Source organism: Lytechinus pictus, chromosome 7, assembly GCF_037042905.1.
Source record: "Lytechinus pictus isolate F3 Inbred chromosome 7, Lp3.0, whole genome shotgun sequence".
In the NCBI taxonomy this organism is placed as follows: Eukaryota; Metazoa; Echinodermata; class Echinoidea; order Temnopleuroida; family Toxopneustidae; genus Lytechinus; species Lytechinus pictus.
In genome coordinates, this window is record NC_087251.1 from 13,162,955 (window position 1) to 13,289,184 (window position 126,230).

Sequence of the window (126,230 nt, forward strand, 5' to 3'; positions counted from 1 at the left end):
AAAGGAGGAAGCTGCCAAACTCTTCAAAGCAACCAAGGGAATGGGTAAGAATATCAACCAAGTAACAGATATTCTGACGAAATATGGACTTGGATGATAAGAATAATAATCATATTATCATTAATGAATAGATTGTTAGCTTACTGTGTAGTAACTAGTATTTAAGTAATAAACTTTGGTAACTCCAGACTTAATAACAAGAAATCAAGCACTGAGTGTCTTTCTTGGAAGTGTGATTTTGAAGGAATGTATTGATTATTTGTTCTTTTCACTTTTGTAATTGTTTGAAAAAGAACATATTAAATCTCTGTAAATTTATTTTGATATCTTAGAGTTAAGAAGAAATTTTAAAAGTTTCAACGAAGCCTTATGTTTCCGCAGGGGTGATGGGAGTGTGCTTCAGTCTATTTCTGCAATTATGATTGATAGATAAGACAATATTCTTTTGTCTGTATTCTGCAGGTAATCCGGAACAGATCTTGGTTCAGACATTAGCCAAACGTCAGTATCAACAGCGACAAGACACCATGAAGAAGTTTGAAGAAAATTACGGTCTGGTAAGTGGAGTTTGTACGTGTTCACACAGCTCTATTTCCCTCTCTTTATTCTTATCCCCATGATAGTAGTATGAATGATGATGGTGAAAGTGATGATGTTGGTAATGATGGTGGATGTGATATATATGGTGATTGTCATGGTGATGGTAATATAGTGGTAATGAAAGTGATGATAATGGTAATAATGCTGGTTGTGGTTAGGGGTGGTTCTATAATTTACCAGAAGGTGGTACTCATTGAAAAACAAAGATAAAATAACAACAATGAAATATAAAGATTATCCTTTTTTATAGGGAACACTTTCCCTTAACAAAATTGACAAGCAAAATATGGAAAGAAAAAAAGTCATAAAAAGTGGGCTTGTGCCCCCTCCCATGGATGGTTTCTGAAGAATATATGTTTTGAGATTTGAGGTTATTCTGGAATTTGTTATTCTATATTCCTGCATATGCAAGTGGAAAGTGTTGTGAAATTGAGAAGTATGTATACGGTACTTATCAATCGCTTCCGAATTTAAAATGCTTGAGGCTGTTCACCATCATTGAAATAAGTGATGTTTTTTATGTTTGCAGACCTTGGAGGAAGAGTTGAAGAATAACCTGAATGCAGAGTATGATGATATCGTTGAAGCCCTCCTAATGACCAGAGAAGAATTGGATGCCATGACGATACGAAGAGCTCTCAAGGTACATTGAATAAAAAATGATTTGTCACATTGAAAGATGATTTTCTAGAAAGCAGAATACATTCACATCTTTAACGACTTATTGTATAAAAGGACTACATGTCCATAAAGACCAGTTTGTTTCCCTCGATTAGTATTAAAACATGTCTTATAGGAGCCTCTTCATAGCAACCATTCTCTTAAAATTCATTATATTAATGTCTTGATCCCTTGAGCAGTCTTTACATGCAAGTTTTACTGAGAAAAATTGTGTTTATCTTTATATATGAAATTTTCATATGAAAACAATTTAGTTTACATGATATTATGCAATTTCTAATAAAATATTAGAAAGTGTGTCCTGTGATAGGAACTCTCAAGATTTAGGTCAAAACATTTGTTCAATGAAATCAAATTTGAAATTACCTCCTGTTTCTATTTTGTTCAACAGGGTGATGATTCATTGGTCGAACCTATTATTGAGGTACTCTGCACAAGAAGTAATTCTGTAAGTAGATTATGATGGTGGGGATGACAATGATGATAATGACAATGATGATTATGATAATGATGCTGGTAATGATGGTATTGACAATGATGATGATGAAAATTATTATTATGATGATGATGGTGGTGGTGAGTTAGCATTAGTGATAGTAATGATGCTGCTGCTGCTGATGATATTACCAATTGTCATCATGATGATTATGATAGCCATGTTGTCTGTGAGGATGAAAATAATAATGGTTGCAATGGTGGTAGCGATCTAGACTATTTTAGTGAAGGTTGTTTTAGGAACCAGTCATTTCAGTAGATATTAATCCCACCGCTGCCACCAAATCATGATTATGTAATGACAATTCGAAATTTCATTCTTAATAGTCACTCTTTATCAACACATTTTAAGATTTCAACACTGTGCCAACAAGAGTCATTGTATAATGATTATGATAGCTGGATTTATTTAGCACTCTTGGCGTGAGGATACAAAGTGCTGCTATTATTACCACAGCTTTAGCGTGAGCTACCATCACCGGTGCTCAGTGCATTCAAGGAAATAATCCTGCCAGGTACCATTTCACCTCACCTAGGTGACACTGATAGGTGGCGCTACAACACCTACATTTCTTAAAATGTTTATTTTTTTTACATGTAGTTGAAGTGGCAGTTTTCCATGTTCAATATTTTGACAATGTTTGAGAATTAATGGTAATTATGATAATTTAAATGATATTGGTATGGTGGTTTTCTATTTATGCAGGCTATTGGTTTAATTAGAGAAGCGTACAAGAAGTTGTATGGTGTCACCTTAGAAGATGACATTACAGCAGAAATAAAAGGCAAACTCAAGAACTTATTTTTGGTTCTTTCAAAGGTAAGTAAAACCCAAAATTGAATTGTACCCAAGAAATAATTGAACAAAAATCAAAAGAGATACTGACAGGACTATTGTAATACCAGTTCATCATGATCTATGCAAATGATCTATAAGAATCATAATTAAATAAATGAGAAATTTATATACTCAGTAGTCATGATAATTAACTTGACATGATAAATATGACTTTGTGAAGCATACATCAAAGTAAATGGAAAATATCATTGGTTGGTAGACATTTTTTCTATGTACATATGAATATGAAAATATTTATGAATTTACATAGTTAATCAGTTCTTAAGAAAATTAGATTATGATTTTATTTTCATGAAACTCCAGCTGTAAATATTGCCCTGATTTATATATTAGAACATGTTTTTCCTATTTTTCTTCTTGGTGTAATTTTATTACATGTTTATGCAATTGAATGCCTTAATAGTATTCATTTTAACCATCCTCCCATAGGGTGTTAGAGTAGAGAATGTTGATGTGGACGAGGAGGCTGCTGTACGAGACGCTGAGGCGCTCCGGGATGCGGGAGATGAAAGATGGACACCCAGGAGTGAGAAGATGTCTGAACTTCTCCAATCATCCAGTCTACTTCATTTTAGGGAGGTTCTCTTGCAGTATAATAAAGTAAGTGAATAGTCCTTGCACTGATTTAATAATGATTCTTCTTCATGGAGTTTACAGAGCTTGGTTGATATTCCGAAAATCAGATTGTCTTTTACCTGAATATATATTGTTGAAATTATTTTTATATTGACAGATTTGAAAGCTTACTTTTGATTTATTGAAGTGATTAAAATTGCTCCCACAGACCAGCATGCAAGTCAAAGTTAAACAATGTTAAGTTAATAGTTTACCTCATTTCTGATCACTATGATGATTAAGATAACAGAAAGTCATTTTCAGAATACCAGCCCTGGTATTCAATGAATTTATTGGTACATCGATGTGTGTTTCTTCAGAACCTCCAATAAAATGAAAGTTAATAGAATTAATCAGTTTGTTAGATATGTAGTTCATTATAATAATAATAATAATATAGAGTATTTCTAAAGCGCCAAATCCACATTGATTATGTGCTCAAGGCGCTGAAATATACTTGGTATATCATTATTACCCCGGCTGTAGCTGAGCGGCCATATAGGCGCTAAAGCATTCAAGGAATAAATTATGGGATGGCTGTATTTACCTTTTTTACTCAGATATTTTTTTTAATGAATTAGCAAGTAATTAAAGTATAATTTCCTGTAAAATGGCAAAATGTGTCATTTACATATTAGCATAGTTATTAACCAGTCATATTTCTCCCAGCATGGTCAGTATTTTCTGTAAAATTTGCTTGAAGAAGAAATAGGTACATCATGCAAAGACATTGGAAACTCATTTTCTGTTTATATGGCAGTTGTTTCGTTTTGTCATAGCAAGTATTTATTGCTCTTTCTCTCTCAGTCCACTTCATTGTATTTAGTGTATCCTGCTCACTCATTCAGATTTTTCCCAGATACTCACCTCTTCCACTTACCTTTTCAATGTCAGACTTAAAAAAAATCCTTTAATGTTTGATTCTATAGAACCTCTTTTTAGACTAAGAAATATTCTTACATATTTCAAACTCAAATGACCACTAAATTTGTGTATCTGTGAGGTATTGTCATAATCATGAATGATTGTGTGTGTTTGTTTATCTGATAATTAAGTTAATTGATTGATTTTTTTTTTCAAATGACTGTGCTTGACTAATAAGTGATAGGCAACACACTGTTTCCTCCTCAGAGTTATAATAGCATGGTCTTCTAAATAGATGTTTTAGCATATCTATATTGATTATCAAACAAATATGATTTCCCAAAAGAGTATAAAGTAAATCATTTCTACTTTTAATGGGCACATTAACCCTTACCAACTTGTGATTAATCCGCTCAGTTTTGAGGGAAACTGGTTGTTTCTTATATGAAGAAAATGTATTTGATCTAACATATACCCATTATTTTTGTTTTAAATCTACAGCTAACCAACTCAAATCTGGTAAAAGAATTAGAAAAGTCACTCTTTGGAGATTTTAAAGATGCAATGCTCTGTCTAGGTAAGTTTCTGAGAACCTATTCACAAATGATTTGGGTTTAGCTAGCTTTATAAAAAATCATTCCCACATTTTTAGCTAATCATTTATCCTCTGCAAATCATGTTTCATTAGTTCTCGTTAGCAGTATTAACATATTCATGTAGAATTGATTAGGCTTATTTAGAAAGTATTGAAAAGTTGAAAGATACATGTGTGGTAGTGAAAAGATTAAGGATAGATCACTTTCCATATGCTAAAATGCTTGGCTCATCCTTGACTTAAGGAGAATTATACACCAGGCCCATCTTGTACAAAGATATATTGGATACCGTACATTTATTCAGGTATGAGCATTGTTTAGATAAATTTGCCAAAGAAGATGACACATGCTATGTTTATGTAATGTGTCAATATTTCAAATAAGATATATATATCATATGACCTTTTTTGTCACAGTGAAATGTATGAATAGCAATACTCAATTCCTTGCTGAACGTATTCATGCATCACTGACTGGAGAAGCAGATGACATGACACTCATTAGAATCATCATCACCCGATCAGAGGTAGGCTTGCATCATATATGATTTGCTATATTGTCATTTAATGACTATAGTATTACATGTAACAGCAATCGAAATTACCCTGAATTGCAATTGATCATGAACTACAAGAGTGCGAATATTTCCATTGACCAAACTGAAAATGAGACAAAAAAGCACCAGCCTGTAGAAAAGAGAAGAGCATGCCTACTTCCCTTTGTCTCTTTCTCTCACTCTCATGTTATCTTTTTATATGACTTCCATGTTGACTCATCTTGGGGTCAAAATGTTGCCCTGTGATTATATAATTGTACACCATAATTCAGAATATAATACCCCAGATGGAATATTTTCCCCATGTGTTGATTAATTCCCTTGTGCTATTTTATAGCTTGATTTTCAGTACATCAGGTGGACACGGATTTAAAGAATGCTTTATAAACAGACCCCGATGGATGCAATTTATGGTGTTAATGGCAGCCCATAGTTAGAGAAAATGATACTGATTTTTATAAATTTCTTTTCATTGTGCAGCTTGACCTTCCATACATCAGGCGGAGTTACAAGAAGCTATATCAGCAGACCCTGATGGAAGCAATTGAACAGAAGTGCAAAGCCTCCTTCAAGATGGCCCTGGTCCAGATGGTCCAGGTCCATGGAGCATTCCAAAAACAAGACCAAGTAAGCTCTATTCTCTCTACCAGTATAAGAAGTGATTTTCGACATATATATGCCCAAACTCCATGGTATATTTTAACACCTAAAAGTGTGGGTCTCTCATAACACTGACTGGTGTTCTTATAAACACTTTTGACCTGATGCAGTATGTGGCCTCATTTATTTCAAGAAAAAACAATATTTACTAGACTTCATTAATTTAAATGTCCTTTTTTTTTAATTAAAGATAACAAGTGTTGTAACCCCAGCAATGCTACATTACTTTATTCTTATTCTGTTTAATGCAGAAATGTGATTATAGAACTTGATCCAAAGCTATTTGAAATTTAAATCATTTTAGACTAAAGAAGAGGAGCCAGGAGGATCTGACTCACAAGAAGCTGAAAAGCAGGCTGGTGGACCTCCTAAACCTTCCCAGCAGAGGCCCTTGAAGCACCCTACACCTAACACCGGTGCCAAGGTACCTGCCAGTAACCCCCTGGTGAAGAGTACCCTAAAGAGCAATGACGCCAGAAAGGGTACTCCAGGATCTCCAAACAGATCAGCAGGAGCAAAGTCTAAACAGGTAATTAATTAGTCTATTAAAAAGGTATTTTTTCTAAACCTGTAGTGAATAAAACTTTTTACTTTCCTGCAAATAGACAGGTGGATGTGAAAAAATACTAATTAATCTTCTTTCATGAAAATATCAAATTGTAATTCTATTATTCATACTCCTTAAATACCATTCCATAATAATTATTGTGAAGGTTACTACATGATTGGTATATGAAAGCTTTTTATTTCATTTAAATTGATGATTTTCTGTATCAGATTATTACAAAAATTAACCTTGTGAGCTTAATATTGAAGCTGTCTAGTTCCATCTCTTTTAAATCATAATCATGATAAACATAAAATATTCCCTCTTTTTCTTTAGACTACCAACTCTCCTGGAAATTCTGGAAAGTCCAGACAAGCTCCTGGAACCAAGACTGGAGTAGGGGCGTCGGCCATCAGCAGGAAAACCACCACACCCCCACGAAAGGCGACTCCACCCAAACCAGCCCAACCCTCAAAAGAAACCTCAAAAGCACAACCACCGACCAAGAAGAAGGTGGAGGAGAAATCAACTACTGAAAAGGAAGATCAAGCCAAGATGGATGAAGAGAAGGAAGAGAAGAAGATGGAGGAAAAGAAAATGGAGAAGGATAAGGAGGCCCAAGGAGAGGCATCTGCAGAGAAAGAGACTCCTGAGAATGAAGAGGGTGAGAAGGATGAAGATGAAAGTGATAACAAAGATGGGATGGAGAAAGAGGAAAAAACGGAGGAGAAGTCCGAAGCAGAGATGAAGTCTCTGAGTGGTACAGAACCAACATCGGAGGACATGTCAGCAGAGAGTGAAGTGAAAGAAGAGGTGAAGGAGGAAGAAGGTAAAGTGGAAGAATATGGAAAGGAGATTGAGATGAAACCCAACGAGGATCAAGAGCAAGGAACTTTATCATGATGAGCTGCATAAAGAATTGGAAATTATTTATTAAAAAAAACTATGGAAAGCCATCACAGCCATAATTCACCATCTAGAATATATGTGTTGCTGAGTGACGTAACTTTCAGAGAGGTGTATTGCTCCTGAAATGACAAACTATGTAACTCAAAATTGAAATATTCAAGAAAGTTACAAAGCATTGATGCCATAACACCAGAAATAACGAGTTGTTTCTTTGGGGTGATGTTGTAGCTTCATTTTGTAAGATAGAGAGAGAGACCTTAGACAGTATATATCTTTTGGTGTTCAGTTGGTCATCTGTTTCTTCACAATAAATAAGTGATTTTGAGATAAGAGGTCTATTAACCCAAGCAATACTATGCCTTATCAATTCAACCAATCAGCATGCTTTGGGTTTTTTTTTTTTTTTTTACAAAGTGCCATTACATCTGCCTTTGATTGACAAAATATTACCTATCTAGCCTTTCTTAGTTCGGATTGATATTTGAATATCATAATACAGTATAAAAACCTCAAACAATTGCTGATTCTTGGACAAGAATCTGTGTTCAGGTTAACAATATCCTTGTATGTTTAACCTAAATGATAGATATGATTATCCATATCCTCCTGTTTTGAGTAATTGTGTTGTAAAGATGTATACAATGCACAGATATTAATCCGTCAGATATATATCTTACAAGTGATTCTAGTTATTATGTTGTGATTTTACTTATTCACTCAAAGAAAATATGTTTATATCTTTCTCTTACTCTTACTCTCTCTCTTTCCCTCCTTCATTCATTATGGGTAGTGCAAATAGATACCTTTCTGAATTTTGTTAGATGCATATATTTTTTAATTTTTCACATATTCATCTTGACCATCTCCATAGAGTTATGATGTTTATATATATTGCTTTCTGTTCTATGAATGCATATTTGTTGTTATTTTGTGCATTATGACAAATTAATTTTCTAAAGACAATATATCCATTATTGGATTTAGTAAAAAAATAACAGATCTTGAAAATAATAACAGAGGGATTCCAAAATTAATTTTCTTGTAGAGGCATGTCTCAATTTAAAAATAAAAATGCCTCGCCTGGATCCAAGCAGCAGCTTGTCATTGTTCAAAACTCACCTACACCCGACATCTGGATTTATTTTTAATACATGAAATTTAGAGTGTAGACTTTCAACCTGTCTTCATCATTGGATATCAATAAAAGAGATTTAAAGCCTTTAGGCCTATATATTCAGAATCTTTTTTTTTTATGTCACAAATAGATACATTTTAAAGATAGTATTTGATTTGGGATCTTGAATAATACAACTTGTAATCCGTATGTAATTCTTGATAAAGTTAAGCTTTATCTAGAAATTCTGTATGATTGTCATACAAGTCGTCAATATGATTCAAGTGTCCTTAACTCATGAAATACAAAGTATTTTTATGATCTGCCAGAAATGTGATTTTTATTTGTAAAAACTGTTGATATGGAGTATACACTGTCATGTATCACTATGTTAAACTGTGATGCAAATTTATATTTTGTACATGAAAATTTACACATGCACCAATTTGAAATTGATGATATATTTTTATTGCCTTATACACTCATCATGATCATGGCCATTTTTCAAATTATTTCAAATCAAATCTAATTTGATAATGTATGTTATGCTTTGATCACAATTTTGTAATGTTGTATCATACTACATGAACTTTGAATTTTAACTTATTGTACTTTGTAAATAAACAACATGAATAAAAAAAATGTTAGTGTTTCATTGATGATGAGCTAGTTGCATGACAACTAAAACAGCAAATATTTATATGAAAAGTGTGAAAGAGTCAGAGAGAGAGAGAGAGAGGGGGGGGGGGAGAGAAACAACATGTGGACTATCTACCAAGTACAGTATATAAGTACATAAATATGTATGTATATGTACATGTATACTTTTTTTTAGAATGTACATGTATACTTGGTAGATAGTCCACATGTTTGATCAATATCAATAAAAATATGGTAGAAACTTTCATGCTTATATATTCTTTTATTACTTTGTTTTATTCTATAAATTAGAGAAGGGGGGGATAGGTAGTGAGGTTTATAGAGGAAGGGTGCAGATGAATGCATAGAGAAAAATCTAGAAAGACAGAAGGACATCGACAGGGGGGGGGGGCTACAGCTAGAGAAGAAAACTAGAGGGAAATGGCTAATTGAGAAAGAGACGGACACTAACAGAGAGAGACGGGTCTATAAGGCAGCATGTATAATAGGCCTGTACGAGTCAAGGTGGTAAAAAGGGTCATTTAAAATATGCTTATTCTCAGTAATGAATTATGGCAGGGCCCTGGGAATGATTTTTTTACTAGGGGTGTCGATGTAAATTTGAAAAAAAAGTTATATAACAAAACGAAGGTCATTTTGTCGCACAGAAATTTGACAAGGAAAAAAATAAAAACAAAAAGGGTTTTCACTACAAATTAAATGAAAAACATAAATTATTCCTTCTTTTTCTTTAGACTACCAATTCTCCTGGAAAGATCATCTAGGTCCAGAGAATTTGAAAAGCAATTAAAAAAAAGAAAAAATAAAGGCTTCTCGACAACATGAAGGTCATTTTGTCCAAGAGAAATTTGACAAGCAAAAAAAAAAAAAAAAGGGGGCCGGGGGCTCACTACTAATTATTTTTCCACACCTACCAGAATTCCTGGGGAGTGTTTCATCAACATTTTCATCCGACAAGTTGTCAGATCTGACATCTTTCTCTGATGTTGATTGGCTGAGAGGTACTGTTACTATGGTAACTGTCGGATAAAATGGGACTTGTCGGATAAAACGTCCGACAAGTACTTTCATGAAACGCCCTCCCGGGGGTGCTTCCTACATGTATGGAGAATAAAACACCCAGCACCCCTTACGAAAATCTTGGGGGTGCTTCACCCCCGCACCCCCGCTTCCCAGGGCCATGAATTATGGGCACACTATACCACAGGGTATCCTAATTTGTAGATAAATCCCGAATAAATATACTAGGTCTGAACCCGGGGGCATGAAAGGATCAGACAGACCACTTGACCTCGACTCACAGTAATCAGTAGTGTCTCCCTCTTTTGGGCAAAGCTTTATAATTATAGTGCTCCCCTCGCATAAAATGTCTTCCGGGATTCTGCTTGCATTTGGGAGTGAGAAGCAGACGCGAAAATCAGTCGTTGAAAACATCATTAATTCTTCGTCTTACCTCTAACTTGTTAAATCTAAAAGAAGATGTCTTCTTTAAAAGAATTTGCTGTAAGTTGACCTTTTGATGAAGTAAAAAGTATAATATTTGTCTTGCATTTCTAGGTTCGAGTTCCGAACAGTGAAGTCTGTCAGTGTGACGTTTTTTTGTTGTTTGTAATCAATATGATTGAAATGAATAAGGTACCGTCGTATCTAATGAATGAAACAGTGACAGTGAGTTTGGTGATCCAGTCAGTGGACTGTATCATGGTAACTAATAGCATAAGACTATAGGCCTAACTAATTACTAATCGAGTCAGAATTAGAATGCCCAAACACTCCAAACTTAGTTAACAACAATTTGGGAGTAATTTAATTTTGGCTTAATTGTTTAGGGAACCTCTTGTCCATTTGTACGCAAGCACTTGTGAAGACAGTTGTGTACCATACCACTATTCACTAACAAGTATTGCGAGGTTCCATGCACTACGATTCGTGTCTACGCAGTGGATTTTTTAGTTGTCGGTTAACATTGCTTCATAACAGTTTAACACAAATAATGTGAGCCGAAACTCATTCCGTTGGCGTTACTCACCAGGGCTTTTTCTGGTGAAAAGTGTTCCATTTTCAATTTTAAAATAAAAAAGAGCAAAATTGCTTACCTCGGCCTGGAAAGTGGCTTCGCGTGTCTCTTCGACGGAAATAAAAGGAAGGTCGTTGGTGGCGCTAGTACAATTCACAACCTTAATTCAGCTTGGCGGCATTTTTTAGACTAGATTCTTGATTCATTGTATATGCGCAATTCCAATGATTGTTTGATAAAATAGAGACACCAATATTCAATAAATGCAATAACTTATAAAACATACTTTTTATATTATTTTGCTGACGATAATACTTTTTGGAAAATATTCAAAGCGACAATTAAACAAAAAATATAGAAAATTCTATGTACCTTGAATGAAGCCCCGCAAGTGCTACCATTCGTTTGTCATTAACGTTCTACCAAAGTCTTTACAGTAAAAAGATTGGACACTTTGCCGACTTACTTTGTGTAACGCTTTGCATCGATTTACGTGTAAAATAGTTTTTGTGCTTAGTCTTTCCCTTGTAGTGTCTTTGATATGAAGATAAATCGTGCGACCTCTTTAGCTCATTAGACGCAAATTTGGGAAATCGCAAGCTCGCTCCGTATTTTGTCAACGAGAAGAAAATTATACTCTTAAATGACGCTATTTGAGGGATATTCATCATATTAGGGGGAATTGACTTTACATCGTTTGGTAAGTTTCGTAGGAGGACTTGATTCTGTAAATCCTCTTATGAAATTTGCGGGAGTTTGTTGCAATTTTGCATGCGCCGTGCCTTCAATTTTCCTGTACACGGCGGCAGTAATGCACCCATGGGTGGTTGTGTACAAGTGAATAATAATGTTCTTAATCGATCGCTAGAGGGTATTCATTTGTCTCGCAATCTACTATGGTCAACAAATTTGTGATCACTCTCGCAAAAAGTGTTCACTAGCTTTCTAGGAAATTTGTGATCACTCTCGCAAAAAGTGTTCACTAGCTTACAAGTTCACGAGCTTTCGAGTGCCGCTGCAACTCTTTATCAAGTGAAGAAAATTATCTTACTAACCTTCCCAAAATGTGGCCAAGTTAATGTGCAGTTTATGCAGTGGGCACGTCATGGTCTAGTGGTTCTGACTCTCACCTTTCAAACAGAAGTTTGTGGGTTCGAATCGTAGCCATGACGTGTTTTCCTTCAGCAAGAAATTTATCCACACTGTGCTGCACACGGCCCAGGTGAGGTTAATGGGTACCGGCAAGAAGTAATTCCTCAAAAAGCTGTGCGCACCAGAATCAGTAGACTAGCTTAGCCGGGGTAATATAGGAGTGCCTTGAGCACCTAGCAAGGTGGATATGTGCGCTATACAAATCCTATATTATTATGTCTAAAATAAGGATACAAGATTCTGCTTCCTTATTTTGTAGCTTGGTACAAGAGTCTATTATACCCCCAAACTGGCCAACTTGATCTATAAACTTCTCTGAGATAATAAAACATTTCTGAAAGAGAAAAAAATTACTCAGAAGGTCAAAAAACAAAAATTCCTTTCTAATTTCACCAGGCTTGTTGCACACGTGTTGTCTGTAATATGGTGGATGGCTGTTGATAATGACAATAAATTGAGGGCAGTATTGCAGAAATTTATTTAAAGATGTTAAAGAAAATTACAATGTTTCAACTTACCCCGCGTTCCAACTAACCCCGGTCTCCCCTACTGTCCATAAGGTACACTCTTGCTTGGGTCAGGAAAAGGTGACGTCACTATAAAAATTAAGATTCAATGCATTGCATGCTCTTAGTAAATGCAGACGCGCAGGGCTAACCGGATAAATGCACATTACCATTAATCGATATTCTCCCCAATCATTTAACACAGGGTTTACCCTCCAAAAATAAAAAGTTATATTGTACAACTTTTTGAAATGAGATCACGTGGCACCAATCTAGCCAATCACAGCTCGTATTTTACTACCATTATTTATCTATATAATGCAGTAGCAGCCAAATAGCTAATGTTCAGAGCTTAAACACTGGTGTCTTCACTCTCGTGCCTTAGAAGTTTTAGTATTCAGGGCCAGCTCATCTCTATCATCTTAAGACTACTGGCCTTTGGAGAGTAAAAGAAAAAATTCAAATACAACCTTACTTTCCATTTAGCCTGGTAGATGTTCTCGTCAAGAAGATATCAGTCAGATCGCTATAAACATGCCTGGAAAAGTTATAGTTCTGAGATTGAGATAAAGTGTGTGCAGGTGACCCACTACCATGAATGTTTATATACCTATGTCCTTAAAGGGGCTTTCACAATCGCTCTTGCGATCGTTTGCGGTCATTTGGTCACAATATATGTTGCACACAATCGCAACGGTTGTAAGCAGTCGCACCACCAATTGTGAAAGGGGCTTAAGCCATTCAGCTTGTGTCAAATTTTACACTACCCGTATAAAATACATTACATCCTAAAAATATTTTTATGACCAAAAATCATCTCATGTCATGCCTGTATGATTTTCATAATAAAAGCACAATTTTATTTTCATCATTCATTTAGAATACATTTAAAGCCCCTGGTTGAAATACAGATTTGAATAATAAAAATTTGAATATAAAATATTGCAAACTGATCCAGTACATGTAGATCATACAAAATCGATTGAACTTGGTACAGACCTTCAACTTAACATTTTGGGGCACCAAGGTCAAAATTTTTTTTACAAAGAAGGCATCAAAGTACATACACACACATAAAAGATTTATAAATAAAAATTTAAATACAATATTTTCACAAATGTCTTACCCTAGGTTCAGGTGTACATTATAATAAATGAAAAAAAAAATACTGTTGGCTTTGCTCAGCATAAGCTCACCAGGTTACATCTTTCCTGCAACAGTGAGTGATTGATAATAATTCTGATGAAGGTTAAAAATGACTCCAGTGATTCAAGCCTTCTAGAATGATGATGAACTCCTGCTGTTCTAGCTCCTCTTTTGAACTTCCATTTCCTGTGGTTGCCCACCCCTTCCCCATTCACTTTCCTGTGCTTCTCGGGGTGCTGTTTACACATGTGGGGGTGGGTGAAAGTGATTTTCAAAGTTTCACCTGATAGTTCTCCAAGTTGTGCATGCTCTGTCCATGAGCCATTATTAAGTTAAAGAGATTGTTTGGGTTTAAAACAAATATTATACAATTGGTGTAGTATGCATGTTGTATACCATGGATATGTGTGAATAAAACTGGTTGTAGGAGGCATTGCATGTGTTTTTCATGTCGTCCTATCTGTCTTTCTGGTTTTAGTTCTTCTGAACACTAGAACTATTTGACTGATCAACTTCAGACTTGACTTATTTATTCATTCAGGGATGACAATGATCTGATAAGATATGGAGTTACATTTTCAATAGTCATGAATATAATTTAATGTCAGAACTATATTGATGAACAGATGAACAAATTGTACATACAGTCAAGTTATCATAGTTGGTTGATTGAAAAGATAAAGCTGCAGCTGTTCTCTGCTTCATTCTTAATTGGATGGGAAGTTTGATACATATACCTAATAGGATGAGGATTAGGAATTGAATTCCCCCAAATCTGGGGTAATAATGGAGATGAACCATATTATTTATATGGCAATTTACGGGATGAATATTACTTGACATGTGTAAAAAAAAAAAGAAGAAGAAAGAAGTAGATTTTTGGCAAACCTTCATTCCCATGATATAATTATGTTGTTTAATTTTTAATTTTTCCACTTTTATTACTGACCAATTTGTATCAGATTGGAATTCACCTTTAAAAGACCAAGTTCAAACTAGAGAGATTAGTCATGACATTGTCTTGCATGTTTAGTGACTGACAGCCGAGCCCAAGGTCAACACTCGTCTTACTCATGATCAATGCAAAGTCTGTGGTGATCACTCGCTCATACCGGATGTTCTGAGAGGAAGAGATTGAAAGAGAGAGACAGGGAGACACACCTAAAGAAATAGAGAGATTAAGATAAAGGATGAGGGGGGGGGGGGAATGTTGCAATATACAAAGCACAAAAAAGATGAGACAACTGCGAGCATGTGCGTCAGTATTTTATATGCGGACCAAACCAACATATTTTGAGGTTTATCATTGCTGCTTGCCAGTCCACAAAGTTTTTAGGGACAAGTTTCAATATTCAGATCTTGTTGGCAGCTGAGTCTTATAATATTTTTTGGTGAATACATTCTATCGGTATCAATCCAGTACATTACATACATGTACTTTATTCCACCATGGCTCAGTCAAGGATTAACAGTGTAAAAAGTTACAAAGTTATGGGAGGCTTGGGAAATATGACTGACCTCACTTCTTTTGTGGTAAGTTATGCTGTGACAGTGTAAAATCTCAATCTATCCTTTTTTTTCATCCTGGAAGTATCAACGGTCATTTTATGATCACCTATGATTCCCAGGATTGTTTCGAAAATTATTTTTTTCTTCAATACTTTACTTTATACTTATGTATCTTTTTTTTACAATGGAAGTTTATTTTACTTAATTCATAGTCATATTCGTAGTGTAAAAATAACTTTTAAATAGTTTTATTCTCAAAGAATTTTCACATATTATTACCTCCAGCTTCTTTAGGCATCAGTGGCACTTCATAATCTTAATTCCAGTTTTCATTTTGGTGGATATTTTTTAAAGGTCACTTCCAACTTGAGTCTTTTATGCAGTTGATTGAAAATTGAACTCAGAATTCCAGCTATACATGTATGTACTGTCATCATAATTGCAGATTTTAAGGTCAGACAGAAATCAAGATATTCATGTAATGTTAGAAAATTCATGTACATATCTCAATAGCATACTACCATGTGGTAAAAAAAAGTGTATACACATGTGTTACGGGCTGACTGCATCAGCATAGGCACCTGCTCTTCCAGCTTTGTGCTCTCAGGCACAGTGTATGTATAGTACAGCGAATCTTGTTTATTTTTCACTTTTTAAAAAAACTTCCCTTTTGTTTTAAATTTTCAGATAAACATACACTAGACAGTGATACACTGTACCTTGTCAAAGCAAGATTTATGCTTTTGATGATGTTCAATCCTATTAAATTGTAATTCTGTCAGTCAGTTTTCTTTTTACTTTTCTGGAAACATAAAAGATAACACCACACTCTCTTTAAGGTTTTTGTCTCACCTGCATAGCAGAGTGAGACTATAGGCGCCGCTTTTCCGACGGCAGCGGCAGCGTCAACACCAAATCTTAACCGAAGGTTAAGTTTTTGAAATGACAGCATAACTTAGAAAGTATATGGACCTAGTTCATGAAACTTGGCCATAAGGTTAATCAAGTATTACTGAACATCCTGTGGAAGTTTCAGGTCACATGATTAAGGTCAACGGTCATTTAGGGTCAATGAACTTTGGCCAAATTGGTGGTATTTGTTGAATTACCATCATAACTTTGAAAGTATATTTGTCTAGTTCATAAAACTTGGACATAAGGTTAATCAAGTATTACTGAACATCCTGCATGAGTTTCACGTCACATGACCGAGATCAAAGGTCATTTAGGGTCAATGAACTTTGGCCAAATTGGGGGTATCTGTTGAATTACCATCATAACTTTGAAAATATATTGGTCTAGTTCATAAAACTTGGACATAAGAGTTGTCAAGTATCACTAAACATCTCATGCAAGTTTCAGGTCACATTAGCAAAGTCAAAGGTCTTTTAAGGTCATTGAACTTTGGCCATTTTATAGGCAATTATTAGATTGCTGTCATAACTTTCAAAGTTTATAGATATAGTGTATAAAATGTGGATATAGGGGTAATCAAGTATCACTGACAAGTTTTAGGTCACATGATCAAGGTCCAATGTCAATGAACGTAGTATTGTATCATTATATGAATGGTGTTTTTTGTGAATAATTATTTAAATGGTGTTTTACAAAGTCAGCACTGCTGCTATACTGAATCGCGTGATGCAGGTGAGACCGCCAGAGGCATTCCACTTGTTTAAATTCTAATCTGTTTACAAATTTTTCGCCATTACTCCTATTTGTTTAAGATCGGTATGCTCGATCTGTAATGAAAATCACAAGTCAGAAAAAATTGGAACCAGTGAGATTCGAACCTGCCATCTACTGCTTTCCGTTTGTTCTGTTCTTCATTTACAGAAGTCTGATTTTGACCCTGAGCAGCACGTGGAGCAGCTTGCCTGGCGTGTTTTAGGAGGGGACACCAGGGATGGTCCAGGCAGCTTTGATCCTAAGAAGATGCTCAATGCATTTGTGTGTACCATTGAGGAGCTGAAGCTAAGCTCTGCCAGGGTAGAGGAGAAGATCACAAAGCTGGAACATGGTATGAAGACTGAGATGAAGCAGCATGCTAAACGTATCTCACAGCTTCAGGATCATAATAAGGTAAGAGGAGGTGGTAGGAGAGGTTGCTCAGTATAGTGATTATATTGAAATATAATATTCAACAATGTTGGGTCTGACAATATTGACTCTATGATATATCACCTTACATGATTTTTAAAAATGAGGTTAGGACATGTATTTGACTAGAAATCTGCTGTTGAATGCTGTGATTTTCAGGTAGGGTCATAAATGGTATAATGCCCAGGATCCCAGTCTAACCTTGGGTCCAAGCGAAAAAGTCACAAACTTGAGGAATTTTCCCTCTGTACGTTTGCACCTGTAACCCTTAGATGAAGAAAAAAAAACCATGAACATTGTTTAACATTTTTGGCTGATTGAGGGATGATAGGAAGATAGAAAGATTGATTTTTTCCCATTGTGGTTAATTTCAGGCCCCTGCTTCTATTTGATGTCAGCATTTCTATGATTATCCGTACCTCTCAATACCTGGCAATCCAATATTCTGATAGTAAAATCCTTCTTTCATACTCTACACCCATACATCTCTTTGTAATCTCTTTCTCGGCATACACAGCTAGCCTTCCTAAATTTTCAAGAGCTGGATGAGCGTATCAACAGTGTAGCAACCAAGGTGGTTCATCTAGGAGACCAGTTAGAGGGTGTGAACACACCCAGGTCAAGGGCAGAGGAAGCACTCAAGCTCATCCAATATTTTGCAGATTTCATGGATGATTTTGGACCAACTGCTGATATCTTCAATGATCCAGAAAAGGTAAATACAGCATTTACTATAACTCTTTCTCCATACAAACTTGCAAATTTCGAACTTTGAAACATATTTTATATGATTTTCTATTCATTTTAGGTACATAAACTTCAGCAAGAAAAAAAGAAAGAAAAATACTGTTGCCAATTTGAAGAGTTAATGTTGATCAAATAACTCTTCAAATTGTCCATTGTCCTTAATGGGCTAAAATGTCAAACAAATATTTATTAATCATCAGTTTATTTTTTAAAATTTCTGTTGAGGCTAAAAATGTGATGTCATACATAACTTATATAGCGCTTTACAAAACATATGTTCAAAGCGCTTTATGATGAACAACTAATAATAATAATGAAATTACATTGAACAGCACTTTAAAATGTATCTACGGGGACTGGTGTCATGATAGCATTGTCCTTAAAAATCATCTTTTTTATTTTTGGAATTTCCGTGTTTTTCTCTTTTTGTAGTACCAAGAAGCTGCTGATGTAATACAGAAGCTACAACTGATTGCCCAAGAATTACCACAAGATCAGTAAGTTCAAGGCCTGTTAACACAAAAATCTACAATCAGTTGCACATTTGACATAAATTTTGATTGGTTAAAAAAGTGTATGTTAGAATTAAATGCAGAGGCAATTTTTAATTAATTAATACTTTCAGATTACCCATGGCACTGTGACACAAAGTTGATTTTATGATTAAATGCATTAATTGTAATCAATTGTACAAATGGAGCACTAAACTTTGTATTATCAGATCCAGGTGAGTGTTCCATAAAGATGTTTGTAAAGTTATGCACAACTTTACATGACTGGAACATGTTGTTAGGTGCTACCTCAGATATATAAGGATTTAAACTTTAGAAGAAAATGGTCTCTAGTCATGTATTAAGTCAATTGTAATTTATGGACAGCTTTATGAAACACCGATCAGGTCACATTTTATCTGTGCTTACTGTAGCAAGAAGGATTCTGCATATAGTTGAACTACTGGAGTGCATGCTGGGAAGACTGATCAATCTCATAATTTCCTTATACAACATAAATAAATAATATATATTAAATATTTCAGTAAGATTTTTCACTTTATATACGTAGTATATGCATTTGGGGAAAGGGTAATTTTTCCTGAACAGGTATTTTTTCCTTCTGTTATTACAGATTATGTTCCAATTTGAATCCAGTTGTAAGTACAAGGGCTATTTTTTCCCCCTTTTTTTTTTGGGGGGGGGGGGTAAATCGACTTAAGCCAACATGCTTTTTTTTTCCTAATTTAACTCTGATATGTGTTGGTAACTGCACCTAATCCTCACAAATTTTTCGGCATTTCTCTTCTCCAGATTTGATAAGCCAAAGAAAAAGATTCAAGGTGAGTGAAGATTAGATTCATATCTTTGCATCCTGTATATGGGCCATTCTTGGTCTCATGTATAGCTTAACATTTTACAAATCTTGATTTTAAGTAATTCAAAGGTTATATAATATTAACGTGTTTAGTCAGCTATCATTTTGAAATATTTTTTGCTGTCTCCAATATGCAGGTTCAAGGTCAGAGGTAAAAAAGTGGTAAAAAATGTGTGTGACTTCAAACAAAAGCATGCTTTCGAAAGTTTAATTTAATTTAATTTCATTTTGAAATTCCTGTAAATTTCTAAATGAAATTAAACTTTCAAACTCATCATAATTAATTATGAATCTCTAAAATTTTTTATTTATAACTAATTAAAGTCACAATTTGTCATAATTTCTGTCACACACAAGACCATTTATGTATCAATAAACCTGGATGTGTTCTTAAATTTACAAGCAGCTTTATAAATGACTGAATTATGAAGTGCCAAAATCTAAGCCAAAGTTTCTTCTGATGTTTAACCAGAGATATTTGTACTTCCATTAATTTGATTTAAATTTTAGCAATTAGCATAATTTGAACTAAAATCTATGTTAGCAACTGTTTTCAACTTCAGCCATTCATTGAAAGTATAAATGATTCAGATGATATTCTAGTCTCTATAAGGTTTTTCCCATAAGTGTGAAAAATCTCTTTCAGTCAGTTTGAATTTCATGTTCAGTCTGATATCAACAGAAGGCAGTATAAACAAAGCTTTTCTATGCATCTTCATCTAAAGAAATAAAGATTTACAATTGAATTTTCAAAAGAACACAGTGGTAGCCTTAACCTAAAGATAACAGGCCAAAAGTATGAACTTATATAGTAATAATAGCAAGACCATTTAAAACTCAAAATATGATATATGATTATGAAAACTCAGAATTATAGTAATATACTGACAATTATTTCTTGGCAAAAGTTACAAGCGATATGAAATAAGTTTTGAGAAGAGTTTAGAAAGTCTGTTGAGAGGGAGCCTGATAAAAATGCAAAGGAAGTGAATTCTGGAGTAGAGTAGGGGCGGGAAATTTATGGAACCTTTGCTCTCCTGTACAGATAAATTTTCACATTCTTTATCTCAAATGTGAGCAATCACAAATGAAATGATTAGAATAATTGAAAATATAATAAAAGATAATGTGTTAAAAATCGATGCAGACCATTTAAAGTCCAGTATATTGTGCCTCCAGAATAATAATAAAAAATGAACTAAAACAAGCTAATTATATTCTTTAAATTGGCAATGCAGTGAAAAAAATAAAATAAGCATTTGGAAATTCATTACTGTCTTCTTCCTACAGAGAAATATAATCAGATAGAGGAGGATCTAATCCAAGATTTCAGACATTACTTCCAAGAAGCTGACATTGAGAGAATGAAAGAATTAGCAAGTATTCTCATTCATTTTAAGGTGAGATTTAAAACATTAGCCATTAGTTTAATGTCCATTTTCCACATATTGTATTTTTCCCATTTAAGTCATATTTTAGGTTGAAATGATTTTTGAGTTGCCTTTCCTTTAACCTGGGCAGAGTTCATTTTGTTGCATTAAGATATTTAAATTTTTGTCAGATATGCATGCTATCATGTGTACATTCATGCATCTTAATACCTTCATCTGACTTATTTTTCTTTCAATGCAGGGTTACAATCGATGTGTGGATGCTTTCATTGAGGAAAGTCAGATGGTAAATATCATTTATTGCCGGGATAGTTACTGTATTTATTTTATAATGTATTGCTGAACTAATAAATAATTCAGCTTTATTTTCAAATTGCAAAGAAAATAAAAATCATCATATTTTATTTTCCATTTCCATTTTTTTCCACAGATAGTTTAGAATACTCTTTTTTGCATTAGATTATCAAAGTAAATAAAAAATGGCAGTTTCTTGAAATTATACCGGAAAAATTATATGTATTTCACATGTATTTATTACTTTCTTAATTTTTGATAATCATTAAGAAAGAATAATTATATTTTAATTTTTCCTTTCAATTTATTAGAACTGTTTCATTCTTCAAGACGTATGTGAAGATCTGCTTCCACTGTGCAAGAAGGTGAGAAATGCAATTTAATTAAGAATATAAAGTGTTACTCTTTATAGTTTAGAGTAGTAATTTATTTTTCTTGCTAGTGTTGGATTGAAAGAAAACATGTAGCTTGTAGTGAACTGTGGTATTGTGCATTACATGTGGATTAATTTTAACTTTAAGATATTCAGTAACTTTCATACCATGTATCTTACCTGCGTAAACGAAGTGAGACTATCTGATGGTTGTGTTATCAACACCAAATCCTAACCAAGGTTAAGTTTTTTAAAATGCAATCATAGCTTTGAAAATATCAGATTATATATCATGAAATTTGGACTTAAACATAAATGCCAGTTGTGGTAATGAATTCAAATTCCAATAAATTATCCATCTGTTTTGATTAGTGAAAAAAAAAATTGTGCGAAGTGATTCTGGAAGAAATTGCATCACTGCGGAGAAATTTAAAAACAAAATGTGATGTCCTTTGGAAGAAAAAAAAGTAGTATACCCAATCCATGATGTACTTGCTATTTGAATAAAAAGTGATTAACATAACATAATATTTCCTTTTTTATTTAAAAATTCTTCACAGGTTAATGCCTTAATTCATGATGTATTCAGTAGTCCTGAGAGCGTGATGGGGAGGTTTGTGGTTAACCTTTATGAAGATAAGTTACAGGTGAGATATGATCCCTCTTCAATAAGTGAGAAGATGAATGGAATGTCATGAGGGTGTAAAAGTAAAAAGCTGATGATTGTAATCTGAGCAGTAGTAGAATTGTTTCTGTTTTTGCTTGTTTGTATACATCTGAGTTTGATCATTTATTTTTATATAATTCTGTCCTTATTTATTTATTCATTTATTTATTTATTTATTCATGCATATTCACAATGTGCAATGTAAAAGAATACAGAGATAATATATAAATATATATATAAAACAAGTAAATAATGAACATACAAAGGTGTTGCAACATAAGCTAAAAGCTTGATTGGTTGCAGCACCTTTAAACTGGTTTTGCATCCATGAAAAAAAAAATGTAAGAATAAGGAAGAGAGGAAAGAAAGAGAAAAATATAAAAGTGATAGACTACCAAGATATAACAATTAGCAAGTTTCAAGTTGTTATGAATATATGGTAATAGTAATTCAACAAAGTTGAATTACAGAAGGTTCAGGAATGAGCATCATTTTATCACATCTTAAAGTGGGAACTTTTGCTAATTGTAAATAGCACTGTATTAGAATTCTTTTTAAATTAGGCCAAAACATATCTTATTGTATTGAGAGAGAAGATTTTCTTCATGAAATGGAAATATTAGATGGTCTTTATTTTTTAGATTTTGTTGATAAAAAGGATCATGCTGTCATAACATAATTTTTGATATATTTTAGAATAGTTGATTGTCATTTTATCCTTGTAGACACATGTGAAGGGCAAACTAGCTGACAAGAATGATTTAGAACACTATCTAAAAAACCTGCAACATTTGTATGTGAGGTAAGTATTATTAAATCCATTTTCCTTTACTTCCCTTCATGTCAGACTCAATCCAGAAGATGAATACTTTAAAATTGATTGCTTGTTTCATTTTGCTTATTATTAAATAATTCTAAGTGATCTATGTGATTATTGCCTATTTCAATATTAAAAAAAAACTTTTCTTAAAATACAATATATTTACCATTCACAAGCACACCTTGCGTAAGGCTTCCACGAATCTCACTGTGGCAAAAATTGTTCCCATGAAACATTTTCAACTCAAGCCGACAATGAAACTACAGAAATCACTGACATTAGTCCTTGTCATCTACCTGTGCATGACCTAAGCCTATCATAATACTAATCCTAGCATCATGACTATCACAAGATTGGAACGATTGTTGAAGGAGGTCGTAGGTCACTGGATTAAGAAATTTCTCTTGTGAATGTGAGTATGCTTATCAGCTCTTACACCTCTTCCTCTTCCTGTTACCTCCCACGAATAGCACGGTCATGTATGTTATACCTCCAAAACGAGCAAACTCAGCCAACTTTGTAATGCATTTTTCCAGATTTGTTTGTGGAAAAGACCTTCCATAATTAAAGATTCTCCTCATGTTTCCTCTACAGGACAGATAGGCTAACAAGTGCCCTGGCTGAATACCGTCTAGGATCCGATGCCCATCTCCTCAGCCGTCTGACTAAGAAGATCTTTGGAGCATACCTTAACAAGTACAATGTCGCAGAGACCAAACATCTCAAAGAAAAGATGGCAGAACATCTTGATATGTATTATAAGGGTCTTGGTCACACCAAGAAAGGTCCACAGCCTGTTGACAGGTGAGTTTGATCCAAGGGTTGTGCTACATTAGAGGGGGGGGGGGGTACCAACCACCCAAGATAGAAGATGGCAGAACACTTTGATATGGATTATAAGGGGCTTGGTGATAATGATATCAAGAAGGGCCCACATCCAGTTGACAGGCAAGTTGGATCTTTGTGGGGTTTTGGGTTATTGTTGCTATTCCAAGCAGTGGTTTAATGTGTCTGTCCATACAGTAAACTTCACTGGAGACAAAAACAAGTTGCTCTGAACAGAGTAATAAATTGATATGAAAGCAGTCATATCTTCTGTTTAATCTTCACTTGTAAAAGGAGATAGATTCAGATAAAAAATGATATAGTAGCCATGATTACTTATTGTTTCCAAACAATGAAAAATGTAATACTCCCAAAATCTTACCCTGAAATTTGTTAAATTCAAATTTAAGTAAGACCAATTTACTTATGCACTTCTTCAGATTTCAAGACCTTCAGAACAAGATCAGGACCAAGGCTCCACTGAACATCGTAGGAGCAGCTCCAGTGGCGGACTACAAAGGAGAGACTTTCCTATCACAAGAATTGGCCCTGAATCTCCTCTATGAAGCCAAAATGAGCTTTACTAGATGTCAACTGGTAAATGATACTCTCTATGAAATATTTGTATGAAATTTTGATTTCATTTTTAGTGGTCGAGGCCATATTTCTTTGGAATCTTTGTTGAAGTTTGGCAGATTTGTTCATATAGGTCATTTTTGTCTCGCCTGCATAGCAGAGCGAGACTATAGGCGCCGCTTTTCCGACGGCGACGGCGGCGGCGTCAACATCAAATCTTAACCTAAGGATAAGTTTTTGAAATGACATCATAAGTTAGAAAGTATATGGACCTAGTTCATGAAACTTGGACATAAGGTTAATCAAGTATTACTAAACATCCTGCCTGAGTTTCAGGTCACATGACCAAGGTCAAAGGTCATTTAGGGTCAATGAACTTAGACCATGTTGGGAAAATTATTTTCAAAATCTTAACCGAAGGTTAAGTTTTTGAAATGACATCATAACTTAGAAAGTATATGGACCTAGTTCATGAAACTTGGGCATAAGATTAATCAAGTATAAGTGAACACCCTGCTCAAGTTTCAGGTCACGTGACCAAGGTCAAAGGTCATTTAGGGTCAATGAACTTTGGCCAAGTTGGGGGTATTTGTTGAATTACCATCATAACTTTGAAAATTTATGGATTTAGTTCATGAAACTTAGACATTAGGTTAATCAAGTATCACTGAATATCCTGTGCGAGTTTCAGGTCACATGACCATGGTCAAAGGTCATTAAAGGTCAATGAACTTTGGCCGTGTTGGGGGTATATGTTAAATTACCATCATAACTCTGAAGTTTATGGATCTAGTTCATAAAACTTGGGATATAAGAGTAATCAAGCATCACTGAACATCCCCTGTGAGTTTCAGGTCACAAAACCAAGTCAAAGGTCAGTTAAGGTCAATAAACTTAGGCCATGTTGGGGTAATTGTTGAAGTGCCATCATAACTTTGAAAGTTTATGGATAGAGTGAATGAAATGTGGACATGGGTGTAGTTGACAGTCTTAAGTCTCTGTTCAAATGTCATTTATGGTCAATGAACGTGGTATTATGTCATTATATGAATGATGTTTTTGTGAATGATTATTTTATAGTAGTTTTCAAAGTTAGCACTGCTGCTATATTAAATTGCGTAATGCAGGCGAGACTGCCAGAGGCGTTCCACTTGTTATTTTTAGTCACCACATTTCTCTGAATAAAGATAAGATTTTCTTGGATTAGGTATTTTCTGAAATGGCAATAATTGCTTGCTAGATTTCAGTTCTCCTCATTTCACTTTGAGATTGTTTTGATTGAAAAGTTTGGGTGCAATCTGGTCTGTTATGAGGTTAAGTCACCCGTCACCCTTGTGTATTGTTTGGACTTCCTCGGAATCCAGTGTAATGGCAATTAGTTTCTCAATTGCATTTTGTTTTCTGCAGCTGTCAAACCAATCCAACCTTGCCAAGAATGCCTATGATATATTCTGTATCCTGATTGACTTCATGTGCAATGAGCACATTGACTATGCCCTGGAGCTTGGTCTGACGGGAGTACCAATGGGTGAACCTCGAGCCCCTCCTGCAAGCTACTTCTTTGAGATTGTCTGCCAGGCCAATGCCATCTTCCATCTTCTAGAAAAGCAGTTCAGTGACATCTTGGTTCCTCTCATTAGGTGAGTGCTGTGGACTTTTAAAAATAAACTTTCCTGCAATGTGTGGCATATTGATTTCTAATGATTTAAATAAAAATGTAAATTTATTCCAAGAAGTGGTGAACATGTATTTGAATAAATATGATGAAATTAAAAGTTGTAGCAATTAAAAAAAAGGAATTTGGTAACAGTCATTGTCATCATCATCATCGTCATAATTTGTTGCACCGTAATTATAGTCGTATATAATTTCAGTTATCACCACCCTCATCGTCTTATTTTTCTCTTTCTCTTCCTCCTCCTATTTCGTCCTTATATACATCATCTCCACTGTCATTATCATCACCATCGTCATCATCATCATCATCACAATCATCATCATTCCACAATGACAACTTTGTCTCAAGAATTAACATTTTGTAAGATAATTATGTGATGTCACACTTTCTTTCTATTCTACAGTTCCACTGAGCAGCACACAGAGTGTGTAGCAAAGAAGAAAACTTTGATGGAGCAAATGGAAGGGAAGCTAGAAATAGGAGTGGACAGGTCAGTACTGTGGCAATCATTACTTAACCCTTTAACTACTCAAGTATGTCATTCCTATCTTCATATAGTAATGTGTGTATTTTTATCTTGATGTTTGATATATATTTTCCAGAGCTGTCACTCTTGTTGTATTTTAATTCTTAGGTTATTAAATGCCATCTGTGGATGGCTCAAGCACCTGCTATCAACTGAGCAGAAGAAGACTGACTTTAGACCCGAGGCAGAGGCTGGGATGATGACACCATTCTCTCCAGTAAGTCAAACATATCCTGTTTGTTCCAATCAATCAGCATTTAATATCATGGCAATAAACAACAATAAATTGTGGAGTCTAAGGGCCAAATGCATAGATTAGCTCTGGGAAGTTTTATATAGCTGTTTGTGTATTTACAAATACTTGGCTAAGGAACCGCTTTTGTATGAAAAGCCAAAACGTGTTTCTCAATCATTTCTACATGTATAAGGTAAGGTTGATATGTGCAGATGTTAATCACTATTCATAATCAGAGGGTTCATTGTAAAATGAAGTATTTGCCACAATCATTTGCCACATAATCTAAATTATTACTGATACAGTCTTTCTTTGTTGGATTATTGGGAAATTTTGAGTTATATTGTAGCAGTTCAAAGCCTAGTTATTTGTAAAGTTTTGATGTTCATAATTTCCAAAAATGTATTGCCTCTGATATATTTCACACTGACATGTAAACAGATTGTTGATGGACAATGAATACTTATACTTCTCCATATATTCTTTTAAGGCTATATCGTAATGCCATAAAGTGGTATTGATATGAAAGATTGAATATTTATTGTTGTTATTGTTATACTCGTAGGCTTGTGCTAAAGTGATTTCCTACATGGAAAAGCAGGTTGAAACCATCAAGAGATGCATGGATGGCAAGAACATCAACTCAACATTGGCAGAGCTTGGTATACGATTCCATAGAGTTGTCTATGATCATCTTCAACAATTCTCCTATAACTCAATGGGTATGTTGTCAACAATGATCTCTAGAAAAGTAAGGGATGTTTGCTCATGATATCCAATAATATTTGCCTTTGTTTGCTTTGGTGTTTTCTTGATGTCAAATACATTTTTTTGTTCCGCATATTTCAATTGTTTTATTGCACTTTGTATAACGTTTCAATTTTTTATACAATTTATGCAGTGTTCATTTAGATGATATTAGTGTATGTGTTGGTATTAAGAAATTGAAATAAATCTTTAAACACTTTCTCTATGAGCATGATTTGCTTTAATCTGCATTAAGATCTGTTTAAAGATCACTAAAGGTTTTGGATAAAGTTCCATTTTTATTTCAAAAGCCAATTCTGTATTTGGTAGTGTTCTATAATCATATCACATCTTTTTTCTCTGTGGTTATTAAATTCTAATACATTTGATTTCTTCTAATACAGGTGCAATGCTAGTAATCTGTGATGTCAATGAATACAGAAGACTAGTCAAGAATTTCAAGGTAAATGTTACTATAATATGCAAAGAAATAGGCTGAGAATAAAACAAAAAGAATCAGTTGTAAGAACAAGAGAATAATAATTTATCCTATTATTTGAATATGAGAGCCATTTTAAGTGAGATTGTTATTTGTATATTTTTTCTGAAGATTTTGAATGGTATTTTACTTTGTCCCTTTCCCCATTCTTCTATCCGTGAATTTTTCTTCAATATTTCTGATCTTTTTCATTTTTTTTAGATGATTTTAAGTCGCGCATGCTTTCATTTTTATGATAATAATGTGACCTTGAATTTCATTACTCTCAAAGGTCCCAGTGGTTAACACACTGTTTGAGATGCTCCATGCCCTGTGTAACCTGTTAGTCGTAGCTCCAGAGAATCTTAGACAAGTCATCACAGGAGAACAGCTGGTAAGAAATGTATGAAGATATTAGGAAAGTCAAAGTTGATTAGTCCAATTCAATTAAAGTTTAACACCAGTAATAGAATATATCTTGAACTATTGTGTCCATAAAATGCTTCCCAACCTTGACTTTATGGCCCGAATTCACAAAGTTGGTTTATAAAACCATCGGTTGAATCCATGGTTTATGTAGATTTTTTATATAAATTACGCTTATTTACCACGTATATTAAAAAAAGTCCAATGCTGATGTGCATTTTTGTCACAGTGCACCAACTTGGTGCCTGTTGCATGGTTAAATACGCTATTTTATTCATGAGTCCACTGTTTGAAGAGTGGATGCATTAATTCAAAACAGTGGACTCATGAATAAAATAGCGTGGATAACCACGGCAACAGGCGTCAATTTGGCACACTGTGACAAAAGCGCACATCAGCATTGGACTTTTTTTTTTATATACGGCAGTAAATAAGCGTAATTTATACAGGAAACCTGCATAAACCATGGGTTCAACCAATGGTTTTAAAAACCATCTTTGTGAATTCGGGCCAATGAGTTTGTAAAGAGCATAATGAGGTACTGCATTCTAAGAACAAGGACATTTGTTCATATTCAGTTGATCTTGCAGTTCATCTTTCTTTATTTGAATTGCGGCCCAAATTGAAGTAATTGGTCAGATGAGATTATGAAAAACGTATGACTGTATCCTCTGACTTCTTTTAAAGGGGAATAGATCCCTGTGGTCTATAGATCTTATAAGAGACAAATTAACTATGCTCTAGGGAGAGGGGTTAGGGTGTATAATTTTCATATTGGGGAGGTGGAGGAATGAATCTAATAATCATTTCAATAGATACACCTATATTAATGGATAGATATTCTGTCAGTTTGACTACTGATTAGAATATGTAAATGATTATCTGCTTTTTTGATGAATGTTAATATGTTTGACAAAATTGAAAAATAAGTAATCCTTTCTTATACCTGCACCTCTTTCTTTTCTTCCAGGCTGGATTAGACAAGTCAGTGGTTATGTCTTTTGTCCAATTGAGATCTGACTTCAAGACAGCAAAGATTGCCCAGCTCCTGAGATAGCAACATCCTTGATGACTATGACATAGATTATACCTGACTGCTTCTTCTGAGCTTCAGCATTCTCTTTAGCATTTCCTAAAGAGCTCAGCGCCTGAGATAGCAACATTCTTGATGACAACAGCATTTATTTTGGCAAGTTTCTTTAGATCTTCAGGGTACTCTCTATGCTTTCCTGAAGAACCCTGCTCCTGAGATATCACCATCATTGATGACTATAATGTGGACTGTACCAGGCTTCATCTGAGCACCAGCATTCTCTGAAGTCTTTCCTGAAGAACCCATCGCCGAGATAGCAACATTCTAGATGACAGTAACAAGATTATAGCTGTCTTATTCTCCTGAGCTTGTGTGCATTCTCAGTAGCCTTTCCTGAAGAACAATTTGTATTAACTAGGTCTACAAGCAGTTAGTCTACTTCTCAGATAGTCTTATACCATAGAGCTAAATCTATTTGAGATAATCTTTGTAGATTTGCATGGTGGAGTTTATAACGAGGAGAAGGTTTACGGTTCACCATGTGTAATATGAAGAAGAGAAGGAAATACAGGCAGAAAGATTGAAATAGAAAGACGAGAAAGGATGAAATGAGGAGAGAGTACCCCGCGCTCGTTTAACATCCTTCACTCCCGAAGACGGACAGTCAACCTGCCCGAATCGTTGAGTAACCTCTCTTCACTTCATCCTGCTACTACTCAAACCATCGCTACTCAAGCTATATTCAGCTCATCTCATCTGGTTTACAGTCCTTTTCAGGACTTTACTCACTTTCAAGAAAAGAATACTTCTATTTTCCTCTTTTCATCCTATCTCGTCTTTCCATTTCGATCTTTCTGCCTGTATTTCCTTCCCTTCTTCATGGTGAACCGTAAACCTTCTCCACGTTATATCCATTTGGTTTTATAATGTCAATTTGGTCTAGTTGCTGTTTAGTCCAATACCCACTTAATCTCATTCCCATTAGGCCTTTATGCCCAGTTGGTCTACTTTCCTCTGTGTCTTCCTATTATTATTTTTTTTTACTTTGTCAGATTAATTTTTTTCATAAACAGTTCATACAAGCATATAGACATTGCGGTTTTAGGCCAGTGGATGTAGGATGAAATGTGTATACATTATCTTAACTGGAAATTGGACAAAATGGTAAGTGGGCTAAATGGCCATTAGCCAAATGTTTATGAGACAAACTGGCCACAGACACAGCAGGATTAGACCATGGGAGATGAAAGCAGATGGAAAATAGAAGAAGCAGGTTTGAACCATGGGGAAAGTTACCTTAAGAATTCATCTCCTGAGATAGTAAAATCTTTGATGACATAGTTTATACCTGGCTTCTTCTGATCTTCAGCATGCTCTGTAACCTTTCTTGAAGATGTTGATGACACAAAGACTTGCAGGACATGTGTCGTCATGTTAATTGTCTTCAGGATGTGATCAGATATAGCCACAGACTGCATATGAAATATATTTATTAACACAAGTATTAACCTGAAAAATTCAAATTGTCCTGTGAAAACCATATGCACTATCAACATGTTATTTCATCTTTTTGGATGAAGACAAACTAGCGTTGTGCTAATAAAATTAAGTTCTTTAATAAATGTGAGTCAATGTTCATCATGCTTTAGATCATTGTTTGTTTCAAAAGTCATATAAATGAAAAAAGGTTGAATAGTGTATTACCTTTTATACAAATTGAAAATATGTACACCTTTGTCGAACATATGTGGAATTATGGAATCATTCTGCCATTTGCAATTTTTTTCGTCATTCCATTTAGATAATTGTGATAACATTTAAGAACTGTGTTGTTGAAGTTTGTAATCAAAAGAAAATTAAATTGTAACAGATCTTGGTGTGTTTCACCCAGATTTGAGAGTGATTACAATTCATATTTGAATTCACAATTACTCAAGGTAAGCAATGCATTGCTGTATTGGACAGATTATGAGATTATGAGATGGGTCTACTAATTAAAAATGAGATTAATATTGAATATCACAGGGATGTTGGAAACTTATGTACGACTTCTATCTAGACTTCATTCTTTGTGAAACACCTCCCTGATCAAAATTTTTGTTGAAATCTAAGAACATATTCAGGATAAAACTATGGAGTGATTAACGATACAGTGATGCTTAATAGATTAATATAAGAATTAATGATTCATATAGCGAAAAATGTCGGTCTTGAACAAAATTCCATAGTATATCCCTTTGATCCACTATGTGCAAAGATAATATTTACTCATTGAAGGTCAGTTGTGTTCCCTTCCACTTTATATACAAGGTTTGTGCCATAATCTATGCAAAATAGGAACTAGGCAGAGTTACTCAAACTAAGAATTATTGATGATTTATCATAAATTAATCACAAATACAATATATGTGACCTATCATTCATCAGATGATTCCTAATCCTGACATGAGTGAGTAAAAACAATTTGAAGTAAGGATACAAAAATGTCATTTGGAAGATTTTTTAAGAAAATCATGTCTAAACAGTTTAATATCTTCTTTTAATTCAAACGAAGAAAATGGTTAAGAAATAACACATTCTGTTTAAGAATAGTGCTTGAATTTCAATACTTTTATTGAATGAGGATGTTTTACAGGCGAGCTGTCAGACTTTCACATTGTTTGGTTTTTGTTATTGATCAGCCATACTTGAAGTCTTTTGTTAACAGTACAATAACCTATGACAGGGAATCCATTTCACATTTGTTGATGAAATTGAGGAAATACAAGCAGTATCTTAGAGAAAAGAACTGTTTTTTCTTGACCTTTTCTTTGATTTAGGTATCAAATAAAAGGGCAGATATCAACAATTTTAAACATGAGGCTTTTTTTAAAATCCAGATACCAGTTGTCATCTGACTTTTTGGTATTTTTTCTTCATATTGTTTTTACTCATTTGTGTGCGAATGAGAAATCATCTAAGTTATACTTATACTATATAAAAGAGGAGACTCGTCATTTGTGTAAGTAATAACAGGTCATCAAAATTTGTGGTTTTATTTTCCTGGGATGCAATGTATATCTATAAGATCATTAACTTAAGTTTGCTATGTTTCTTAATCTACCCATACATGTGTATCCATGATGATATGGATTATATCACTCAAAAGAAAAACATAAATTTACATCAAGAAATTTAATCTTAAATTGACCAGTTGGGAGGGGTCAATTATTCTCCCCCCCAAAAAAAAAATGTGACCATACAAGTATTTACAAATTTTTGACCACACCACTTTACTTTCAAGTCTTACACATTGCATGCATCTTTGGGTGTGTTTTGGACTGGTATGATCTCAATGTTGATTATAGTTGAACCCCCCTCTTCCTTTTTTAGCTCAAAGGGCCAGATGAGCTTATGCCGTGGCGTGGCGTCCGTCGACAATTTCAAAATGCTTCTTCTTCGCCATTTCAAGTCCGATTTCAATTCTGTTTGCTTTATATGATAGCACTAGGTGGGGGATTCAAAACTTCTTCACAGAATTTTGAAACTCATTAAATATGCTAATTATGCACGTTTTTCAAAATTCACAAAAAACTTGTTCTTTATTTGTTGACCGATTTTGAATTTTTTGCTTCCATCTGGTAGAGCTTCATGAGGTTCACCAAACTTCTACACAGAATTTTGAAATTTTGACTAGAACAATTTTTATGCTAATTTATGCAAAATTAATTCATGCATATTTTTAAAAATTCATATAAAATGCTTCTTTATTTGTTGACCAATTTTGATTTTTTTTCCCATCTGGTAGAGCTTCATGAGGTTCACCAATTTTCTACACAGAATTTTTTTATTTGGAGTAGAAAATAATGCTAATTTATGTGAAATTCATAAATCACAGAAAATGCCTCTTTATTTGTTGACTGAATTTCAAAATGCTTCTTCTTCATCATTTCAAGTCTGATTTCAATTCTGTTTGCTTTATATGATAGCATTAGGTGGGGGATTCAAAACTTCTACACAGAATTTTGAAACTTATGAAATACGATAATTTATGCGTATTTTTAAAAATTCACATAAAATGCTTTTTCTTCTTTAATTGTTGACCGATTTTGATTTTTTTTCTTCCATCTGGTAGAACTTCATGAGGTTCACCAAACTTGTACACAGAATTTTGAAATTTTTAGTCGAAAATTTTTAATACTAATTTATGCAAGATTTATTCATAAATCACAGAAAATGCCTCTTATTTATTTGTTGACCAATTTTGAATTTTTTTCTTCCATCTGGTAGAGCTGCATGAGGTTCACCAAAGTTAAACACAAAATTTTGTCTAGAAAATTATTTATGCTAATTTATGCAAAATTTATTCATAAATCACAAAATATGTTTTTTCTTCTTCATTTGTTGATCAATTTCAATTTTGTTTGCTTTATATGATAGCTCGAGGTGGTGATACAAAATTTCAACACAGAATTTTGAAACTCATTAAATATGCTAATTTATTCATATATTTAAAAAACTCACAAAAATACTTATTTATTTGTTGATTGACTTTTATTATTTTTGTTTCATCTGAGAGCTACATGAGGTTCACCAAGGTTCTACAAAGAGTTTAGAAATTTTGACTTGAAAATTATTTATGTTTAATTTATATGAAATTTATTCATAGATCACAAAAAATGCTTAGATGTATGTCATTTCTTCATCAATTTCAATTCTATATCCTCAATTTATGTCACCAATATAATTCACTAGTGTCAACTGGGCTGAAATTAAAATGACGAAGAAGAAGCATTTTAAAATTCAGTCAACAAATAAAGAATAGGCTTTATTTGTCGATTGATTTTGATTATTTTTGTTCCATCTGAGAGCTACATGAGGTTCACCATGGTTCTACACAGAGTTATAGATCACAAAAAATGCTTCTGTCATTTCAATTCTATATCCTCAATTTATGTCTCCAATATAATTCACTACATTGTCAACTGGGCTGAAATTAAAATTGTGTTAAATTTTGTTGCGAGATGCCGGATGAGCTCCACATCATTGATGTGCTAGTTTCTTTTACTTCTTTCAATGTATTTTTATTAAAAATGTACCATATGAATCGATGTACATTGTATAAACCCCCTTCCCATTTTATAAAATTTTCCCATATTCCTATTCAATTTCCTTTTCACTTTTAAAGAGGCAAATTTCTGAATGCTATAATTGCATATTTATTTACCATTTGATATTTACAGTTTTCTACATGATTATGATTACGAACTTTATTTTTTGTAATTCTTGGTTCATTGCCAAATACAATGGATGGTATTCTTATAGTATTACATTATTAGTTAACCATACATGTAGATTAGCTTTGACCACACTGTCATAGAGTACATTATTTCAATCTAGCTGTGGAAAAGAGCCAAAGTTACCTGTACAATGACATAAGAAGGTAAAAATGGTATTTAAGTATAGCAGGTTCAATGGATTCTTTGGTATGATACAAGTTTATCTATGCCATGGGTTTTTAATATCAAAGATAAAACATAAGTCTATACTTGAATATGGCTTAACTTTTGAGAATATCACCCATTATAATTGTTTTTGAGATTTTCATTTGTAATATTTCTATACTAAATAGCAGGAATATCTTTAATTCAAGTTTGCATGAATGTCTCATGTACATGTACTTATAATTTGTGTATTGTAAAAAGATAGAGCAAAGTGCAATATTAAAATGAAGAAACTTAAGAAATGTTTCCAGTTCATCATCTTTGTAATTTTCCTTTGGAAATCAGTTAAAATATCATATATCCTCTTTTATGACTAATTTAGGTGAAAATATTGGTTTTAATTTAAAGAATTTTTATTTTATTCTATAGGCCAAATAAGTTGGACTGAATTTTCATGCGTATGATGTAATATATAGGAACAAAGGAAGCATTGACACAATGTAAAATCAATTGAATAAAATTGTTTATGTCCATTTAATAGTATAAATTCATTCACAAAATACAAATTTGTTTGTATAGAACAATCCATATCCTGACTGACAGGAACACAAAAAATGTGCTCAAACAAAAATGATAGTTTGGTGCAAATTTTATGTTGAGCCTCAAAGAAGAATAATCTTTGGAGTGATAATATAATAGCCAAAAAGCGCTCCATCCAATTTAAATAGCTAATTGAATGGCTAAAAATCTTGGTTTTTTTTACACTTTCAATATTAATCTCCTGACAAGAGGCAAGTTTGAAACCCTATATAGAGATACTTCCTAGATACTAGTATTGAATTTGTCAGACTCATCAACTTTCACATGAATATGACACCATTTCCCTCTTACACTGTTCATAATATACATGTTCCATTTATCACTTCACATGATGAAATCCATTATCTCACTTTGTCTAGAAAGAGCCTGTAGCAAGCATATAGTAGGACAGCTAATCAGTTAATTTAGCTTTGCCCCAGAGATGAAAGTATAACAAGCCTCTAAAAACAAAGGTTACCTAAATATAATATCAATCAAGACTTGAGTCATACCCAAATTAAAAACAAAAATACATTGAAAATAAAGGGCTGATGCACAGAACTGTAATAAGGTCAATCATAATATCTCGAATCCCAAATTGTTGGTGTCAATGAACAATGTTAATGGTTTAAATTTTATGAAATCGAATACACCAAGCATTAGGCTATATCCAACGAGTTGGCACTACCTTACAGATGAAAGGGGGGGGGGGTGCTCTACCTTTGCAGGGTGGGAGAAACACCTACAGGGATTACTTGCCCCACCCCCTCAATGTTCAAGGTAAGCTCAGTGACCTAACAAGGATTACTTTTTATTTATTTTTTATTTAGAGCTCAAATTTAAGGCAACAAAATGCCCATAGACTCTCTAGTGCCATCACTATAAACACTTGTGCGAGTTTCCATATTTCTATATTAAGAGCTACATGTAGATGCCCCCACTCATGCAGAGGTAAAATGAATACCAGTAACCTGCGTTATGAAATCTTTAAAAAAACATGATTATATACTATCACTGTTATTCCAACTATTCAAAGTGGATTTTCCAGTTTTCATGAATTGTCCAAGATAAAAGTATCCTCCAAAATATTTAAGTATCATTTTGATGGTTCATCTTCCTTGGGTGCATCGAGTAACGCTGATCTGATTCCGACTTTCTTTAGTTCATCAATCAAGTCACCTGTCTGATGCATCTGAATCATGATGTCACATCCTCCTACAAACTCACCATCCAAATAAATCTGAGGGATTGTCGGCCATTCTGAGTATTCCTTGATACCTGTGTGGTTGAACAATTAGATGATATATTTTTTAGCAGATTTATATCCAATTGTAAAAATCTAATGAAAAAAAAAATATTTGGCCAAGTCTCCAGTAATTTAATTCCTGTTCCTCATTTTTCAAAAAATTCCCTATCCCAATACAAAAGACCAATTTTCCTTTTCACATTTTCTTGTAATGACTGGATTTTAGAGGCCAACAGTATTATCAGGTTATGATCGATTCAACCAAAATATAACTGCATGTGCATGTATGACTGAGTAATATCAATTTGATCAATCTGTCTTTATCGATCAACGTTTTACTTTTTTTTTAATTTATGTGAGCTAATGACTGATGAGTTGCAAGTTAAATTAAGTTTAATGAAGAGATTGCCAAATGTCAATGTATCTATACGAGAATTAAAAACTTTCTAAAAATCTTTATATTGGTATTCATTAAAACTTGAATATGTAACAAAGATCTAACTACCGTAAATAATGTAACGTTCAGTCTTGTAGAAAATAAAAATATTCAAACTCAACATACTCAAAGCAAAACATGTTACGGAAAAACAGTGACGACAAAATGGGGAAAAGGGGGAAGCAACTATTTGCCTAGACCAAAAGCTTCGGTCTCTGTTATGTTGGTTGTTCAGCTGAACTCCGTTGGCTTCACTCACCGAGGAGAAATAAAAAAAAAAAAAAAAGTTAAAAAACTCCTCGAAACAGACGGCTGCCAGCTGTCTACTATTTGCCATGTTAAATACCTTGCCGCAGGTCATCATCCTCTAAGATGTTATGACTTTCATAGCTGTCCACTCCATGCATCCTCAAGATCTGTACAACAGCATTGCTGAATCCACACTGCGGCTGCTCTGGAACACCCTTCATAAACACGACCACCTTATTCCCCTGAACTAGCCCGTCGATCCGCTCTTTCAGCTCCGATGAAAGCAATCGTAGCTGGCAGAGTGAAAGACCGGTCGCCTGGAAACTACGAAAAAGCCTCGAAGACGGCCGAATAATTTGAGTAAACAGCGACATGATCTTTTTCTATGATTAAAGCTGGTGATGTAATTATGAAAATATGAACTAATGAAGCAAAAGAGACAGAATTTATGACGAAGTGGAGATTATGAAAAATTACGCAATTTCTGAGGCATGTAAAAACTAGTCTTTTTATTTACGTAGGTATCGTGGAAATGTGATTTTAAAAATTATTTCATACCTCATTAATCGTTATCTTATCATGATTATTTTTTTCTATTTTTTAAATTAAGCTTACAATTTAAACACTCGGATACTAATTTGAAATACTTTCAGACTTGGCTTATCAATAAAAAATGTACGAGAAAAATTTAGAAATGACTACAAAAAGACTATTGTAAACGTTCCGGCAGATAATGTTCTGCAATTTTTTTACGTCAGAAAAGGTGGTAACTTTCTTGTAAAAATGGTTTTCCCGATAATAAAACTTGGAACTCTTGCAGTGAAGCAGATCAGCAAACCCATGTCCAAAGCGATTCGAAATATGGCTAGGAATAGTCCATTTATGAGGAAATATGTGTGCATGCCTCCTGCCCAGTGTAAGTAATAATATCATCAGACATCAATATCAGTATATGGGACTGTGATAAACTAAAGCCCAGAATGGAATTGCTTATTGCCGATATGGCGATAATGCAACGCAATGTGATTGAGACTGAGAGATCTATTATTTGATTGTTTGAGGGCGTGGCTCTACACAACATAGAGAGAGAGGGGGGAGTTTAATTTTTAAGGTTTGATACATATTTTGATTGAAATGGAGTGATTGAACACGTCATTGAAATTTGAATTGACTTCAAATTTCAATGACGTGTTCAATCACTTCATTTCAATTAAAATGTATACTACTTACTAGGCCTAATACAAAAAAAATGCTTTAGTATACTAATGCTAACCTCGCACTAGTGTGAGTGAAAATATGACTGTATCAAACCTTGAAAATTAAACTTCCCCCTCTCTTTCTATGTTAAGTAGAGCCACGCCCTCAAACAATCAAATAATAATAGATTGCCTTTGGTTTTGACTTTTTGGCAATTGAGTTTTGGGATCACAGAACGGAAATCTGTTTGAATAAGACTTTGATCTAACCCTTTAGTGTACGTGCACTTAGGGTCTACATCCACTCACACGTATTGCGAGGTTAGTATTAGTATACTAACCTCGCACCACGAACCGCGTTTGGCAGTGGATTTCTAACTAGTGGGTCGCGCGTGCTGGGATCTCACTTCTTGGGTCCACAACACACGACTTCTTTGGCTTGATTTTTCTGTGCGTGGCGGCATGTGATGAACCCTTGGGTGGGTCTACATCCACCTTAGGCCAAGTGTGTCCTGGATGTAATACTGGATATTGTGATCTGAAGAAAAAAAAACCCCTTTGACTGACTTAGGACTTCCATTGTAGGTGATTATTTGACTGGAGCAGAGTCTATCCAGAGTCGTCTGCTGTATGTCAGTGGATCGTATTAATTGCCAAAGTAACACTTTTCATAAATTCAATTTACAAACAAAATTTTCTCATGAATTCATCAAACTTCCACCATCAGTACACATATACCTACAAAAAATAAAGATATAATATTTTACGCCAAGATCAGTATCTTTTCTTTTTTTAAAGATATCAGCTTCTGATCCCACCCCTCTTTGCATGTGATTTTTGGTCATTAGCTTTGGAAGGATATTGGAAACTTTTAAGCATATTGAAACTATTTCCTGATGCGTAAATGCGCAGGTTACGGTTAGTATGGCAAGTTCTCCCAAGTCTGCGCAGTCCCCCTTGTCTGCGCACACGCGTATCTGCGCGATTCGAGTAAAAGAAGATACGCAACGAGCACGAACTTTTCACATGCAATACATAGACAGGTATTCATAAAAACATCTGACTCAAAATGGTGGAAAAATAATGAATTTAGGGCATTTCATGTGACGGCCTCAAAATGCAGCCTTTCTCATCAAAATCCCCGAATTGTGTGCGAAGTGAATGAGTGCGCAGACATGGGGTATCATTTTTTATCAATCTGAAAATGACTGCCCGAGGTTTTTTCAAGAAATTCCTATATTTTCTTTCATTTTTTAATGAGAAATTTGGTACACTTACTCTTAATAATATAAGGAACATTATTAAATGAAAGATTTTGTGAAATAAGAAGAAATTCATGTTAAATTTTAACTCAAACTGTTAGGTGCGCAGACTTGGGGCCCACCATAATACTAGTTTTGTTTAATTTATATTCAACATTTGTTACGAAATTTCATTGATTTGTCTGTATTATCGATTATATTGAATATGTACTGTTACTTTGATTATATTTTGAAAAAATTGTTGAACGGAAATAAATAAATCTAAATCTAAATCTACTACAGTCACTAACTATACTTGTGCTGAGTTCATTACATGTTCCTTTGTAAAGGACTTGTCAGGTGTCTTTTTTTTTTTATGTTGATCATGTCGATGGTTTTGAATTGCAGTGTCATGAACTTTTATTTCAACCCATGTTCCGATCTTATCAACAGTTTACCATTGGTTGGATGTGAACCTGAGAATGCGAATTCTTGGTCTGGGAAAAGCAACTGAAGTGAAACCTTTAAGCAATGAAGCAGCTGTAGAACTAGGGGCAGAGATCATCAGTGAAAGTTTTCTTTTTTCTGTAGCAACAGGAACAATCGCATTTGAATATTGGAGATCATCGAAAAAAGAAGAAAAACATGAATCCCAACAAAGCTTGGATATAAAGAAACTACAATCGCAGGTTCAAGAGCTTGGACTCCTCATTGAAGAACAAGATGCAAAGTTACGTGAATTCAATAGATTATTAGTGGAATATGCACCCTCTTCAAAGAAAAAATGAATATAGTTGTAGTTTTTTTTATATTTGTATAAAAAATAATTTATATAATGAATAAAGGTAATTAAGTAATAAATGAATATTATTTGGTGCTTGTTTTGTACCTATGTGTGCAAGCTTTCAATTTGAGATTGATCTACAATAAGGGGGTTATGGATTTGTGATTTATCTCATATTTCTTAGCCCTGTTTGAAGAAGTAAACAGCAATATACTCTGTAGTTTGAAAAGTCGTTGGAAAGGTTGTTGATTTTCTCCTATGTTGTTATCACTTATTCAGGGCTTAAACTAATCCTAGGTCATGGCTTTGGATGCCCTGCTGGCTAGCCTTGATACCCTGTCTTAAAGATTTATTTAGCCCTTTTTTATTCTTTCCAATTTCTGCTGAAATATAGAAATGTGCCCTAAGGAATATTGGCCTTGCCCTGAAAACATAGAAATTTAAAGCTTGATTATCGGAAATGAATTGCAATATTCTGACAATGTGAGCAACAATTTTTGTTTTGTTTTTTCTCCTTTTTAATTTAATTTTGTGTGATTATATTTGTTCTCCTTTGATAACAAAATTGAATTGATAATCTGCTTTTCAGTATAGGCCTACATGTATCTCTTAACAGCAAAGAAATGTTAAATATTTAGGGCTGAATTGAAGGATCAGCAAGTTTGAAATAGAGCTTATCGATTTAAAGTGGTTACATGACATTTTCTCCATTGACAATACTCTTGTTGAAAACCTGCAGTTTGAGGCAAATATAGAATCTATCCCAAACACAACCTCGACGCTAATAATTATAAACCTCCCACTATTTTTAATCATGTCATAACTAATGCTAACCAACTTTCTTCAGAAAATCAATGCAAGAGCCATTGATAGCAGTTTTTGATTACTAATTATAGTGTAATTGGAAATATGTTATGCAATGTGAGACAATCATAGAGTTATATAACACCCCCGGGGGGCCACTTCCATTGACGAGTGGATACCATGCGCGACCATGTGGTCTCAAAAAGCACCCTAAACACGTATTTTCCATATTCTGAAAATGCACCCCTTAACAAGTATTGGCATTTGAAACCCTACCCTTCACAAGTAATGGAAACAAAATGATACTATTATAGCAAGTATTCCCTGAAATGAACCCCTAAACAAGTACAGTGATATTTTATTGTTATGTCACGGGTCCGTCGGTCGTCGGTTTTACCTTTACACACCGGTTTAGTACAGCCCCACCTTCCACACCTCTTGCAAATCGGACTCTAAACACGTAGTGTTGGGGCAAAAAGGACATCTTTTATAAAACATTTTAATTTTGTTTTATCATCCTCGCAAATTTGACCTTAAACACGTAGCTCTCCTATCGAAATAGATACCCTTTTTTCATTATTTTTTGTGTTTTTGACACCCTTATCACGTTACGTACGTATCGTGCCCTATCTTGAAAAAGACATCCTTTTTACGTGTTTTATTGGTCGCGCATGGTATCCACTCGTCAATGTAAGTGGCCCCCCCTGGGATAACACCACACACACAAATCTGTAATTGTCTTGAACATGACAGATTATTAAATAAATACATGTAGTTTGTTGAATTACATACAAATTTAGTGTTTTTTACTGGTTTTACCCATCTGCATAAAATATGAAAATATGAATGTACATGCGATAGCGTTAACAACGTACCGGTACTTAATTTAGTCAGAATATATGTGTTCAATATTGCAATGATCTAGAATATTTCAGGAGGTGATGGTACAGTATACAAATAATAATTGTTTATGAGTGCAATGGACAAAATACTTCATGAGGTGAAAGATGAAATGATCCATTCAACGAGGCGTAGCCGAGTTGAATGGGTCATTATTTCATCTTTCACCGAATGAAGTATTCTGTCCATTGCACGAATGAAAAAAACATTATTTGGTTTATATGACACCTAAAAATTTGATTTTTTTTTTTTCATAATAAAATTTATGAATTTCGATGCAAAACATGCTCATGCAGTGCGAGTTCGGTCTGATGATTGATACGTCATTATCAAATCATAATGCAAAAAGGGTGCATTTACCAACATAAATTTAACATTCTTTCAAATATTATACAATACTGGCATCTAATAGAATGTGTATGAAAAATATATATCCCTATGTATTAAATATTTGAACTCCTTTGGCAGTTATCTGTTATTCTTGAAGGTGTTGTTAAACCTTCATTTAAAAGATAAATGTGATGTAAACTACTTCATTTCTTTCTGAGATTATGTGTATGGTCTTGGTTTAATCACCCTGTCATTTTGCGTTGGTTGCAGAACAATTATATTTTCAAATCTGCCATCTGATTGTTTATATCCTACTCCTTAAAATTTCATATTCAAAGACAAGTCCACCCCAATAAAAAGTTTATTTGAATAAAAAGAGAAAAATCCAAAAAGCATATCACTGAAAATATCATCCAAATCTGATGTAAGATAAGAAAGTTATGATATTATTTAGTTTGACTTAATTTCACAAAATAGTTACATGCACGTTCTGGTCTATATGCAAATAAGGGAACTGATGACACCACTCACTATTTCTTTTGTATTTTATTATATGAAATATGGAATATTCTAATTTTCTCATTGTCCTGTGAAATAAGAGTTTCATTCCTCCCTGAACATGTGGAATTACAATTGTTTTAACATTTTATGGTTCGGTCAAGTTGGTCCTTATTGTAAGATATGTAGAATTTGAAATATTGTATAATTCGAACAATAAAAAACAAAAGAAATAGTGACTGAGGGACATCATCAACTCTCTCATTTGCATGCCACTGAGTTGTGCATATAACTGTTTTGTGAAAAATTAGCAAAATACTAAAATACCACAACTTTCTTATTTTACATCTGATTTAGATAAAATTTTTAGCGTTATGTTTATTTGATTTTTCTGTTTCTATTTAAATCAACATTTTTCAGGGGTGGATTTGACCTTTAAATTTTAGAATTCAGAAGGTTAATAATTTCAGTTTCATGGCTTTCTTTCAGTAATCATGGGCATCTTCCCATCCCCACCACCCCTGAAAATCAAATAAAATGAAACCTCAAGTTTGCAGACGTCCCATTGAAAGATGTATTAATTATGTAAACATGTTTTTGTGAGTTGCAACCAGTTTTGTGCAACCATCCCCAGATAATAATTAATGTGTTGTGTTCCACCAATGCTGAGCATGTTCCTCTGTAGCAGCAGGTTTCACAAAAGTATTATGATCTATTCAAAAGATGTAGCAGAATGTGAAAGTGATAATATGACATGATCCATTACTTACTGGAGATGCAAAGAAATTAGATACTTATATTTTTGTAAAAAAACAAACTGCATGAAAAGAAGTTGTCTTTACATTGCTACCATGTTTTATTTTCACAAATACTTCCGATATATTCATAATTGATAAGTATATTGGACTGGAAGTTTTCTAGAAAAAAAATGTATGCAGCATATGTGCATGAAAATAAAACAGCTAGGCTTTTTGAATGCATGATTTATTGTGTAACATCAATATTTCTGACACTGTACCTCATTGCATTGTGATGAGAAGTAATGATTCAAAAGAATGCTTTGAAAGTTTGTGATGGTGATGTGTGTGTGTGTGTGGGGATGGATTCCATGTATGTATTTGGGGGAAGGGCATGCATGTAAGGGATGGATTTTATCATGTACAAGAGCAGGGCTCCCAGCTTTTCAAGAAAACCAAATTCCCTGATAATTATTTAAACCCATTCCAAGTTTTGCATCTTTTCTATTAAAGTTGTTACAGTGAATTACATGTCTTTTCAGTATAAAAATAATGTATAACTAATTAGTACCACCATATCAAGTCATTCAATGGATGTTGCTTTGGTATACAACAAAATATAATAGAGTGTGACTGACTACCGTGCTTTCGACTTTTTGGGCTGATCAAAATTCCCTGATTTTCCCTCATTTAAGGCATTTTCCCTGATTTTTAGTACTTGACACATTGCTAATCAGATCATAGCTACGATATTAAGTGAAGATTCCTCCAATTTTATTAACAAAATGTAATTACACTTTAAATCACATCACACAATATGATATTTTTTTCATATAAAATGCTATTTTACAAATATACATATATACAAATAAAATATTTCATACTAAATGGCCACAAAACCATTCAGTTGCTGATAATTATGAATTCACTCTTAATTGAACATGTACAGACTAATATAATATCGCAATACTGTGCAAGATTAACTACAAAACAGTCTGCATAGGTCCACCTTCTATAAGGTGAATGGTTGATCAAGTCACAGTATTTTTCAAACCAGAATATGCAAAATGTGGTGGAGCATCAGGTGCTGAAGTAAACATGTTGGACTTATTTTGATTTTCAAAAAGCTATTTGATGAAAACTATTGCAAGCATCATCCATAGGAAAGTAGGGGTTGTTCAGGGAGCATTCAGAACAAAACAAATAAAGTTGAAAACAATTCACCCTATTTATTAATACAAAATTATGATTCTGAAACTTAAAATTGCCCCAAAGTCTATTCAAACAACCAATTGGAATTATATTCAAACAACAAATGAATTGAGAAAAGTGAAGATTGAATACATTTCAATGACAATAATAAACTAACCCTTTAATTTTGTGGTTAAAAGAAATTATGATTTAAATTTCAGAAAACTGACCAACAGCCCATCAAGAATAAGATTGCACAAATTGAATTTAGCTTGAGTACGACTGTGATATGATGAGATTGGACTAAGGCAGATTGACATGTATAACTCACCAAACCCCAATGAGAGAATAGCAATTAAAGGGGTACTTGGGGCTGAAATAATTCTATCTAAATAAATAGAGTAATATTCATTAAGCGAAATGCTGAAAATTTCATCAAAATCTGACAACAAATAACAAAGTTGTTGAATTTTGTGAAAACAGTTATATGCATGTCATCATGAATATTCATTAGCTGGGCTGATGTCACATCCCCACTTTCCTTTATATTGTGTCATTACATGAAATCATAATTATTTCATATTTTCATACATGTGTATGTTATATCTCCCGTTTAATAAAATAAGTTGCAGCAATGAATATTGAATGCAGTTTAATCGCTTGTCACTCTTTGAGTTTGTGTTTAGTTATTGGAGGGAAAATTTGAAGGAACATAATTTCATGTAATAAAATACAGAAGAACAAGTGGGGATATGACATCAGTTTGCTCACTGAATATTCATGAGGACATGCATAGAACTGTTTCACCAAAATGATGCAAATTGTCTGATATTTCTTTTTCTGCAATTAAGGGATCCATAAAATTAGGTGATATTGGGACTAGTACAAAATGTAATTCAGAATGAAAACAAGTAGGAAATAGACCCTGTAGAAAAAATTGAAATTTTTCATTAGTCTGGGCTATTCAATTTTTCAAATATTACACTCAGTTGCTGACAGGCAAGATACATACTTTACTTTGTAAACTATGTGTACATCTAAATGTACAACTATAGAAAAGTTCCAAGTATATCCAATTGTGGGTTATGTTTTTTTCATGTTATGATTGGTGTATGCTATTTTATTGTAACTTTTTTTCAGCCTTAGGGCCACAATCAATTGCTTACATAAAATAGCCATATTTTATTCTATTTCATTGGTAGTTTCTAAACTGACACACATAAAATTTTTAGAGACCCTACGACAACTGAATCACTGCCACACCCTAATTTAATCTTTCACATATTGTTTTAAATGTTAAATAAAAGCCAAAGAAAGATCTTTAACAAAGATAATTTTGTGGTGGAACCATAGAAAATTATCTGACTTGGGGATTGTCATGCGTTCACAATTTTTTTGGCACATTGAAGTTCATTATAATAAGCTGCTAATTTCAGCCTCTTCTTATATAATTGGAAAATTATTATTCTTCGCTGAATTGGCAATTGACTGATGAGATTCAATGAAATATGCTGTATGTTTCAATCATTCAATCATCAGGTAGCCATTATCACAAATTTCCTTCCGTTTTAGTCATTTTTTTTCATGACATTCAAGGATTCAAGCAGACAGGTTTGGTGCGTTCAAGCAAAACCACAAATATGAATCTTATCCAAATAGCATTCAAGCTCTTTTCTTATCAACCCTGATCATCCTTCATTTAAACAAAAGCAACTGCGCAGTCGGTGATAAAGGAATCATCTCTCAACCTAGAGTGTTATGCCACAACAATGACGGGAAGTTGTAATTGATATCCCCAATGTCTTAAAGAGATTTTTAGCAAATGCCACTCTGAAGAATCAGGTCATGGAACACACCTTTTTCAGTGTTTCATGTTTGTGTTTTAAAAGACATTTTGTTTTTGAAGTCAGACAAAAGAATGATGGAACACACCCATGTCAAAAACTGAAAATCTTCGGCGATCCTAGAGTGATATATGATTGCTTGAATGAACATTCAACTGTTGTCTCCATCCATAGAACTTGAAAGATCACTATATAATTGTCCAATTTACAGAATGAAATTCATCCATATATTATAATGATTTCTATATTCTTCAAGGTTGGTTGCCATCCAGTCTTTACAAATTGTGTTTCATAAACTGCTGCAGGGCACTAAGTCTTGCATCAATCTCAGACATCTCATTGGTATCATTGTACAGGGTTGCACTCCGATCTGCAGTATCAACAACATTTTAAAAACAATCACTTTGACCCTAAGTCACAATAGAAGTTTAAAGTAAATCCTACCTTTCATTAAGCATGTGTGCATACCAGGGGCCTGTTTCATAAAAGACTTGTTATAACAAATGTGTAGTTTTTATAACAACCATCAAATTGAATGATTTCAGTAGCTTTAAACTGTTATTGCAAATTTGCCATAAAGTTTTATGAAACGGTCCTCTGAATATGATCCAATCATGAGATGGCTGTAGGTGTAAACTTGGCCATGTAGTGCACTTATCTGACTTTATTTTAATGTAATTATAAAAAATAAGGAGCAGGAGGGTGTTTCACAAAGATTTAAGTGCAACTTAGAGTCAGACTTAAATGCCTAGTTGCATGTGTTATAAAAAGCATGACGCATTGGTCAGATCATGCCAAGAGGACGCGCACTACTGCCTATCAATCAATAAGATTGTGCTTTGCATATCACATACACGTCGGCATTAAGTGCAACTCTAAGTCATACTTAAATCTTTGTGAAACATCCCCCAGGTTTTGTAAATATGACTTAAACTCTTTTAAATTTCTATTTGCATGAGGGTATTGTATATGTTAACACATAACCACATTGTTAAATCATATGTATTATTGCATACACACAATGGGCATTAAATAACAAGGGTATAATAATGCATTTAGCATGATTCTGCAGCCCCAGCGTATGCCAAGATGTCTCAATTAACACTTAAAATTATACTTTTCCTAAATCAAATACATTTATTAAGTCCAAGAGATTTGACATATGCAATTCATCTCTATTATGTTACATTTTAGAACAGTATTTTATCAAATTTGATTGGATAAAGATCACAAAGGAAAGGGATGGCTGCGAAACTCTGTAATCATGACTGTCCAAGCAAATTCAAAAGGGAAGGTGCCTGTTAAGGTGTTGTTTTCTAGTAGTCTTCCTTACCTTGGCCATTGTATTCAGTAAGCGGTCTGCTCCTAGTCTTGCCACCAGCCCCTCTCCTTGATGGATAGTCAGGATCAGGTGTACTCATTAACGTGAGGAAGAAAGTTAAGGAAATATCAAAGTGGTAAGGTTACCGTGGGAAAATGAAACCCAAGCCAGGGATGAAAATTAAAACCGTATCACTGAAACTGAATAACTTGTTTCAATGTATATATTGGTTTTAAGAGACCACACACATTGTAACATATCCAAACATGGAATGCTTCATTTCAATGTTCCAAAACAATATAAGAGAACAACTCACTGATTCAGTGATTTAAGCACTAATAATATATTGAAGAAGTCAATAGTTAAAGCAGAACTTGATGTAGACAGACCAAGTAAATATTCAATAATCCCTTAAATGACCATGTAATAAAATTTACTCAAAAAGGTATCAGTAGGTTTATATGATAAGGATATCTTTTGGGAGCAGCTCCAGTTTTCCTTCTGAATGGCTGAAAGGAAGAAGGAAAAAAAAGCAATTTATAATTTACATTATGAGCATATTCATTGGAGCATTCATTTAGGATGTAACACAAAGGGATACAATTGATATTTTACAATTAATTTTGTAATTTTTGGACATGGTCTGCCATATCTTTACTCTCATCATTTATTTTAAATTGATTGTATTTGTTACTTCATGTGCTACAAGGCCATGTTCTCAAGGTTATTTAATTTCTAATCATATGGTTTGGTATGACCATCATAAATTTGATATTAATGATATGCTTTTTGATAAGAAACATGTAAGACTGGATCATATATATCATTCACTCTGCATTCAATCATTCCAAAAGAACTATTAGCTTTTTTTTTTAGAGGCTCATCATAAAGGGTTGTGATTGATACAATTCAAATTCAAATTAAGGTTTATATGACTTAAATTGATAAATGGCAAAATTAAAACTCTATTTTAATTTGACTTTTATTTTTAATCAGCCACAACTCTTTGTAAAAATGAAGCCCAGATTAATCACATATACAGGATCAAAACGTTAACATTTGATAATCTGCAAGTCATACTGAGGGCAACACAGTTTTATAAACGAGACTGTTTTATTATAATAAATTACAATGCTATTCATTTATCTAGAGATTTAAAACCAGAGATGGCTTACCACATTTGGACTTGACCATGCTTTAGATGAAGAAGTCTTGCCTGGCTGCAGCACTTCTCGTAACCTCCTGTTTAAATGAGTAATACAAATGAAGATTCATTTATCTAATGACTAATCTTCAATCGCTTTTCACTGAAGGACTGATATACCTCTGAGCTCATTCTGTGAATGTGTTGGCAAGTCATTTCATTAAAATTTGGGGTCCATTTCATATAGGACTTACAACTATTGTAATTTTGTCATTGTGCCAACTAACATGGTAACGGGGCTCAGCAGCCAATCAGAATCAAGGTTTCCATAGTAGTTGTCATAATGGCAAAGTTACCATAGTTGAAACAGGCCACTGGTCTTAGTCCAGGGTTAGCTTTATAAAAACTATGAGAATACATGTACCAAACAATATCATTCTTACTTTTTTCCATTACATATTTCAACTTCTCCATAGTTACCTACATATTATTTCTTGCATATTAGACATGTCTGTGTCCATCTCTTTGCAGATTTCTCCTACATATAAAATGCATGGAACATTGTTTACATGGTCAAAAAGGGCACCTCAATATAAATGGCAACCCCAATTTTCAAAATAATATTTTTCTAGATTGATTAAAACAAAAGTCCTGTAGTCATATGAGCGATAGATGAAAGACAATTACCTTCTTCTTCCTTCTGAGGCATCAGATAGCACCTCCACATCACTGACTCCACCCCCAGATGATCTTCTGCTTCCAGCTGATGAGCTCCTTGAACGAAACCCTAAGATACAAAGATTCAATATGAACCATTCATTGCAAAGATCTTATTCAGAATCCAGCAAGAATCAGAATTACCTAAAAGAACCCTGGCAATTTTTGTAATCAATTTGTAAGGTTACAGTTAGGAGCTAAATTTTTTCATGATTTTTCTATTCAAGTCCAATGTTTGAGACCAAATGTGCAATGCCTAAGTATGTGGTTCTGAAATTATGCAACATCATGTAAATGCCTGTCTGAGTGTCAGACTCCAAATTGCTATAAAAAAAAGAAGATGATTCCATGTACAAATCCAATAAATTTCTGTTTTTAGACGAAATTCATAACTTACATCATTATTTCTACTTCTACTTAGTAAAACAAATTAATTTCAAGTTCAATCGCTGATGTGGTTTACGGTGCACCATGTGGAGTGTTATAGAAACAGTGGATAGAAGAAGAAAAGGAATTGGATAGGCGAGAAAGTGGAGATTTGAGAGTAGAGTATTCTTTTCTTAAATGTAGTCCTGAAAAGAACTGTAAACCAGAAGAGATTGATGAGTTGAAAACAGCTTGAGTAGTAGGGTTGATGAGGAGATGCTGGCTTGAGTCGGCGAGTAGAGATGATGAGTAGAAGCAGTAGAGAGACTCGACGTTTCGGGCAGGTTGACTGTCCGTCTTCAGGAGTGAGTGTTCGCTCATCAACCCTACTACTCAAGCTGTTTTCAACTCATCAATCTCTTCTGGTTTACAGTCCTTTTCAGGTCTACATTCAAGAAAAGAATACTCTACTCTCAAATCTCCACTTTCTCACCTATCCAATTCCTTTTCTTCTTCTATCCACATCAGCGATTGTACATGCCACCATGCAAACCTTCAAACAACATCTAATTTCAAGTTCTTTATGATCAGAAAAGTGTCACTGACAATTTACTTTAAAAAACCCTAAAAAGATACAAAAGGTAAAATAAAGGCAAACAAAGAGTTACAAAAATACATTAAAAATTTTGGGAAAAAAATACATAAGAGGACATTCTAATACTAACTATTTCAATATATGCATTTTGTATAATTCAATTATAAAAAAAAATTACATTGTCTTAGATGATTATTCGACCAAGGGAATGTCGACTTAACTGTACTATCCTAATCACTGTCACAATGGGTACATTAAACATTGAATATGTAATGAATCTTACCTCTGTACCCATCAGAGAGCCGTTTCCTGGTTCTACACCTCTCCCCTGATAACCTTGATTTGCCACTAGACCGCACTGCACTGTTCTGTAACCTGGCACTGGTTAAACACAAACAACACCACATATCAAAAATGAAAAAAAAATCATCAAACTGTACTAACCATCAAGAATATATTTTGATTAATTACTGGGTCTTAAATGTAATCATTGCACTTGTGTTTCAATATTGTTTCTTTATAAATCCTATAGGTTAACTCATCAATGAATAGAAATGAAAAGTAATTTACATATAAATTCATGGAATGATTCAACTGGAGAAAAGGATTTAAAAAATCATTACATTTATTTTTTGTGTGCTTCTTTGATGACTTGGAATTGGACTCTGATCTAAGTTTTTATTACTCCATTTCTCATACTTTTTCTCAAAACAAACATGGACTTTCCTTTGAATATTCATATACCAACCTTTTCAATTTGGATTCTTCCTCTCTACGTTTCTTCTCTAGAATGTAAGCTGTAGGGTCAAATCTGGGACCTCTGGCACCTGATGAAAAGACAAGACCATACTCTGTTAGAGGGATGATATTCAATTTTTTTTCAGATGAAATGAAAATGACTAGATCATGATTACAAGTGACATTAATTTTAGCAAAAAACAGCAGGATTATTGGACTACATTATGTATTCCCTGAAAGAAATGAAAAGCTGTAAGGATCAATATTTTCCCCTCTTTCCTTATTTTAAAATTTTTCAATAAACATTATCACTGGTCAGAGTAACTATATTGAAACAGTGATTAATCTCCTTTCAAGTGATAAATGATTTAACCATAAATTTAATCTACTCAGTATTAACAATAGGTTGATAATCAGAAACTTATTAACAAACCTGCAGGTGAGATGCTTCGACTCCTACTCCCCACCGATGATACACTTGACCTTCGACCCCTTGAAAGTGATCTCTCTCTACTGCTTGTGTCTATTCTTGATCGAGGCCTAGATCTCGCTATGTCAGCTGATGGTGGTCTCCTAGCAACAGGTCTTGACTGACGTTGGGATAATGGGGTGGGTACCATTGGAGAACGGCTACTCCGCCTCGATGGACTGAGTTGGTTGGGAAGGAAATAAAGAGAAATAAAGATCATAGATTTGATATCAATTGTGCATAACTTCACTGAGTCTAATGTAGGATGTGTTTCTTCTTTTCATAGAACCCAAAATCAAGAAATAGGAAGGCAAACACAAAAGTAGAAACAAAACCTGCAGAAGCAACAGCAAAATACAAGCAATGTCTACTGGTCAAGAGAAGGGACCGAGTGAGCTAGACTACCCTGTTCAGATAGATGAATTGCGTACAAAAATTACTCAAGCTCAAAGATAGAATGTGTTCTATGAAAGACAGAGGAATTTTGTCTGTCAAAATGTTATGGAGAATGTCAGACAAGTCATTTTACTGCCTAAGCAAAACAGTGCCCAAATGAAAGTAAAGGTCAGAGTCTTTAAGTTTTTTCTTTATGAACACACTCTGCATCGGGTCAAAGTTGATTAGGCACACTTTTTGTCAAAGAAAAACAGTGTGTTATGCTCACATGACCAGAGAAGGAGTCATACTCCATTCAACAAATCAAAGGGACTGTTCACAAACAAAATTTTTTACAAGTACTCATCTATCCAAGAACCATCCCAGACTGGAACTCCCTCACACCCTCAACCATTGAAATCAAGAGCACCAAAACCTTCAAGCAAACAGTACTTCAAACATTTACAAAGTAAAAACTAAAAACTGCCTTCTCTCTCCATGCCAACAACATCGGCGTACAACCTACCAAGTTGGTTCCTACTTAGAGGTGTTGGGCAGTACACCCAGAGAAGAAGAAAGTTATTTCATGATGCTACATTTCATTATACCCCCATTCCACAGAGAGCAAGACCTCTGAAAGACTGCTGTGAGACCATGAAACTTGCTTGATCTTTCAAGGGTCCTTCAACGAACTTTGAAAGATCTTAGAGGTCTTTCACATTTCCTGATGGATCTTTCAATGGTCTCCGTGGTCCTCGTGAGTCCCAAAACTTTTTGAAACGGTTCAAAACAGTCTTAAAGGCCCCCATTTCACAGAACGGAGACCGTTGAAAGACCACTGAAAGACTTAAAATTGATGAGGTCTTACAGCGGTCTTCAAGATCACTGAAATTAGTCATCTCTGTGGAATGGCTCAGAAAATCCCCTCAAAGAACTCTGAAAGACTGATGGATATTTCTTGTCTTACTGGTCTTAGACTAGTCCTATAGAGATCTTTCAATGGTCTTTCAGAGATCTTTTATGCAACAAGTGATCTTTCAGAATTCTTTCCATGGACTTTGCTTGGTCTTTCAATGGTCTTGCTCTCTGTGGAATGGCCCCTTAAGCGGTCTTTTAAGAAAATGGTCTTTCAGCAGTCTTTTGATGAAGTTTCAAAGTTCTTATAAGTCTTTCCATGATCTTTCGATAGTGTCTCAAGATTTTTATGGAGATCACTGTAAGACTCATGAGAGATCATTGAAAGATCTGTGAAAGATCATTGAAAGACGAGGAAAACTCCATGTAGTACCACTCAACAGCAATACCTTGCTTCAGACTCGATTGCTACAATTTGCATAGAGTCATTTAAAAAATCCCAATTTCTGAAGGTGTACATACTATTTTAAAACAGAATTTAACTTAGGTTCTCTATTTCAAACAAAGACGAATGCAAATCTTCCAAACACATAAGTGCTGAAGAAAATTCTGAGCACCAGGCAAAGTTTGACACTCGAATGAAAAAAATTGAGCATAAGAGGAAAAGGACGCTGATCAGCAAAGATCTGCTGTTGATCCCTCTTTTAATCTTCAGCAAGAGCTGTTTTGTCCATGGATCAGCAAGCACATCAATCCTAAATTACAAGTGCAAGCTATCCAAATACAACTTTACTTTGAACAAACAAGGTAGCAAGGAAAGACATTATTATATGATTGTTGGATGAGGTAAATGGAACAAGAGGTTCATACAAAATGGGCTCCTGCCTGATCCATCACCTTTAACAGCTTCCTGAAAGTGTGGCACATGTGACTCAGTTCAGTGACTGATGCATAGATCATAACTGCCGAATCCCAGCAAGCAACATTTTGAAATCCGTTTTGAGGAGGCTTCCAAACGTCATAAACGTGATTATCTTGCAAACTCTTTTCAGGTGTGTGCAACTGCTAAGGCCCTTCTACTGGAGAAGCAACAATATCACTTCTGATATCATTAGCTTATTGACTGCTCTATTATTCTTATTGACCCAATTTACTAGTGAGCTGAAGTTTCCTAATAGATGGAATCCTGTTTTGTATAAGATAAATGCCACTTGTGGTACTGATCTATAAATAAGTTTGAATAGAATCCAATTGAATGACCACCCAAGTGCATGTAGGTATGATAAAAAAATAAATGTGCCAAAGATTCTGGTAGAAAATGTGTATTTACTGAGAAATTAGCCAAAAGGCATGGGTTCGGGTGATCTTTTCTTACAAAAATAGTTTGCATAAATCTACTAATTTGAGATCTGCAATGAATTTAAAGTCATTATCATAAAGTTATTGCTTGTCGTAACTTTTTGTAGTTACGGATAACCATCATCATCTACATCACCATAATTCATATTTGGGAGTATTACTTACTTTCTTTTCAAGATGCTTAGCTCATTTGTAAGACTTTTGACTCGCACTTTTAGATTACGCTCACTGGCTCTCAGTTCTTCAACCTGTAAATAATTATGGTTAAGAGTAACATCTTCATAATGTATTTCTGAATCAAGAAATCACATGATATGATCAATCAGTTAATTCATTTAAGTATTTATAAACCTACATATATCTAACATACAGGGATTATGAATCAATCAATCATTTCAAAGGTTTTTAATCCTCAAGGCTGTCATCACTAAAAAGTAGTCATTCCCAGATACCCAAGTAACAGTGCTTCTCAGCCAATCAAATGCAAGGATTTATTGAAGTTGTCATGTATACCAAACTTCATGAACTGGTACCCCAAGGTGTATTATCAACTAAAATCAATTTTTGAAATCAATATTTAAGTTTTTCACCCCTTGGATGAATTGAGCCATGTTTAAAATAAATGGAGAAAACATTTACATACAAAACATGGACTTGGCAATGTTTATTGAATGAAATCAATTCTAAAATTGATTTATAGATTGAGTGCATTCCTCTGAGAATCATGGCCTCTCTCTGAACACTGTAAGAAGCTACTGAAATTCTTGTGCATGCTGCGATTGGCTATGAGAAAAGATATTCCCCCAAAGAACCCACCTCCTCAAGCAGCTCCCTGTAATTCTGACTTCTCTTACTGGACGACCTCTGGTATTTCCTTCTCTCATTCACCAAATCTTCCTCTAGATTCTGGATAGCAGTTTTGAGAATGCGGACCTCTTTGGCTGCACTACCTGTCGATGTGTTCTTCACTTCTCTCCGGTATCGCAGGAAAGCATCCTCTATTTCTTGCTTCTCTAATAGGAGATTCTCATAGCTAACAAAAGGAACAGAAAGCAATTAAAAGATATCTTAAGGTGTTCTATATTAAATCATACATGCAAAATATTATATCATATCATATCATGAATATCTTATGTACTATAAACTGATGAAAAAGGGGGGTGGAAGAGTATTCAAACAAAAAATTAAGCCATTTATAGCTGTATCTAGTGATCATGAGCAAAGTCCGATTTCATATATAGCTTAGCATAACTAGAATGATTAAGGAAATGACAATGTCTGGGGGATATCCTTGATACAATTTCGAAAATAAAATCACAGTTAATATGTGTACAGATTTACATTGCAATTGACAACCAAGATTTTATTTCCCCTTGCTATACAATTTCAGAACAGCTTAGGATATTCAGAATTATCACAAATATTGGGTGTAAACAGATCGATTACTCTGAAATAAAAAAGAAAATTGATAAAATGCTACTTACTCTTTGGTGAGCTTAACAAGTTCTGAAGATTTGGGATCTGAAGTAAGCTGAGAATTGAACGGAATGTAGACAGAAATTAACATTAAAAAATTATATATATCTCATTAAAAACTGCAACTCAGAATTGATTAATCATTCAATAATTTGCAGCAAAAATTTATTTTTATCCATTGTTGTTAGTTTTAGGTTTATATTTTCATAAGGTATTCATTTATCTCCGCATTGGACATTCAATCATAAAATCAAGACACTGACTCTTTACAAATAACATTGCTGAATCTATACAGAAATGAAAATATAAATCGTCCAAGGTATCTTCACTCAAGTATGATTGAATAGGTTATAGTTGTTATATGACTGAAGTGGAGAGATCCCATAGTGGGATCCACACCATACCAAAATTTTGGGACTTGGATTTAGTCTCGGCTTAATATCAATTCAACTCATTCACTGTATAGCTGGATGATTTGATCATAGCACATACAGTTTGGGAAATAATTATTAAACCATTTTCTTAACTCACATACAATATTGTCTAATAATCATTTACCAAGCTGTTTGCAGTTGCATTCAATTCTACTAATCAGCAAACAAATAATAAGAGGTCATGGTCATTGTTGCCAGATGAGGCATTTACTAGTATCTACATTTGCCACGCTTCACTCATGTGTAAGTTAATGTGTAACACGTAGAAGAAAATTTCTTGAATGTTTGAGGGCATGATCAAGCTAAGCTGGGGTAATTATGTAGTGCTTTGAAGTATTTGTATGAAGTGTTATATATATAGTTGTTAACTTGTGGTAATCAAACCACTGGTCTGCCATGATAAAAGAACAGACCAAAGAATAAAAGATAAATTCCATAGTTGTTGACGTACCCGTGATTTGAGAAGTTTTATTTCTTTGCGTAATTCCCTGACAGTATCTTGTAGAGCCACAGGATCAGGTTTACCTTGGTAGGGCAGGGGTAGGGGATAATGGATCCTGAAAGAAACAAGTAAATATTTCAAATTACATAGTATTGGAGTTCCAAAAAAAAAATCAAAACATGAATTGCATGTAGCAATTGGTTTCAACAAACTTAACCAAAATATAAACATGAGTGGAGCTGTGCACTGTACATGTGTGTCATTATTTCATACTGAATTTGGTTGAAGGTCTCAATATGCTATTATTTGTGTTTATGATATGAAATAAACTTTCAGGAAATCTGATTTGAGTTGCAGGAAATATATATATACCTTGCCCTACAAAATAAATCAATAGTTATGTGATTTAAAACATGTGCGTATTGACTTCAGTTACACATGATTTTTTTTAATAATCAAGAATAACATTTAGTTCGCCAGTTTTATGAAATGCCTTCATATCAATTGGGGTTAAGATTGATAATTTTCCTCAATAAATAGTTGGATCAGAATCCTCAAGATCCAAAGATATTCATCCATACATGGGTATAAAATGTCTGATAACGATAACTTTTAATAGGGAATTGCAAAGGATGAAAAATTTATGATCTACATGTATCACTCATCTGTAACTCATTTGGTAATTTGCATTCTTACCTGTCAAATTCCACAGTGTAGGTGACAATGAGATAACGTTTAGTGTTGAGTGCAGACCTCTGAGCCCCTGGGATAGTCCGGGTACCAAGACCAGCTTTGCGGTTACGAAGCGACTCAAGATCAGCATAGGTCAAAAGATCAAGGCTCACAGAGTCAGAGTTCTGCAGAAATATTAAATATACAAGGTAATGTGTCTGTAAACAGGGGCAATCTACATAGCAGCAAAGAGAAATAGTTATAAGTATTCTTTCCAAAAAGACCACTCCAATACTAGTCATTCAATTATTTATCATCATAAGGAAACATTCATGCACTCATTAATAAGAGGGTGATTAAGGAGTAACGGTTTATTTTTGAAGAACATGTTTGGTTCCGACTCTCAACTTGTAATCACAGGGTTGTGTGTGTGACCCCTCCATGGGTTAGTGTCCTTTGGAAAGTCATCTTAATGGGTATCTTTAAAGTCCTAGAGACCCATTCCTGATGAATCAAGTGCTATATGATGTAAAGAGGAATATTATCATTATTAATTGGTTTTCACACATTCCCACAATCACTCATAATTCCATATTTCTTGAGAAACTTTGAAAATAAAACCTTCAACACTCACCTGTAACAATGCTGATTCTAACATACTCAAGAAGATGGAAAACTGCTTGTAGTTCCCAGTTTTGTGTGTTAAGTCTTCAATATCTGTGTAAAAACCAAAATAAAATATAACCATCACATAAAGATGACACATGAGTCAACATGATTTCAGTGGCATGTGTAACAATGTTTTAATGAGGAAAAATATCACTGTTTCTTTTGATAAGAAACCTTACAGCCCATCCCATTCCCAACTTTAAAACCTTTTGTGTATTTCATCTTATTAAAAGAAAAATGTTACAATTACAAAATTTAACACTTTTTTTTACAGACAAAAGAAGTCAGAAGACAACAAGTTGATTTCCCAATGACTTTCTCTGATTAATACAGAGTTTTTGCAAATGATAAGAGCACAAAACTAAAATTACTGCCACTGGTAGTGTTCTCATTGAACGCCCATGAAGGTAGTGATAACTCATCAAACAATCAAGCAAACTTACAAGCTGGTTCAAATGATCCTCTCCATTGGTCTGCAGTCAATCTATCCTCTACCTCTACAGTGAGTAGATTATCATCATTCACCCATATGCTGACTATGTAGTCAACTCCCCGGAATGAGAACCGAGAGCTCACTACACCTCTTTCTTCCTGCATCATGCCTTAGTTGATCATCATACACTGAAAATCTAGATAAGGCAAACAAATATTTTTGATCATATATGAATATATGAAGAAGAAAAGAAATACAAAATGATGAGCTGAAGTTAGCAATTGATTCATGCCACATTGCTGGAGGAAAGGTGAAATAATGTCAACATCAACATAATTTGCTAAATTCTCTTCATCAAGATATACTATTTACCCAATTGAATTTTTTTATTATTTCTTTTGCTTTGCTTGTTAACTTATACATTTTTTCTCACTGATGTAAATGTATTACTGTTTAACATTCCACGGGTGCAATTTAGTGTACCAACTTGCTATCCAATTTTACAAGAACCAAGGAGAATTTTCCTACCAGTGAACCACTTTGGATCCAGAATCTATACCACAGGAAGGTTGTTAATCCCAGATCTTCCTGAACTTTTGTTAACTATCAAGACTCTGCCTTATGGATTTTATTGTAAAAATATCATATTAAGAACCATGCCCCATGTGAATGAAAGCCAAGGAAGAGGCTTGATAGCACAACGACTCTGCTTCCTGACACAATTTTTGTTAATTCTCAATTTCAATGACAGCTCCTGAAAAGTCATGCATATTGTATTGATCATGCTGAGGCTATACAGGATATCAATATATCAAAGATCTTCTTAGCCAGCTAGTTCATTAAGATATTAACTTAACAATACAAGGCTGCAGAAAATTGTGAAATTGATAAATCTGATAAATCCCTTTTTTGAAGAACTGGTGATTTTTCTGACCAAGATTTATCAAGGATGGGGGGGGGGTCAATTGATTCGAACCAGATGGGGACGTAAACATAGCGGCAAGTTTTTCCCGTCTTTTCATAATATTTCTCTCATTTTTTAAATGAATTCTTGTTTAAAAATGAAATCAATATTGTAGAAATGTCGGAAATGAAGTTGTATCCCATTTACATGATTTGGGGCGAGATGTTTTAGAAGGAAAGTAGAAATCTCGGGACGAAAGTTTCAGTTTTTTCGCGGTACACGCACATGAATGGGACGCAATCCCTGGCCTGTGGAGAGTAAGCACATGTTAGTGAATGATTTTTACTCTTGTCTAGGAGCCTCCTGGCTAGGGAAATGGTCATGTACCTTTATGCATTAGGTGAATAAAGGTAGGCCTAATCTATGTAATTCAATAAAATTTTAGATGAAAATAGGATTGCTAGTTATGTTATATGAAGGGAATTCCCTTCTTATTTTGATAGTTCACTAGGCACAGTCCCATATGCATGTCTAGGCTCCATGATCATGGTGATGTAATGACAATACCAAAATCATTACAAAATATCATCACAGAGTCCTCTCGGCCTAGGCTAGGTTCTATCCCAGCCCCGGGTCCTACCTTACCTACCATTTACCAAGCCAGGAGGAACTGTGGCGTAGGTAGAAAAAAAAATGGCGAAATTTGCTTGGAAATAACCGCAGTGTCCGCACAACAAATACTAGACCCAACATATCATAGTACGTTTTTTTCTTACAGCTTTACGCAGCTAACTTGAAGTCATGGGTCTTGGCAAGACTTCCATATGTCCCCGCCACTAAAATTGAAAAAAAATATGGAGGAGGTTTATCTCGCCTTGAGGACTCCATGATGATATTTTTTAATATTTTGACATATACTTCTTCATCATGGAGCCTTGAACCACTTCCCATATACATATAAGAGACACATGTAAACAATCCATCTTTGAAGATTGAAATCACGTAAATGTTTGTGATTTTACTAATCTATACACATTCATACGCCTAATGCGTGTGAAGGTTCCAAAAATTTGTTATTAAAAAGGTAAAAAATTGGTTTCTTACCAGACCGATCTCGTGTAGATCCCTCGATCCATTTGTACACAACGCAAATACAATAGGCTTGACCCTTGAACTGCTTATGTATGACGTACCTTCGATTAACAGTGTTACAAAATGCCGTTTTGAAGAACAATTTATAGAAAAAAATTATTATTTAACAAATAATGAAATATGAAACTTGATTAAAGTTTTATCTATTTAAATTGTTCTTCACCTTTTGTCTTACCTTTTTAGCAAAATACATTAAAATTATTAAAATAATATTTAATGTTCTTTATTGAAGTTCTCATTATCCATGAAAAATAATAAAATTGAACAAACGAAAAAAAATCAACTCTACAATCTACCCCAATCATGCCAATTGTTCTCTGAGTGAGGGGCGGAGCTTAGAGTGGTCACAAAATCTGAGCGGAGTGGACCTTCCTTACACCAACAGCTGCAGATAGACTACTACAACAAAGTGTTCTCAGCAATGCCAATGATGAACTGGGCTAGTCTAATGCTGATGACTGGTGCGCTAACCATACTTCAGTGGAACGCGCAGGGGCTGTTAAATCACGGCCCTGAACTTATAAATTACTTGAATATGCATAAAGACCTTTATCATATAATCTGTATCCAAGAAACTTGGTTTAGTGGAGATCACATACTGGATATCCCAAAATACCTTTGTTTTAACTTTTAATAGAAACAGAGAAAATCGTTCTAAAGGAGGTTGCACAATTTACATACATGAATCCCCCAATTATGAATACCCCATTAATGATAAAGAAATTGAAATGCAATTTACTAAAATACATATTGCCGGAACAGCGATCTCCGTTGTAAATTTCTATAATCCATGCAAAAAAATGGATGATGTTATCTCAAACAAAATCACCAACGGTATAGATAACAACCTTTTCCTTATAGTTGGGGATTTCAATTCCCACAATCCTGTATGGGGCAGTGCAAAAACAGACCAAAATGGTAGTGGTTGAAAACTTCATCCATGAAAGAAACTTTGTATTTTTAAATGATGGAACAGGAACTAGAATAGATCCACATACTGGGAAAACTTCGTCTCGACCTCAGTATCACATCCCCTCTGCTATCTGGTAAGTGCACTTGGGAAGTTCTGCAACACACTTTTGGGAGTGATCATTTTCCCATATCTACCCAAATATTACTGGATCGAACCAGGCAGGTAAATAATCAAAGGGTCAATGAAGAAATAAACTGGTCTTTTAAGAAATTTGATTGGAATTCTTTCACTAGAAAGTGTCAAAGAAGTCTAACAGGAGATAGAGATATCCTAACCGACCAAACTGATATATATAGTGATTTTATTAATGAACTAACAAACATTATAAGTGATTTAATGCCCAAGAAGGGCAAGAAGAAACACAACCCCATTCCTTGGTGGACAGATGAATGCACAAAAATCATCAAAGAAAGAAATAGGGCTAATAATAAATTAAAAAGACATATCCTCAGAATATTTGAACATTTATTTAAAGAAAGCAGAAGCCCAAAAGATTCTGCGCCAATCAGAAAAAAGATATTGGGAAGATTTCTGTCGAAGACTAAATCCCTATGTACCAGAATCCATGATCTGGCACACCATTAAAAGACTGAAAGGGTCGGTCAACAACAAACAAAAATTAAAAAACATGCCAATCTTTAGTGGTTAATGAAAAGGAAATTTTGTGTGATAAAGAAAAAGCTGAGGCTTTTTCTTCCTTTTTCCAATCTATAAGTCAAGTAGAAGAATGCACGGGAATAAAAGGCAATGAACACATTGCAATCAAGTCAATGAACCGGGGAATGGAACACGTTTTGAATGAACCTTTTACGTTTCAGGAATTACAAAAGGCTCTCAATACTTGTAAACAATCATCCCCTGGGGAAGACAAGATCCCTTACCAGGTGTATCAAAAACTTCAGAATGAAAGTAAGAATTATATGCTAAAGGTCATGAATTGGATATGGGACACGGGGGCCATACCCCCAAATATGAAACATTCTATATTAATCCCTGTACTAAAGCAGGACCAAGACCCTCATACTGTATCATCATATCGACCCATAGTACTAACTTCGTGCTTTGCTAAGATACTTGAACGGATTGTAAAAAATAGACTTTAGTGGTACTATGAAAAGAAAGAAATATTCCCACCTTTTATGACAGGTTTTTGCTCCAAACGTAGTTTGGTGGATAATATAATACTTCTAGAGAACACGATTCAAAGAAGTATTAATGTTGGTGAATATACATTAGTAGTATTCCTTGATATTTAAAAAGTATATGATTGACTCGATATCAAAAGCTTAATATACAAACTAGCATCATATTATGATATCTCGGGCAATATGCTACAATTCTTGAATAACTTTTTGAAGGAGCAAACTTTTCATGTGAAGATTGGACAGGAAAAATCAAAATGCCATGAAATATACAATGGTCTGCCCCAGGATAGTGTTCTAAGTCCATTGCTCTACAATATAATGATGTGTGATATCCCGACTGATGAAACTGTTAGAACATCTATATACATGTATGCGGACGACTGTACATGATTCGTAGTCTGAAAAAGTTCACCCTCTCTAGAAAAGACCTAACTATCTTTACATGCTATCTACGACCAATACTAGAGTACTGTGCACCTGTGTGGCACTCATCCATAACAGCCAATGAATCAAAACAAATAGAATCTATCCAGAAAAGAGCATTGCGTATCATTTTTGGCAAAGATTATTTCTCATATGACAATGCACTTTCAACTTCTGGCCTTACAACCCTATATGACAGACGTGTCACTTTGTGTATGAAATTTGCACTGTCCCTTGAAAAGTTCTTTCCCCATTGGCTACCCCCCAAACAATCTGAATTTAGAGCCCTCCGAAATAGCAAGAAATATAGACTGACGAAGTGCCGCACAGAACGATACAAGAAAAGTACCATGCCCTATATAATCAGGCTTTTAAATGATAGATGAGTAACACATATGATGTTTCTATGAAGCTTAAACGTGCTACGTATTTCCCCAAATGAACTTATCTTATAATGTATTAATTACCCTTTTTATATCCATGTTGTATATTATCAATTTCCTATGTATGTTCAAGTAATTATATATTCGTTATATTCCAAACACCAGATGAACGAAACAATGGCCAATTTTACCAATTATGCCTTTATCCTATTTTGTAACAATGCCCCATTATGTTGAACCTTTTCGATTTTTTGTTCAGCAGGACCGTTTTTTCCTCTTTATGTTCTACTTGTAAACGCTTCCTTACACACACTCAACTTATCATTTCTCTTATTTTGGAAACATTATTGTTCATTGAAGTTATTATGGTTAATCGAAATTAGTATTGCAAATTAGAATCATTATTTTTGTAAATTTGAATTATCACTGTATATTTGAATTATTATGGTTAAATTGAATTAAGATTATTATTGTAATTGAGATTTTATTCATGTTTATGTGCAATTTATATGTTTTTATTGTAAATTCAATGTCAATTCAGCCTTCGTAGCTGCTAAATTGGATAAAATATATCTTGAATCTTGAACCTGTCTGGATATCGGGTGCAGATATAGAGCTTATTTCAAAACAATTATAGTATCATTTGAATAAATTTAACAATTGGTTTACCAAATGGGGATTTCGTCTCTCACAGAGCAAAACAGTCCCAGTACTTTTTGTACTAAGAAGAGGAAAATCAAATATCCGAAGCTCAGGTTAAACAATGCTGCCCTGACCTTCAAATCTGAGAAAAAATTCTTAGGAATGATATTTGATCAAAAACTGTCATGGAAAAATCATATAGATATGATCATTTCAAAATGTAAACGTAAGATGAATATTTTGAGGTGCTTAACAGGTACGACGTGGGGGAACTCCTCGAAATCGTTACTGATTTTATATAAAGCACTAATAAGATCATTATTAGATTTTGGCTGCGAAGCTTATGATAGTGCACCCTCATACATCATAAAATCCTTAGATCATATTCAATATCAGTCTCTGAGAATATGTGCAGGAGCTCTTCCCCTAACATCACTTGCTGCCTTACAAACAGAATTAGGTGAAATTCCCCTAGACTTACGCAGGCAGATGCTTGCAGATATTCTAAGACAAAAAATTGCTATACATCGTGATCATCCTGTTAACGTCAAGCCAAACTGGCAAATGGAGATATTAAAACATCAACATAATCATAAACCTTTTGGATGTAGGACAGCATTGATGAATGAAAAACCAATTAATAATAATAATAATATAGAGTATTTATAAAGCGCCAAATCCACATTGATTATGTGCTCAAGGCGCTGAAATATACTTGGTATATTATTATTACCCCGGCTGTAGCTGAGCGGCCATATAGGCGCTAAAGCATTCAAGGAATAAATCCTACCGGGTACCCATTCACCTCACCTGGGTCGAGTGCAGCACAATGTGGATAAATTTCTTGCCGAAGGAAATTACGCCATGGCTGGGATTCGAACCCACGACCCTCTGTTTCAAAGTCCGAAGACTAATCCACTGGGCCACAATTGAAACTTATACTGTATCTTGTCTCCCCCCATGGACAATGATTCTTCCAAAAGTTTCTCTAGAATTGAGTGAAGTTCTGAATAAACAACAAAACCCCTCATATTTAAAACAACGTAGCTTAGAACTTATAGGAAGTAAATGGTCAAATCAGTTGCATATATTCACAGATGGGTCAAAAGTTCCAAACGATGAAACAGTCTCCACTTCCTTCTATGTACCAGCTTTCTCCATCCATGAAGTAAAAAGGATGGTGAACCATACATCATCATTCAGAGCTGAATTAGCAGCCATCGTCCTTGCCCTCAACTGGCTGGAGGATATTGATGTATACGTCGGAATTGTGATTTTTTCTGACTCATTGAGCGCATTACAGGCCATAAAAGAAGAAAAGGATATCCTTTGTCACAGAAATTATAATTTTAACTACTAAATTAAACTATCAAGGGAAACAGATCCACCTTGAATGGATCCCTAGCCATTGTTGTCTACATGGGAATGAAATGGCAGATCATTACGCCAAAGCTGCCCTACAAAACAACATTGAAATATTTAATAAACTATCTCTCTCTGAAATAAAGAGTATTATTACGGATAAGTATATCACCCTCTGGCAAGATAGGTGGAATTCATCGCACACCTTTCTGAGACAGGTACAACCTGCCGTTAACAAACCACATTTGTGTTTTTTAACAAGATTTGAGGAGAGTATTGTTCATAGATTAAGACTCGGAGTAGTAGGTTTGAACAAAGATCTTTTTAAATTGAAAATGCATCCAACAGGATATTGCAATAATTGTAATGGGTGTATTGAAACTGTAAGTCATTTCCTCACTGAATGCCCAAAATACAATATAGAAAGGTCTATGTTACTTGTCGAAACCAATATAACTGATACTAAGGAAATAATGACATTACTGATAAGTGCACAAAACAAAAAGCAAAAGTCCATCGTCCGCTTTGTTTTAAGGACAAAGCGATTGTTTGAGAAACAGTAAATCTAGGTAGCTAGCTATGCAGAACTTTAGTTGCTATCTTGTTCTCTTCTTTATCAGTTAGTTAATTGTCTCATGATTATGAAATTAATATTTCACTGAGAAGACTTTTGTCATCAATGCAAGACTTTTCTGAGGTATTACAAAATGTAATGACTTCGTGGCCACCGCTCGATAGCGAAATGATTTTTAGAAATATATTTCCTTTGCAGTCTTTTACTTAATCATATCTTACATACTACTATATTTGAAACTATATATATGTATATATTTCTGTGGGTATATACATGTATATATATCAGCTATTGGAAGTTATATAACTATTGCAATTATTATTCATTAACTTAATCAGTCGCGTGTTGGATGTACACACGATATATGTTATAATACTTTTTTCATCTCTAACCGCCCACAATATCTTGCAACTAACCTTGGATGATTGGTCGCAAAGCATCCCACACAATATAATTTACTAAACTGTCAATATTATGCAATGTGATAGATTATGTTTTATCTTTGTTAAAGCTTTGACTTTAAGAAAGAAAAAAGAAGACATCTCCCTGTATCTTGCTGGGGTTTCTTTCTTTCTTTTTTCTTTGCAAAAGAGGGAGAGAAGAAAGGATATTTAATAGTTATGACAAAAATATATATAAAAAAAGTAATAGAAACAAAATTAAAATAATAAATTAACCACCCAAGTGTATTGACACTTCCCTTTTTGTATTTGCTGGATTTCATGTTTGAAGGCTCTTTCTCCATACAGACAAGTGTCAATCGACTGACTGAGGGTCACAAGGAGGAGGAAGGGCTTCCTCCCACAAGGGCCCCTTTTTATTTTCCATGTAGGTAGGTTAAAGGCGTTTGTCCCCTGGAAAGATCAAACCTCAAGATGTTGATGGACCTGAATCCACCGACGGGACAGTCGTAACCCCGTAACTCTGGTACGGGTGTGGGAGTGGGCTCTTCTTTCTTTGCCTGTCTCTCTTTCAGTCATTTCAAATCAGTTTTTTTTTTTCTTATCTTATCACTTCTTGATCACATAAATCCTTTCTCTCTCTGCCTTTACTTTATGGGTCAATAAGTACCGAAAAACTTGTTAAAACATTATCCCCTCTTGTTAGAATGATTTTCTTTTATATAATATCTCATAGATCGTCGATCAACAACCTTATCATTTTTGGGAAGTAATCCCCCTATTGTTTGCTGATATCTTATTTCTCAGTTTTTTGTTTCATATGTATTTAAATGTCTTTTTTTTTGTTTTTTTTTCATAGAAAAAAAAAAGGAATGAATATAAAAGAAATAAAAAAAAGTAATAAAAAAATAATTAATAAAATTGTTACCCTACTTTTCATACAGTGGGTGGCAAAAATAGTCAATCATGACTTATTGCCAAATAAAAACAAGGAATGGAATGGTGTGTTGCTGCCCTCTACGCGTAAATATTCATATCTGAATGTAGACAGCTGGCAGCCGTCTGTCTCCTCGTACACAGACGGCTCACTATCGTGCAGCCACCAATCGGGGGTTAACAATGCAAAATCCCCCCGACGGGGCTCATCGATTTTTGTCTTTATTTCATAAAATTTTAAATATATAAAAAGAACTGTACCAAAATAAAGATTATTATTCTGTTTCGGTAGGCACTTCAGGTGAAAATTAGGAAAGGCTGTTCCAGCATATTTGATAGGCTCACAATGAGGCTCAATATCTACAATTCACAAAACTGTTTGAATTTTCAAATTCCGATATCTAGAAGTCGAGTTATTGTCATCTTTGTGATGAAAAAACAGGGCTTTTTGTGGACAAAAGAAGATTGCAAAATCTTATTATTCTCTTTGTTTTGGGCATGGCACATTTATAATACATAGCTTATGGGGAATTGTACAAGCTTTTTATTCAAATCTTTAAGTACTCAGATTGATTTGACATTGCAAGCCTTGGCATATGATTTCTTTGGTTCAAGGGCAACTACCCCTGGACAATAACCCCCACCCCCCACCCCCGGACAATTCCCCTCCCCCCACCCCCACCCTGGACAATTCCCCCCCCCCCCCCGGACAACTACACTGTACCCCTATCCAAAAATCTACACCTAACCTAACCCTATTTCGGCGGTAATTGCCCTGTGGTAGGTTTGTGCACAGGGTAAACATGACTTGATATTGATTTTCTTTGCTTGAACATTAGAAATTAAGTTTTCAATGAATATAATTTGTAATCAAAGAAAGAGAATTAAAATAATAATCTTAGGATTTCTAGAAAAAAATAAAAACAGATTGATTTCAATTGTCTATTATCTCATTATTGTCTTGTTATTATGGTCTCAATAAAATTGTTGATATTATTATTGTCTCATCATCGTTTCATTATTGTCCCAATTAGTATTATAATTATAATAATTATTATTATGATAATTATTTTTGTTTCATTAATATTATTTTCTAAATAATTATTACAATTATAATTACTATCATAGTAATTATTGTTATAATTATTTCATAATAATAATTATTATTGAAATAATAATTATTATTGTCTCAATAATTATAAGGCCTATAATTATAATTATTATTTTTATGATTATAATTATAATTATAATAATTTTTATAATAATAATAATTATTGATGACTTATCAATATTACTGTCTCAGTAATTATTACAAGTACAATTACTTTCATTATAATTTTTATCATTATAATTATTTTATAATTATTATTATTGTAATAAAAGTTATTTGTCTCAATAATTATAAGGCCTTTAATTATAATTATGATTATCTTTATAATCATAATAATTTTTATAATAATAATTATTGATGACCTTTCAATATTACTGTCTCAGTAATTATTACAATTATAATTACTTTCATTATAATTGTTATCATTATAATTATTTTATAATAATTAGTATTATTGTAATAATAGTTATTATTGTCTCATTAATTATAAGGCCTATTATTATAATTACTATAATTATAATTGTTTCTACAATTATATTTATTTTAATTATAAGTATTATTATTATAATGATTATTATTGATATCTCATTAATATTATTGTCTCAGTAATTATTACAATTCAAAGTACATCATTATAATTGTTATTACAATTATTTTATTATAATAATGATTACTGTAATAATTATTATTGTCAATAAATACTAGAATTGATGTCTCAATAATTATTACAATTATAATTATTATCATTATAATTATAATTGTTATCATTATAATCATAATAATTATTATAATTGTCTCAATGTTTATTGTCTCATATTATTAATGTATCATCATCACTGTTAATTGCCTCATTATTGTCTTCTCTTACTTTTTCATAATATCTTCAAATTAATAATTAACACCATAACAAAGGTCCATAAATCAGATATCAAATTCATGAAACACATCTCATGTATGTAAACCTATTTCTAAATTAAATTCATGCAAGGAGCTTTCTGTGCCATTCAAAAATACGACTTTCATTAACAATACCATATTCTAGACATTCAGACGCATTCCAACAAAAAATCACATATCAAACAAAATTCTTGAAGTTTACTTGCAGTTTTGCTCTTAATACTTATTTCTTACGAATTCTACAAAATTATTTTCAAAATAACAATTTGATTTTCATAATTAACAGAGCTCAAATCGTAATTAAAAAAAATATACAACGGCTGAAACATACTGTGTCTGAATACCAAGACTAATCTCAGGCCCAACGCAGTGGGGATGACGTCACTCACAGCTGTTCGTATACGCTCAAAACAACCCTGCTCGATCGGCCGAGTCAGATTCACAAACACCTCATGACACTCAAAACTGAAGCTCATATTCGCAAACTCTCTACGGACCAAATTTGATTAGAATTTCACAAAATGTTCTCAAATATACAATTTTATTACTGACCGAGTTTACAAGGGATCCGATGATTACAAGAAGGTGATTTCAAGCAAAGAAAAATAAATACCTGAATATTAGGTCCTTCCCTCGCATGAAGGTAAGTTAGACTCCGTCTTGTATATTTCCGATGTTTACCGAAGATGTACGAAGCAACCGCGGGAATTTTTGACCAATCAAAATCAGCGGAATAAAGGAAGAAACTGACTCTGTGTTTTCGAGCAATGCCGAATGCAACTCCAGCGCTCGGCCAAAGTGCCGAGCGGAGCGAACTGTGTGTGTTAGATAGGTGCTCGCCATTCACTGCAATGCAAAAATCTACGTCTAGCGCTGTGTCCGCGCCATCGCCCGCCCGACTGAAGTGCCTAACATAAGGAAGTCTTTTCTTGACCTTGGTCTTGACACGGGATAGCTTTGAAGTAGACAGCTGGCAGCCGTCTGTTTCGAGGAGTTTTTTAACATTTTTTATTTCTCCTCATACACAGACGGCTCGCTATCGTGCAGCCACCATTAGGGGACTTACAATGCAAAATCCCCCCGTCGGGGCTCTTCAATTTTTGTCTTTAATGAATCAAACTTTTGAAAATGACCGCGACCGAAATGCAAATTAATATTCCCTCTTGGCATTAATTGCCAAAAAACGTGGAAAAGCAAGTTAAAAGGAACAAAAACAGTGACTTACCTCGGCTGTCGCGCAACTTCACTGCCCTGTATTATCCGAACTTAAAGGGGAATCCAGCCTTGGCCATAAAATGTTGTGTTGGGAAGGAGAAAAATAAATTAAACAGAATGGAGAAGGTTTGAAAGAAATCGGACGAGCAATAGGAAAGTTGTAGCTGCTTTAAAATTGAGATCACTAATACTATATAGATTTCAAATTGGCAACTGGGTAAGTAAGTTATGACAAGGGGCAAGGACAACTTTCCCACAGGGCATGTACTTTATTATCAGTGATTTGTGGTTTTCTCCTAAGTACCCATTCCCCTGGGGCAGTAATCTAATTATAACCCAGGTAGTATATTGTTTTATGTCCTCGTGAAAGAAAAATATAATTTGAAATGAAACTTTTGGGAAAAATGACATTTTAGCCATAATATGTATTGAAGTACATGGAAGAGTAGTCCTTGCCTTACATCACTATGACATCCCATATGCTGCCAATTTGAAGTCTCCATGGGTATAGCAAGGCTCCACATTAACTTTTTTTGGTGGTGGCCCGTTCGGGCCACCAAAACCTTCAAATAATTTTTTTTGGTGGCCCGATATTAAAGTTTGGTGGCCCGAAAAATATAAAGAAAAACATTAAAAATGAATAAATGGGTATAAATGGTTTAACCACTGTCAAAAAAAATGAAAGAAAATAATAAAACGGCAAAAAAAGTGTGAGAAAATTCCTTCCCTAAATTTGCCAAAATGTTGGAAAAATTCACATTTCATATTTAAATGAAATGCCTTCCCAAAGTATTTACTTTCTCAAGAGTTGTTTAAGAAGTCATTTATAAACAAGAAAGAAAGTAACTGTCTGTTTATTTTTGGCTAGAAAAGACCGGAAAAGACACAGCTTCGAAAGAAACCAAGTAACAACATACATACAAATGCACATGTGGGACTGTAATGTACTCACCTATGTGTTTTTATGTGTATTATTTTCATTTGGAAATCGGTCTTTTTGAGTCAAAAGAGAGGTCATGATTCCTCTTTTTAATGCTTGCAAATAATCAGGATACACCAGATATTAGCAAAAAGGTCTGTAGAAGGGCATTTCATTGGTGTAAAATGTGACTTTGACTTGGATTTTCACAGTTATGTGGAAGATTTCTTAGCAGCAACATTTCGTATTGCAGCTCCCTGAGTCTGAATAGGCTGCTAACGCACAGCTGCTTCAAGCATGCAAAGCTCACGCCAGCCGGCCGGCACGGCCGGCTGGATAAAAGCTACTTAATGCTATAGCGGTAGGCCAACTTTGTGTGTGTGTTTGTGTGTAGATCAACAAAAAGGGCGCATGACGAACTGGCTTGCAATTTGAACTGTAGAAAGTTGATAAATGCGTGCAAAATGGGGAGAAAAATTGCGCTATTCTGAAAATTATTGGTTGCCCGATTCGGGCCACCAAAACTTAATATTTTTTCAATAATGGTTGCCCGAGGTGAATTTCTGGTGGCCCCGGGCCACCGCTAATGTCGAGCCTTGGGTATAGTGATTATCAAGACAATATATACAACTTTTAAAAGTTCATGGCTTTCTTGTTGTTTGTCCGATATTGTTCAAACTTTCACCTATCAACTTGTCTGATTTTTCTTTTCCTTATAAAAACAAGTTTTTATTTGGGTTGGATTCCCCTTTAATACACATAAACATATGGCCATTGAGTCCCCTGTACAGATCGCGCTAGAACTAGAACTTCGGTCTCTGTATTTGGTGAGTGAAGCCAACGGAGTTCAGCTGAACAACCAACATAACAGAGACCGAAGCTTTTGGTCTAGCTTTGAAGCTGCTGAAAGGGATTACTCTTCGAAGTTCAACTTGGTTAAACTTAAAGGGAGCTTCCTCCCAACTACGATTTCCGAACCACCGCACGGTACCGTACTGGTAGGCTACCTGCGCCGGCCCGGAGCTCCTGGCACAAGCTCCCTTGGGCTTGGGATCACGCTCGCGCTTGCGGGCGGCTGCCTGAGGGAAGACGTGCATCGATCGCGCAGTCACATTATCCAATTATCATTACTTCTCACATATTAACAGGACTTACAGAAAATAAATCATTTCATAAAAATACAACTAGTTCATTTCTATAACTGAGAGACTCGGTTAATTCAAGTTTTACTCACTTTTGTCTTTTCCCGTTTAAAGTGGCCGCCAAATTCCTGAAATCAGAGTCAGAAGTTTTAATTTTGTGTTCGATAATGTTATGGGGTTTGAGAGGAAGCCAATATCATTTCGTTTCTTTAAAAAAGTCGGAAGTTCTAAAAAAAAATTGACAAAAATGAAAATTAACTCTTTCGTAAAAAAAATATCAACTTATTATATAGATCTACCAGGGGCGGATCCAGCTTTTTATAAAGGGGGGGTTGGGGTGGTATGCGAGGGAGCGTAGCGACCGAGTCCAAGCGAGCGGAGCGAGCGAGGGGGGAGGGTGTGGGAGGGGGGTGTCCCCCCTCCCACAGTAGGGAAATTTTTTGAAAATCTGTGTGTGAAAATGGCGTTTTCTTGCATCTAATAAAATTACAAGTAAAAAAAAAGATAAGATTTAAAAAATGGTCCCCGGATTTTTTTTTTTTTGGGGGGGGTTGCAACCCCCCTAACCCCCCCTCTAGATCCGCTTCTGGATCTACCGTCTACGTAATATATTTCTTATTTTGGGCAAACAGTAATTAGGTATACTGTTTTGTTTGCAATCAATAAAACATACGAATTAAAAAAAATAACAGAACAATTTAAATTTCAACGTATGAATTCGGCCTGGCTTGAACCGCTAAACCGCGTCAGCTAGTAGGGTTTTATGATCATTTTTTGTTGTTGATTGTTTTATTGGAAAATTATAGATTTCAAAACGAATACTCCAATTCATATTAAACCTTTGATCACCCTCGGAAAGATTGATATCCCCGGAGGAGTGATTTGAAACACTCGAATAGAACCGATGAGCACATGAAAAAATAAAGCGTCGTTTAAAGCCTGTCACTCTAACAAGTTATTTAAACTTGTTTTTAATTGTTTAAAAAGTTTTAAAAACTTGTTTAAAAAGTTTAAACAGTTGTTTACAAAGTTTAAACAGTAGTTGTTAGTTAGAGTGATGGGCTTATTCAATTTACGTGCTTACAATCTTAAACAGCGTTTGTACAGTGAGGGTCTAGTATACACCAGTCACATTTTCTCTACGGCGGCCGTACCTATACGTGATGGCTATGTAAATAGGTGGTTTGAATAAAAATGAATAAAACGGCCGTTTTAGACTCTCCGTATAGTATAGCGGCTGTAGAGCAAATTTGAGTGAGGTATAAATATTGTAGGCCCATAAGGCCTACATGTATAGCTCTCTGGATTGACACCATAATTATGGTGGGACAGTGCCTATACCATTTTTTTTAAATCTCATACAATTCTCTTCTTTTTTGGGGGGAAGGGGTAGGCGTAGGGGTATCTGGAAGTTGTGCGTTAAGTGCACAAAATATATTCATTATTATAAATATATACATTCTTAAAAATTCATAATAAGTCATAGTTATTAGTTTTTGTCTCGCTTGCATAGCAGAGCGAGACTATAGGCGCCGCTTTTCCGACGGCGACGGCGGCGGCGGCGTCAACATCAAATCTTAACCTAAGGTTAAGTTTTTGAAATTACATCATAACTTAGAAATTATATATGGACCTAGTTCATGAAACTTGAACATAAGGTTAATCAAGTATTACTTAATATCCTGCCCGAGTTTCAGGTCACATGACCAAGGTCAAAGGTCATTTAGGGTCAATGAACTTAGACCATGTTAGGAGAATTATTTTCAAAATCTTAACCGAAGGTTAAGTTTTTGAAATGACATCATAACTTAGAAAGTATATGGACCTAGTTTATGAAACTTGGGCATAAGGTCAATCAAGTATTAGTGAAGATCCTGCTTGAGTTTCAGGTCACGTGACCAAGATCAAAGGTCATTTAGGGTCAATGAACTTTGGTCAAGTTGGGGGTATTTGTTGAATTACTATCATAACTTTGAACATTTATGGATCTAGTTCATGAAACTTGGACATAAGGTTAATCAAGTATTAGTGAACATCCTGCCTGAGTTTCAGGTCACATGACCATGGTCAATGGTCATTTAAGGTCAATGAACTTTGGCCATGTTGGGGGTATTTGTTAAATTACCATCCTAACTCTGAAAGTTTATGGATCTAGTTCATAAAACTTGGACATAAGAGTAATCAAGTATCACTGAGCATCCTGTACGAGTTTCAGGTCACATGATCATGGTCAAAGGTCATTAAAGGTCAATGAACTTTGGCCATGTTAGGGGTATTTGTTGAATTACCATCCTAACTCTGAAAGTTTATGGATCTAGTTCATAAAACTTGGGATATGAGAGTAATCAAGTATCACTGAACATCCCCTGGGAGTTTCAGGTCACAAAACCAAGGTCAAAGGTCAGTTAAGGTCAATAAACTTAGGCCATGTTGGGGTAATTGTTGAATTGCCATCATAACTTTGAAAGTTTATGGATAGAGTGAATAAAATGTGGACATGGGTGTAGTTGACAAGTCTTAAGTCACCGTTCAAATGTCATTTATGGTCAATGAACGTGGTATTATGTCATTAAATGAATGGTGTTTTTGTGAATGATTATTTTATAGTATAGTTTTCAAAGTTAGCACTGCTGCGATATTAAATCGCGTAATGCAGGCGAGACTGCCAGAGGCGTTCCACTTGTTTTCTTTATTGTTGCATAATTAAAAGACATTAAGAAAAAATATCAAAGATGCAATGATCAAAGCAAAATCAGCACGTCAAAATAACAATTTTCATCAACATCAGAAATTGATTAAACAATGACAAAAAGGTTTGTAGTGGGATGATGACTTGTCATGTTTGATGTCGAGATATTTCATCTTAGCACTCAAAACAAATTTACATAATGCATGTATAACAGATACATTTACAAAATTATCATAACATGTCTTTGTAATGAAAAAAGTCAACAAAATATTCATAAGTTTCAAACAATAATATAAGTTTCACGACAAAGAATTTTTGTAGACTTTTCTACACAAATATAATATATACTGCAAAGTCTTTATTCATATATTATTTATACAATTTTTTATTTGTTTCTATATGTTTATATTAATTTATTTTATCTCTTTTAAGGGGAATACAAGCTACAAGCATTGCTTCTCATAATTTCCCTCCATTTTCAATATTTTGTATTGTATTGTATGAACTAATGAATGAATATTTTTCAACAATTACATTATTCATGAAAATTTTGCAAATATCTGTTATATGCTGTATACATGATAAAGAATAAAATGAATAATAAAATGAAGGAAAATTGTTTTTGTGTATATTTCATCTTTTTTATTATGTCATATGCCTTTACATTATATACCTGTATATAATACATTTATTACTCGTTTATATGTTAATTTATGTATTCATTTATCTATTCATTGACTGATTTATCTATTCTCTGTTTAGAGGGGAATGGAAACTAAAAACTTTGCTTCTCAGCATTCCCCTCAATTTTCAACATTTTTGGGGCATAATCGAAGAATCAATATATAGATCATCGTAAATATAAAAATACTGAAAGAGGAAAATCAATGAATTTAGTTTAATTGAATATGTATGCACTGTATTATAAATTAATTATGTTGCCTAATTTTTATTAAATTATGTAGGTCTATAAATGAGATGATCTATACTTATTGATGTGTTATCACTCGGGAACTATTAAGGTAGGTAAGGGTTGATATTCTTGTATAAAAATAATACACTAATTATAATTTCATTTTACACAGTTATGTTATCACGGGCTTTTCAGGGAAGGCTATATACCAAGAATGAAAAGGCATAAAATATAACATTGTTTATGGTAACCAATCAAAATCAGAATTAACCAGAATCTTTGTAAATAAAGGATTAATTTAGGTGTTCAAAATGATATTAGGTGAATGCCTGCAATAAATTGACACCTTTAGATTCAATAAGTAATGGTGTAGTCTTTAATATATAGAGACAATTAAGTACATACTATAACAAGCTGGATAGGGCCTATCATTATCAAGTCATTGGTTACGGCCCTATAATTATTTCCCCTAAATGGCAAACTTTATCTCAGTTTTGACCCTTTGACACAGAAGGGAGGTATTTTACTCGAGATAATTTGCGCCTGGCTGTTGTTGGGGATTTGTTTCTTCTTTTACAATAATTGCTACCAAGTAATAATTACAATGCTACTTTTTTAAATTCTGCTATATAATTTCTTATTTATAAAATGGACTAGAGATTTGAGAGAAATTAAACACTTTATCGACCACTGATCAAAATGACAGACACTACTTGAATCATTAGGAAGGCCAAAGGTAGGACATCGACGATTGTTTTGGCTCCACTAAAGGGCGGATCAGGCTGATGTCTTCTGTATGGAACGCAGTAAGGGCTGTCTGTGTATCGAGCACACTGCAGCCACATGATGTCTCTGGGAAAATGAAAAGAAATCAATTGAAAAAGTTTTGTTCAGAATTCACCTTACACTTCACCTGATCATAGTTTTCTTAACCCTAATAAGACTTGGGGTGATTCAGCAAGCCTCCCCCCCCCCCAACATTTTTCGCGATAAATCCGCTGTGAAATTTTGTTTGAACGCGTCGCTGTCTGACTTTTTATACTTTGAAGTCTTTTGAGACCAAAATTGCGACCCCTGCCCCGGGTACGCGGTTCCAAAATTACGCAAGATTTCGTAAGTGCATGCAGACCCAAAATTGCTCAAAAACGAGTATTCGAGTACAAATCCAATGCAAATAGTATTTGAGCCAAAATTTATAAATGTATCAATATTTTTTCTTTCACTGATTAAAATCGATTACTTTCATCTTGTTTATGGTCAAAATGAAGTCCCCGACAATATCCATTAAAAAACACTAAAAAACAAAAAGTAGAAAAACAAAGAAATACATTTAGAAAACAATAAAATACATAAGAAAATAAATGTGATGTTGATTTTTTTACAATACATTTGATCAGATTCCTATAAAGAGTCTGAACCAAAAATTAGCATGCTCTCTAGGGCATTATTTAGTTAATTGGAGCAAAATTATGATTTTACACATAACTTTTAGCATAATTTTTTACCAATGAGATTTTTCGGAGAAATGGATCATATAGTTACATTACAAATTTTTTATTTTGCTTCTAAAAGGGGGGGGGGGCATGTGCCCCCTGTGCCCCCCTGGATCCGCGCCTGAGTAGAAGGCGTAATTCCATGTATTAAAAGCAAAAGTTTGTGGCGGGGTACGCCTGCATGTGACACAAATTCAAAAAGAAAAGGCTGAGAGAAGAAAGAGAAGGGATCCAGAGAGGGAGAAATGAAAGGGAAAGTGGAAAACTACTAAAATAGTTTTTAAAAGAATGTAATGAAGTGAATCATCTCAACAATTTTTCTTTCAGAATATCTTACTCTGGATCTTCTTCACATGTATTGTTGAGACCCAAGTTGTCTAAGATTCCTCTCAAATATGCCACAGTACCGTTAGTACAGGTCTCACGTACCCTGTAAAACAATGTATGTAATCAAATGACAATTAAGAAACTTTTGGAATGCTTCAGTGTTATTTCAATAACACGAATGAACCTTGGCTATTTTTCATTTTTAGCAAGCTGCAGCAACATCGATTTATTGATATATTAATAATTATCTTCTAGCAAGTCAGAGATTCTGATCTCTTTACCGTCGGTTTCAGTCCTTCGATTGATTTTTTTCCTGCTCATTCCTGCGTTTGCACTTCACTCTTAGTAAGTACTAGTCGCAAAAACGACCTTGTTCTCAACGCCATCACTGAACACTTTGAGATATGTTAGAGTTAGATAGAGAAGGGGGTGATTAAGGCATCGGTTTCAAAATCAATCAATCCGATGAACAACAGGATATTTAACAAGGTGTGATTTCATCACCTGCTTGTACCGTTTTATTCACTCAAAAAAAAAAGTTCCTGCAGCAGAGTCTGATCGAGAACACTTATCGTGTAAAAATACAGGAAATTGGTATTTGGTGTATGGAACCTTACAAATTTCCTGAAATAAAACACCCTTTTTTTAAACAGATCTCTTCTGTTAAATTTTTGAAAAGTTCCTGTTTAAAGAATTTACAAAATTGCTTTCTGCAAATTTATGTTTCTTTTTTTTTTGGTGTAAAATCTGGGGTTTTTAACAGTGTTGGCTTAAAAATCACTGAAGGTAATGTACTACGTAGAAATCGTACTTGTTGAGGGGTCTGTGAATTCACACACACACACAAAAATGCATAATTCGTATATTTTATGAACTTGTTACGGTTGCCATGATTGTTTTGGGGAAAATTAATTGTAAGAAAAGTGGTCTACGCATAATATTTATTTGGGGAATGAGGTCGTTTGGCATAGTCATTTTAATAACTGTTTCAATAAACTTTTTGTAAATCTCTAATAATCATCAAAATCCGTAATTGTCTGTCCCTTAAATCTTGTAACTGTTTATTACAATTTTAGTATTAGTCAGCAACTTTGAGTATCACCCCATTCATTAAAAAACAAAATTTCCTTTTAAATAAGGTGAATGTCTGACCTTACCGATTGTTTGGAGTCGGAAGTGTAAAGTCCGGGATGAGGTAGATGGCAATGTTTGTAACCTTGGTACGGTCAAATGCAGGTACTTCAATGCGGGCAAATGTACTAAAGAGAAAAAATGGAACATGGTGGCAAATTGGTTTAAACAGTTAACAATACCATAATTTTGACGGCTCCTCGCAGTGATATTGAAGACGAAAAATATTGAAAGTTTTGAAAAATAAAGTGATAACAAGATACAATTATCGGCAAGACCAAAATAGAAAAAATAAATAAAATAGACAAGAAAAATGTAAGAAAAAATGAGTCATATTCTATGGTAATTATATATACATGTATATATATTTTTTCTTTTCTTATTTTGGAAATCGTTTTATAAGATTGTGGTTCGAAACTAATCCAAACTAACATGGAAAGTAATGAGATTTTTATAACTAATTTCGGATGGGTTCATCAAGTCAACACTCGATCAATAATCTAATTACTGTTGGTCACGATTCCTAGATAGTGTAAATGTAGATCATCCTTATCAAGACCAATTTAATTTAATTTATTTGTTTCTTTGTTTAGTTTTGTTCATGCATGTCTATTGTAATTATACCAGTGGAAAAAAATTATTTGTAATCATCATGTTTGTGAAGACAAAATAAAATGTCTTGTATCTTGTAATTCAACTATATTTCTTATCGGTGCCTGTGGGATAACGGAAATGGGTGTTGTACGATAGGCCTATACAGATCAAAAATAAATATTATACATACCTCCAACCTTCGAAATATCTTGTTCGCGCGTAAATTAGAATATCGGGTTTGTCGTCGTTTGAACCATAATCATAAAGTTATTTTCAAAATACTTTTTAAGTACACTTAACATACACCCACCTATTCACAATTCTGAATCATGGTCTCACTGAAACACTAAAAGGGTAATACGCAAATGCATCCGAACATCTTTTAGAAGAGTAAATATTGAGGTTTATGGATTTATGTCCTTTCTTTCCTTTTTAATTGTTAACATATCTACATGGTGATCAATTACATAAAATTCAATGAGTACCAGTAAGGAATAAAAATATGCAATGATGAATTACATCACTATAGAATAAAGTAAGCAAGAGCTGCATTCCTTTACTGAGCAAAATCAAATGTTCTAAATAAATTTATTTCGGTTATCTTACTGTCATTGATTATTTTAAAGTAATATCTGACGAGTTGATCTGTCGATGGGTTCACCTTATACTTTAAAGAATGTGACAGACATTGCACCTCATTTAATTGTAAACAAATGACATTTTTAAGAAGAATGTCCTTTTTTGTTTGGGAACCGATTTTTTTTTCCAAGGAATAGGCATTAGGTAAAACAGTACCGTTTGATTGATTGGCTTAATTCAGCTTGATTGACACTATAATTACCGTAATGGGTTAATAAGAGGGTAATTATGATAATGAGTGTCATTTCATCTACAGAAATGGGTAAAAAGACTTTGGAGTATAATATACGCAGCAATGATTAGGCCTACTACCCATCCCTTTGTTATGGTAACAAACCTAACATGTATGTCGAATAATATTACCTTTCGAGATGGTACGCCCCTCGATCTCTTTGAGCATTCAGAACAACATATACCTCACCACTAGCTTGTCTTGTAAACTGTATAAATAAAATTTCAAAGCCAAGTAAAATATAGAGTTGCAACAAATTATGTATCAGAGCCCTGTTATAATCAAAATTATGATGGTTGTCTCAGTTTGGAAAATGTATACTTGAAACGTTGGTGTTAATAAACTAAGCAATCAAGAGGCATTTGTGGCGGTAATTTTAGTGCGGGCAGAGTTGGGAACAGACCCATTATAGTCCCAATATTTTTAAAAGCTGTTAAAATGTCTACCTCTAGTCTTCACGACTGGTTCATCAGTTTAGAATTGATGGACTGGCATGAATGTAACTAAAAAGAAGTAAGTCTAGACCCTGAAAGCAATTGGCGCATAAATAGGGGGGGGGGGCGGTATGGGGCATATGGGGAGTTCCACGACAAAGAAATAAAGAGAAAACAAAAAAAATGGAAAGGAAAAGGGTGAAATATCATATTATTTTCTTCTTAATATATTGTCAAATCGTGGAGCTAAAAGAGGAATATCCATGGTCGAACTTTATAAAATAAAATAGAATGTTTTCTTACAAAATGCCAAAATATACTACTCAAAAAAAGTTAAGGACCACTTTTTAAAACGTACATAAAGATTTTATACAAGGTGTTTTATTTCTGGAAATACCTCAGTACAACTGTCCTAAATGTCCTTAAACACGCTGTAATCAATTTCACGCATGGGTGGTTTCAGTTGTTGCACAATGTCTCTCGCATCACTGCACATCCTGAAAAGTGGTAAAAACGAATGTCTGAGTGTCTTTCAGGCAGTTCAGTAACGAGTGTGACCACCTCCTGCAGCAATAACGGCTTCACAGCGCTGTCTCATGGAGCTGATGAGGCGATTGATGTCTCTGACGTCCAGTGCATCCCATGCAGCCTCCAGAGCCACACCCAGCTGCTGCAGTCCAAGTGGATGGGCTTCGAGCTGCTCGAGACTCCTCCCCATCATGTCCCAGACGTGCTCTATCGGGTTTAAGTCCGGGGACCTCGCTGGCCACTCCATACGCTCAATCCCCTGGCCCTCAAGGAACTCGGTCACCACCCTAGCTCGGTGGGCACGGGCATTGTCATCCATGAAAATGATGTTTTGTCCCACATTTTCTGCAAATGGCACCACTATAGGTTCAAGGACCTCATCCCTGTACCTCACTCCTGTCATTGCTCCCCCTGGGACCACGTAGAGACGAGTACGGTTGGCGTAGGTGATGCCTCCCCACACCATGACGCTGCCTCCCCCATAACGGTCATGTTCTGCAATACAGGGGTCTGCAAATCTCTCTCCTGGTCGCCTCCAGACTCTCGAACGTCCATCATTGTGGTCAAGGGAAAATCTGCTCTCATCTGTGAACAGAACTCTACGCCATTGCTGTCTGGTCCATCTGACATGCTCCCGGGCCAAGTTGAGACGAATTCTTCTGTGAGCAGGGGTGAGTGGGACACACTGAGCTGGCCGTCTGGCATGCATATTGGCTCTGTGAAGTCGGTTACGGATTGTTTGAGTGGAAACAATCACTCCAGTTGCTGCAGCGAAGTCATTGTTGAGGCGGCGTGCACTGTGAAAGCGGTTGCGGAGGCTGAGATTCGTCAAGTAGCGATCATCTCTAGGGGTTGTCGAAACTGGTCGGCCACTGCGGGGTCTCTTGGAGTATAGCCCTGTCTCTCGGTGTCTCTGATTTGCTCTGCTAATGACACTGTGTGACACGCCCATCATTCTGGCTACTCTTCGCTGACTGAGGCCAGCTTCCAGCATCCCTAGGGCTCTGGCTACATCTGTTTCACTTAGGTGGTGTCTTGGCATTGCTGTTGTAGGCAAGTTGTTGATTGTACAGACTAAAGACGGAAAATGCTTTGGAAGACACTTGTCTTATGGCCCACTGCAATGATGCCAGAGACATCATGAAAGAACTGCATGTGTGAAATTGATTTCATTGTGTTTGATGGCATCCTGGACAGCTGTATCTTGGCATTGCTGTTGTCAGCAATTTGTTGATTGTAGAGACTAAAGACAGAAAATGCATTTGAATCCACAGCCAGAGCCCTAGGGATGCTGGAAGCTGGCCTCAGTCAGCGAAGAGTAGCCAGAATGATGGGCGTGTCACACAGTGTCATTAGCAGAGCAAATCAAAGACACCGAGAGACAGGGCTATACTCCGAGAGACCCCGCAGTGGCCGACCAGTTTCGACAACCCCTAGAGATGATCGCTACTTGACGAATCTCAGCCTCCGCAACCACTTTCACAGTGCACGCCGCCTCAACAATGACTTCGCTGCAGCAACTGGAGTGATTGTTTCCACTCAAACAATCCGTAACCGACTTCACAGAGCCAATATGCATGCGAGACGGCCAGCTGAGTGTGTCCCACTCACCCCTGCTCACAGAAGAATTCGTCTCAACTGGGCCCGGGAGCATGTCAGATGGACCAGACAGCAATGGCGTAGAGTTCTGTTCACAGATGAGAGCAGATTTTCCCTTGACCACAATGATGGACGTTCGAGAGTCTGGAGGCGACCATGCAGGAGAGAGATTTGCAGACCCCTGTATTGCAGAACATGACCGTTATGGGGGAGGCAGCGTCATGGTGTGGGGAGGCATCACCTACGCCAACCGTACTCGTCTCTACGTGGTCCCAGGGGGAGCAATGACAGGAGTGAGGTACAGGGATGAGGTCCTTGAACCTATAGTGGTGCCATTTGCAGAAAATGTGGGACAAAACATCATTTTCATGGATGACAATGCCCGTGCCCACCGAGCTAGGGTGGTGACCGAGTTCCTTGAGGGCCAGGGGATTGAGCGTATGGAGTGGCCAGCGAGGTCCCCGGACTTAAACCCGATAGAGCACGTCTGGGACATGATGGGGAGGAGTCTCGAGCAGCTCGAAGCCCATCCACTTGGACTGCAGCAGCTGGGTGTGGCTCTGGAGGCTGCATGGGATGCACTGGACGTCAGAGACATCAATCGCCTCATCAGCTCCATGAGACAGCGCTGTGAAGCCGTTATTGCTGCAGGAGGTGGTCACACTCGTTACTGAACTGCCTGAAAGACACTCAGACATTCGTTTTTACCACTTCATGTCGGTAGCTGATACCCCTCGGGGCCCACTTTTCAGGATGTGCAGTGATGCGAGAGACATTGTGCAACAACTGAAACCACCCATGTGTGAAATTGATTACAGCGTGTTTAAGGACATTTAGGACAGTTGTACTGAGGTATTTCCAGAAATAAAACACCTTGTATAAAATCTTTATGTACGTTTTAAAAAGTGGTCCTTAACTTTTTTTGAGTAGTGTATTTGCTCGTGCGCGACTTTAATGATATTTTGCCCTATAACACACCATGTTTGGCTCATCAAAATGGCTCATTACGCCACTGCTTCAAGCTCAACTATACTTGCAGTATATTCATCCACTATAATGTGGCAAAGGGAAATGTTCAAAATTAATAAAAGATCAATTAAAGTATTTTTCCTCAGTTTTAGACTTAATCCGAATACTGCACTTACTAGCTCGGAAGCACGATCCCAGAAGGTCGCAACTGTGTTGTTGCTACATCCAGATCGGTCGGTGTCTTCAGTAGGGCAGACTGTGTAGTTGAACCCAGACGGTTCATCTGGATCAGTAGAACCACAGAAGGATAGGTTTAGAGCCATGTAACCTGGGAACGTTTCACCCAGGACGATGTACTCACGACTCACCTCGGCAACGTCATGGGGTATGTAGGCACCACCGACGCCTGTCCACATCGTTGTCTGTTGAGAAGATGGAGAATTGAAAACAAAATAAGGGAACTGATGAGGTCCAAGGAGAGGGGCTAAAACATCATCATTAGTATCATTATAACCGACATTGCATTTCCTCCCTTTCCTCAAAATCATTATCGTCATTGATAGGATCATACCATCATCATCATCATCATCATCATCAACAACATAATCATTATCATATTCATTATCACTATCTTCTTCTCCTTCATCATCAAACAGTAGACAACATTATTAATTAACAATTTCTACCAAAATTAATACGACTCAAGAAATGAAGATAGGAAATATTTGGGCGCAAAGTGCTAGAAATCGAGTCCATGGGAAATGAAACGCGATCTGTCACACGAGATATGCCACCAAATGCTATGAGAGATTTCTGTCCTACTTTAATAAAAAATTATTTTTCTCTGATTTTTATTTTTCAATGGCTAATAATGCTGCTTGAAGTAGTCTTAAAAAGTCTACACTCTGACTCAACCAATTCAGAGTGAGGTAGTAAACTTTACAAGTTCGTAATGACAGTAAGAATGAATATCTGATTTTCAAGATTAATTCATACAGATGAAAATTTGATGGGGTAAACAAAGCATAAAACAACTTAGCATGCACTAGAGCTTACTTTAAAGAAGTATATAGGGTAAAGAAATACGGGAAATGAATGATCAGGATGTCAAGAGAAAAAAAAATCAGCTTCAGATAGATGCACGTCATTAACAAAGCCCGACTCCTACTTACCGTTCCAGGTTTAGTATTCGGTGGAGCCATGGTAAGGAATTCATCATAGGCGTTGTATGGGGTATTACAGGGATCCATCCCTCGGATAGCTCCAAGAAAGGAATTCACGGCAGCATCACACTGGACATCACCACTAAACACGATAAAGATATAGTTGGAAAGATAGAATGATATATATTTTTTATTTTGGGGATGAATTTTCTGTTGACATGGATCCGTCGCAAAACTTAATTGTTTTTGATGCACAAAAATTAAAGTAATAAAATACAAGAGGGGAGGGTGTGTGGGTAATGATGAAAGTGATGATGAATGTAGTTCTGTATGTGACGGTAAGAGAGGGAGAAAAGTTGGAGAGAGAAAAAGGGGCATGTCATGGTGATGGCGAGAGGAATGAGAAAGGGAAACAGGTTTAAGAGTGAGTGAAGTTGAGGGAGAGGGCATGTGTGAGGTGTGTATGTATTGGTTTGTGTTTAAGGGGAAAGAAGAGAGAGAGAGCAAAAAAAAAATAGAATGGAGGTCCGTGTGTGGATTTGAATATGGGTGAGAGTATGAAAAGGAAAAAGAGCATACTTTGGGTACGGCAAACGTTCGAAGAGTGTGAGGGTGTGGGTGATAATAGAGAGAAAGAAGGTGCGTGTGTGGGTAGCGATGATTATAAAAGCAGAAGATAACAAACGTAATAGGGTAAGAGGGGAAGAAACATTGTGGGCGTGTGGGAGAGGGACAGGGGTGATGGTAAACAAGGAGGGGAGATTGTGAGTATGTAGGTCAGTGTATAGGAGAAAGAGAGTGTATGTGTGGGGTTAGACTGGAGAAAGGGAGAGTGTGGGGTGAGAGCGATGGTAAGGAAGATATCGAAAGAGAGAGATTTGGAATCTTGGGCGGGATGAGTTGTGTTTGTAAGTCAGGGTGAAAGGAGAAAGATGAATTGAGTGTGTGGGAGTGAGAAATTGATAGATAGAGAGAAAGGGGACAGGAATAAAATTTATCTGTTCGTGACGGTGAGAGAAAGTGCGTGTGTGGTAGACGTATCTAGAAAGACAGTGAGATGGATGGTATAGGGATTGAAATAATGGTGTGTGGGCGTGGGTAGAAGTGAAAGCTGAACAGATGCGTCCATGGTAAGGTATAATTATGGGTAACGATGAGAGACCGGTAAAGAGAGAGGAGAGAGATAAACAGAGAGATTTAGATGTGTGTGGGTGTGAGAGAGGGTGTGTGTAGGGTGTGTGTGTGTGTGTGTGTGTGCGAGGATGAGGGAGAAATCGAAATAGAGTGCGCATTGTATTGGATGAAGGAAATGAGGGGAAGAAAGAGAGAAACAATGAGTATAGGATAATGAGAATATTCAGAAAGAATTTCTGAGCTGAGAGATATAATATTGAGAATAAAGATTATGATCATTATAAAGCCTAAAATAATTTTTTTTTAATTTCAATAGCATTTATTCAATCATCTGTATATACATTTCACATTTATATCAATTAAACATAATCAAATAATACATACAGAAGACGATACAAAGATTTCCCAGTACAGTTTTGTTCATTTCTAGTCTCCTAAGCAATTCTGATTTAAATAAAAACGTTAGATTTGATGGTCTATTGTCTACTCTCCTGTAATTACGTAACAAAATTGATTTATACACAGTCCAAAAAGCTATATTAATGATATCATCTAGTTCTTTGTGCTCGTTATTTTTTATCAAAAGATCGACATCGATAATAACGTGTTTATTGAAGGCTTTTTTGATCAGCCAAATTATATATGACCAAAAATTTTGATTCAATTTACAAGTGATCAAGGCATGTGTTATGTCCTCTTCTACATGACAACTATTACAATAAGCATCTTCACTTATACGCCATTTACATGAATTTCTTTTCACAGGCAATAAATTATATAGTATTTTGAAATTAAATTATCTAAGTTTGTTTTCTTTTACTGTTAACAAGTTTCTCTCGAAACAAGTATTCCAGACTATACTCATTTTCGAAATATTTTCCCAAAAGAAACAGCAACGTGAATTTGACCCTTCATGACGTATAACATAATTGTAAAAGTATCTTGAAGGTACGTGGTCCAGACATTTTACTGAGTTACCTATTTTTAGTTTGGGTATATATCAAGATTCGCAGATCTTTGTAGGTTCTCAATAATATATTTTGATAGCCAAATTTCAGGTATAGCTAGGAGCTTGCCTCAGTTTTGAATAATAAAAAATGACAGATCTTTTATTATTTTTAAATTTCAGCATTGATGATATTTCGGATACATCTTTCAAGCCTCCATCAACATTCAAAATGTCTTCCAAGTATATTATTCCACTAAGCCTAATACACTGGTCACATTTGCTCTACGGCGAGTCGAAAACAGCCGTTTTATTCATTTTTATTCAAACCACCTATATTTAGCTGGTACAAAAAATGTTATAACGACTGTTTTCGACTCGCCGTACGGCTGCCGTAGAACAAATGTGACCGAGGTATTAATGAAATTAATCTTCAGACATTTGTAATGCATTATCAATATTTTTTAAGAACAAGTCATCAACCATACAAAAATATATTTGTATTCATTATTGTATTTTTATTTCTCAAAAACAAATAAAAAAGAAGATTTTTACCTGACACAACCATCACAAAACAATTACTATTGTTACCGTCATGGCTTTAATATAACTCTCAAAACATTACAAAGGTGGGAATGGGGGACTTACTAATAGGGTAGACAAAGACCCCCGTGGAGGCACTGGCGGTACTCCTGGCATCTACCTTTCAAAACGTCTGTCATGTTCCAAGTTGTTCCTGGTCCAGGTAGTGTATAGGCATTAGTCGTCATCGTCATTGATGACAAGCAAATGAACACAGGGAGGAGATTCATCGTGACTCTTTAGCCTAAAGAGTTTAGGATTTGTCTGAAGGGATATATAAAGCGGGTGGAAAATAGAGATTATATAGGTTGTTGAGGTAAAAAGTTCGTTTGCCGTCTTGCACTGTTTATATTCCATAATGTGTTAGTTTGAGTTGCCAGTTTTCTGGGTCGATCAGACCAGCTGCGTTTGGAGTGTGGTAGTGAACTTGTTAAGGAATTCAAACTAAATGGTTGCTATGCGTTTGGGCTGTAGAATTAGTATTTTTCGGGACTCAATGGATTTGGAAGAGTAGAATTGAATATACTGAATTAGAATTTATGGACAGTCCAGCTGAACTTATTTTTTTCTATTCTGCTTCTGATTTCCTGTTCTCCAGCTCGCTTGCATTCTTCAGCGACTAGAGAGAGAGAGAGAGATAAAGTGAACAGGTGGGAGAGATAACTGAGCTGTAAGACAGAAGAGTCGTAGAACGAGAGAATTGGGTAAGAGAGTGGATGAGAAAGCTTTAGTCGGAGTGGTTAAACTAGTTGAGATCGAGAAACTTGCTGGGGAGTGGTGAAGAGAGAGAGTTACGTAAGAGGGAAGAATAATGAAGCCGAAGAACTTGAATTTGGAATCAGAGTACGAACATTAATTAGTTCCATTTTATACACTAATATTACAGGCGGATTAATTGGGTGCATTGCAACAAAAGTGATGACCGATTTGGGGAAGGGTTTTAGGGTAGTTTTTTCGTTCACCATTTGTTTTGCTGCCGTAGGCCATGTCGGTTATACCATGGACCAACTAGTGGTTATACTCCATTGTCGGTCATCTCGCCCAGAGGTGCGAGCTTGTTGATTTGACATTCCCGACTTTTCGCTAGCTGGAGAACGCAAACGCTTATTTACGACGGTAGTTGATTTTGGAAGAGACTTTTGGGCCCGTCGTAAAAGACTGTCCTGCAATTTAAATTATGTTACATGAGGATTTTGTTTAGCTTTCGCATCTGCAACGGAAACATCAATCTGCGGTTCGTGTGCAAAATACTATGGTAACAGCGACATATCCGATTTAGGACGACTTTCCAGAGCCACATTTGGTTCCTCCCAGAGCTCGAGAGGCCGCCCGGTGGGCCCACTTCCATTGACGCGTGGATACCAGGCGCGACCACGCGTAAAAAAGGGAAAGAGTGGGCAAGTCGTTACGTATAGGCCTATATGTAACGTTATAAAGGTGTCAAAAACGATGTTTAAAATACTGGAAAAGGGATACATTTCCAATACTTGTATGGTTTCTCAAGCCAAATATACTTGTTAAGGGATGCATTTTCATAATCTGAAAAATACTTGCTTCCCTTGTTTAGGGTGCTTTTCGAAACCCCATGGTCGCGCCTGGTATCCACTCGTCAAAGGAAGTGGTCCCCCCCGAAAATTTGAACCTAATCACCCATTTCGGGGGAAGTAAAACATAATTCCCATAACATTTTGTGCTAGGGCATATTGTTTGTGTAGAAGGAGCAGGTAAAAGAAAAAAACCCGCAAATTCGGATGGTGTTCAGACGTGGATAGGCCTATTGCATATGCTGTGTACATATCAACGCATGCGAAATGGTTTCGGCTGGAGAGGTGATCTGACCCATGGAATCAATTGCTAGTGATCCACCAATAATCCACATTAGATGCTTTATCGATTCGATAGACTGTAATGATCTATCTAAGTCTTAATTCAGATCTAAGTCTTAATTCAGTAAGTTTTTCCTCACTCAATATGTACTCGATTTGTTTGAAAAACCACTTTCTTATCCATGTCATAATCTTTTTTTTAATTTTTTTTTTAATTTTTTTTTATTTGTATGTTCTCATTAACATCGTCACTGTATATTGAACAAAAATAAAATGGAATCAATTGCTAGTGATCCACCAATAATCCACATTAGATGCTTTATCGATTCGATAGACTGTAATGATCTATCTAAGTCTTAATTCAGTAAGTTTTTCCTCACTCAATATGTACTCGATTTGTTTGAAAAACCACTTTCTTATCCATGTCATAATCTTTTTTATTTTTTTTTATTTTTTATTTTATTTGTATGTTCTCATTTACATCGTCACTGTATATTGAACAAAAATAAAAAAACAACATCATGATATACATTAGAATTCAACATAAAAATTGACAACATTATATAAATATAGCAAGAAAGAATTTTAGATACATGTTCAATAGTAAGCAAACATAATGCCTAAATTGACTTTTCAATCTTTGTTTTACAATTTTTCAAAAAAATACTTTTTTTTATATTTGCTCTCCATTTTATTTCTTCTAAGAATATTTCAAATATTTCTTTAAAATTTGATTTTCTTTTTTGTTGAAAAATTGTATAAGAAGCTAAATCAAAATCAATTTAGCTTCTTATCCATGTCATAATCTATTGTAGGCCCAGCATTTCGAATATCTCCAGCCAGCTGTCATAGTCGAGGCTCGCCGCCGGCTCAGGGGGCATACGCTGATGACCAGTCGTAAATGCGTGAAAGCCGGATTTAATGTCGTATAGCATGGTGCGGTGTCGCGCGAAAGAATTTTGCACACGATCGAAAAGCAGATCTATAGGGCCTGTAACACAAAGGTTAGCAATGATTGTAGAGTAGTTTTCTACGTTTGATTCTATTGACTATAATGTACAATCAATCTTAAAAATCGAGTCTATGATTAATCGTTAACTTTTGTATTACTGGACCCTAATGTCGCGTTCCAGAGGTTTGCGAAAACTCGTAATTGATTTGAAATAAACACATTATGTACAACTTTACTTCATCTCTTCGTTCAAACTTGTCATTTCTTGACTTCGTCTTTCTTTGTACGTGGGCAGCGCAAGACGGTAGGCGGCCACCGGCCGACTTGCAAAGCTGTGCCGCTACAAAAGAATGTCCTGAAGAAGAAAAAAAAACAGAATTTCTAAGAATCATTCTGGAATATCTTTTAAAGGTTCAATTTAGGTTCGAATTACTTCATATACTATCACACAAACCATGCGCTGTGATGTGTGATGTCTTTTTTTAATGGCCAGGATGACCCTCTCTCATTGATTGATGTACAAATTCAAAATTTCAAGAGAACTTGCACTTCTCCTGTCCCATAGGGAACGCCGCCCATGTCGCTATAGGTGTCATCCGTGTCTATTTTCTCCTTGTCCCACTTCATTCACGACCCACCCCCTCCTCAAAATGCAAAATAGTTGAAATTAGCCCAATGTGAAGATTGTAAATCATTTTAAAGAGATGACAAGGATAAATCATAATAGAATGACAAAACATACAAGAAGGAATATTGGAAAGTCTAATTCTATTTTAGAACTAAACACAATGCAGAAGGGTATCGAAGTTTGCAGGTCTTAAGTTTATAGACAAAATGTTATACTTCAAACAGTCTGCTATATAGGGCTGTGGCTCGCCCCATTCTATGCCTTTTCCTACCTTGTGGCGAGAGAAACATGAAATATTGAGAAATTACTTTTTCGTAAAAATTGTGTAACGGGACAAATCAATTACAAGCCGGGTAGAAAAGATCTCAAGGAATTTAATGTTTGAAGAATCAGAAGTCTGGGATAGGTTTTATATTGGCCTGTGCTGGGTGATACAAACATCCACATAAAATTAGATTAAAGCGTTTCATCAACATTTGTCATTCACAAGTTTTCAAATCTGATAACTTTCCTTGGTCTTGATTGGCTGAGAAGCACCGTTACTATGGTAAACTGTTTGATAATAATGATCACTGTCAATGAGGGGAGGGGCTTGGGAGCGTCCCCCCCCTCAATTTTTCACGAACAAGAAAAAAAAAGAGAAAAGGAAAGAAAAGGAAATAGAGAAAGGCGAAATATTATATTATTTTCAGAATATTACGTCGAATTCTATCACAAAATTAGATATTTGTAATAAAAACGTCGAAATTTTTGCTCGCTCAAAACTTTTACAAATTTTGGCCGATATGCGATATCTGGACCCATCAAAATTTTGGCTCATTACGCCAGTGATCACTGTGTACTTTCCCAAGGTTGATATGATGATGGGACGGGAACAATTAATAAACCTATCCTGAAGGACAAGTGTAACACCGACAATTTTTGGGTAGGGAGAGGATCAAACATGCAGGGGAAGGATTTTAATCAAATAATTAATGCAACTGATATAGAGGGAATATTATGAGACGACTTGTCACATAATAATTGGCAGGATTATTGTAAGCTCCATATAAATGGATTTGGAGATTTCATATCAAATTAGAATGGTTTCTGTTTTTAGCACAACAAACTAATCATTATTGTGGAATAGAGTAAGAACCATATGGTAAAACTAAACAAAATAAAATTATATAAAAGTTAAGGATCTCAGTGAGATGGAGAGTTGGCTTTTATACCAATTTAATGGAAGCTGAAAAGCAGAATACGAAAGTACATACATTATGAGACATAATTTTTGGAGGTCTGTTCTGTCTCCATCTCTAAAGCGAAATGTGTAGTATGAAACTGACCATCGATCAAAATTAAATCATTTTTTTCTTTAAAATATTGTGAATATATTTCAATATTTGAATAAAAATAAATAGCAAATGTATAATATTTGTGAAATAGTTTAAATAATGGAGTAAGTAAAATATATCAATGAAGTTTCATTGGTTAAGGCCTAATGAATTAGAATGCTAAAATATAAATATTTCCAGAAGTATTTAACTTTCAAATAATTATTCATTAAATATATTAATAATATCAAACACGATAAATATTACAATGATATTAATAATGACTGTTGGATCTTACCGAAAAGCAGAATATGAAACTACAGGAATTATAAGAGATAATTCTTGGGGTTTTGTCCTGTCTCCATCTCTAAAAGCGAAAAGTGATGAGACAGGAACATCACCCTTGGAAGTAGAAAGCAGACTGTTCCAATATCATAAATTGTGTGTGGGGGGGGGGGGGGGGGTTGATCATATGTAATAATCCATGGCCATTTCTACTTGACTAAACTTCACAAATACTTATGTATTTGTAAATGAAACAAAATGATATAAAACATAATGCTTGGAATAAGACATCACAGTACATATAAAAATTTATGAAATAAAACATATAATACTTAAATCTCAAGCTGACCTATCAAAATAATACACTAGATCAGTTCACTATAGGGGTGTGTGCAAATTAGAGTTTGGAGGGAAGTTTTTCTCAGACAAATAAGGTTGGAAGTAATCTGATAATTCATTGTTTAGCTCAGACAATATAAAGACAAATGGGGTCTGCAAGCAGCAAGACCTATCATTTTTAACACATGCATTGAGTTTGAAGGAAAAATATACTTAAGTTTATATTCTTGAAAACGAAACATTAAAGAAGTAATATATGTCTAAAATGATAAAGAATTCATATCATAGTTAAAAAGATTATATAGTACACCAAAGGGGTGCTACAAAATGATTGATAAAGTATTTACATTTTTTGACCGAACATAGAATTGGGAGGTGACTGCACTTTGTCAAGTAAATGATTGATCTAATTAAGTTTTGTTATAAATTAGTGTCACGTGCCAGTTTACTCGGGACACGTTGGTGAAACAACGATCTACTTTCATTTTGATTTGGCGAATAATATCAAAACTTATTTTGAAATGTGAATCTAATAGGTTCCTCCTACTATGTCGTTACTAGCTGTTTTAATTCTAACCTTATTCTCTTAAAAAACGACACTGACTGAAAAAGTAAAGTAGTTGTGGCATTTTGAAATTGTGTTTAATTATTAAAAAACCAGTTATCTCTACAATTCAGGTCACAAAAGGAGGAGTGATAATCACTCACTAGTATTTATTTTCTACTTTTACGAAGTATTTCGTTTTGGTAGATGTGACAACGACGGTGGATAAATGAAAATGTATATATATTTCATAAAATGTAATACAAAAGAAATAGCAAAAGTAAAACATCATCGGCTCTCTTATTTGCATACCGCCTGGGTTGTGATTATAATCGTTTTTCTTTAAAGAATGAAACTAACCAATCATAACTTTAATTATTATCAAATTTGTTGTTTTGTTGTCTTAGTTTTGAATTTGACTGAACTTTCGGTGGAATTCTTAAGATTTTTTTTTTCAGTTTTATTAGAAATTACACTGCTGTAGTGGATAACTTTGAGTGATTCCAATGTAGAATGTACATCAAAATAATCACCTTTTGATTTCAGTCAGGGTATAAACTGTTACTTTTCTGCGTTATTTAGGGACTACATAGATGATATTTCCCCAGTTTGGATTGGAAATATATGTAGCTACATGAATATTGCATTTGAAATAATAGTCTAACCCATCTGCTTTACCATCAGTGATAGCTTGAATAATTATACCATGCTCTGGAAAAATGGCTAAAAGTTTGAGACTACAATATTTCGATAGAAAATGAGAAGAAACATGTATTTCGCCAATCTGTCTAAAACTTTATTAGTTATATCTTTTCTTGTTTAAAATCAAGAGAAATCTACGTTAGCAAATCGATTTCCATGAAGTTCTCATCAATATTAATCACATTGGCTTCTCAATATAAACTTTAGATTCTGGAACACAAAATTAAACAAAATTAAAATAATCTAATATAAAGATAAATCACTGTCATTATAAATAATTATATAAGAACAATGAATACAACATTTTGACTGAAAATAATACAGCAAAGGGTAACTTACTATTTGTAAAGACGGTGAGTTTTCAGATCCGCACAAAGCATAACAATCACATCAGTTAATTGAAGGAAAGAAAGTGATCGTCGTTTATGGACAGTCCACTTTTGTCTTTATGTCTGAAGTATATGAAATATCTCTAAAGCCACGCCTGTAAACTGCTGCTATAGAGTAACTCGCTCCCTAGCTTATTGAAAATGTGTCCAGTGTGTGCGCGCACTGCCTCTGTGTTGTTTGGTACCATATTTTGTTGGCGATATTACATGCAGATTGCAGATATATCGACCGAATGAAGTGTATTAGATCGTATAAATTCACGCCTGCAATTATATAATTACTCCCTAACATTACATAACCGATATAGTACGATTCTTTTAATAATAATCACGTATTAAGTTTATTTTATGGAAAATTTGTGGTATCGTTTACTGACGTGATTTTCTCGCACCAACTCCCCATTCAGTTGTTGTTGTTGTTGTTATTTTAATTAGGCAAACTAGTCAGTTTTGACTATTGTTGCCTTGTAAATTTGCTTTTTTTTTTTCAAAAGGAATAATTTCTTTGTGTTCAATCTATATCAGTTAAAAAGGTCAAGGAAAGATAGGAAAGAAAAGTTCTTAGGAAATCGTGCAAGACCACCTCTCCTGCCCTGTATTAGTACGTTATCCTGACAAGCCCGCTCGAGGTACATTTCGAGGGCGTCTCAGGAGTACAAACAAATTGTACTCCCTATGTCTCTCAAACGTGAGCAGGTGGCGCTCTATCCGATACCTCGTAGAACTCCATTTAAAATCCGCAGGTGAAAATTTATGTCAAATCGATCAGATCAATATCAATATATTTTTTTTAAACAAAAAACATTTACAGTAGAGTAAATACTGACATTCAAGGGCCATATGATAAAGTGAAAGTGACAAGAAAGGTGCACACATAGACTATTTAGGTGAAAACACCATCGATTACATCATAAACAATTACCCCCAAATTGAATAATTTTGGGGGTGAATAAGTGCGGGCGTGTACATTATTATTTGCAATAGAACATTTTTTCGCAAACTTACCCGGCGAGTTGCAGGTTAAGCCCGAGTCGTAACAGGTGCCATGAGCCTAATTACATCAGGAGGGCTAAAGATATTCGTTCGACCCAACCCATTCGATTTTTTTCAATTTGATATTGCTGATTGACAAAAGTGTATGAATATGATTCAAATCTAACACTGATTCTAGAAATGGTAACTACTGAACTTCCTTTGCCCAAATTGGGAAGATATATCAATGATTTGGAACTATTTTTTGACTGGCGGAAGAATTGGGCTATTTTACTGTTTCAGGTGATGAATTTGATCCCATCATAGTTATCTTCATAAATGGCGATTTATTTTTAAAATGAGCTGGCTACGGTACCCTTCTCTGGTCAGATATGGAATGTCAGATATATATCCTATCCAAAGGTAGTAAACATTCGACCCTCTAATTTCACATTTATTTTTTATGAATTTTTCTTAAGTGCCATTTTAACACACATGTCTATGGGGAATGTTTTACGCGCGTGACACCAACAGATCGTAACACACGCCACAATGCCCTCAGGTGCCACGAGCCTAATTACAACTACAGGAAGGCAAAAGATATAACCCTGATTGTAAAAGTGTATGAATATGATTGACCATCCAACACTGATTATAGGGAGGGTAACTATTGAACTTCCTTTGCCCAAACTAGGACGAAATATTGATGACTTTGGAACTATTTTTGTCTGGCGGAAGAATTGGGGCTTCTTTACTGTTTCAGGTGATGAACTTGATCCCGTGAGGAGATGTCATGTCTTCATAAATGCCGATTTATTTTTAAAATGAGCTAAGGTGCCCTATTCTGGTCAGATACAGAATGTCTGATATATCCTATCCACTGGTACATTCAACTTAATATTTTATTAAATTTTTAACAGTGCCGTTTTAACACGAGTCTATATGTTTTACGTGCGTGATCACCTCAGCTCCAACACGAGGCATAACCGCTCTTGACGCATGCTCTGCTGGTCAAGAAGGAATACAGTAAAAAAATTATACAACGCTGTTTACTATATGAACCTTACAATAATTGTTTAAACAGTTTAAACAAGTGTTTAAATCTTAAGCAACAAAGTTTTATTTTCAATATCTAATCTTAAATGAAACATGATTGTTTAAACGGTTAAACAAATACTGTAAGGTTCATATAGTAAACAGCGTTGTATAAAATCTTAAACAGTGTTTTTACTGTGAAGTTCTCAAAGTTTTATATACGGAAGAAAGGAAGTATTGACTTTTATCTCAAGAAATCATTCTCAACATAGAGTATATCATGTTAGTAATGCTTTTATGATCGATTTTTTTTTTAAACAAATGTATTTCTTAACAAGCAGGTAGAGGGGGGTTGAAACATAACTATGAATAAAAAATCTTCCCTGGTTCCTATCTGTTTTGATACCCCCCCCCCCTATCCCCAAGACAACGTTATGCCGCTCCTGAGTGCATATATTTTGCAACTTAAAAAAAGATAAGAAAAGTATATGCCCATCTTATCTATAACACCTACAAACTCTTACTTGGTTTACTCTGGAATCAAGAAGGAAATATTTCATGATGTCGTTTGTAATGAAGATTTAATAATAGGATCACAGCAGAGAACTCATTGGCCTAAGTTCCAACACATTCCAGCTATAGTGCTGAACGTTTATAAAAAATCAACCTTCTCAGTTATACTTTAAGTTTAGTTCCACATTTTATTGAAGCAATAAAAACTCTGGACAAATGCCCTCACAATCATATTGAATTGAATTGAATTGAATTTATTCAAACCAGTCAAAGGAGAACAAAGTACAAACAAAATAAATGGTTACATTATAAAGAACTGAAACAAATGACAGGTTTGGGACCCCAAAGAAGCACAGCTTGTAATCAGGGGCCCCTGCATATGATATTTTACTCAAACATGGAATAACTATGAGAAGAAAAAAAATACAAGGAATTTTAAAGATCACAACAGGAATATTACCCACACGCAAGCATACACACACTCACACAGACAAACACACCCTTTCACACTAACTAACAACTGGTCTTAAATTTATCAAGTAGGTATTTATGACATAATTTCTTAAACCGAGACAGGGTACTGCTACTTCTTATATCAGCAGGACACATATTCCATTCTTTAACGCAAATTGTTCTGAAGGATTTCAATGTAGCATTAATTCTAGCAAAGGGTTGGTGAATAAGATGTCTCTGACGTGTGTTATAATTATGAATCTTAGAATTAACCACAAAATTTTCTTGTAAAAAAGAACAATGCAGGGATTGGTATTTATACATGAAAATAACACAGTTCAGCGAGACCATTTCATTAAATGGTAACATATTCAACTGCAAAAAAAGCGGGGAACTTGGAGCCAGATAATTTGAATTTGTTACATATCTTATAGCTTTCTTTTGAAGAACTTGTGGTTTACGTACATGAGTCCTATATGTATTCCCCCAAGCAATATTGCAATACATTAAATGTGGCACAATTAGAGCATTATATAAAGAAACCAATGGACTAAAGACCGGTTTGATTCTGAAGTGGATTGGGGAGGTTTGGAGAGGAAGGCCTGCGGGTTATATAATTATGCTGGTTATTGATTTAGGCTTAACCTTTTCCACCTTTGATATACCAAGGCAGCCTTTCCCGCTCATCTAGGCCTTATTTTATCCAATTACCTGCTTGCCGATTCTCTGGAAGTTATACCTTGGTCACATTTGCTACGGCCGCCGTAGATTCTAAAATTTCTACGGCGAGTAGCAATTCTACGGTCGCCGCAGAATTTCCACGGCCATTTACTCTAGCGGTCACATATGTTACGGTCGCCGCACGGCGTATTTTTTAATTTATGGAGAAAAAAATCTGCGGCTGACGCATGTCCTTGAAATCATGACGTACGGTCGCAGTAGGGCGACCCTGCGCTGGCCGTAGGTTTTTGACAAATACTACGGCAGACGCAAGGTGGCCGCAAGGCGCCCTCACGGCGGCTGCAGGGGGACTATACAGTGAGTATACCATGAATTGCCTGTCACACTCATCATGATATTTTACATTAGACATTTCATTTCAGAAAGTTTTCAAAGTGTCGCACCATGCCCATGCCCGTATTCTGGTTGGGAGGGAGGGGGGGGTCGGGGAAAGGGGGCGCCAGAAAGAGGGAGGAAAGAAAGGAAAAGAAAAGGGAGATAAAAAGGAGGGAGATAAAAAAGGAGGGGAAAGAAGAGAAAGAGAAAAGGGAGAAAAGAAAGATAGAAGGAAACAAGAAGAAGAGAAAAGGAGAGAAGAGAAAAGGGGAAAGGGGGAGTAATAAAAGTGTGTGTGTGGGGGGGGGGCAAATTGATGTTCGACCTAGGAAAGGGGGGGGGGTTCGCCAAATTAATGTTTGACACTGATCTGAATATTATATGATCAGTAATGTTCGACCTAGGAAGGGGGGGGGGCAAATCGAACTTTGGGGTGATTCGCGCTTCGCGCTCGCATCGAATGATTAGTTAGATGGACATCCTGTTAATGATTACCTAGTGATTACCTAAATTGCGTAGAATGTCTAGTTTTGGAACGGAATATAAAAAAGGTTCAGCTCGCGCTTCGCGCTCGGATCGAATAATTTTTAAGTGCCCATCCTGTTCATGATTGCCAATAATGCTTAGAATTTCCAAACTTGGGTCATTTTGGAATATAGACAATTTTCAGCTCACCCTGACATATAGAGAGATACCCATCCTGCTCATGCTTACAAAACTTCTCAGAATATTCTATTTTCAGGTCTATACACAAGCTATCAAAAATCACGTTCGCATTATTTATTTGGACTTATGAAATAAATTTCCCTTAACCATGTTAACTTGTTTGTATGAATAAAGTTAATATGTTAATAAACGCGCTAGTCTTAAGTAAGAACTACACCCTAGGAAACAACAAAAATCAGCATTTAACTCCCCATGATAATACTAATAATAATGATAATGATAATAACGTCATATTTCACCCAAGTTAGCCGCTGGTGAAAGGGCAATATCTGTGCTTCCTGGTCACATTTGTTTTTTAAATTACATCATATTCATGGATAGATTACTTTTTATCAAGTCATTATTAAAAAAGTGGTCTGCAGTTGCCCTTTTTCATACGATAATGAAATAAGATAATTCATCATGCATTTATGGCACCTGTTTGCCTGACAAGGAAGGGTCGCCATTTTTTTTTTGAAAAGTACACATGCATATGGGCCAAAATTATAGGTCGGGCCCCCGAGGTGCAAAATTCTAAACACGCGCCTGGTGGCTCCCGAGCAGATCACACAAAAGGAGAAGGGGAAAGGAGGGACGAAAAACACGAGGGCAGCCGCACGGCCACCGTACGCTCGACGTACGGCCGCCGTAGACCGTTCTACGCCATGCCTACGGCTAGTCTAATTTCTACGGCGAGCGTAGAAAAGAAAAAATGTTATAACTCCGAGTTAAAATTCTACGGCCACCCCTACGGTCTGTAAAAAGTAGGAATCCGCCGTACGTCGACCCTGCGGCCACCGCAGATTTTCTGCGGCCGCCGCAGAAATCTCTCGAATTCAGGTATCTACGGCCGCCGTACGGCCGCCGTAGAGCAAATGTGACCAAGGTATTACTGACTGGCATAATATCAGAAGAAATATATCAACACTTGAAAGATTAAAAGATACTACCATGGGAACAGAAGGGATGTAGAAAAGGAAGTAGAGGAACAAAAGAACAACTAGGCATCGACGAAGGAATTATGAAAGACAGCAAGAAAAGAAAAAACGAACCTCGCAACGGCATGGATTGACTACAAGAAAGCATTCGACATGGTTCCGCACTCTTGGATACTTCCCTGACAACCTGCGTGCCAATATTCGGCGCGAGAAATTTTGCATTTTTTTGTAAATGGGGCAAATTTAAGCTCTTTAACTACATTCGACTTTGAATGATTTATTGTTCTCCATCATAAAAGACCACAAATAGTAGAGGGGGATTTGATATTATGCCCCCCTTTCCAAAAAGTGAGGGACACGTTTCCCTCGGGTTCCCGCCCATGAAGAAGGGAAAATAAGAGTAAAGAATAAAGTATTCAAAGAAGTTTCAATCCAATTCAATTAAATTTTATTGTCATCTGATTGACATTTTATCAAATTCCACATGAAATATAAAAAATGTTGAAATAAAACAATGAATGAATGTAGTAGGCCTATACAATATGTAAATAAGATTTATGAAAGAAGGTGTAACCCCCCCCCCCCCAGAAAGTAAAATTGCAATTTTTTTACATGAATGACATGAGAATTATTATTAAATATTACCCATGAAAACTAGAGCTTATTTCCAAAAGGAGTTCTTCAGAAAATCTTAAGTTGGTAGAAATATTGCAATTATATTCTACGTTTTCTAGTCGCTTTTTCTCAATGCATATCACACATTTTCACATTTCTTTTTGCCATTTTATGCAATGCACTTCTCACTCATTCGCCATTTCGTCTTAGTTTTATCGCCCCTTTTCTCTGATTTATGCAATGCACTTCGTACAACCCATTCGCCCTTTTCTTTCTTTTTTCTAACCTTTTTTTTCTGTTTCATGCTCTCACCTCTTACTACTCATCTGCCCTTTTCTCTCCGTTGTCCCGCCATTTTCTCTCCGTTTCATGGAATGCACTCCTTGGGACCCATTCACAATTTTCTCTCCGTTTATGCACTGCACGCCTTATACCCATTAGCCCTTTTGTCTCCGTTTTCTCGCCCTTTTTTTCTCCGTTTTATGCAACGCGCGCCTTACTACCCATTCACCCTTTTGTCTCCGTTTTCTCGCCCTTTTCTCTCCGTTTATTAGCCGTTTTCTTTCAGTATCTTCACTCCTCTAACAGGATCCTCGTCCTTAACATTCGCCGTTTTCTCGCCGTTTTCATGGGGATATCAATAGCTCCGCTAATATTGAACAATGATGGCACTCCATAATAATTCAAGATTTACGTAAGAAACCTAATGTAGCCGTTTTTTCTCCAAAAATTCTCCCTTTCTTCGCCCTTTTCTAGCCGTTTTCAAAACGGCGAAAAAACTGCAACTTTGAATTTCCCATAGGTTATAACACACAAAACGGCGAAAAAAGGGCGAAAAAACTGCAGTGGCTCACTGTGCTAGATTTCTGGAAGAAGTCCGGTTGCTGTTTAATATACCAACAGAACATCAAGTTGTGGACAATGGAAATAATAATGATAATAATAATAATGATAATAATAATAGCAGGAAATTTATCCACACTGTGCTGCACTCGACCCAGGTGAGGTGAATGGGTACCCGGTAGGATTAATTCCTTGCATGCACTGAGCGCCGGTGATGGTAGCTCGAGCTAAAGCCGGGGTAATAATAGCAGCGCTTTGTATCCTCAGGCAAAAAGCGCTATATAAATCCAGCTATTATTAATATTATTATTATTAATAATAACAATAATGATAATAATGATAATAATAGCAATAATAATAAGTGGCGTAATGCATAATTTCAATTTGATTATAATGTACCTCCCCCATGCAGACAGCGCCATCTCTTCAGATGCCACTAGTGTGAATATGACACGGGCGTAGATCCCGGTGGGGGAATATATCTCCCCACTTTTCGGGAGAGGGGGATGGCATATGTACAATCATCTCCCACAATTTTCACGAAAGAAACGATATTTGTTTGAATTATCAAATGATTAATACTGCTCCTAATGCATGTATTCATCTTCAGATACAGTAAAAGTGCTCGAATTTGCCTAAGTTTACATTCTTAAAAACGCAAAAATTTTCACGCGCTCGCTCCGCTCCCGCGTTCGATATATTCTTACAAAAATTTGACCATGGCAAATTCTTATGTTTAGCTTATTGCAAAAGTTTTTTCAGCTAACATGTGAGTATAGTTGTAATAAATCCATTCATGAATTGAATAATTTAAATGACTTTTAAATGAATCGGTTACAAATTTGATCATAAACGAATAAAAACTTCATTGGTCATATCCTGGCATCATTGTGGAAGCAGGAGATGATTGTACAAAAAATATACTTTTATACCCTGTACTTCAAGTTTATTATACGATGAGTTACTGATGACATTGATCAAATCATTCAGGCTTCTTACGACAACAATATTTCCTACATATCCTACAATTTTATTTATTTTTATAGGATATTTTCAAACGCATTTATTGACGCAACAATCTAATGAATATGTCAAATAGGAAATTTGCTGGAAATTTTGAACGTTGCATCATCTCTCAATATAATCTTAAATATTATTCAAAATTTTCCCTATATCTGCAATCTTTTCATCTTTATTTGCATCATTGTGCCTTTTCCGCATTTTTTGAAGTTTATATTATGGGATGTGATGGCCTTAAAATCATTTCATAAGGCACCGTTATTCCCGATAATCATGATCCCATATTTTTTATTCTTAACTCACTTCTAACTAGTGAGCAAATGAGTTTTCATTTAACAAATCTCGACTGTTTAATCCTTTTTTTTTAATATAACAACAATCAAACTGTTCTTGCTCTAATGCCCGTTTCGTAGTTTAAGTTAATGGATATGGCGTGTGTGTTTTAAATGAATTGTCTTTTTATGTGTCTATACTTTTCTTCTTCAAATAATGCATGATACTATTTATCTAGGCAAGTTTGTTAATAGGGATCGTATAACTATTTTGATTTGTTATGAATTGTGTAATTATGTGACTTAATTACTATCATGTTTATATTAATTGTAAAAAGATTCTGCAATTCAGCCTTTGGCTGCGACTGAATTTTTTAAATAAACCATTACCATTACCATTTATATTTATTTTCCCTTTCATTATTGATAAATTACCATTACTCTCTTATGCACATTGTTTTAAACGACTGAAGCAAATTTTTAAAGGCTCTCTCACTACGCTCGCTCGCCACAATTCTCCTCTTATTTCACATCCCTTAAAAGACGTTTTTTTTAATCATTCTGAAAATGGGTTCGCTTCGCTCGTTCGCATCAAGATATTAACTGTAATTCAGTAGTTTATATCATTGAAATTAAAGAAAAAGGTAAAAGATATGAATAAAATATAACGATAAGTAATAAAATTGTGTGAGAAGAAGTGAGAATTTTTTTAGATGAAGTAAAATGGCGACAATAGTCAAATATGACTAATCGCCACTCAAACCAAAAAGAAAAAGAATCTGTGTTGGAGGAAAAACGGAAAGCAATTGGAATAAAACAGATACATTTTAACATTTTGTGACAACTTTGCCACCCTTATTATCATTGTACCCCTAGGTGAGCACAGACTTTACCCTTTTGGCCTTTTTGTTCCAGCTGCAACTGAGGACATTAATGAATGTAAACAAAAGTTTCTTTCAGACATCTCCAGCATTAACTTTTTAATATTTTTTTTTCATGGCATTTAAAGTAGGCTTACATTTCATATTTAATTTAATAGTATTTCTCTACACTTTTGCCAAGCATGGCATTGATTAACAGAAGGAAAATAGAGCCTATGCCATTTCATGTGAATCACAGCTCCGTGTAAAGCAGATATCATCACGATGGTCTCGGTGTGTGGGGGAGGGGTGGGGCGCATTTGGCAGGTTATATAGGTAAATGATGTTTTCGAATCAATCTTCTTAGCTCATCCATGTGCTCTTCACGATGAAAGTTTACTTTTATCCATATTGCGCAAATCATTTTTTACGAACTTTAAAGTAAGTGGTGCTCACTCAAGCAGAATTTTTTTTTTTCGACATATCGTCATTCTCTTAAAGAGATCTTTGCCAATGCATAAATGTGGAAAAAAACTTTAGGATCATTTACCTATATATTATTTCATAAGATTATTTCTAGGCGTAAACTTGTTTTGATGCGCACTGTATATCACCAGGAGCTGGACATTGAGATACAGTGGTGCTAAAAAGTAAGTGAACCCCACCAGAAAATGAACATAAAAATATTTAAAAGTGATCAAATTCTGCCATCATTTTGGATATTTAATTGTGAAGAAAGGCGATAAAATATTACATTCGATAAAGTTTGTTTTTTTCTAGGCTCGCTGAACATTGAAGTTTTGTTGTCTACGTTTAACACTCGGCACGAAGGAGTGCATTTTCTGGTGGGGTTTACGAACTTTTTAGCACCACTGTATAGCTTATTAAGGAACAGAAGATGCAGCCACGGTCCGCCCAAGAACTGAATCTTGAACTTTACTATTGCATTGTGTTTTGTGCTTGAACTTCGAAGATACCTTAATCGCGTTCCGTTCAACACATAGATGTATACGGTAGGCACTTTTGATGACAAAGTACAGTGAGGGGCGATAAAATGTCCAGCTCCTACGTCACTATCCATCCGACGGTTCGCCGATGAATATTCATTAGATCGTGGTCGTGTGCATGTGTGTGTGTACAATACCAAGTGTGAACAACCAACGAGAGTTTTCATATGGTGTGTGTGTGTATAAAACAACGTAGGAGTTTAGAGTGTAGAAAATAAGTGTTTGATGAAGTTTACATAAGAGGAAATAATATAAATATATGGAGGACAATGGAAGATGAGGTGAGGCAAGTGTGCAGTGAGGTTTTTTTTTTCAGAAGAGGAGATAATACAAATATATTATGGAGGACAATGTAAGATGAGCTGAGGCAAGTGTACAGTGAGGTTTTTCAAAAAAGGAGATAATACAAATATATGTGGAGGACAATGTAAGATGAGATGAGGCAAGTGTGCAGTGAGGTTTTTTTTTTCAAAAAAGGAGATAATACAAATATATATGGAGGACAATGTAAGATGAGATGAGGCAAGTGTACGGTGAGGTTTTATCAAAAAATGTATAATGATAAAATATATGTAGAGGACAATGTAAGATGAGCTGAGGCAAGTGTGCAGTGAGGTTTTTCCAAAAGAGGAGATAATATAAATATATGTGGAGGATAATGTAAGATGAGCTGAGGCAAGTGTGCAGTGAGGTTTTTTCAAAAGAGGAGATAATATAAATATATATGGAGGACAATGTAAGATGAGATGAGGCAAGTGTGCAGTGAGGGTTTTTTTTTCAAAAAAGGAGATAATACAAATATATATGGAGGACAATGTAAGATGAGATGAGGCAAGTGTGCAGTGAGGTTTTTTCCAAAGAGGAGATAAAATAAATATATGTGAAGGACAATGTAAGGTGAGATGAGGCAAGTGTGCAGTGAGGTTTTTCCAAAAGAGGAAATAATATAAATATATGGAGGACAATGGAAGATGAGGTGAGGCAAGTGTGCAGTGAGGTTTTTTTTTTAGAAGAGGAGATAATACAAATATATTATGGAGGACAATGTAAGATGAGCTGAGGCAAGTGTACAGTGAGGTTTTTCAAAAAAGGAGATAATACAAATATATGTGGAGGACAATGTAAGATGAGATGAGGCAAGTATGCAGTGAGGTTTTTTCAAAAGAGGAGATAATATAAATATATGTGGAGGATAATGTAAGATGAGATGAAGCAAGTGTGCAGTGAGGTTTTTTTCAAAAGAGGAGACAATATAAATATATGTGGAGGACAATGTAAGATGAGATGAGGCAAGTGTGCAGTGAGGTTTTTTCAGAAGAGGAGATAATACAAATATATTATGGAGGACAATGTAAGATGAGCTGAGGCAAGTGTACAGTGAGGTTTTTTCAAAAGAGGAGATAAAATAAATATATGTGAAGGACAATGTAAGATGAGATGAGGCAAGTGTACGGTGAGGTTTTATCAAAAAATGTATAATGATAAAATATATGTAGAGGACAATGTAAGATGAGCTGAGGCAAGTGTGCAGTGAGGTTTTTCCAAAAGAGGAGATAATATAAATATATGTGGAGGATAATGTAAGATGAGCTGTGGCAAGTGTGCAGTGAGGTTTTTTTCAAAAGAAGAGATAATACAAATATATATGGAGGACAATGTAAGATGAGATGAGGCAAGTGTGCAGTGAGGTTTTTTTTTTCAAAAAAGGAGATAATACAAATATATATGGAGGACAATGTAAGATGAGATGAGGCAAGTGTGCAGTGAGGTTTTTTCAAAAGAGGAGATAATATAAATATATGTGGAGGATAATGTAAGATGAGCTGAGGCAAGTGTGCAGTGAGGTTTTTTTCAAAAGAGGAGATAATACAAATATATATGGAGGACAATGTAAGATGAGATGAGGCAAGTGTGCAGTGAGGTTTTTTTTTTCAAAAAAGGAGATAATACAAATATATATGGAGGACAATGTAAGATGAGATGAGGCAAGTGTGCAGTGAGGTTTTTTCAAAAGAGGAGATAAAATAAATATATGTGAAGGACAATGTAAGATGAGATGAGGCAAGTGTGCAGTGAGGTTTTTCCAAAAGAGGAGATAATATAAATATATGTGGAGGATAATGTAAGATGAGCTGAGGCAAGTGTGCAGTGAGGTTTTTTTCAAAAGAGGAGATAATACAAATATATATGGAGGACAATGTAAGATGAGATGAGGCAAGTGTGCAGTGAGGTTTTTTCAAAAAAGGAGATAATACAAATATATGTGGAGGACAATGTAAGATGAGATGAGGCAAGTATGCAGTGAGGTTTTTTCAAAAGAGGAGATAATATAAATATATGTGGAGGATAATGTAAGATGAGATGAGGCAAGTGTGCAGTGAGGTTTTTTTCAAAAGAGGAGACAATATAAATATATGTGGAGGACAATGTAAGATGAGATGAGGCAAGTGTGCAGTGAGGTTTTTTCAGAAGAGGAGATAATACAAATATATTATGGAGGACAATGTAAGATGAGCTGAGGCAAGTGTACAGTGAGGTTTTTTCAAAAGAGGAGATAAAATAAATATATGTGAAGGACAATGTAAGATGAGATGAGGCAAGTGTACGGTGAGGTTTTATCAAAAAATGTATAATGATAAAATATATGTAGAGGACAATGTAAGATGAGCTGAGGCAAGTGTGCAGTGAGGTTTTTCCAAAAGAGGAGATAATATAAATATATGTGGAGGATAATGTAAGATGAGCTGAGGCAAGTGTGCAGTGAGGTTTTTTCAAAAGAGGAGATAATACAAATATATATGGAGGACAATGTAAGATGAGATGAGGCAAGTGTGCAGTGAGGTTTTTTTTTTCAAAAAAGGAGATAATACAAATATATATGGAGGACAATGTAAGATGAGATGAGGCAAGTGTGCAGTGAGGTTTTTTCAAAAGAGGAGATAAAATAAATATATGTGAAGGACAATGTAAGATGAGATGAGGCAAGTGTGCAGTGAGGTTTTTCCAAAAGAGGAGATAATATAAATATATGTGGAGGATAATGTAAGATGAGCTGAGGCAAGTGTGCAGTGAGGTTTTTTTCAAAAGAGGAGATAATACAAATATATATGGAGGACAATGTAAGATGAGATGAGGCAAGTGTGCAGTGAGGTTTTTTCAAAAAAGGAGATAATACAAATATATATGGAGGACAATGTAAGATGAGATGAGGCAAGTGTGCAGTGAGGTTTTTTTTTTCAAAAGAGGAGATAATACAAATATATATGGAGGACAATGTAAGATGAGATGAGGCAAGTGTGCAGTGAGGTGTTTTCAAAAGAGGAGATAAAATAAATATATGTGAAGGACAATGTAAGATGAGATGAGGCAAGTGTGCAGTGAGGTTTTTCCAAAAGAGTAGATAATATACATATATGTGAAGGACAATGTAAGATGAGATGAGGAAAGTGTACGGTGAGGTTTTATTAAAAAAATGTATAATGATAAAATATATGTAGAGGACAACGTAAAATGAGAAACAAGGCAAGTGTACGGTGAGGTTTTATCAATTAATCAGTTTTGAGGCTGATCATTATTCTGTGACAACTGTTTCATGCACGATTCTATGCCATTAGTGTATAATAATAATAATAATATTCCGCATTTATATAGCGCTTAATACATCGGAACGACGTCTCTAAGCGCTTTACAGACATATTATTACCCCGGTCATCGGATCCTTGCATGCCCGCATACAATGTATGCACCTTCTCCACTCCCTGGGGAGCATTCCAACAAGAGTTCCAGGACTCAATTGCTAGGCATACTACATATAGGCTTTCACATCCTACCGGGTACCCATTTAACACCTGGGTGGAGAGTGGCAAAGTATGGATTAACGCCTTGCCAAAGGACGCTAGGCCATGGTGGGATTCGAACACACGACCCTCTGATTACAAGGCGAGAGTCAGAACCGCTACACCACGACGCTTCTATAGTGTTTTATTTGGTTTTTTTTTTTTTTTTTTGTTAATTGTCCTCATACCATTTTAGACAAAATTTGCAACCATTTTACTGCCTATACAACAGTCTTAGGAGACGGTGTAGAAACATTGTTAACATGCATCTGTTACCACACATTAAACTTTGGTCATGTTTTGACTACTATATACTAATACTACTTCTACTATTATAACAGTACTTGCCAACATCATACTCTAGTATGATTTTTTATTATTTCATTGATCCTGCCACTATCATTTGTAAACAAACGTTATTTATACTATTGTATCATATATATATATATATATATATATGTGTGTGTGTGTGTGTGTGTGTATATATATATATAGATATATATATCTATATACATATATATATATATATATATATATATATATATAATATATATATATATATATGTGTGTGTGTGTGTGTGTGTGTGTATATATATGTATATTAAAACTTCAGTTTCTTTTTATTATCATGTCCTGCTAGTATAATACTTGCCAGTAAAAAAAACATGTAAATTGTAACATGCTTTTTTGGCAGATAAAAATATATATTTGGGCAATACCATGAAATATGTGTGGGACCTTCCTGAAATTTTTTGTCTCTGATTTCTTGTTCTTTTGACAGTCTTATGCTCTCAAAGGACCATGGCTTGGTCAGTTTATAAAGTGAAGTAAATCTTGAGAAAAATTGGGGTCACTTGTAAAAAAAAGTTGATCTTTTTATGCAATTGACAAGGTATATGTCTCCAGCCACCCTAAAACTAACAATAAATGCCATATATTAATTTGAAGATTTTCATTCATCTTGAACATGCACATCATGAGCTTTAAATGATCAATTGAGGTCAATAATGTCCCTCTTAAGTACTTGATTGAATGCAGGAAATTTGGTGAGAGCTTCAACGAATTGGGAAAAAACAAGGTTCGATATTTGGGGTTCACTCAATTGTGAGATGTGTAATATGCAACCTTAAACTATTAAGCAATGGTTTTCAAAGAAACTCTTGTATTTTTGTCTTCAACTTTTACAACCTTAAATTTTGACAGTATAAAGAAAAATAATTACTCTTTTATATTAACTAAATTTTGATATTTTTTTCTTTTATTAAAAACTGTTGTGCTTATTTACTAAAACTTTCCATGTCAACTTATTGTTGATTTTGGGTGGCTAGTCACATTTAGTTTTGATGAGAAAAAAAACACACATAGTGTATGAACATTTTTTTTTTAAAGTTGCCTAGCTGTTGGTATTTTCTTGTATTTATTTTGTTATCTAACTCTTATAGATTTCATTTAATCACAACAACCTTTAATCTTGCCTCAACCATGCAACTAATATTGTAACAGTAGGCCTACTTACACAACTTGATAAATCAACAATATATAAAGCCGTGATGTAGAAGAACTTATTGATCCTGTAATTACCAATAATTACATATAAATAGATTGTCTTTCAAGCGTTATGACATATAATCTCTTTCCGTCCAATATCAGATTCTACTATTTGATTCAGCTTACTGTCAAATGTAGTGCTTGCAAATTGTGAAAGTTCTTTTGTTTAAATAGGTTGTATTACCTGTTATGCATTTATAATGTTTGTTGTTGTCGTGTTTTTAAAATAAATTCTTTAACTTAATTTCTTTACATGTGCATGGTCTATATACTTTATCTTTTACAAATTAAGTCAATGTATGCTTACCAATTAAAGTTGTCCAAACACATAGTAGGTATCAACTATCACTGAGGACAATCCCCCTCCCCCCCCCAAAAAAAAAAAAAACCAACTACTTGAAATATGTATAGCTACATAAACCTGAAGTATAAGTCAATCAAATATACTATGGCTAATTATATACTCTGAATTTTATTATTACTATTCTTATCATGACAACGTAGCTTCCACTTGTGCAACAGTATGTCATATATATTTCAATTTGATCAATTTAATCAATTCAAGACTGAGTGGTATTTTGGCATAATGTTATAACTCAAGTGCTGTTGTCATCTCACAGTTTGGTGTAGTAATAATGTGTGCGTCCCGTTACAACAGAAAATTATTAATCAAGCATGAGAGTGTTAAGTTGATTGACTCAAAGTGTGAGAGTTGAAGTTTGTGATGATGTAAATGGTGTAAGGTATATTTGAAAGTGATCGATGGTAATGACGATAAGGTTCAGGGCTGGTATTAAATTTTATGGTGCCGGGTAAATATGGCAGAGTGAAAAATGACAGAGGTAAAGATCATGACATGCTAGATCAGCAAGGAAAAGAAATAGCTTTTCCACTTAATGTCAGTTATGATTATTGACCTTGAATGGACTCCTATCGACAAAATGAGTATTATGAACTGACAAGATATTATTTTTTTATTTTTTTCAAAATCAACACTTAGAGTTGAACCAGCCCACGTAAATTTGCCTCGGTCAATTTTTTCTGGGACCATAGTTTTCCTGCTGACTTGGGTGAAACATGACTAAAAAAAAATATTAAGACAAATTGCTTTGCATATTCTGGTTTTAAAAAGACAAAACAATTATTTCTATCAGATTTGCATCTTTTGGGAAGAGATTTTATATATTTTGGGAGTGGAAAGGTTCAAAATTCATTCATGCAAGCAGGAGGTTCCGTCAAAGCACTCGAGATGTTAAGTTTATTCCAAAAAATTGGCCCCCAATTAATCCATATGATTTGAGACTTGCCTTACCTCCACATAAGCCTATTTTCATTACATTTTTGTTTTAAAGTTCAAGTCCACCCAAGCAAAATGTTGATTTGAATAAAAAGAGAAAAATCCAACAAGCATGAGACTGACAATTCCATCAAAATCGGATAAAACCTCACTTTACACTTGCCTCATCTCATCTTACATTGTCCTCTACATATATTTTATCATTATACGATCTTTGAAAAAAACCTCACTTTACACTTGCCTCATCTCATCTTACATTGTCCTCTACATATATTTTATCATTATACAATCTTTGAAAAAAATCTCCCTGCACACTTTCCTCATCTCATCTTACATTGTCCTCCATATATATTTGTATTATCTCCTCTTTTGAAAAAACCTCACTGTACACTTGCCTCACCTGATCTTACATTATCCTCCATATATATTTGTATTATTTCCTCTTTTGAAAAAAACCTCACTGCACACTTGCCTCATCTCATCTTACATTTTCCTCCACATATATTTATATTATCTCCTCTTTTGGAAAAACCTCACTGCACACTTGCCTCAGCTCATCTTACATTGTCCTCTAAATATATTTATATTATCTCCCTTTTTGAAAAAAACCTCACTGCACACTTGCCTCATCTCATCTTACATTGTCCTCCACATATATTTATATTGTCTCCTCTTTTGAAAAACCTCACTGCACACTTGCTTCATCTCATCTTACATTGTCCTCCATATATATTTGTATTATTTCCTCTTTTGAAAAAAAAACTCACTGCACACTTGCCTCATCTCATCTTACATTGTCCTCCACGTATATTTATATTGTCTCCTCTTTTGAAAAAACCTCACTGCACACTTGCTTCATCTCATCTTACATTGTTCTCCATATATATTTGTATTATTTCCTCTTTTGAAAAAAACCTCACTGCACACTTGCCTCATCTCATCTTACATTGTCCTCCACATATATTTATATTGTCTCCTCTTTTGAAAAAACCTCACTGCACACTTGCTTCATCTCATCTTACATTGTCCTCCATATACATTTGTATTATTTCCTCTTTTGAAAAAAACCTAACTGCACACTTGCCTCATCTCATCTTACATTGTCCTCCACATATATTTATATTATCTCCTCTTTTGAAAAAACCTCACTGCACACTTGCCTCAACTCATCTTACATTGTCCTCCACATATATTTATATTATCTCCTCTTTTGGAAAAACCTCACTGCACACTTGCCTCATCTCATCTTACACTGTCCTCCAAATATGTTTATATTATCTCCCTTTTTAAAAAAACCTCACTGCACACTTGCCTCATCTCATCTTACATTGTCCTCCACATATATTTATATTGTCTCCTCTTTTGAAAAAACCTCACTGCACACTTGCCTCATCTCATCTTACATTGTCCTCCGCATATATTTCTATTATCTCCTCTTTTGAAAAAACCTCACTGCACACTTGCCCCATCTCATCTTACATTGTCCTCCACATATATTTGTATTATCTCCTTTTTTGAAAAACCTCACTGTACACTTGCCTCTGCTCATCTTACATTATCCTCCATAATATATTTGTATTATCTCCTCTTCTGAAAAAAATCTCACTGCACACTTGCCTCACCTCATCTTCCATTGTCCTCCATATATTTATATTATTTCCTCTTATGTAAAAACTTCATCAAACACTTATTTTCTACACTATAGACTCCTACGTTGTTTTATACACACACACACCATTTGAAAACTCTCGTTGGTTGTTCACGCTCGGTATATACACACACACACATGCACACGACCACGATCTAATGAATATTCATCGGCGAACCGTCGGATGGATAGTGACGTAGGAGCTGGACATTTTATCGCCCCGGCCCCTCGCTGTACTTTGTCATCAAAAGTGCCTACCGATGTATACCGTTATCTCTACCGGTATGGTTCAACCCGACGTCCGGACCGATCATACTGCTTCATGTTTGTTAAAGGGATTGTTTCACTTTGTGAGCAATTTAAAAAATTATCATATTGCTTTTTGAAAATGGTATGAACATTTGACTAACAGCTCAAAAATACCCATGTGAAAGTTTGGGATCATAACATGTTCGGGAAGTGTTTTTAAAAACTGAAAATCTGAGGCAATGTTTGAAGAGAAAAATGCACTTCTCGACGGTTGATTCATGATTCTGTTTCAAATTTAAATCGATATTATATAGCGCCACCTTGTGATGTATGCAAGAAAGTAGGCGGAGCTTACCACGGGGAATTTCGCTTCTTGCGTGATCTGTGGGCGAAGTTAGTTTGTTTTGGGTTTTTTCTGTGTCTCCGCTCGGTGTGTGCGATAAGCGATCGATGCATGTGCGTTGCTTATTGCCTGTACTGTGTGAAAGGGTGTAGCTAGCTGTGTGTGTCGCTTGTGCATAACATTGGGGGAATATCATAGGTCCATGATCATACTGTCAAACTGTGTCGAACTCGTGAATGTCCATTCCGTCTGTGGTCTGTACATTTGAATATGCTACATGTATGCCTCATAATGAACTTTGTAGACTTACAGACCATGGGATTTTGATGAATTTATATTTTGGCGACGTAAATTAGTAGCAAATAAAACGACAACAACAGAAAAGAACGCGACAAACCGGGGCTACAAATACAATCTCGGATCTACAGTGTAGAGTAATAGTAGTTTTTTTTTGTGGATCATGGGGGCCGGGGATGGAGCGTGATTTTCCAGAAGCTATATTGTGCCCCCCCCCCCCAAAAAAAAATCCCCTCTGTTCTTTTCTTTAGTTTACCTTTGCATGCACTACAAGATATATCCTTGTGGTTGTTGATAATTCTCTTTTACCTGGTCACGATATAGCAAACGTCCGTCGACTGATTCGAGAAGAGAATGCAATATAGCTCCATGTAATGCACTATCATGGAGCTGTAATATGTATCCGAACTCCACTCTGGTCATGTTACGTCCACGTAGTCACAGGCCTTCGTGTGTCATGTGCATGTTTACATGCACACGGGGCATAGCTGGGTATAGACCAAAAGCTTCGGTCTCTGTTATGTTGGTTGTTACGCTGAACTACGTTGGCTCCACTCACCAAATACATTGTGTATGAGGAGAAATTAAAAAAAATCAAAAAATGTTGAAAAACTCCTCGAAACAGACGGCTGCCAGCTGTCTAAGCTGGGTAGGAACTCGGAATAAAGGCAGTGACCTCTCCTTCTCCCCCCCCCCCCCTGGCATGGAAACATCCACCATCGTGGTTTTTGTGTGTGTGTGTGTGTGTGTGTGTGTGTGTGTGTTTTTACGTTCTCCACGAGCTCCCCCAACAAAGATATTCCCCCATCCCGGATTTCCCATCCCATCAAAATCTTCGGTAGGCCTATCTTCACGTAAGATGCTTATGAGAAACTCCCGGGGAGAAACTATATGATCAACATGATCAACGTATTGCCCCCCCCCCCCCTCCGATCGATCGGGGCCTATCCGTTTTGGACTTTATTTTGGAACGTGGTAGATAGGGTAGTTGCAAACCCAAAACATCTCAACTCCTAGACCCCGGACTATAATGACTATTAGACCTACAAATTATTATCCATAAACTTTGTTGGTTTTTTATTTTTTTTATTTGAATGGTTTTTTTGTAAGGGGTATAGGAATCGTATTTAATTTTATCCATGATTGGGGTCAATAATTCTTTCAGTTTCTCCGCCATATAATCCGCTCATGACATCTTTCAAATCATATCACTTTTCTTTTACATTTTCCATTTCTTTCGGCCGCTCTTTTCTTTTCTTCTGCTTCCCCTCTCTCGATCCTCCTTCCGTAAATTCTTTACAGTAAAAAAGAAGTCTGATTTTTTTTTTACACATCCCTGATTACTATATGAACCTTACGTGAAAATAGTGTTTTGTGTTCTTTTCTAGCTCGTTTACCTGAAAACCTGTAAATTGGTTATTGATTTTCTTCATACAATTTATATGAAACCTCAGCGTATATGAAGCATCCTTTACCTTCGATCTGGTATTGTTTATATTGGTTGGTTATATTCACGATTAAAAAAATGCATAAATATAAACAAAATAACATTACATAATCAAATAATAAAAAAAAAACAATATAACAAATTAACAATATAACAGTAATGAAGCTTACAATGCATGTAATACATAATCGTAGGGATAGACCCGTTTCAGATTGGCTATTGATAGCCAACCTGTTCTTCCCCGGGGTCCCTAAAAATAAATTAATTAAATTAGCATTACAATATGAAAATTTCTAATAAATACGAGTATAACAAATCAATATAAAACAAATGTAAAATAATATATCCTCATGATATCATTCATTTGGGGAAAATAATGAAAAATGAAATAGTGTAATTAGTCACACGTTATCAATCACGAAAGTTCCCTTTTCTGCTCGATCCAATCACTGAAACATTCAAATTCCATGGAACAATCAGTCATACATCATCACCACAACTATCACATAACAATACACTTAAATTCGTGTATTTTAAAACAAATTCTTGTGAATGAGCATAATTGTATTTCCGTCGATATTGAAAGGCCGTCTCTAACAGGGTATGACCCCCCCCCCTTCCCATGTCGGGGTAAGGGGGAGAGGGGGGAAATAGAAGTGAGGATGGAAAAAGTGAGAAAGAAGAAAAGTGGAAGAAGGAAAGAAAAAAAATGAAAAGAAAAGAGGCTGTCGGACTGACGCCTACCGGAAAAATGATATAACTGTTGGGTCACGAAGGAATGTTCCATTACTCCGTGTATATATATGCTATACCGACAGTGATTAGAATATACTGTCACACAGGGCGGTTCTAATTAATTGCTTCATGTTCCGAGAGAGATTTGAATGTATATAGGTTTTATGTCTAAATCGCCTTACAATCAAGCCCATTCTTTTTTACGTACAGTGATTAAAATTGCCCGGCCATATGTCCCAGTCGCCAAAATTGTTAGCTCGCGCTTCGCGCTCGCATCATTCAGACTGTTCCATTATCATCTTCACAAGTTTCTTACGTGTTGGGCAGCGCTTTTAAGATATTCACTTTTATGTCAGTAAATTTAGTTCGCGCTACAAACAGCTTGTTCTTTATTGTTTTACAACGTCCAGTCATGATCAATTATATATTAAAAAAAATATATTGTTGAGCATGATATACCCTTCGTATTCATTATTACAAGAAGTGCAAAAGGAATGTCTAGTTTTTATGTCTACATGTAAAAAATAGCTTATTGTGCTTCGCGCTTGCAATTATTGTTTGATGAGGTACATATACTTTGATATTTACATTAAAAAAACCTGCTTAGAATGTCCAGTTGTCGGGCCATAATAATATTCAGCTCGCGCTATTCGCTCGCATTGTTTAATTTAATGTCCACCATGTCCACAGTGGCGTATCTAGAACAAACGAGGCCCGGGCAAGTGCTAAAATCGCACCCCTTTCAAAATATAGGTCTTTTGTGTATATACTCTGCACTCGACCAGTCAAAATAAAACATAATATTCTAGTCCGGGTTTTTTTATCATGAAAATGATGCGTATCTAACGAAAACAACGTATGCGAGCGCTAAGCACGTGCCTATTATTTTCAGTATTAAGATCTTAAAAAGGAATATTCTAAGCACTTTTTGTAATAATTAACATGATGCATATCCAGACAATGAACGCATTCCCGAAGCGCGAGCCGAAAATTATTGATATTGAGACCTACAATCGGGACATATCGATGCTTGTCTAATTAAGCATTTCATGCAAGCACGAGGGGCGAGCTGAAAAATTAATATTGAGGGGAAATCTTAATAATAATGATGATAATGATAATAATTATAATAATAATAATAACAATAATTGGTGGCTTCTTATATAGCGCACGCGTCCACCTTTCGGTGCTCATGGCCACTGGCGTAAATCCCGGGGGGGATGGGGGGGATATATCCCCCCCACTTTTCGAGGAGGGGGGGATGGCCTGTACAAACATCCCCCCCACTTTTTACGAAAGAAATGAAAAAAAATCACAAAAGATAATTGTTTTCTTGGTGAAAATTCTTCCAAAAATACCGCTTAACAAATAAAATAATATTATTGAATAATAAAATGCAAATAAAGAGCCAGTTCACCATTTTCAAACGAAATACCTCAAATTCATCAATGTTGGGGTCTTTGGGAAGGGATTAAGATGGAATGTCAATTTTTTTTTAATGTAATCTCTAATAAACCATTAAACCATCATGGGGTAAAAAAGATAATAATATTGGAGGGGTATTTGCCATATGGACATACAGTGGCGTAACTACGGGGGACATGGGGGGCACATCCCCCCCATCGGCTGACCAAAAAAAAACCGGGGAAAGGGGGAAAATGAGAAAAGAGGGAGAAAGGAAGAGAAACGTAGTGGGAAAGAAGAAAATATTATTCATTATAATGTTATATTATATTATAATTATGTTAAGTTACATTACATAAGAAACATTTTTATCATAACTTTATGAAACATAATTTGCCCAGGGCCTACGTCTCAATTGTTCCTGGTGCTCGCATTGTCTTTTTAACGAGATATATAATCCTGTTGTACCAAAACATCCCGTTTTCAAGTCAATATAAACCAAATATATTTCCTAGCACTTGAGTTATCATTGTTTTATGTAGTGACATATGCTTTTTTTTTTCATGACTCAAAAGTGATTGCCCCATGTTAAGGTCTTCGTATATATGAAACATTTCCTGTCCGTGATTACGTTCGCATTTTTCATGGATTGGTGAGATATGTCTACTCTTCATGAATTCCTAAAATCAGTCCTTAAAATGTCCCTTCTTCTGATCTGAATATCAAAAATTTTCAGCTCGCGCTTCGCACTCGCATTGTTAAGCGAGACAGGTACCTATCATGATTACACAAATTTGATTATAATGTCCCTTTTTAGGTGTGAATATAAAAAAATTTCAGCTCGCGCTTCGCGCTCGCATTATTTGATGAGTGAGATACATATCCGTTTAATGACATTGTCCTTAAAATGTCTCTATTAGGTCACTCACTCAGTCATTCAAAAATTTTGCTGGTGCCCCCCGCCCCCAATGCCGTGACCCACGGTACGCCACTGTGGACATATCAATGACAATTCCTTGCATATCTAAAAACATGATTGCAAAAAAATGCCAAAATATTTCAGTCATCCCCCCCACCCATCAACACGGATTTACGCCAGTGCTCATGGCGCTTGTAGAAAAATAAACACAACACCCAACAACAATAGAAAACGAAAAAGAATAGAATTTGAATTCTCCTGAATGTAAATGGCAGATCAAAATTTAGTTTTCACTGGGACTTGAATTTTTCTGTTGATGAAAATATGGCGTAATTGGATAGGCAATCGATTCCATAGCTTAATTTGGTCCTATAACAGAGAATGCATCCCCCCATTTGTGTTTGGTTCTGGGTGTCTGGAGCAATAGAGCATCAGAATGATGAGCGGAGACTGCGTGAAGGCTGATATTTTGAGATAGAGCTGCGGAGATATTTTGGGGAAGAGAGAATAAATTGAATAATAGTAAAATAATTTTGAAGGAGATTCTTTTATCAACAGGCAGCCAATGTAAGGACTGGAGGATTGGCGAGATGGAGTCATACTTTTTAGTGTATGTTAGGAGACGGGCAGCAGAGTTTTGTAGACGTTGAAGTTTTGTCCAATCTTTTTGCGGGACGTTAAAGAACAATGAGTTTGAAAAATCTAAACGGGAGGAAATCAAAGCATGGATAATTTTAGGGGCTTTTTGTAGGAATTCATGAAAAGGATACGTATCTCATCGGGGTAGGCCCTAATGTGAGCGCGAAGCGCGAGATGATATTTTGTATATCCTCACCTAAAAATGTATAATGGAGAGTTTTTATCTCCCTCATCAAAATCAGAGCGTGGTGAGAAGCCTTTACAAACCAGAAAATTATATTTCTGAACTGTTTGCAAGAATTAATGAAAAGAAAGGTATAAAAATAATGCAAACTCGTAGCTATAGATGAAAAGTTATGACATTTGAGTTTGAAAAACTATTTTTTTAATAAGGAGTGTTTGTTGGAATTCATGGAGAGAATATAAGTATATCACTAATTAAAAGTTGCACGAATATTCATCCCTGGGTAAAGACATGCAAGATTATTTTTTTACGTTGAAAAGTGCATTAATGGTACAGAGAACGGGGGTATTACCGTCAGCGGTATTCCTTTTTTCAGCGTCTTAATTCCTTTGCTTTTTCTATTCATTTTTTCCCTTTCTTTCTTTGCATCTATCTCCCGTTTTTGCACCACTGAAAGTAGCACCCGGGGCACGTGCCTCCATTGCCGCCCCGGCTAGATACGCCATGTAATAAAGTCCACTTTTCATGTCGGAAGAAATATCAGCTTGCGCTCCGCGCTCTAATCGATTGTTGAGTTATATATATATATATATATATACATATATATATGTATAACATGTACATGTATATATGTATAACATGTACATGTATAACTTCACACACATATATATATATATATATATATATATATAGCCATTCTGTTCATGGTTCCATTGCTTTTTATGTCTTGTTTTAGGTCTAAATCTAGGGGGAAAATCACCTCGCGTCTAATTCTCTAATATGACGTTTCTTCTTTAAATAAAAAACGGACTTGAACTTTCCAGTTTTTAGATCTGAATTAAAAAAAATAATAATCAGCTCGCGCTTCGCGCTCGCATTAATTGTTTGATTACATACTCATCCTGGTTATGATTTCAAAACGTGGTTAACATGTTCAGTTCTCAATAATACTCATATTGTACATGACAGAAAAAGTGCTTAGATTGTCCGAGTTTCGGGCGGAAAATTAGAATTTCTGTTCGCGCTTCATGCACGCTCGCATCATAAAGTTATGCTTATATATCCATCCAATTTATGGTTGAAAATGTGATTCGAATATACATTTTTTAGTCCCAGATATTGAAAATGTACAACTCGCTCTCGCATTTTATTGATTGGTGAGATTTGTATTACATGTACATTCATGAGTCACTGCAAAACGAATACTTTTGTAGGTGAGTATATTAAAAATTACTTCTGTGTTTCGCGCTCGCACGAATCTTTTCGTTAGATACGCATCTTCTTCATGATTACAATAACTGCCCAGAATATTCAATTCTCAGTTCTAAATAAAAATATACAATAAATTTAGCTTGCATGTGATATATTTAGACCTCATGAGATAAGGTAAGATAAGACTGTATTAGAACTTCGATCTTTAGTTAGGTCAAGCCCTCTAATATAAAATGAATAAATAAATAAATAATAACGTGAATAATGCCCCCCCCCCCAAAAAAAAAAAAAAAAAAAAATGATTTTGGCGGCCTATCCGGAAAGTGTGAATGATAATTCCCACCCCTACCTTTAACTGATGAAAGCCTGTACTGCCCTGGGTATGGTGGAAGAAAATGTGACTGAGGAGAGTGTTGAACACTTCCAAGACTCATGGTCTTATAGCTGACGTCGGTACACGTTACCGATATACATTTGTAGAATCAATGGCTATACCGACAAACATTTTGAACATTTACGATGGAGTGTAGCTCGTGAGCAAAAAATAAAATAATATAATCACTTTTGAAAATGAACACCACTTCTCCCCCCCCCCCCCTCTCCCTTGCATGGTTGTGGAAGTTCGTATAGTGTTTTTCGTTTGCGCGGGGGAGGGGCTAAAATAAAGGATTATAGGTATGTTCGTTTTGATCACACGAATCAAGCAGTGATAATAATACATGGGCACCTTGAGCACCTAACAAGATGGACACGTGTGCTATATATATATTATATTATTTTATTACTATTATTATCATTACTTAGAACTTATACGCTACTCGCCCCTCCCACTTCCCTCGTCTCCATTTTTTTTTTAGGGGGCCGCAGGTATAGGCATAATCTATAGCGTTCCCGCTCCCCCTTTCAATAATTTTTTTTTTTTTTTCATCGTCCATTCTGGAGATATATGATTTCATCTCTCCGATCCGCCTCGTCAGTGTGTAAATGCGCTAGCGTGAAGGGAGGGGGTCGCTAGCAACCAACCTCCAACCTTGGACAACACAAGAAATAGGAGAAAAAATAAAGGACATTTTGATATTAGAAACGAAAATGTCTGCTATGTTCTTGTTTGTCTTTTCCCCTGTTTATATTCCATAATGATGTAATGATTTTCATTTCAAGATTTCAAAAATCACATGTTCAGACCCCCCATTCCCCGGGGGGGGGCACTCAGTATATAATGCATAGTGGGTATGTGCCGCGGAGGGGACCCCCATTTTTACACTCAAATTTCCGTTCCGAGGCATAGCATTTTTGTCTTATTGAGAAAAAGAACAAAGAAAGCCGCTCCAAAGCATAGCATTTTCTTCTTCTCGAGAAAAAAGAAGAAAAAAAATCCGCTCCAGGGCTTCGCATATTTTCCGTTACGCCGTTCCGGTCGCAATTTTGGTGAAAAGCGGCCGCAACTCGCTGTCTAACCATCGCCTCTGCGCTAGCGCGCCCGGCAGTCATGCCGTAGCCCAGCTGCATGCACGTTCCATAGAGATACATACGCACTCGCACGCAGGCGACCCGTTCCAAGGACCCCCGTTTTCACAAACATTTGTAGTTCCGAAGCCCGTTCCGAGGACCCTCCTTTTTACAATAAGCCCGCTCCAAGGCCCCCGTTTTTTGTCTCGCCCGCGGCACACACCCACCACTTTTTTGGTCGAGTGCCCCCCCCCCCCCGGGCCCCATTCCTCCATGTCCAGTGTTGCACTTTGTGAATAAGAGAATTCAACCTGGTCACACGTCGTTTTATTTTCGTTTTCAGATCCTTTCATTTTACTTCTCTCTCCCAATTTTCTTTCTTTAGTCATGTTCGTTGTGTTGTAGAACAATAGAGTGGACTCTTTGACGTCGAAATAAGGTTACCAGACTAACGAAGGGAATGGGAAAGGTAGCGATAAATGGAAGCGAGGGGAAGGGGCACGCCCTCCTAAATTTTAGATAAGTGGGGTAGTTACCCCCTTAAAAAGGAAGAGGGAAAGAAAGAAAGAAAAAAGAAAAGAAAGGAAAAATGTGAAAATAAAAATAAGAAAAAGATGAATATCACATGTTTACTAAAACCAATAATACCAAAATAGCAGTTTTGACAAAGGAAAATACTTAAAATTTAAAGCAAAATAATCATACAATCAAAAATAAAAAAGTTTGTTTTCCGCACCAAAATGAAGGTGTTTGGATCAAACCTGTACATCACCCCCATATAAATCTTGGAGGTGATTTAGCACCCCCGCTTACAAAGGCCATGTGCATCGGTGTTTCCACAGATCCAAAACAAACTTTTCGAATTTATAGACATTTCCTAGAATTTTTAGTTTGATTTTAACAAAAATTGTACAAAAATGTAGCCAGCCGAAACTTTCAGCAAACAATTTTAAAAATATAACATGAATGTTGACAGTTGCTATGTTTAATTATTGTTTACTTGTAATCTTTGGATTTCCCGAAATTTCCTGCATGGATTTGTTTCATTCGGAACCTTTCCTGGAAAAGGTAAAATTTCCCGAAATTTCGGGAGGAGTGGAAACACTGATGTGCATCACGGGAATATCTATATATAACCCTTCATAATGCAATGTTATAAGGGGTTATAAGTAATATCACGAACATGCATGCTATTGAAATAAAAATGTAGGATTTTAATATAAAATCGAAAAACTTTTCAAATTCAACTCTTTGCGTTTACTCGCATTTCTCTATTTTATTACTAAACTTTATATGCCCTGTCGCCGAACCCTGCATGTGTCTTTCCACATTTTTTAAAATCGGATTAAAGTGACATTTTTAGATTGGTGACTTCATTTTTTTGTACAAAATACCATCTGGACGTCTCAGGATTCTGGAGTTTCTTGGGGCTTTGCTATCTATGCCTAGAGAAAGGGGAAATAGAGAGGAACGATAAGAAAGGATATAAGAAGAAGAAAAGTGAATGAAATAAGAAAAGAGGAACGATTTGAAAACAGAAAAAGTAGAAATCATTAAACAAAAAAAATCAATCGCGAATATACTTTTTTTAAAATCAGCTTGCGTTTTACATGCGCTCTTATCATTATTCAGGAAAATATGCAGCAATATTCCAAAACAGTTTATACAATGTTTCGTATTAAAGGGGAATCCAGCCTTGGCCATAAAATGTTGTGTTGGGAAGGAGAAAAATAAATTAAACAGAATGGAGTAAGTTTGAAAGAAATCGGACAAGCAATAAGAAAGTTATAGCTGCTTTAAAATTGAGATCACTAATACTATGTAGATTTCAAATTGGCAACTGAGTAAGTAAATTATGACAAGGGGCAAGGACAACTTTCCCATAGGCCATGTACTTTATTATCAGAGATTTGTGGTTTTCTTTTAAGTACCCATTCCCCTGGGGCAGTAATCTAAATATAACCCAGGTAGTATATTGTTTTATGTCCTCATGAAAGAAAAATATAATTTGAAATAAAACTTTTGGGAAAAATGACATTTTAGCCAAAATATGTATTGGAGTACATGGAAGAGTAGTCCTTGCCTTACATCACTATGACATCCCATATGCGGCCAATTTGAAGTCTCCATGGGTATAGTGAATACCAATATTTACAACTTTTAAAAATTCATAACTTTCTTGTTGTTTGTCCAATATTGTTCAAACTTTCACCTATCAACTTGTCTGAATTTTCTTTTCCTTATAAAAAGAAGTTTTAATTTGGGTTGGATTCCCCTTTTTAAGATCTTAATTTCAACAAATATCAGCTCGCTTGGCGTATAAACTTTATACTTACCATAAGACCGTATTTGATTAGAATGACCCGATTCAGCTCTTCATGTCAAAATATTAATAATTTTCAACTCGTTCTTCGTGCTCCGCGCACGCACCATTCTGTTGTATAATCAATGCAATTTAATAAGTTTGAATCTCGGGTTTTCAGTTATTTTTTTCCAAGCAATGTGCTTATAATGACAATCCTCGATCCTGCTAATTGTTAATATCATAATATGTTGGGTGTGGATCATTTGGTGTGTGTGGGTTGAATCATATTTTTAATAAGTACACTCTATTATTCATGCCAAAATTTTAAACGATATTATGTTTCTTTTGTTATGAAAATGCTAATACGCATTTACGAGAACAATAAATCAAATCGAATTGTTTAAGATGAACATACCCTGCGTGATTACCAAAAGTGAGTAGAATGACCCGTTTAAGATGTTCATGTTCATAAAAAAGTTCGCGCTCCTATATTTATTTTCAAGGCGAAATATAAAAATAAACATTACCTTGCGCGCTTCGCGCTCGCATCATTAATTTAGGCCATAGTAGGTCCATGATTGTAAGAATAAAGCTACGATGTAC

The 126,230-nt window shown here is 35.1% G+C and overlaps 6 protein-coding genes across 8 annotated transcripts in view; 3 read left to right on the forward strand and 3 right to left on the reverse strand.

The window, feature by feature from the left end:
• Positions 1–9,157, forward strand: part of LOC129264931 (neurofilament medium polypeptide-like) — a 20,054-nt gene extending 10,897 nt beyond the window's left edge. Inside the window, exons 8-18 of the mRNA XM_054902895.2 lie at positions 1–44; positions 463–557; positions 1,130–1,243; positions 1,673–1,729; positions 2,483–2,596; positions 3,065–3,235; positions 4,616–4,691; positions 5,127–5,236; positions 5,747–5,893; positions 6,231–6,455; positions 6,810–9,157. The exon at positions 1–44 is cut by the window's left edge and continues 35 nt beyond it. Of these exons, the coding sequence (XP_054758870.2) occupies positions 1–44; positions 463–557; positions 1,130–1,243; positions 1,673–1,729; positions 2,483–2,596; positions 3,065–3,235; positions 4,616–4,691; positions 5,127–5,236; positions 5,747–5,893; positions 6,231–6,455; positions 6,810–7,376 (1,720 nt within the window). The 3' untranslated portion in view covers positions 7,377–9,157. The remainder of the gene's footprint in view (positions 45–462; positions 558–1,129; positions 1,244–1,672; positions 1,730–2,482; positions 2,597–3,064; positions 3,236–4,615; positions 4,692–5,126; positions 5,237–5,746; positions 5,894–6,230; positions 6,456–6,809) is intronic.
• A 1,346-nt stretch (positions 9,158–10,503) lies between these two features.
• Positions 10,504–33,335, forward strand: LOC129264930 (exocyst complex component 5-like). Its single transcript, XM_054902894.2, has 19 exons — positions 10,504–10,659; positions 17,323–17,568; positions 18,104–18,301; positions 18,766–18,830; positions 19,638–19,666; positions 20,992–21,101; positions 21,334–21,378; positions 21,698–21,751; positions 22,320–22,406; positions 23,152–23,228; positions 23,841–24,050; positions 24,512–24,668; positions 26,055–26,287; positions 26,729–26,815; positions 26,960–27,068; positions 27,652–27,808; positions 28,238–28,296; positions 28,604–28,705; positions 29,708–33,335. Exons 1-19 carry the CDS (start codon positions 10,636–10,638, stop codon positions 29,792–29,794), a joined length of 2,136 nt encoding a protein of 711 aa, XP_054758869.1. The 5' UTR covers positions 10,504–10,635; the 3' UTR covers positions 29,795–33,335.
• Positions 33,336–35,699: 2,364 nt separating this feature from the next.
• Positions 35,700–38,630, reverse strand: LOC129264929 (glutaredoxin-related protein 5, mitochondrial-like). The gene is made up of 2 exons (XM_054902893.2): positions 37,801–38,630; positions 35,700–37,050 (listed from the first exon to the last, which is right to left on the reverse strand). Exons 1-2 carry the CDS (start codon positions 38,075–38,077, stop codon positions 36,869–36,871), a joined length of 459 nt encoding a protein of 152 aa, XP_054758868.1. The 5' UTR covers positions 38,078–38,630; the 3' UTR covers positions 35,700–36,868.
• On the forward strand, positions 38,399–41,017 carry LOC129264928 (putative OPA3-like protein CG13603). Its single transcript, XM_054902892.2, has 2 exons — positions 38,399–38,619; positions 40,594–41,017. The coding sequence occupies exons 1-2, from the start codon at positions 38,487–38,489 to the stop codon at positions 40,926–40,928; spliced, it is 468 nt and encodes a 155-aa protein (XP_054758867.2). The 5' UTR covers positions 38,399–38,486; the 3' UTR covers positions 40,929–41,017.
• Positions 41,018–45,436: 4,419 nt separating this feature from the next.
• LOC129264927 (centrosomal protein CCDC61-like) lies at positions 45,437–73,646 on the reverse strand. Of its 3 annotated transcripts, XR_010294078.1 has the most exons (17): positions 61,302–61,390; positions 59,304–59,489; positions 58,826–58,908; positions 58,216–58,376; positions 57,529–57,634; positions 56,652–56,698; positions 55,984–56,200; positions 55,333–55,415; positions 52,543–52,757; positions 52,120–52,198; positions 51,655–51,752; positions 50,381–50,480; positions 49,725–49,791; positions 49,024–49,058; positions 48,562–48,653; positions 47,150–47,598; positions 45,437–46,594 (listed from the first exon to the last, which is right to left on the reverse strand). XR_010294078.1 is itself a non-coding variant. In XM_064101969.1 (16 exons), the coding sequence occupies exons 2-16, from the start codon at positions 59,458–59,460 to the stop codon at positions 47,504–47,506; spliced, it is 1,635 nt and encodes a 544-aa protein (XP_063958039.1). In that variant the 5' UTR covers positions 59,461–59,489; positions 73,565–73,646; the 3' UTR covers positions 45,437–47,503. The 3 variants fall into 3 exon arrangements, 2 of the variants coding, with proteins under 2 accessions (XP_063958039.1, XP_063958038.1); XM_064101969.1 differs by lacking the exon at positions 61,302–61,390 and adding an exon at positions 73,565–73,646 and having other exon boundaries at positions 45,437–47,598; XM_064101968.1 differs by having other exon boundaries at positions 45,437–47,598; positions 61,302–61,423.
• Positions 73,647–76,289: 2,643 nt separating this feature from the next.
• Positions 76,290–95,939, reverse strand: LOC129264926 (ADP-ribosyl cyclase/cyclic ADP-ribose hydrolase 2-like). The gene is made up of 8 exons (XM_054902890.2): positions 95,777–95,939; positions 88,912–89,109; positions 86,193–86,325; positions 85,197–85,442; positions 81,622–81,698; positions 80,052–80,153; positions 78,905–78,997; positions 76,290–77,926 (listed from the first exon to the last, which is right to left on the reverse strand). Exons 2-8 carry the CDS (start codon positions 89,073–89,075, stop codon positions 77,755–77,757), a joined length of 987 nt encoding a protein of 328 aa, XP_054758865.2. The 5' UTR covers positions 89,076–89,109; positions 95,777–95,939; the 3' UTR covers positions 76,290–77,754.
• Positions 95,940–126,230: the final 30,291 nt, after the last annotated feature.

Excerpts from the sequence above, each read along its gene's own strand:
- LOC129264930 (XM_054902894.2), top strand. The coding sequence starts at position 10,636 with ATGTCTTCTTTAAAAGAATTTGCT. Across the intron at positions 17,569-18,103 it reads AGCTTCAGGATCATAATAAG|CTAGCCTTCCTAAATTTTCA; the intron begins GTAAGAGGAGGT and ends CGGCATACACAG. Across the intron at positions 24,669-26,054 it reads GCTTTACTAGATGTCAACTG|CTGTCAAACCAATCCAACCT; the intron begins GTAAATGATACT and ends TGTTTTCTGCAG.
- LOC129264929 (XM_054902893.2), bottom strand. The coding sequence starts at position 38,077 with ATGTCGCTGTTTACTCAAATTATTCGGCCGTCTTCGAGGCTTTTTCGT. Across the intron at positions 37,051-37,800 it reads GGATGATGACCTGCGGCAAG|GTATCAAGGAATACTCAGAA; the intron begins GTATTTAACATG and ends TCAACCACACAG.
- LOC129264928 (XM_054902892.2), top strand. The coding sequence starts at position 38,487 with ATGGTTTTCCCGATAATAAAACTTGGAACTCTTGCAGTGAAGCAGATC. Across the intron at positions 38,620-40,593 it reads GTGCATGCCTCCTGCCCAGT|TTTACCATTGGTTGGATGTG; the intron begins GTAAGTAATAAT and ends TCTTATCAACAG.
- LOC129264927 (XM_064101969.1), bottom strand. The coding sequence starts at position 59,460 with ATGATGCAGGAAGAAAGAGGTGTAGTGAGCTCTCGGTTCTCATTCCGG. Across the intron at positions 52,758-55,332 it reads CTAAGCATCTTGAAAAGAAA|TCCATCGAGGCGGAGTAGCC; the intron begins GTAAGTAATACT and ends CAACCAACTCAG. Across the intron at positions 51,753-52,119 it reads GAAGAATCCAAATTGAAAAG|TGCCAGGTTACAGAACAGTG; the intron begins GTTGGTATATGA and ends GTGTTTAACCAG.
- LOC129264926 (XM_054902890.2), bottom strand. The coding sequence starts at position 89,075 with ATGAATCTCCTCCCTGTGTTCATTTGCTTGTCATCAATGACGATGACG. Across the intron at positions 85,443-86,192 it reads CGAATACTAAACCTGGAACG|ACAACGATGTGGACAGGCGT; the intron begins GTAAGTAGGAGT and ends TCTTCTCAACAG. Across the intron at positions 81,699-85,196 it reads GGGATCGTGCTTCCGAGCTA|TTTACAAGACAAGCTAGTGG; the intron begins GTAAGTGCAGTA and ends TTATTTATACAG.